Genomic DNA, 144,179 nt, shown 5'->3' with positions numbered 1-144,179 from the left:
AATAGTATCGCTCAGTAGAGCACTTAGTGACGTGCATTAAATCGGTCACTTTTGAAACAGTGACGAATGTTTTGAAAAGTATACCCCGAAATGGAGAGAAACGGTTAACTGAGCGATACACAGTGAGTTTTCCACTAATAGTTCGTGGTTTCTCACAAAAGGGAAATGTCGCGAATTTGATTCGTGACAAGCAACATCCGGACTTCCCCCTGCTAATCCGGACTTTTTCCGACATATCAGACATTAGTCCGGATTGCATGAATGGTTTTTAAACTGTTTTGCCTATGGTGGTACCATTCTTAACTGGCGGTTTGGGTGGGGCACCAACCTCTGTACAGTGTTGCCACATTTTCCATACCCGCGATGCCTCTCTCTCTCTCTCTCTCTCTTCTCTCTCTCTCCTGGGGGGGGGGATGTGCATCACCCTTGGGAATTTTGTTTCTTTTATGAGTGACAAACTTGTGCTTTCATTTCTTTATTTTGTTTTTATTATATCTAATTATATTTAAAAATATTATTGTTTTACATATGGCGCCAGATGACCTCACTATTGTGGCGCTATGATTTGTTTTCATTCAATCACTCTATCCCTCCTTCGTTCCCTCCCTTCCTCCATCTCTCACTCAGCTGCACTCAACACTGCCCCTGGTCTGCCTTCCCCCTCCTCCTCTCTCTCTCTTTCTCGTCTGTGGTATTTTAGGATACATTTTGGTTATTTTCTTTTACGTTATAATGTACATATTGTAAATTTGACTTTATTTCCACACCACCTAGGAGGTAAAAGTCTTGGCGCGTCTTTTTTTAAGTGTCCCCAAACAGGCCTAGGATAGATGAAGCTCTGGCCAGGTGGGACTGGGTGTGTGTGAGTGTTGCCTCTCACGAGGGTTTAATGTATTATTTTTTTTTTTACTAAGAAATTGAAATATTTTTACTTATATTCCTGCACATTATCTTATAATCATAATTGTGACATTATTACCAACCCTAGAAATACGGTAACAGCCAATAAAAGTGACTACTTTTTTTTAAGCAACACTGTAAAATATTTATGCCACGTTTCTGTATTGCCGTATAAATATTTTACGCATAATAAGTTTACTGTTCTTTCATACATTATAATAAACACGTTACCATTATATTCTTATGTGTTTATCTTATTGTGATGCCTATTACATATACCAGAGCCGTTCACATAGCGGGTATGGAACACGTGGCAACACTGTACAGAGGTTCGTGCCCCACCTAATCCGGCACTTAAGATTGGTACCACCATACCATTGCGGTACTGTACTATCATAACCTGACTACATTAATCAAATGATATATTATATATAATAATACTGTACTGTACACTGATGAACATGTCTTTTATTTACCTTATTGTGGTGAACATAGCTGAAGTGGTCAGGCAGTCCAGACTGCTTCTGGCTTTATCAGACTTTTTCCAATATATAGGAATGTAGTCCAGTAGCTCCTTCAGTCCGATAAAAGAGAATTCCGGTCTACTGAAGTCCATTATATCGAGGTTTTATTGAATAATTTTTTACATTCAAACCTCGCATATTATATACTGAAAAACTTCAAAATACACATATATAGTTATTTCACACCTTTTCAGCACCACTGACAATGTTTTTTGTAAAAAAAAAAAAAAGTGCGATGTTCCATTACTACAGCACCTACGTGTGACTAGTATCAGCTGCCTAAATTTACGCAACTACCGCGTTCAACTGCACGCCGCAGGATGGGTCTAGGAAGCTGAACTTGCACTGCCAGGTGCATTGGAACTTCCTTTTCAATATGGCATGGAAAAAAAATCAATTTTCAAAACTTTAGAAAATGGCTCCGGTGTCAGTCAGGGGCGTATGTAAAATTCCGGACCTAAGGTCACAGAGGAGTTAAAGACAATTATAATCACTTTGCTGGTCATCCACTCAGTAACTAGCTAGGCAATCATATTGGAGAGATGTTTGCTTGTGTGACTGTTCGGTCATCATAACAGACTTCTGTCGCATATGGAAATTCAGTCACCCTTGTCATGCTGGCCTCTCTTTCAGTGTACAGTAATCACTCTAATATCCGGACGCCCAATAACCGAACATCCCCACTAACCGAACCTTATCGTCCTGGGATCAAACATTCCCAAAATGGTCCGAAAATCCAAAAAAATTGAAAAAAAAAATCGATTTTTTGCCGTCCGTAATTTGAACTTGCCGCGCGCGCCGCGTGAGAGCATTGTTTTGGTTCGTCATTCCTCCGACGTCCGATAGAGCGCCGCTGCATCCTCCCCACTTCCCGCCTGTCTCTCACCGCGACAAGACCTGCGCTGTTCGCCATGACTTCTGTGTGTTAGTGACTAAGTTCAGTGCAAGACTTCAGGAAGAGTGTAGTGCAAGTGCTTCAGGAAATCGTTCTTACTGTCAGAGTCCGAGAGGAGGCGGTTATTCATCGAGGTGGCCAGGGACTTGCTGTAAGTAGCCAGAATGTTTCATGTTGTACTATTTTCCATACTATATTTACCAGAATGTTTCATATTGTATTTTTTCCCATACTATACTTACCAGAAAGTGTCATACTGTACTTCTTTCCATACTAAACTTACCTCATGCATGTGCAGTAGGAATGTGTTTTTCAGAGTTCAGTTAGGTTCGGTTAGGTTAGGTTCGGTTAGAGTCCATAAGTACCAGAATGTTTATTAATGTATGAACATACTTCTAAACCCACATTTTATGTTTCTATTGCATTTATTTCAGTCATTTATGTGCCTTATTGGTGTGATTTGGGTGTTAAATAGGTGCTATGCATGTCCGGAGGGAGTTGTATAGGTGTTTCTCTGTGTTAGGGTCCGTAAGTACAAGTCCATAAGCTGGGGCCCAATATCCGGACGAAACCAATATCCGAACCTACCGATGGCTCTATTGATCCGGATATTGGAGGGGTTACTGTATTTTGTTTCCTCGAGATAAGGGTGTCACAGAAGGAAACAGTCGTATTACTGGTCGCAAAAAAAATGGAAAAATAGTTGTACTGTTAAACAACTCTGCCTGAAATTACAGCTACACTGTATTTCTCAGCCATGATAAAAGTACTTCAGCAATGTCTAAGCTACTCCAGGATCAGCCAATTACAGTACTATGTTATGAAAATTGGATAAAATTTATCAAGAAGCATAATTAAAACAACTCTTGTAATCAGCAGTGCCTGACAGACATTCATAACAGCATCTGCCATTTCTGTTGTATTCACAGCAGATGAAGTGACCTGAGTGATCAATCCTAATCACTCTCTGCCTCACTACTGGCCTAGCAAAGTTATCATGATCAGCAAAGGCAACTGTAACCCAATGTGAGCATTTAACTAGTTGTGATATACAGGAAATAACCTATATTCATGGGGTCCTGTCTCCATGTCTTAACCAGTCACACTTTGCTTTAAATTCATTTAAGTATTTGGACTGGATAATCTCTTTGTCCAGGATATTCCACAGGTCAATGCACTGGTATGGACAACTGCATTTCTTGATATCCTTCAAGCAACTTGTCCTTTTCAATTTCTTTCCATGTCCTCTTGTTGCTCCCCCATCCCATACATACAGATCTTTTGTCTGCTCCCATCATGGCCCTAAACAGTGCAATCATGTCACCCCTCTCTCTTCTTTCCTCTACGGTAGGCAGACCCAGCTTTTCTAATCTTTCCTTGTATGACAAATCTGCCAGGCTAGAGACCACCTTGGTAGTACTTGTTGTTCCCTAGGCACTCTGGCATAGTAGTTGTTCCCTAGGCAGAATGGCCGGACAGCCCCGAGTCCCTAAGGAAGACCACGGCCAAGACCGGGCTTTCTCACAGAGTTCTCAAGGAGTGTATGCTGTGTTGTTGATGCAGGCGATTGTGTGCAGTGCAGTCTTCCATAATGTTCTTAAAAGTATGGGGTGCTGTGATGCATCCTGGACAGGCATCATCAACAGAGTCATCTAATCTCTTCTGATAACTCAAGAGGGCTGAATGATACACACATCTCAGCCTGGCCAGGTGGACCCTGTCCTTACAATGGAAGCAGGATTCAGAAGGGTGGATATCAGGAAGCCGTGTGTGCAGCTGTGTGTTGTCTCTGACTGAATGGAGCGGCGAGTGATATATAATACCGTATAAAATAATAATTTGGTTTTACGCCAGGCATCCCCGAAGGGCTAAGGCGTTGCCCCTGGGTAGAGGACTTTGGACTGGAGCGTGTAGCATTTTATGACCGGGTGCCCTTCCTGATGTCTACCAATGACCCTTGGGTGGATTCGATCCTCCGACCCTTCGGTCAGAGCGGCTTGAGGAGGACGAGGGGGGAGAGATGACAGTACAATATTTGCGTATGATATCATGTGCTGGGTGTTGTTCTGATGTTCCTTGGTGTGTGTGGATGTGCTGCCATGTAGTGTAGTGGATGGTGTGGGTTTGTGGAGGCTGAAGCACGAATTTGTGTGCCTCTTATGTCTAGATGATTCTTGACTTTGAGGACTTTGGTTTCTTTGGTGTAGGTGGTCTGTAGGTGTAGTAGCTGTGCAGCCCGTGGTCATCTTTAGGGCCTTGTTCTGTATGATCAGTAGAGTGTTCCAGTGTGGTTAGAAGCCCAAGAAGGGCTTGCATGATTCATCACTGAACATATATATTGTTTGTATAGTGTAGTGGTGGTTTCTTTGTTGTGTCCAAATGTTGTTTGGGCAAGTGACCTTAGGGCGATGAGTCTTGGTGTTAATTTATTTTTAACGTTTGTGATGTGTTGTTTAAATAACACTGATGTATGTTACACAAAGGATTTTGGGTGTGTCATGGTGTGTGGTAGGGGAGTGTTTTTTATGGTGAGGTGTGGAATGTGACTATGTTCTGCTGTTCAGTTTGTGTGAAGGGTCACTGTAGATTTGCTTGGGTTAATGTGAGTCTGTTTGTGGTGAACCATTCGTGTAGTGTGTTGTGGTAAGGTTGGAGGATGTGTGCAGCTGTGTTTGCGTTTTGGTGTGTACATGTGAGTGTTATGTCATCTGCATAGGAAGCTATGTGTATTTGCGGTGTGTGGGTATGTCACGCATATATAAGTTAAAGTGTAGGGGAAAAAAACAGATCCTTGGGGGGACGAAGTTTGTAAAGTTTCTGATGTTTGATGAGTGGTCGGCAAATGTTACATGTTCACATCTGCCTGCTAGATAGTTTCCCAGCCATCTTTTTGTGTAATTGTGCATGTTTGTGTTGAATATTTTATTTGTGAGGTGGTTGCAGGAGATGGCATCAAAAGCTTTGCTAATGTCTAGTGTGACCAGTAGCATTCTCTGTGGTGGCCTAGTTGCACTGAAGCCATCAAAAAGTCTTTGTGTGAGGTTTATAAGAAGAGTGTGTCTGGAGTGTCGTGGCCTAAAACCATGTTGCATTCTCTCGATCTTGTTTATATCTTTCTTTTTATGTGGGGACCAAACCACTGCCGCATATTCTAACCGAGGGCGGATCATAGCCACTATCAATTTTTTCATTATCTCCTCATCCACGTAGCTAATGAAATGCTACTCTTAATGTTTGTCAAGAGCTTATATGTCTCTCGGACAATCTTGTTGATGTGTTTTTCAAGTGACAAATTATCCTGGACCAACACTCCCAGGACCTTTGCTTCTCTTGCATTTGTGGCTGGGTCCTTTCCCATCAAATAATTCAGTGATGGCCTCTTTGTACTTTTACCCACTTCCAATATTTTTCATTATTTTTGCAATGAATTTCATTTCCCATATCCAGCTCCAATCGTAAGTCCGGTCCAGTTCTTTTTGCAGCATTTTACAATCCTCTTCAACTTCTACTCTCCTCATGATCTTTACATCGTCTGCAAACAGACTTGCGTAACTTTTCATTCCATTCCCCATACTGTTTACACAAATCAGGGACATTATGGTCACCCACACCGAGCCCTGCGAGACTTCACTTGTTACTTCCCTCTGCCCTGACATCCTGTCCTTTATTACTGTCCTCATCTGTCAGTCAGTTATCCACTCCAAGAGGTTCCCCGTCAGTCCTCCTATGTGCTCCAATTCCCACATTAGTTGTTTGTGGGATACCGTACCTTGTCAATGGAATTCTCCAGAGCTGAGTACACGCAATGCACCCAACTACCTGTATCTCTCTCCTGTAGCAAGTCAATCGCCCTTGAGTAGATGATCAACAAATCGCCCTTGAGTAGATGATCAACAAATCGCCCTTGAGTAGATGATCAACAAATCAGAGACACACAACCTTCCATTTCTGAATCCAAACTGACTTTCTGCCAAAATGTCCATCTCCTCCTGATATTTTATCCATCAGTCTTTCAAGATTCTCTTGCACAATTTTGCAACCATGATGGTCAGGGTCGCTGGTCTACAATTCAGGGGTTCTTCCTTATTCCCTCCTTTGTAAATTGGTACCACATTGGCCCTCTCCCATTTTTAATGCACTTTCCCTTCTTCCAGAGAACACACAATTAAACCGTGAACCTTATCCATCTGTTGTTCTCTGCATTCCTTTAGTATCCAATTAGAGATCCTGTCAGGCCCTGGGGCATTCCTACATCTTGAGCTTCCAGTATTTTACGGTATACACATGCTGCACTTCCACTTTTATATCTTTTAACACTACATTTCTTGTCACTCCCTCCCTGTCCACAAAATCACTTTTCTTAGCAAAACAACAACTAAAAACTTTTGTTCATTAACTTCGCTTGCATTCATGCATCTTTGTAGACCTTTCTTTCTACTTTCAGCTTATTGATTCCTTCCTTCTGTTTCAATTTGCCACTGACAAATCTAAAACAATTTAGGTTCCCCCTGACATTTGTCAAGTATACCTCTTTCAAAGTTTCTTTCTTCCTCTCTATGGATTCTTGTATCATATATTCACTTTTAGTTCTTTTATATTCTATCTTTGTTCTACTGTTTCCTTTCTTTCTCCATTTGTTCCATGCCACATCCCTTTCTTTTTTTACTGTTCCATGCCACATCCCTTTTTCTTTTTACTAACATACACCTCCGGTTGAACCAATCCTTTTTCCAGCTCCCTCTCCCACTTACTCTTGGCACATATTTTTCTACACCCAAGTTGTAAAGGCCTAGAATGATAACCCACTTCTGTGTCCCTCTTGTTTCTCTGATTTCTCTCCAATCCATTTTTTCAAAAAATTCCTCAATCCTGTAACTTCCCAAAGATGTATCTTCCATGCCTGTATAGCTCGTCTCTTGGTGTCACATTCCCTTCTATCACTTGAAACTCAATCACAACATGATCACTTTTTCTACAGGACACACACATTTCAGAGATTCAATTACGTCAAGTTCTTTGGTCAGCAATAAATCTAGTCTTGATGATGTGTCATCGCCTCTAAATCTTGTCTCTTCTTTGACTCACTGGGACATTACATTATTCACTGCTATATTTAAGCAATGTTGGGTCTGGTTAGTACTTGGATGGGTGACCACCTGGGAACACCAGATGCTGCTGGCATCCCTACGTGTCAAGTGGGGTTGGTGGAGGATTAGTGCCCTTCCCTGTAAAACAATTAACTCTGAGCCGTTGGTCACCCCGTTTGGGATACATGGCGTCTGGCAATGAATGAATGAATATTTAACAGTATACTGCCCCACAAATCTTCATTACCTCCTGAGTTCCACTCCTCCCAGTTCACCTCTTTACAATTAAAGTCACCCACCAAGATTATACAGTGGCTTTTCTCAATCACTTTCTGTAGGTGTCTAACCATGTCTGATATCTCCCAGTATTCAGCCTCCTTCCGTGTCCTTGTCTTAGGGGTGACATATGCTAAGCAATGTCTCTCTTGCCTTTCCCCCTGGTTTCTAGTTTCGTATTTACAACCTCTGCCATTCTTCCCGTTCCACATTATCCACATCTAAGCTGTTCTTTACTGCTATTAATCACTACTTCAACCATCTTTCTTTTCTGCCTCCTTTCCACAGTTTATATTTGCCATCTCGCATTTGGATATCAATATCCTCTCTTAACTTGGTCTCTACAAAAGCACACAGTATCTGGTTCATTTACCCTCATGAAATCGTTATTTCTAGCCATGCTGAGATAAAGCCATCTACATTAGCATTTTCCACTTTCAATCTTTTTACAATGATCTTATTCCATCCTTCTTTCCTTTCTCCATCAATACCACTTCCACATTTACTGATCAACAAATCTCCAACAAAACTGTCTTCTCTTCCACCGTCCTCTCGTCATCTTTTACCTTGGCTTCCTCGACTAGCTCCTTCATTTTAGCCCTTTCTCCCTCATTTGCATTTCTCCTAATCCAAACATTCTTTATCTCTCCTTGTCAGCTAATTTCCATGCCCTGTCAATGATCTCATTTACTGTAACCTGTGGCCAATACTTAACTTTCAGTGGCCACACCCCTCCCTCCTAGTATTTTCCCAGCCTAAACACCTCTTCAATCTCTTCTTGAGCTTTGTTGTCACCATCCATAACTAATGATACAATCTCTTTAGCCCCTCTCAGTATTTCTCATTCCCTTTCTAATCTTACTGACAGACTTTTCTTTCAGTCCTGAGATTATCACATTTTTTCTTATCTACTACATCCCTGACTAGAGATTCTCTACTTTTCAGTACTTTAACCACTTCCTTCTGCATCTTTTCCTGGTATTCCTTTCTTAGCTATTCTGAAATCTCCTTTTGATTTATTTTTCCTTCCTCCTGAATTCTCTATCACCCTTGTGTTCTTCCTTCATTTCCTTGATGTGTTCTTCAAGTATCCTTGTTTTTTATTCAAACTCATCAAGTTCAATTTTCATCCTGTCCATTTCCTCATCCAGCTGCTTAGTTTCCCTCATAAACTGTTTTATTTCATTTTTTTTTTTTTTTTATGTGTCCGACACCGGGCATAGGCTTCAAAGCCTGCTCTCAAGACCCAGTAGTCCTCCTACATACCATACACCTCTCTACATGTCACCACTTTGTCACTAACACCCACCGTCCATATTGAGGCCGTAGCACGGGCAGAACAGGGTAGTACTCCCGAGGGGAATGGGAATGCTGGTGATAGGGACAGCTGGAGCTCCTGTTTCACTAGCTATCTAACCATCCCCCTTTGCTGACCTTTTCAGTGTGACAGTAACATGGAGAGTAGACCAGCATACTCTCCCAAACATTTCCTCTAACTATCTATGCACTACACCACATGCACTTTACATTTCACACAAAGTATCCACTACGTTACAGGGGTTGGCGCCAGCAAGGGCATGCGGCCAGAAAATTTTGCCCCCGCTACCTAGTGGCGGACTTCTGGGGGGAGGCGTGGCGGGGGTTCCGCCGGCATAGATCATGGGTCCAGGGCGAGATGGGGCTCAGGCCTGTGCTAGAGGGTACAGGGCATTGCAGTTCCCAGGCTGCCGCTTCCGCCCAATAGAGAGGGGCCTGAAGCTGGGAGTAGCGCCCCCGGAGGCTGCCCCATCAGTGGGTGTATAATGGCGGGATAGTTGCAGTGCCAAGACGCGCTTGGAGGGTGTCCCTGCAGCTGTCCTGGCAGGGAGCCCCGAGGCCACTACCACAGCCACTGGTAAGCTGGTGGGCTAGGGGTCCCAGATCCATTGCCTGGACCTGGGATTGTGCAGTGAGTGGGACCTGTGCTGTGTCTGTCCCCATTTATTAATACTGAAGATGACAAAACAAAAAAGGTTTCAAAGCAAGCCTGAGGACAGTAAATCACCCATGGGGATGAGGGTGGGTTCATGGAATGTGGGAAGTTTGAGGGGAAGAGCAGGGGAAGTCGTTGAAGCATTCAGTAGGAGGTGGGCGGATGTGGCGTGTTTGCAGGAAGTCCGGTACAGGGGTGGATCAGCCAGAAAGATTGTTGGGAAGGACTGTTGCTATAAGTTGTTTTGGCAGGGGGGGACAGACGGATATGGAGGTGTTGGTGTGATGGCTGCGGAGAAATGGGTGGAACATGTTATGAATGTTTTGAGAGTAAGCAATAGGATATTGGTAGTGAAAATTCTGTTGGGAAGAAAGATAGCTGTGATTATATCGGCATAAGCTCCACAGGCAGGATTGGATGAATCAGAGAAAGATAGATTTTGGGATGATTTAATACGTGTAGTGGGTGGTATGCGGGATGATGAGATAGTGGTTTTGGGAGGGGACTTAAATGGTCATGTAGGTGAAGCAGCACAAGGTTATGAAGGAGTGCATGGGGATGTGCGTATGGTCTAAGGAATGCAGAAGGGGAAAGGATACTCGAGTTTGGGGAGGCAACGGACATGATTGTGTGCAACACATATTTTAGGAAAAGAGACAGTCGGTTAATTACGTATGAGTCTGGGGGAAATAGCAGTCAGATAGATTATTTTCTGGTTAGGAGGGCCAATAGGAGGTTAGTGAGGGATGTTAAAGTTGTAGGAAGTGAGGACTGTGTGCAGCAGCACAAACTATTGATTTGTGATATGGTGCTTAAAGAACAAGTGATGAAAACGAGGACTTATGTACCTAGGAGGAAAATATGGAAGCTGAAAAACCAAGTAGTAAGGGATGCCTTCTATAGCGAGTTGAGGAGACTGGTGGCTCAACAGGGAGCTGTAGACAGAGGCGTTAATGAGCAGTACAGAGCCCTCAAGAACAATTTCTTGAGAGTTACTAATGTAACATTCGGCTGGACAAGAGGACCACCAAGACATAAAGTAACTTGGTGGTGGGATGAGGGTGTAGAAGCTGCAATTAAGGAGAAAAGAAGGCTTTTCCGGGAGTGGAAGAAGGGTGGTAGCAAAGAGAAATATTTGGCTGCCAAGCGTAGGGCTAGGAGAGAGGTATACAGGGCAAAGTCTGAGTCACAGAGACAATTACTTGATAACCTAAATCATGGGGAAAGGAAAAATATATTTAGGGTGCCAGGTCAGGTGAAGAGGGATAATCGGGATATCATAGGTGAGCAGTGTGTGAAGAATGATGAAGGAAGGGTAGTGGTGAACAGTGAGGATATTAAAGATGCATGGAGAGAGCATTATAACCGGTTGCTGAATGAGGAGTTTGACTGGGATAGGGAAGGTTTGGAGCCAGCAGATCCAGTGTCTGGCCCTTGGCCTTTGATTGATACTGCTACTGTGAGTGAGGCAATAGGCAGGATGAGGGTGGGGAAGGCAGCAGGTGTGTCTGGGTTGACTGCTGAAATGTTGAAGGCCTCAGGCGATATAGGGGTGAGTTTAGTCACTGACCTGATAAATAGGATTATTTATTAGTGTGTTGTCCCAGATGATTGGCTGAAGAGTGTAACTGTAAATGTGTATAAAGGAAAGGGTGATGCCCTGGAAAGAGGAAATTATAGAGGTATAAAGCTTTTAGATCAGATAATGAAGGTAATGGAGAGAGTTTTAGAAGGTATGATTAGAGAAAGAGTGAATATTGATGAGATGCAGTTTGGGTTTATGCCAGGTAGGGGGACCACTGATGCCAAATTCATTGTTCGACAGCTTCAGGAAAAATATATTGGTAGGAGAAGGGATCTTTATTTTGTTTTTGCTGATTGGAAAAGGCCTTTGACAGAGTCCCTAGAGAGGTGGTGAAGTGGGCAATGAGAAAGCTTGGCTTGGAGGAGTGGCTGGTTAGGGTGGTTATGGCCATGTATGTGGGTGCTCACACCCAGGTGAGAGTGAATGGAGATTTGAGTGATGAGTTTTCCGTGAATGTTGGTGTGCATCAGGGGTCAGTCTTGAGTCCCATGTTGTTTATCATGGTACTTGAAGCCCTTTCACGTGACTTTAGAAACGGACTCCCGTGGGAGTTGTTGTATGCTGATGATTTGGTGTTGATTGCAGAGAATGAAAGGGAGGCGGAGGAAAGGTTTAGGAAGTGGAGAGATGGTATGGGGCAAAAGGGTTTAAGGGTAAATGCAGATAAAACAAAAGTGATGATATCTAGGGTTGGTGGTGGTACTGTCAAAGACGAGGGAGAGTGGCCATGTGCAGTTTGCCACAAGGGTGTGGGAAGTAATTCCATCTTGTGCGGTGTGTGTGATAAATGGGTGCATAAGAGATGTAGTGGTATCAGAGGTAGACTGCGAGATAATGCTGATTTTATGTGTACGGCGTGCCGGGGTGAGCAGGTGGAGATCGTCAGACGTGAAAGGATTGAACTTGCTGGTGAATCTCTTAAGTGTGTGGAAGAGTTTTGTTATTTGGGAGACATGTTGTGTGCTGGAGGTGGGGCTGGAGCTAGCTCTGTGGCTAGGGTGAGAAGTGGTTGGAAGAAGTTCAAGGAGCTCTTGCCTCTCCTGACATTGAGAGGGCTCTCCCTACGTGCTAAGGGGTCTTTGTTTGCGGCATGTGTTAGGAGTGTAATGCTGTATGGCAGTGAGACCTGGGCAGTGAAGGAGGAAGACATTCGCCGGCTCAGACGTACAGAAATGACAATGATTAGGTGGATGTGCAGTGCGTCCCTGCGTCCAAGGCCTGGAGGGGCTGGGTTTACAATGGAAGAGTTGAGAGGTAGGATGGGACTGGAGTGTATTGGTGTTGTGATGAGGAGAGGTAGATTGAGGTGGTTTGGACATGTGGAGAGGATGGGGGATGATAATTAGGTGAGGAAGGTGAGAAGTGTTAATATTGGGGGTGGGGTTATGAGGGGTAGACCGAGAAAGACATGGGACGAGGTCATTAAGTGTGACCTTAGGGTTAAGGGACTGAACAGGGAGGCTGCAATGGATCCTGCAGCGTGGAGAGCCGCCATTAGGTGACCAAGGCCGACACATGCAAGCTTGTTGGAGCCTTTAAAAACGAAACGAAACAAAAACGTTAGGGCTGTCTCATACAGGACTGGTGTATTGGTATTAGTGGGGGTTCTTTTACGACATGTCGGCGGGTCATCTGGTAGATCAGGAAAGTCTGCTTTTATGAATTTCAAATCCTTAAACTGTTCCCTGCCCCAGCCAGGATTCGAACCTGGGTCCATCAGGACTGCAGGCAGCCTCTCTACTAATTCAGCCATGTAGCTAATCCATTGTCAACTTTTAATTGTTTTACCTCCCTCTCTTTCTCTTTTTTTTTTTAATGCAAGAAAGAAGAAACCATAGGCCAGGAACCAGCAAACCATTCATTCCAAGAGAAAGACAAAAACAATACAAAAGGAGCCAGATCCGATCATTTCAAGATGCCTGGACACACAGCATTTGAAAGACTGGACATCATAGGTAGGAAATACAGACAGAGGGAGACAGTTCCAGAGCTGACCTGTTGCATAAATGAAGGACTGGGAATAACGGTTAACTCTTGCATTAGAGAGCTGAACTGAAAAAGGATGAGAGTTTGCTGCTAGACGAGTGCTATGCACCCGTCGTAGAGGTGGAGAGATGCAAGCAAACAGTTCAGAAGTGCAGTGAACATTGAAGAAGCCATAGAAGAGAGATAAAAAGGCAACAGTGTGGCAAAGAGACAGAGGTTGAAGGAAGCCAGTAAGAGGAGGAGAGTTAATGAGATGAAATGTCTTTGACTCCACCCTACTGAGAAGAGCTGTATAATATGTGGGGAGCCTCCCCACACATGAGAGTAGTACTCTACACAGGGGCGAATAAAACCCGTGCATAAAGTCAACAACTGTGCAGAGGTAAAGAAGGTACGGAGTTGGCATAGCACACCCAATTTCTTGGATGTAGATTTTACAAGAGATGTACAGTAATCCCTCTACTAGCCGATGTAATAGTGCCAAAGGCATGTCCGGAAAGTGGTCCCGTCCGGAAAGTGGGCCCCTGCCTCCTGGACTGGTACTTAAGGACCCTAACTTTGAAAGCCACCTAAACAACTCCCTAACGGACATGCACAGCACCTATTTAAACCTATTTAAGACCCTATTCACACCAATAATGGACATAAAGCATTAAATAAATGAAAAGGAACCAAAGAATGAGGAATCAGAAGTGATTGTACTTTAGCCAGGGTACTTACAGCACTTCTATGGCTGTCTTCTCTAAGGATTTGGCAATGGTGAAAATGCTCTTGAAGCTCGTACAGTAATCCAGTGTTGTGATGCACTTAATTCTTTGCACTGTGAGTTATAACTGTTTAACACCACCATTGTTCTTAACTGCACCACGCCAGTTTCAACCGCCAATTTGCACTCCACAGTTGATCCTTTGCACTCTTTCTAATTTCTTAACACTGCACAACACTGTAAATTCCCGTGTGGTCTACTGGCGAGGCATTGCAGTTTATTCACTGTTTATTCACAAAAAACGAGCAGGTGTGGCTTCCACTGCAATAAGCAGCTACTCACGATCAAAGTTAGGCAGTAACTGTTGATGACGGGGAAACAGAGTTGCCAGATCGCAATGGCCACATTACCAAACTCCTCAATTTTCATTACTAAATTTAACTTTTCATTACCAAACTCGTAAAACTAGCATTTATTCTTCATTAATTATACATACAAGTGGAAATACATGTAATCACTCTCCTTATAATTAACAGCATGTTGATTATTTTCACGTTATGTTGGCTAGCAGATTAATCAGAGAGAGCAAACAATCCACCATCTCCATCCTGTGTATCCTCATATATGTGAAAAATCCATTTGGTAATGCATAATTCTGATTCATTACCAAAAGAATGTCTACCAAATTGGCCTACATTTGGTAATGAAAAATACCAAATGGTGACCTGACAAGGGAGGGGGGAGGAAGGAAGGGGTGAAGGGGTCGTGGTTTAAACCAGTTGTTTGGTGCCACACAGCAATTTCAAATTACAGGTGGGAAAAAAATTCGGATTTTGGGGGGAAATTTTTCTTTTTTTGAGATAGAAGGTCCTGGCCCACAATGTCCGGTAAGTGGGGTGTCCAGAAAGTAGGCGTCTGGATAGTACAGGGATTACTGTAATATGATCTTTCCAAGATAAGTCCCGAGTAAATGAAATCCCAAGAATGTTCAAGGATGATGCAGGATTCAGCTGGATACAGTATTATTAAAACATTAGCAGTTACTCCTGGGGATGATTGTGTCAGGTTGATAGGTGTAAAAACTGAGTCTTTGATGCATTAAAAACAAGAGTATTTTTACCCCAGTCAGAGATACGAGCTAAGTCAAACATCAGGTGTGCCATTGCCTCACCCCTTTTTTGTTGAAGTAACGGTTGAGATGGATGTTGCGAGAACCGAATGGAAAGGTCAAGAGTGGAATCATCAACGTAAGAGTGGATAGGGTTAGGTGTACGGCTTAGAAAGTCATTGATGAATAAAAGGAAGAAGAGTTGGTGATCGGACAGAGCCCTGAGGAACACCACTGTTAATAGATCTAGAAGAACGATGGCCATCTACAACAGTGGCCATAGAGCGACCAGAAAGGAAGCTACAGAGGAAGGCAAAGATAGAAGGATAGAAACCGTACGAGGGCAGTTTGGAAATTAAAGATTTATGCCAGACTTGGTCGAAAGCCTTTGAGATGTCAAGCACAATGGCAAAGCTTCTGCCAAAGTCCCGAAAGGAGGATGACCAGGAGTCTGAAAGGTAGGTGAGAAGATCGTCAGTGGAGTGTCCCTGATGGAACCCATACTGACAATCAGAAAGGTTCTGATAGGAAAGGTACTTTAAAATTTTTCTGTTAAGAATAGACTCCAAAACTTTTGAGACACAGGATGTTAAAGCAACTGGACAATAGTCAGAGGGTTGGGAATGGTCACCCTTCTTTGGGACTGGTTGAATGAAAGGAAACTTCCAGCAAGAAGAAAAGGTACAAGTTGACAGACAAAGGCGAAAGAGTTTACCTAGGCAGGGCACAGAAGCACAGTCCTTGAGGACAACAGGAGGAACTCCATCAGGCCCATATGTCTTGTTAGTACTAAGGCAGAAAAAACATCAGCTGAAGAAATTTTAATGTCAGCCATGAGAAAGTCAGAGGGGGAAGTGATGGAGGAACAGCACGAGAATCGTCTAAAGTGGAATTGGAGGAGGAAGTCTGAGTGAAGAGATATGCTTTATCTGCAGAAGAAATAGCTACAGAACCATCACAGTAGAAAAGACAGAGGAAGGATGATGAGCTAAAGTTGTCAGAAAGGTTTCTGGCAAGGTGCCAGAAGGAGCGGAAATAATTCGAGTGGGAGAGTTGAGAGCATTTAGTACTGGTCAAATTATTTTTCGCTAAGCGAAGAACAGACAGCATGCTTCCAGGCAAAAACAAACAAATTGTGCTTCATGGGTGGGTTGGGTCTGGTACCTTTTACAGGCCCTCTCCTTGTTGCAAACAGCATTAGAACAAGCGAAGGATGATGAGCTAAAGTTGTCAGAAAGGTTTCTGGCAAGGTGCCAGAAGGAGCGGAAATAATTCGAGTGGGAGAGTTGAGAGCATTTAGTACTGGTCAAATTATTTTTCGCTAAGCGATGAACAGACAGCATGCTTCCAGGCAAAAACAAACAAATTGTGCTTCATGGGTGGGTTGGGTCTGGTACCTTTTACAGGCCCTCTCCTTGTTGCAAACAGCATTAGAACAAGCGTGATTAAACCAAGGCTTTCTTTCATTAGTCAAAGGATATGAAAAGGTAAAGTATGCTTCCATGCCGCACCTTTGGCCTCAGCTGACGGAAACTTCATTACCAACCCACCAGCCTTGGATCAACCGGCACCAAGTTAAGTACACCTCTGATGTCTTCTGGTCCCATCTGATTTATCAGGGCATCAGCACTGCTCTTTGGTTTTACAATCAGTACATGTTGACTATGAATGGCTTTTTCCTCGACATGAGCACTGATCTCAATCACGCGCCCTGGCAGATCCTTCCCTTCCCCCACGAGAGACCAGCGAACAGGATCCACAAATGACTTGGCCTGATCTTGCGTGACTGCCATGGGTGATGAGACCTTGGTCTCTAGTGCCTCCAGTCTATTTGAAAACTCTCTAATTGCCTGAAAGATTGGCCCAATAACTTTATCTTCAAACTCCTTCTTGGTACTACTTCCTCCACCAGCCAAGACCTCGTCAGCTGGTGCAACACATTGGCTACACAGCCAGCGAAAGCCCAGCTGGTGGCTCTTCTTCATAAATGGATAGTCGCCTGCGTTCAAATTTTCACAAGCTATATAAACCCACTCACTGCAGCAGACGCACTTCAGTGATTGTGCACTTTTTGCTACAGACCTACTGCAGCGAGGGCACAGGTGTTGTTTGCTCATGGTAAAGGAGAACAAAAAACAAAACAAAATGACAACAACAACAGCAAAAAGTATATACAATACTACCTGGGTTAAACCCAGGTAGCACTGCCCCCGTTTGTGTCACCCTAATTTAGGAGAAAAACACACACACACACACACACACACACACACACACACACACACACACACACACACACAAAGAACAGGAATGGAAAAAAACTGGGTGTCTGCAAGGTCACCACGAGCAGGTGGGGTACGACTTGACTACCCTTCTAGGAAAGGTAAACCAAACCGAGGTGCTGCAAAAGTGCTGAGATGGTATTGACACCTTTTCCCAATTCAAGCTTTATAACAGCAGCAAATACGTCACTTAGGCAAGACCTCGTTGGTAACGATACTGCCACTGCGCAAAGCAGTGGGTCGATGATGATAAAACACTAATTTCAACATGAATTTTTCTTCAGTGACATGGGACAGCATTTTTAAATGCCTCACTCTCAGTAAACAGTTTAAAAACTTTTTCTGTCCAGATTCATAAAATTCAATGTTTAAGCTTCAAAACGATAATTTTTATTCTTGAAATGAGTTATTTAAGAGGAGCCTGTGGAGTCACGTGGAGAGACAGGCTGACGAATGAGGATATAAAGGAGCGTTGTGGTGTGGATGTGGATGTGATAGGAAGCGTTATGAGGAACACACTGAGGTGGTTTGGCCATGTGGAGAGGATGGAGGGTGAAAGACTGACGAAGAGAGTGTATGTGAGTGAGGTGGAGGGGGGAAGAGGGAGGGGGAGGCCGAGGATGAGATGGAAGGATGGGGTGGAGAGGTATATGAGAGAGGGGGGTGTGAGTTGGGAGCAGGGCAGTGAAATGGCGGGGGACAGGGCGACTTGGAGGCGATTTGTTTGTGGCCACCCCAAACGGGATTGAGGCGTCTGGCAATAGATAGATAGATAGATTATGAGATCGACACTAAAGGCTGACATTTTCATGGAATGACCCTACAGGACAAGTAGACTTGATGCATCTGTACAATACACAACAATCACATTCTCTGTTTATTTGATTATCGGACTCATTTTATTTTCTTACTTTCTTTCAGGGCATTCAAACTGGAAACCTACACATGAAGTATTTTAGAAAATAACTTTTCCTTTTTGGCATTTCCTATGAAATTTCCAAGTCAGCTTTTCCATGCTGCATGGTGGTCCTTCTCAATTTTTTCTGCCAGTTTCAACTGCAGGGTTTGGAGGTGGGGGGAGCCTTCTTGCTTTACTACCCTTGTCCTTCAGCATGTAGAATCAGATCTCGTAGTCATAGTCTACTCTGTAACAAGAAGCCTCAAAAGGACCATAAGGTCTGTTGCTGTTTGCTTTCCTTTGTATTCGTCCTTTGTATTCTATCATTTTTTAACTGCATTTATAAAAAAATAAATAAATAAATAAAAAAAAAAAATTTGATTTAAATCATGATTTTTTTCACTCATTTAAATCAATTTATGTGATTTAAATCAAAACTGTCCTCAGATGGGGAAGGACAAAGATATCAGCAGGAAGCAGGATGGAAGTGGTGGAAGCAATGAAGAATGAAGAAAGCTGAAGCACAGAAGAGAGACAGTAGTAGAATGGAAATGGAGATGTGCAGATTGACTTGGGAGGAAGGTAGTCCTGGAGGATTGGAAGCGAGGTTTCGTTCGTTTCGTATCATTTTTGAAGGCTCCAACAAGCTTGCCTGGGTCGACCTAGGTCACCTAATGGCAGCTCTCCATGCTCCTCGCTCTATGGCAGCCTCCCTGTTCATTCCCTTAACCCTGAGGTCACATTTAATGACCTCATCCCACGTCCTTTTCGGTCTAGCTACCCCACACAACTCCACCCCCAATATTAACACTTCTCACTTTCTGCACCCAATTATCATCCCCATCCTCTCAACATTCCCAAACCATCTCAATCTACCTCTCATCATCACAACACCAACACACTCCAGGCCCCATCATAAAGACAGCCCCCCCTAAGCCTTCAACGCAGGGACGCACTGCACATCCACCTAATCATTGTCATTTCTGTACATCCGAGCCTGCGAATATCCTCTTCTTTTACTGCCCAGGTCTCACTACCATACAGTATTACTCCTAACACATGCTGCATACAAATATCCCTTAGCATCTAGGGAGAATCCTCTCAATGTCAGGAGAGGCAACAGCTCCCACAACTTCTTCCAACCACTTCTCACCCTAGCCACAGAGCTAGCTCCAGCCCCACCTCCAACACATAACAAAACTCTTCCACACACTCAAGAGACTCACCAGCAAGTTCAACACTTTCATGCCTGACAATCTCCACCTGCTCTCCCCAACACGCTGCACACTAAATCATTATCTCACAGTCTACCTCTAATACCACTACATCTCTCATGCACCCACTTATCGCAAACACTGCACAAGATGGGATTACTTCCCATGCCCTTGATGCAAATTGCACATGGCCACTCTTCCTCTTTTTTGACAGTACTGCCACCAACCCTAGATATCATTACTTCTGTTTGATCTGCATTTACTCTTAAGCCCATGTGCCCCATACCATCTCTCCACTTCCTAACTCTTTTCCTCCGCCTCCCTTCCATTCTCTGCAGTCAACACCAAATCATCAGCAATACATCTCCCACAGGAGTCCATTTCTGAAGTCATGCGAGAGGACTTCAAGTACCATGATAAACAACAAGGGACTTAAAACTGACCTCTGATGCACACCAACATTCACAGAAAACTCATCACTCAAATCTCCATTCACTCTAACCTGGGTGCGAGCACCCACATACACAGCCATAACCACCCTAACCAGCCACTCCTCCATCCCAAGCTTTCTCATTACCCACTTCACCATCTCTCAATGGACATGTCAAAGGCCTTCTCCAAATCCACAAAAACAAAGTACAGTTCCCTTTTCTTTCCTATGTATTTTTCCTGAAGCTGTCGAACAATGAATATGGCATCAGTGGTCCCCCTGCCTGGCATAAACCCAAACTGCATCTCAACAATAATCACTCTTTCTCTAATCATACATCTAGAACTTATTCCATTACCTTCCACAGCATCACCCTTCCCCTTGTACAGTATATATAATTATTCCCCTGTACATAAGAAATGGGGAAAAAGAAGTGTGTGTGATAATCATAGGGGTATTTGTCTTCTTAGTGTAACTGGAAAAGTACAGTATATGGTAAGATACTTACTGACAGTTAGGGAAAAAAACAGAGGAATTAGTTTTAGAAAACAGGGAGATTTCAGGATGGGTAGATTTGTTGTGTAAATCGGATATTCATCCTAAGGTGTTTAGTGGAAAAGTTTCTAAAGATGTGAAGTAAACTCTATGCTGCTTTCATGGATTTAGAGAAAGCGTACTGGTATGACATGAATGGATAAACAAGAATAATTTTGTTGGGTTTATGAAGGTTCCAACATGCATGTCAGCCTTGGTCACCTAATGGCGGTTCTCCATGCTGCTCGATCTCTGGCAGCCTCCCTATTCAGTCCCTTATCCCTGGGGTCACACTGTATGACCTCGTCCCAGGTCTTTTTCGGTCTGCCTGCCGCACCCCATCCCTAACATTCACACTTCTCACTTTCTACACCCAACTGCCATCCCCCATCCCCTCCACATGCCCAAACTATCTCAATTTACCCATCATCATCGAAACACCAATACACTCCAGCCCCATGCATTCTCTCAACTCTTCCATCATAAACAACCTCCTCCCAGGCTTTGAATTCAAGGATGCAAAGCACATCCACCTAGTCACTGTCATTTCTGTTTGTCTGAACCCACAAATACCTCCTCTTAAACCCCTACAGTACTAATCGCATCAACTGATGCAATTTGAGTTTTATGCCAAAATGCCTAATTGCATCAATTGAGCAGGACCTGTAAAAAACTGCAGAGCACTTGCTCCACCCCGGTTATGACGTACACGGCTTCAGGGCAACGAGAACTTGCTCCTGATCTGGCGTCAGAGGGAATCGGACCAACCCGGCCGGTGGTGAGCACCTCCCCCTCTTGGCTGCCTCCATGCCACCCTCTACTCCACTACCTCACTCCATCCTTGTCCCCCATCACCCTCTCACCCCTCCACACACCTGCATCTCTCCTCCCACCCTCTCTTGCCCCTCTCCCCTCCCTGCTAGCCTCATCCCCCCCCCAAAACCCCACCCCATCCCTCCCTCCATGTCCCTCACTACCCTTCCAACCCCCTACAGACCCCCGAGAGTTATCAGGCCTGATGTACGTACCTGTTTCATATTATTTCTACTTCTTCCCAAATTTGCATACAGTGTAATTACACCTCACTCTGTTCATTTCTCATGTTGTACCTTCCAGTTACCATACGTACATAGTTGGAGAATGCTTATGTCGTACTACATACGACGCATCTTTTTTTTTTTTTTTCATTCTCCCTACCTGCCCAGATTAGTACCTCTGATTAGTCTCTGTCTCCGAGCAAACATTTACTCTGGGTAAACACAACCGCCAGCCCTTCGTGGTCAACTTATCTGCCTGTTTGTTAGTTAGTTATTTAGGGAGTCACTGCACATAACAAATAACTCATGATTCAGTGCACTGCATACTTTTTACGCTGCACATAACAAATAACTCATGATTCAGTGCATTGCATACTTTTTACGCTAATTCTTTTCAACCCAATAGTTTGAGGCTGCTTATAGTTACTACTTTTGTTCCAAATTTTCTATACCTGGTACCGGTACATCTCTTTTCTCCTCAACATTGCGTTACGAACACACAACACTAAGCGTGACAATGTTGGTTAGCATTTTTTTTTTTTTTGCACTTCCCGCACAATGAACACACTTATGTGCATGTATGTTTCATGACTGACAACTGATTACTTATTTTTATGAATTCCTTTTTATTTTCTATATATATATATATATATATATATATATATATATATATATATACAGTAATCACTCTAATATCCGGACGCCCAATAACCGAACATCCCCACTAACCGAACCTTATCGTCCTGGGATCAAACATTCCCAAAATGGTCCGAAAATCCAAAAAAATTGAAAAAAAAAATCGATTTTTTGCCGTCCGTAATTTGAACTTGCCGCGCGCGCCGCGTGAGAGCATTGTTTTGGTTCGTCATTCCTCCGACGTCCGATAGAGCGCCGCTGCATCCTCCCCACTTCCCGCCTGTCTCTCACCGCGACAAGACCTGCGCTGTTCGCCATGACTTCTGTGTGTTAGTGACTAAGTTCAGTGCAAGACTTCAGGAAGAGTGTAGTGCAAGTGCTTCAGGAAATCGTTCTTACTGTCAGAGTCCGAGAGGAGGCGGTTATTCATCGAGGTGGCCAGGGACTTGCTGTAAGTAGCCAGAATGTTTCATGTTGTACTATTTTCCATACTATATTTACCAGAATGTTTCATATTGTATTTTTTCCCATACTATACTTACCAGAAAGTGTCATACTGTACTTCTTTCCATACTAAACTTACCTCATGCATGTGCAGTAGGAATGTTTTTCAGAGTTCAGTTAGGTTCGGTTAGGTTAGGTTCGGTTAGAGTCCATAAGTACCAGAATGTTTATTAATGTATGAACATACTTCTAAACCCACATTTTATGTTTCTATTGCATTTATTTCAGTCATTTATGTGCCTTATTGGTGTGATTTGGGTGTTAAATAGGTGCTATGCATGTCCGGAGGGAGTTGTATAGGTGTTTCTCTGTGTTAGGGTCCGTAAGTACAAGTCCATAAGCTGGGGCCCAATATCCGGACGAAACCAATATCCGAACCTACCGATGGCTCTATTGATCCGGATATTGGAGGGGTTACTGTATATATATATATATATATATATATATATATATATATGTCTGTGTTAGTTTGCAAAAGACTGTGAGGCCTTGTAAAGCTACTCCCTGCACCTGTTTCATCTCCCCACACCTCCTTTCATAGCTGGTGTGATAAATTCCATTGAAATGGAGAGTTTCCACAAGAGAATTTGGTTGTTGCCGAAATTGTAATGATTAATGTGATAAAGTGTAATGATAATCTGATAACTGTAATGGTTAGTGTGATAAATGTGTAATGATAAGTTAGGACAGTAAAAAGAGAATACAGTATAACCAAACCATACATGCTCCCTACATGTCAACAAGTGGGTTGGTGGAGGATTAGTGCCCCTCCCCATAAAACAAATAACTCAAAGTCAAAAGGCAACCCCTTGTGGGATTATGGTGTCTGGCAATAGATAGATAAATAGACAGGAAACAAATTATTGTTTTTTTGTTTTTTTTCTTATGCATGCATCTATAGCATTATTCAACTTTATTTTGATGTTCTTGATGGTTATAAACATTTATATGCGGCTGTGTTAGTTTTGGAATGATTATGAGGCCTTGTAGGGCTACTCCCCACACCTGTTTTATCTCTCAACACCTACATATAAACCTGTTTTTATGGCTGGTATGACAAATCCCATTGAAATGGACGGTTTCCACAAAAGGATTTGGTTGTTGCCGAAATTTTTCCCCCCAAGGCCTTGTAGGCCTACTCCCCACACCTACATACACACCTGTTTTCATGATAGATGTTACAGAACACACTGAAGTGCTTTCTTTTCATGCGAAAAGCTTGTTATTTCCAACTCCCGTACCTACAGACCTACTCTCCACAGCCTACTTTATCTCCCCAAACCTACATACACCTGTTTTCATGGTTGGTGTGACAAAACAATTTGAAATGACCTGTTTCAATAAGAAAAATATGTAGTTATCAAAATTTTCATGTTTTCGAGGGGTCTATCTATCTATCTATTGCCAGACGCCTCAATCCCGTTTGGGGTGGCCACAAACAAATCGCCTCCAAGTCGCCCTGTCCACCGCCATTTCACTGCCCTGCTCCCAACTTACATCCCCCTCTCATATACCTCTCCACCCCATCCCTCCATCTCATCTTCGGCCTCCCCCTCCCTCTTCCCCCCCTCCACCTCACTCACATACACTCTCTTTGTCAGTCTTTCACCCCCCATCCTCTCCACATAGGGGTAACTATCATAAACTTTTTTAACTTTGATGCGCGATTGTGCGGTAACCATTAGGCCTACAGGGGTACGGACTGCGTTGTCAGGTGTGTATATTCTTCCTCTTTAGCCAGAACATGATCAATTAGCCCTTGGTGAAAGTCGCCAAAACACCCCCGAATTGCGGTTGTGGGAGGTACCCTGCCTGAAACAATTAGTCTGTAAGGGTTAACTGCCCAGGTCTCACTACCTTACAACATGACACTCTGAACACGTGCTGCACACAAAGATCCCTTAGCACGGAGGGAGAGGCCTCTCAATGTCACGTGAGGGAACAACTCACTGAACTTCAAACCACTATGCCCCCTAGCCACTGAACTAGCCCCAGACCCACCTCAAGCTCATGTAACAAATCTCTTTCACACACCCTTCATGCCTGACAATCTCCACATGCTCCCCAGAAGGTAGATAACATTAGTTGCACCATACTTCAGGTTAACATAACTTTGTAGCAGGGGTACCTTACCTAATCGGTTCTTCCTGATGGTCTTTTTCTTGTTATTTTTTTGAGTGATAAATGAGTGTTTCTGGTTGAATTTCTTTCCCCATTGTTTTTGGTCATGTTCCTTTCACTGTATCAACTGTTTTTTTGAGTGTAATGGCAGACACTTACTTTCCTTTCACTGTATCAACTGTTTCTTGAGTGTAATGGCAGACACTTACTCAAACACATCCTGGTCGCCTTTTAGTGCCTCTTCCTAACTTTACATTTTAACCTAAACTAACCACCAATATTCAAGTACCATACAACTTAGAAAGTTCACCATTACAAACATCAGTCAGTCATTAGAAATATGATGACAGCATGGAGTAAAAATGTCAACAAAAATTGTTTACCATCAGAAAATGAAAAACACAGAAAACAAACTGAAGTAATAGGAACTGAATTGGTAAGGTCCTTCTGCTGCTTAAAGTAAACATACATTAGACCATATGTAGCACCAAAACGTGACATCTGCAAGGTAATCATTAGTTCTGATCACTATTTACATCACTGCATGTACATGGTTATATGACCATGCTTCACGTTCTTACCCAACGCCGAATACCAGACATTATATTCAACTGATTACTAATTACAAACGCTGCAGTATGTCTGAAACAGTCATCTGATAGTATAACAAATCATAAACTCTTCACGTGCATATTTCAACAGAGTCCACGTAATATTGAAGCGTGTGTATGGAAACCTTTTCCTTTCTTCAAGCCTTCTGTTACCAAGGATGATACTCTACAAGAAACAATGAATTTTCATGTATCTCAACATGACCATCTTAAGTACTATTACTGTGGATCAAGATCCATGCAACTGTTTGGACTTACACTACCTCTGAATGCCAATATTAGAATGAAAAGGCAAGATGTTTACAAGAACTCTTCGTTTTGGCGGCCATTACGACGCGTGGGGATGACCAAGGCCTCCCCGCCGCCAAGTTTAAATTTTGTATCAGGGCAACAATATAACCTCAAAATCCCAACACTGTTACAGTGAATAAACCAAGTTAATGATAAATTCATGACTAAAAAATATATACCTAAGACCTATAAAAAAAAATCTACTTGCAATAGCATATAACACGTGACGTCACAAATGCAGACCAACGCCGGGCAGCAGACGATACGCACGTCGTCTGCTATAACCATCAGTAACAATAATGAAGTTACTGAAACTGGAATAGGATATTTTTACCGCATAATTGTCTATTTAACTGTAGTAATGGGCCTATTATGATGCCATACGATGAAATCAAATAAACTTTGTTGGTCTTAAACAGTATACCAATGGAAGCAATAAGTTTTCTCAACCAAAGAAGCCTAGATTTCCTTCTAAATGAATTACACCACAAGTCTGATTGATTGAAATGTTTATTGTTGTAAATTTTCAGAAGTGCTGATACCCAGCTGTTACTCGAAGTAGCTATTTTAAACAAACTGGATATGTAAGGATCATCCCACACATGATCCCCTTGCGCATCATTACGACGCCTGCTTGCTCTAGCAGTCCAAACACGTATCATCTAAGCATTTATTACTCTATCAGGAGAGCCAGGACTCGGGACTAGGGTACTCAGTCCAACTCCACACGTAGGTCAAGAGTGCTTGCATCCGAGTGGTATGCGATCAATAAACGCCAACCATCCCTCGGATGTAATCCCCTTTGGGCCACATCCGGTTGGAGTGCCTTAACTCAGCAAACCAGTGGTTATAGAGTCCCTACCTAGTGAAATGCCCGCGCGGCGGGGTAAGCCGGACACCACCACCCCACGAGGAGAGTACGGGGGAGCGATGCCCACCCCACCAGGAGATGACAGGAGGCTGGCTCACCTGTCATACCTTCCAGGCAAGAGTTTCTTATCTCCCTTGCGATCCGACGTCCCTCTTCTCCGCAGCCGGACCACCCGGCAGTGTACAGGAAAAGTACACTACACCACGGCGGAGAGAACGCTCGCCAGAATCGAGGTGGGACTTGCAGTGGCAAGATCCCAAGCAGACCCTAGGACGCCGAGTCCCCTGGATCGGCCTCCTTTTTAACAGAGGACTCAAGAGGAGCCTCAAGGGCTGCTATTCCCCCAAAGGAGCAGTGGCACACTATCACCCGCCGGGGGGGATACTGTGGGTGATAGGACCGTCGGTTCGCCACCCTCTGCCAACCACCTTCGGGAGCCGGCACGTCGGCACGTCCACCAGAGGACCCTCGCCGGTAGCCCCAAGGAGGAAGGCGAGCCCTGGGGTACTCTCTGCCAGAGGTACCACACGGGCTGAAACATCACCATCCCCCAGTGCTGCCTCAGGGACAGGAGTCCCAGACCTATGGCCGGAGAGCAGGCTCCGTGGAGCTGTGGCAATAGCCGGGCATATCCATCAGGCGCCTTCTCCCCACCTCCAAGACTACGGCCAGAGTGCAGCCTCCATCAGAGCTGTAGCAATAGCCGGGTGTATCCATCAGAAGCATTCTCTCCGCCGCCAAGACTACGGCCGGAGTGCAGCCTCCATCGGAGCTGTGACAATAGCTGGGCATATTTATCGGGCACCTTCTCCCCGCCGCCAGAACAATGACCGGAGTGCAGCCTCTGTTGGAGCTGTGGCAATAGCTGGGCATATCCATCAGGTGCCTTCTCCCCGCTGCCAGGGTCTGTAGTGCCCATAAGAGCCTCCCCCAACTTCTCTTGCCCTCCTGTCCCCCATGGGAGCCCAGGCAGTGCCCAACAGGGCTGCCTGAAAGAGGGTGAGTCCCTTGGACCTTCCCCGTCTAGCCTGGACTGGAATTTCGGCAAGGCCTGCCCGCCCCACCAAGTAGGAGAGCCTGCCCCTGGCTGCTCTCCCTCTGCCCGTCCCCAGGCTCCTGCAGAGGAAGGTACCTCTTGCCCCGACCACCACTCTGGTGGCAGAGTAAGGTGCCCCTCTCCCCGTCCCTCTACACGAGAGGGTGGTTTCTGCTCCTTTTCAGGGCCCCCATCAAAGAGGGCGTGACATCCCCGAGGCCCGGTGTCCTGTCCCTGCAGCCCCAGGTGTTGTTGGACTCCTCCAGGATGAGATGCCGCAGCCCACCCCTGCCGGCCCCCTCCTAACGGCGAGACTGCAGCCCCCGGAGTCAGCAGGGCTCCCCCAGTGCCTGCTGCAGTAGCCGAGGATCCCTCAGCGATGGCGGCCGCAGACCCTTCCTGACAGCCGCCTCTGCAGAACGAGGCAGCAGCCCACCCTGGGTGCCACCCTCTCCACGCCCGACCCCAGCCCTGGGCCTCCCCAGTTCTCCTAGGACCCTGACAACGACTAAGGGCCAGCAAAGAGCAGCGTGCCTTCTGGCCCTCTTCGGCCCTAGACCAGAGAGCCCTGCATCCTCCCAGGCTGTAGCGGCTAGGGAGCTGCCCAACACACCACCTGCCCACTCCTCCAGGACTTGTGGCGACCTCATGGACCACCCTTCCCTGTACTACTCGCTGGGTGGCCCACCTCCCATGCCCGGCCAACATCTGAAGCTCCTGGCATAGGCCCTCCTGCCCCGTGGTCTGTGCCCTCCACTCCACCAGAATTGCGAGTACTAGATCCTATGATTGTGCACTCCCCCAGTGTTGTTGGACCCCCCCCCCCTCCAGTGAACCAGCCTCTGTGACCCCTCCCCCCCATATCCATGGTGCCTCTTCCGCAGTGTTGATCAACCCTCCCCAGTGCTCTATCCCCTCTCCCATCCCTGGCAGCCGCAGTGTTATCCTCTCTCAGTGTGCCATAGTGAACTCTACTACTTGTGATCTCCCATGCGGAGTGTTCAGCACCCACACACGGGTCGGTTCCCCGACAGTGACAACCCTCCCCCAGTGTCGCCCCACAGGAAATCATACGTTAATGTAACCCTCCCCCGTGCACTCTCCCTCCCCCCCCCCAGGTCCCCAAGTGAACAGACCCATCCTAGACTCACTAATACCCCTCCCTGTCCCCCCCTTTTACCAGTGCAGGACATTATATACTCTCGTCCTATGTAACATGTACATAGCCTAAGATTAGCCATGTCACGTGGATGCATTGTACTAGCTAGGAGCCCGACTGTCACGGAATACCTAGACTTAAGAGCCTGAATACATATTGTTGTCCATGTCATGTGCATGTCATATTGGGTATACTGTACTATACTGTCCATGTGTGCTGAACATAATGTACCTGACATATTTGTGAAATATTGTCTGTGACACTGAATGGACATAACTCTACATCAGGAAGGTGTAACTCCGTGTACAGGTTAGACTTGCTGAACTAGGTGGAAAATGATTGTTGTAAACACTATCATAAATCACTGTAAGTTCCTCAGTTTTGCTCATAGAACAGTGTGTGTATTTGCCTTTTGGTAATATACAAGTGTGCCTTTTGACCAGTGGTGTTTGTGTTTTCCTTCCTTGCTAGTACTGACCCGGTAGGGAATAAAGAACCCAGAACCGCACTGTGTATGTGACCGAGAAGTCGGGACTCGGAACACGCTGCATAACACCTAGCATAGTAAACTGTTTTGTGGGAAGTGAATAACCATTTGGCATGCCACAGTATGATCACTGTCTCATTACATCAAATGACTATGGATGGTGTGTATCCCCACCTACAGTACATCACAGCATCTTGAAGCAGCCAGAGATACTGTCTATCTACCTATTGCCAGACGCCTCGATCCCGTAAGCGGTGGCCAAAAACAAATCATTTCCATGTCCCCCTGTCCAGCGCCATTTCACTGCCCTGCTCCCAGTTCACACCCCCCTCTCTTATATAGGCCACCTCTCCATTCCATCTCTTCATCTCATTCTCAGCCTCCCCTTCCCTCCACCTCACTCTCATACACTCTCCTCGTTAGTCTAACCCCCTCTCCATCCTCTCCACATGGCCAAACCACCTCAAAGTATTTCTCCTAATGCTTTCTATCACATTAACAACACAACGCCCTTTCACTTCCTCATTTGTCAGTCTGTCTCTCCACGTAACTCAATATGCTCCTCTCAGATACTTCATTTCCACTGGTCTCACTCCTGATTTGTGTCCTTCCATCAAGGTCCAAGCTTCACTTCCATACATTAGGGTTGGTATTAAAATACTGTTATGCAGCGACTCTTACTTCCATGCTCACTTCCCTGTTCTTTATCACTGCTTTCAAAGAACCAGCATGCTTTCTTCCCTTCTGTACCGTTTCAAGCACTTTACCCCCTAAACTTTCATCCTTACCCATCACACTACTCAAACACTGTACTTAAATGCACTCATATTAACCATTTCCTCCTCATCCAGCCTCACTGTACATTCAGAGGACTCATTTCTCTCGAAGACCATAACTTTACTCTTCCCAACATTCACCCTTAGATTCCGTTTCTTACACACTCACCCAAACTCATTCACCGAGCCTGGCAGTTCCCCTTTGTCTTCACTTAACAACACAGTATCATCTGCAAAAAACAGTACAGTGAGTTTCTAAACACTGCCCTCTCTCATTAAGATTGCTCCAACATCCACTGCTTAACCTTGTACCTCTTTATAACCCCATCCATATACAGACTGAACAACCATGGGGACATGGTATCCCTGTTTCAATCCAATATTCAAACAGAAAAATTGACTCAGTTCACTATCCACACACACTGCAGCCTTAGCCCCCTCATGTATACTCTTCAAGGCATTCAACAACTTCCCATTTACTCCATTTATTCTTAACACTTTCCACAATCCTTGTCTATCCACCCTGTCATATGCTTTTTCCAAATACATGAAGGCTGCATACAACTTGCCCTTCTCTCGAAACTTTTCCACTGAAGACCTGAGAGTGAATATCTGATCTATACAACCTCCTTTGTTCCTAAAACTTCCCTCTTCCCCAAGTAATTCCTCTTATTTCCCTAACTGTCAATAAGTATCCTACCATATACTTATCCATATACTCGCTCACTATGTGCTTTCTTCTTTTGCACCAAAACTTGCCTCACCTTTTCATCCACCATGCTGTTCCTTGCACCCCCTTTCATCTTCTCTTCACACCACCTCACATGCTGCTCCAAATGGTATTTACCCAGTCGCTCCTCCACTTCTCTATTATATTTTGCATGCCTTGTTTCCATCCTCTTGCAACCCTTCTACCCTCCTTGCATGGACTACCTCCTGTCCTTTCCATCTTCTATTTCTCCATTGCATTTGAATCTTGACTTTAGCCACCACCAAGTGATGGTCAGAAAGTCCACTCCCCCAACCTCTGTATGCTCTTGCATCCATTACAGGAAGCACGGCAGCTCAGTGGTAGAGTGTCGGGCTCGTAATCGTGAGGTTGAGGTCTAGCTCGGGGATTAATCCCCCCTTGCATCCATTACATACCTTATTCTGTCATCCACACACACATACTCAATCACTGCCTTGCGTTCATTCGGTTCACCACCCACCCTTCTCATCACTCACCTTGTATACCTGTAGATTATTTTGCACCTAAAGAGGGTGTTAGCTGTCACCGACCCCCGAGTCTTCTTGTTCGTATTATTAGTTTGTTGTTTTCCAGGGAGGGGCACTAGCCCTCCGCCAACCCACTTGTTATCACGTAGGGAACACATGTTGGTTGGTTATAAGGTTACCACCCGGCGCTGGATGTGATATCCTGGTTTACAGGAAATCATTTAGCTTGCCACTTAATGTAGAGCTTCCATAAACAACAATACCTCTACACTATGTGGGTGGATGATGGGCATCCCCACCCATTGTCATTCTTTATTAATCCATTCCTAAACGGTACAGTTAAAGGTGACCTCGACACAGCTGTTTTTGTCCCTGTTGACAGCTAAGTGATGCCATAGCAGGGGAATCACCTGTACTGAGGCTCCGACAGACACAGGACTTGAAACCAGAGCTGGCAAAGCAAGAGAGGGCGATATGTTTTAGTGTGTGCGTGTGTTCTTACCTAATTGTTCTTACCTAAGTGTATCTTCACAGGAATGAGTCAAGCTTGTACTGTCCCGTGTATTAATCCATTTTTATCATACATATCCTTAAATTTACGAATAGTTTTGGCACACACCATTTCATTCGGTAGTGCATTCCACTAATCAATTGCCCTATTTGGGAAACTGAATTTCCTTACGTCTTTATCACCTTTATTTTTTTTTTATGTAGTTTTTTGCAGTGTCCTCTTGCTGATGCTTCCCCATAGGTCATATATTCACTTATGTCTATTTTCTCTTTCCCTGAGATACATTATCTAGCATAATCATGTTTCCTCTTTTCCTTCTCTCCTGTAGTGTTGGTAAATGAATTTTTCTAGTCTTTCTTCATAGCTGAGATGCCTTAAGCTTGGTACCCACCTTGTAGCTGCCCTTTGTACTTTTTCAATCTTATCTGTGTGTTTTATCAGATGAGGATTCCAGACTACTGATACATACTCCAGGGTTGGTCTGATGAATGATGTTATTATTTTTCTCAGCATGTCTTCATTATATTTGTGAATGCTATTCTCATATTAGCAAGCAGTGTATACACGTTATGTACAGACGACAAAAAACGTATCGGTGCATATTTGGCCCGAAATAATTTGAAGCCACTGTAATGCCAGGTGTTGAAGGCCCGACTCCTCGGTCCTAGAACACCTAATGTGTTGCGGGGTCCTCCTTCGAGACCTGGGCTTGGTACAAATAGGAGAGAGGCAGGACACAAAAACTCTAGGCAATAACCTTTACACGTATATTACTTAGACACAAGACAAAACAGCAGATAGTACAACACAGTATTTGGTCAATTATAACTCTTACAACTAGATAATCAGTATCTCGCAGGATTCTAGTTCAGTGTGCACTGGTAAGGACACTCTAGGTGTAGTGTACAGGATTAATATTGTCCAGGGTCTCCGTGCATGTGGGGAAGTTGGAGGTGGGTCTCACAGGGGAGGGGGTGAAGCACTGGGGGTCTAATTGTATTTATAGTAATATCAAGTGGAGATTATGGTTAGTGAGTTCAACTTATTATTTTCTGATAACAAGGGGATTTTGGTAATTTATCATAACAAGAATCAAGGTTTCTGCGCACGTGGGGAAGTTAGGGAAGAGGTTCACTAAAGGAGGGTGTAAGGCACTGGGGGTTGCGTTATATTTATAGTAATATAAAGGGGAGGTTATTAGTAACACGGTTGCTTTACTATTTCTGATAGCAAGGGATATTTGGATATTTTACTAATATGAATTCCACGGAATCTAAAGGTGAATGTAGGGAAGAGTAAAGTGATGGTCTTTGAGAGAGGTGAAGTCAGTGAATGTACAGTGAGGTTGGATGGTGAGGAGTTGGAAAATGTGAGTACGTTTAAGTACTTGGGTAGTGTGATGAGTAAGGATGGAGGTTTGGAGGGTGAAGTGCTTGAAAGGGTACAGCAGGGAAGAAAGGTTGCTGGTTCTTTGAAAGCAGTGATAAGAAACAGGGAAGTGAGCATGGAAGTGAAAAAGTTACTACATGACGGTATTGTGATACCAACTCTAACATATGGAAGTGAAGCTTGGATGTTGTTGGAAGGACACAAGTCAAGAGTGAGAGCAGTGGAGATGAGTTATTTAAGAGGAGCCTGTGGAGTCACATGGAGAGACAGGCTGACGAATGAGGATATAAAGGAGCGTTGTGGTGTGGATGTGGATGGTGATAGGAAGCGTTATGAGGAACACACTGAGGTGGTTTGGCCATGTGGAGAGGATGGAGGGTGAAAGACTGACGAAGAGAGTGTATGTGAGTGAGGTGGAGGGGGGAAGAGGGAGGGGGAGGCCAAGGATGAGATGGAGGGATGGAGTGGAGAGGCATATGAGAGAGGGGGGTGTGAGTTGGGAGCAGGGCAGTGAAATGGCGGAGGACAGGGCAACTTGGAGGCGATTTGTTTGTGGCCACCCCAAACGGGACTGAGGTGTCTGGTAATAGATAGATAGATAGAATTCCACGGCTTGAGTGTTTCACTGACATAATCTGAAGGGCGTCACACTATGAGTCTGGTTCACCAACACTTGAATTCTGCACTTGTTATTTACTATAAGTCTGAGTTAGCAAGGGGAAGTCTGGATGTCGCTTTTATCAGAATTTTGCTTTTTTTGGAATGGCTTGGTCCCCAATTAGTTCGATATAGTGAAGTATTACTGTATATATATAAATCCTGTACACGGCACCTATCACATGAACCATATTGTACAAATAGGCACTGTTTACTCAGAGAAAAAAACAGACTTTGCCCACCTTTGACATTAGACTAAGTTTTATGTACCGTATCCATATCACGAGCTCAAGGCTAGAGCAAAAATGTCAACCCCCTACTGTGTACTAGGTGAACTGTGCAATGCAAATCTGTGTACTACATGGATGTATGGCACAACAAAAATTTATAGTAATATTTATAGCAAATCACACACTAAAAACACTCAAATGAGAATCATGTATACACATACACACACAAACAATCACACAAGCATGCACACACAGTATAGTACAGGAAACCAAAAAACAATAATCATCATCACAGACCAAAGATTTGAGTTGATGTTTGATGATGCAGAATGGTGTTCCTTAATCCACATCATGAAATATAACCAGACTCTTGGACTGCTGCTCTATTTTCTTTTGATTACTTCCTTAGCTTCCTGAGATCTCCATCTTAGATTCTGTTTTATTCTTGGATCTGGGTTTCTTTTCACTCTTCTCACATGAAATTTCCATCTGCAGAAGTGGGAAGTACATTAAATGGCATGTGACTTCTCAGCAATTAACAGATTAACTGTTAGTTCAGAGTTCCAAGCATCTTGGTTATCAAAAATAGAACAGCCAAGTTGTTCACTGTTAGACTCTTAAGGTTCATGGCCTAAACAGGGTCTAAGAAGAGCCACAAGTGGCTAATTTATGAATATGACAACATTCATTCATTAAAAAAAAAAAAAAAAAAAAAAAAAAAAAAAATGATGAAAATTCCCAACTTAAGAATATCTGAACATGACCCATATTCCTGTGAATCATGTAAGAGGAGTCCTATGATGGCACCTGTAACTGTTCCAGAGTCTCTAGAAATGCTGCAAGGGACTGTCTTCAAATTAGTCCCTTTCCATTTTGTTTGATTTTTTCTTTAGGGGAAAAACTTTGCGGACTCTTGGCCTTTGGTTTCTTCTTTGAAGAAATAAATAAATAGATAAATAAAATTAAATACATAACTCAGTGACAATGGCTCTTCCAGGCTAGTTCCTGGGGGCAATTAATTTGTCATATCTTCCAGGTGACTGCAACAAACTGATTTTAAGTGACAGAAAGACACTGTTTTGTACCTATTATGAGTGGAATTTATGATAGACTTTATTTACACTTTCCCATTCTTTGGATGCCCCTGAATGTGTCTGACTCCATCATGTAGGATATCTCTGGTACTACAGAAGATACCCACACACCAAAAAGCTCTTGAGAATGTGCATTAAGGGCTCTGACAGCTAAACAAGAACAGGATTAGGTGGTGAGCTGGAGAGGGGATGGAACGGAAAAGTGTTACAACTCAGTCCGTAAAGGATAAAGCCTGAAATACAACTTTCATCATTTTTTAAGTATGAAAATGAGTGCAGCAACTTCATACATCTGACAGAGAGCATGAGGAGGAAAAAATATATAACTATGAATTCACTGCAAATCAGTAATGGTGGCTAAACTTGAGAAATGACATGCACTCTTTCCCAAGTAGCCATGATCACTAGTGTACACTTGTGCCAGGGGATTCCTTTCTCCTGATTCATGTTCCCACTCAGTTACAATATGCATAAAATAGATTTCATTTAATACAAGCTAATGCCACATCACTACATTCAGCTTAGTAGAGGACCCTCATACTGCAGGAGTTAATGAACAGGACATGGGAGGACTTCACAACAGCTCTCTATGGTGGTCCAATACAGCAACATTTCAGCATAAGCAAAAGGGTAAGCAGAATATGAGAGGAATGGTTGATTGAAGTAATAGAACAACTTCAGTCAATCTGGCCGAGCAGACCTATCAAACACAGGCAAGCAACTGCCTCTGTTGGACCATTCTTTGCAGTGAACCAATGTTCCCTTGTGGTGGACAGTGTCTTGCCACAGCAAGGAGCGGGGAGTGTGGAGGTTTTGTTCCTGGAAGGATGCTCCACTTACATCTCTCCATCCAATTAACAGGGGAACCATAGTAGGCTCCACATCATTCCTTTACTTGGTTATATGGTTACCATCCAGCATTGTAAATGGTTTCCTGGGTTATGGGAAACATTAGGTTTGTCACTTGGTGTACAGTCACCTTAAGAAGAATTAGGCACCACAATATCACATGAAAGGACTATGGCTACCACCACCACCTATCACTATGGATACTGTAATGGTAGGTGGATGATGGGAGAAACACAAAATAAAAGTGTGATGAAAAAGGTGACTAAGAGGCATGAGCAAGGGGCTGAAAGCCTCTCCTCCTTACACTGGCAATGGAATATAGCAACTCTACAAGCAACAGTTTGTGTTGCAAGCACCTCATACCTTTTAAAACACTCAAGGATTGTATACACGACCTTTAGAAAGACAAGAGCTATTTTTCTCAGTAAAAATGCCTTAAGGATACCGGTGAGTTCACCCTTGTTATTCTAAATATCTCATAAGAGGCTTCCTGTCACCTCTGGTTTATAATATATGATGAATGAGCTGTTCTCTGCAGATCATAGGTTAACACATACTGCACACAAGAAATACAGTTAAAATGATAATGATACTATGTACACTACCTCTACAAAGTATCATGCAGAAGGGTCCTGATGATATCTGAAATGACCAATAAAACTCAAGATGTCCCAAGATGATTAATCTTCTATCACATGAATATTTATATTAGTAGGAGGGATGTTCTCCCGCATATGGTCTGATCAGCTGATCTGATCAGGTGTGGAGATGCGGATGGGTCGGTCCATTATGATGTGAAAGGGGTAAACCAGCTCTGCTGTCAGGCCCTGCTGTGGATGTTGCTAGACTGCACTGCTCAGTTGACTCTCATGATGTGGTAAAGAGTGGTCTCTTCTACCCTTAGAGGCTATGGTGCGAATAAATGTGTGTGTGTGTGTGTGTGGATGAGTATTTTGGTGCGTGTGTCATCCTGTCTTGGCTATCCCCCATTAGAGGGGAAACAGCCTAGGTAATGAATATCGACAGACTGATAGAAGCAGTAGGAGGCAGGTGGATGTTGACTTAACAGGAAGTTAGGTATTGGGGAGGTTCACCTAGAATGATTGTCGGCAAGGACCCTAGGTACTAGCTATTTTGGCAGATGGACATGGTGGTGTGGGTATGCTGATTGTAGAAGCGTAGGTGGAATGTGTCATGAAAGTAATGAAAGGAAATGAAAGGATTATAGCAGTAAAAATATTGTTAGGTAGACTTGTACTTTCATTTTTTTTTTCGGTGCATGCACCACAGGCTAGCTTGGATGATGTAGAAAAAGACAGATTCTGAGATGACTTCATAAATGAGGTATGTGGTGTGGGGGATGATAAGACTCTAGTTTTGGGTGGGGATTTAAATGGACATGCAAGCGAAGCAGCTCAAGGATATGAAGGCGTACACTGGGGAAGGCACGTATGGTAAGAGGGATGTAGGAGGGGAGAGAATACTCGAATTTGGGAAAGCAAAGAACATATATCTATGCAACATGCACTTCAGGAAAAGTGTAGGTTGATTACATACCAGTCTGGAGGAAAAAGTAGCCAGACTGACTATATCCTGGTCAAGGGGGTTAGCAGGAGGTTCGTGAAGGATGTTAAAGTAATAGGGAGTGAAGAGTGTGTGCAGCAACATAAATTACTGATGAGACATGGTGTTTCAGAAACGGGTGGTAAAAAAGAGAACCTAAGCACCTAGGAGGAAAATATGGAAGCTGAGGAGGCAAGTTGCGAAGGACGATTTTTATAGCAAGATGACTCTAGCTGTGGCTGAACAGGAAGCTGCTAATGGAAGTGTAAATGAACAGTACAGTGCTCCCAAGAACAATCTCCTGAGAGTCTCTGATTCAGTGGGTGCATGGACAAAGGGCCCTCCAAGACATAAGGTAATATAGTGGTGGAATGAGGGTGCAGAAGCTGTAGGTAAGGATAAAATACAGCTTTTCCGATAATGGAAAAGGGGTGGTAACAAAGAGGAATACTTGGTTGCCAAGCACTGGGTTGGAAAGGAGGTATACAGGGCAAAATCTGAGTCTGATAGACTTTTACTGGGCAACCTAACTTGTGCTGAAAGGGAGAATATAATATTTAAGGTTTTTGTGGTAGGTGGGGACACTCACCATCCACTCACTTGATGTAGTGCTGCTCTTAGGTGACTGCCCTTTCCTCTCCTTCTTTCCTTCCTTCCTCTTCTGTCTTTCCTTCATTCTTTCCTCTCTTCCTTCCTTCTTTCCTTCCTCTTCCATATTTCTACCCTTCCCTCTTTCCTCTTCCTTCTGTCTATGGGTGACTCTACACTTAGTGACTTGCCAAATGGTTTCCTGTACATCAGGAAACCATTTACTAAGCTAGATGGTAACCACACAACCAAACTATAGCACCTGGTGGTTTAGTGGGTAATTAAGGTGCTCCAACAGGACTGAGCCTATGTAGGTTTATATCCAAGGGGTAGTTGGGTTTACTGCTCATGTAATGCAACTCTGGGATGAGTAAGGCTGGTCACTTTCATCTTAAATGACAGGACCAACTTGCCTAACCCTGGGCTCCTACACTCCTCATGGGACAACACAGGGTTAGATTATGTATGTATGTATGTATGTATGTATGTATGCAAATCATATGAAGAGGGAAAACAGGAATACCATATGTGAGTAGTGTGGGAATAATGATGAAGGGGAGGTAGTAGTGGACTGTGAGGATATTGAAGACACTTGGAGAGAGCATTATAACCAGTTGCTGAATGAGGAGTTTGACTGAAACAGGCATGATCTGTCAGCTAATCCAGTGTCTGGCCCTTGGCCTTTGATTGATGCTGCTACTAAGAGCAGAGCAATAGACAGGATGCAGTCTGAGAAGTCGGCAGGTGTATCTGGATTGACTGCTGAAATGCTGAAGGCCTCAGGAAATATAAGAGCGAGGTTAGTTATTGATTTGGGAAATATAATTATACATGTGTGTACTGTCCCAGACGACTGGCTGAAGTGTGATTGTAAACATATATAAGGGGAAGGGTCATGCCCTGGAGAGGAAATTATAGAGGTATGAAACTTTTGGACCACATAATGAAGATAATAGAGAAAGTCCCAGAAGGTATGATTAGGGAAAGAGTGAATACTGATGAGATACAGTCTGGGTTTATGCCACGCAAGGGGACCACTGATGCCATATTCACTGTCTGACAGCTTCAGGAAAAATATAGAAGAAAGAAAAGGGATCTGTACTTTGTTTTTGTTGCTTTGAAGACCTTTGACAGAGTCCCTCTGGATGGAAGTGGTGAAATGGGCAATTAGAAAGCTTGGAAGTGAGGAATGGTTGGTCAGAGTGGTTATGGCTAAGTATGTGGTTGCTCGTTCCCACGTGAGTGTGACTGGAGATTTGAGTGATGAGTTTTCCGTGAATACTGGCATGCATCAGGAGTCAGTCTTGAGCCCCTTATTGTTTGTCATGGTCCTTAAAGTTCCCACATGTGATTTCAGAAATGGACTCCCATGGGAGATGTATGCTAATGGCTTGGTGTTGATTGCAGAGAATAAAAGGGAGGCAGAGGAAAGATTTAGGATGTGAAGAGATGGATGGGGCACAAGGGTTTGAGAGTAAATGTGGATAAAAAAGTGAGGACATCTTGGGCTGGTGGCAGTACCTGTACTGTCAAAGCAGAGGGAGAGTGGCCTTGTGCAGTTTGCCACAAGGGAGTGGGAAGTAACTCCAGCTTGACTAGTATTTGTGATAAGTGGGTGCCGAAGAGATGTAGTGGTATTAGAAGTAGACTGTGAGATAATGCTGGTTTCATGTGTGTGATGTGTCAGGGAAAGTACAGAGATTGTCAGGCATGAAAGGACTGAATTGGCTGGTGTGTCTCTTCACTGTGTGGAAGGGTTTTGTTATTTGAGAGACATGTTATGTGCTGGTGATGGGACTGGGTAGGAAGTGGTTGGAGGTAGTTCAGGGAGCCGTTGCCTCTCCTGACAATGAGAGGGCTCTCAATCCGTGCTATGGGATCTTTGAATGCAGCAAGGGTTGGGAGTATAATGCTGTATGGTAATGGAACCTGGGCAGTAAAAGAAGAGGATACTGTAGGCTCAAATGTACAGAAATGATGATGATTAGATGGATGTGTTGTGTGTACTTGAATGTGAGGCCCTGGGAGTTGAAAGGAAGCATGGGACTGGAGTAAATCAGTGTTGCGATGAGGAGGGGCAAATTGAGGTGGTTTGGGCATGTGGAGAGAATGGAGGATGACAGCTGTGTGGGGAAAGTGAAAATATCAATGCTGGGGGTAGGGTTTCAGTGGTTAAACTAAAAAAGACCTGTGACAAGGTCATAGAGTGTGATCTCAGCGATAAGGGACTGAATAGGTATGCTGCAAGAGGTAGAGCAGTGTGGAGAGCTGTCATTAGGTGACCAAGGGCAATCCACATAAGCATGCTGAAGCCTTCATAAATGATACAATGAGATAGAATACGAAGAAATGATACAATATGAATAATGACTAGGAAACATCATATGTATGTGATGTCACCTATCCTTATTAAAGAAGATTCATGAACTTAGTATGGAATCACTGGGTTTTTTGCAATTGCCACTACCTGTGGTGTTCATTATGCATGAAGAGTGCACTGAGACTTTCTGAAGCAAGTGTACATCAGTAATGTGGGATGGGATGGGTAAGATTGAATTATGAAAGACATTCAACATTTCACTGTCAAGGACATCTATAATAAACATTTACAGTGTTACTTGTTAACCACCTATACGCACCTTTTCTCTTCTGGTCTTTTTCTGATCCTTGGCATACTGGATGTGGGCAGGAAGACTGATGTATTTGGCTGGCTTCTCTGACATCACTGACTCCGGCACAGGCACACCTAAAGGACAGACAAGACAACCAGCAAACAGTGGAGATGAAAACAGAATAGCTATATAAATATTCTGCCTATTTATCTGCTGCTAGAAACTTTACTCCCAAAAGAACTGGCCACAAATGAATCACCTCCAGTCACCCTGTCCTCTGCCATCAACAGGGTTGGTATGATTAAACTCAAATGATTTTAATTGTGATTTTGATTACAGCAAGTAAAGCATGCTTCATGAGCGAGCAACTGCCATGCTATCACAATTTCCTTCTGCTGTAAAATTATAGGCAAAATCTCCACTATTTAACTGCTATAGTTGATGCCAAGAAACACACTGTTAAAATGGAAAATCGTTTTGATGATTTCGTAACTGAGGCATTCACCAATTAGAGTTGAGCACTCCCTTGGAAAACTCGAGATTCCACAGGGTTCCTATGCCTTTATGAGTGACTTTTTAGTTAATTATATTTACTGAATGAGTGTATCACATGCAGAAAGAATTTTAGCTCTACTTCACACAGGAGTAAAATTGCAGTTTTGGCTTCTGCTTAGCATGATGGTCAGGTTGGGTTGGACTGGGCTGGGCTGCTCATTTCCAAACTTAACTGGGAGTAAACATTGGTCACTCACTCTGTTTGCTCACTCATAATCAAAGAGAAAAAAATAACTGATTATAATACATATATTTTTTCAATAAAACAATATCAGCAACTAAAAAGACAATGTGCACACTATCTTGTCCAATGATTGTCACTATTTAATCATATAAAAATCTACACTCATCATCATCATCTAATCTCAGTTTACCCCATATGAACAGGAGCAAAGGACCTGAGACTAGATTACTTAGTCCCAATCTGGGGGGGCAATGGTAACTAGCCTCACTTACCCATGCATGGCATTATAAGACCAATAAGCCCCAACCACCCCTGATGGAACCCAAAATCTCCACCTGTGGAATACTAGACTGTCTCTAGCTGATAAGCAATGTGAAGCAAATCATCACTATCAACATCATCACCCTGCCACTTTTTCCCAACTGCAGGTGAGGTGAGGTACAGTAGGATACAGAAAGCCAGGAATGGGAAAGAAGATGACAGTGGGAGCTAATGAACAGTATACCCAATGAAATGGGCCACACATGCACTCATTCACCATCCATGTTCCCAGAATACTGATTTCAACTGATAGGTATCTACAGTATTTAATTCATGCATAGCTGAACATTTAAACATCTGACAGTCAATCCAATGAATGTCAAGTTAAAAAGGGTGCCCACCCATGATTATACACTCTTCTGAACTAACTTCATTCACCCAGCTCGATCCCATGTCAGTTCTCTGGTCACATCAGTTTCCATACCTCTATTTCTCACACACTCATTTATGATATCTCTTCACTTTCTTCTTGCCTACCATGCCACCTGCCACCTTCAAACTCACTCAGATATACCCATTTCCCCACTCTACTGTACAGTATTCATGCATGTTCTCTCCACATGATCACCCTTTTCAACTTTGGTGTTCAAAGACTTAATTACTCCATATTTTCCATTCATCCAATTACTGTATTCCTAATCATATCCACTCTACATTCCACACAAATTCCTCAACAATGCTATCTCCAAAACTCTTACTCCTGACTTTTCATTTTCATACCACACCACATCTTACATTCACATGCCAGAGTATCCAAGAAACCTCTTCTTCCATGCCTCTCACAGCTGACACACTCAGACCCTTGCTTCATCTAAAAGAATTTATAGTACCAGCCACTTTCCCTCCCTGTGTCAATCTACTTTTCATTTTGACTGCATATTAAATTCTCTTCTTTTCTTACCACACCCAGGTATGTTTTTCTTTCTTTCTTTCTTTTTTTTTTTTTTTTTTTTTAAACACCACGGGCTTGTTTTGCTTTGACTTGCGGCTCCCGCGGGCATATTCGCGCTCCGACAGACTCTCTAAAAATATTTGCCAAAAATCAGTTATTAGTCCTAGAATATTAAAATCACATATACTTATGGCACATACCTTCAGCTTTCTCCTTGGGTGTTTGTTGAGCCTTTGTCGAGTACCGTAGGACTCGTGGAGACCTCTGAAGTTGGGTAACGAAGTCTCCACTTTACACTTCCCAACAACTCGTAATATGATTACCACAGCCTGATATTATCACTAGAAACACTAATCTATGATTCTCAAATAGTTTGGAATCCATACTCCCCCCAAAAAACACTGTGAAAGCAATGAAAATTACGAGGGCGTATGACCATCCCACTTCCGATCGTTCGCCGCTAGTGTTGTCTATTATTCATAAAAACACTCACAGTTTATATTTCTGTTACAATATAACACTTATATATATCTACAGTCTTTATCCATAAGTTTCCTTCAGAAATAATAGTTTATTGTCACTGTAGGGATTCAATTTCTTTCAGTAACATATGTAGCATTCACTTTCTCGTCCTGTATACTAGCACTGAGAGTGAATGTCACTTTCACCTTCACTCTCATAACTCACAGTATTCATACATGCTAGAGTGAAACTTTCACTTTCATTACTCCTAGGGTATATACTCGTATTCTTATAATACTACTCATTTACATTTCTATTCACGTCTCTATTTTATTTACGTTATTTACATTTCTATTTTATTTACACTGTGTTATGCACTGTCACTTGAAGTAACTTATAAAACTATTTTCCACTATTCACGTATATTTACATTCATTTCTTTCACTTGCTGTTTACACATTATTTACAATTCCACTTGCACTGTTTTACTCAATAGAAAGATCGTAGTCACTCTTTTATCAATTGTCAGCCTTTATCTCTTTCCACACGAGGTTTAGTAGGGGGTAAAGGTCACAGGGCCTTTTGCATTGGAGTGAAAAGTGGCTGAAGTAAGCAGAAGCAAACAGACGTACCTTCACATTGGAAGATGACAGTGAACTGATAGGGGTGGGCCGGGCTGGCCTACCTAGGGAAATGCATTACTGCCAATGTCAGCCTCTTGACAGCTTCTAATATATAGCAGTGAAATGACTGGCAGGAAATCTTGACAATACATTATAAATTAGGTAGCTCCAGGTGAATGTAAATATCACTTAGGCTTCTCTGTTCCCTCCTTATATGTATATTTATTACAAAAATAGATTATACGGCATATTTCAAGGGGAAATAAACAGCGAAAATTAGTGAACGAGTGCACGTGAGGTGTTGTCAGGTGATAATTAGCCAATTCCAGGTGTATGGCACTATCACTTACCTTATTTCTTTTTTGTATATATTATTTGGTATAAGAATAGGGCATAGGGCTTACTTCAATGGTTGAAATCAGTGGAAAATTCCAGGGAAGATTTACTTAGCGTAGAATACAGTGTGGTGGCCTGCAATAATTAGGTAGTTCCAGGTGAATGTAAATATCACTTAGGCTTCTCCCTTCCTTTCTTATATATATTTTTATTACGAAAATAGATTATACAGCATATTTCAAGGGGAAATAAACAGCGAAAATTAGCAAACGAGTGCACGTGAGGTGTTGTCAGGTGATAATTAGCCAATTCTAGGTGTATGGCACTCTCACTTACCTTATTTCTTTCTTGTATATATTATTTGGTATAAGAATAGGGCATAGGGCTTATTTCAATGGATGAAATCAGTGAAAAATTCCAGGGAAGATTTACTTAGCGTAGCACGGCCAGGCAGGCGAGAGGATAGGGTAATGGAGGGGGGGTAGGGAGGGGAGTCAAGAACGGGGAGAAATGGCTAAATTGTCAACAATGGATGGGAGTACAGATGAGATTAGGAGTGCTGACTAGTGTTGGACATTGGCAGTACTGAGAGATGATACAAGCCACCACTTGAAAACCCGGGTGAATTCAAAATAACACAGAATCACAAAAGTGACGCCCCGCGGTATAATCCCTTGCTCCCAAGCGTCATGAAAGTGACGCCCCGCGGTTAAGGGGTTAATGTGCTCGACTCTGGACATAGGCTTCACTGCCTGCTCCCAAGGCCCAGCAGTCCTCCTACACATCATACACCTCTACATGTCACCACTTTGGCACTAACACCCATTGTCCATATTGAATATATGCTAGGGCTGTCTCATACAGGACTGGTGTATTGGTATCAGCGGGGGTATTTTTACAACATGTACACTTATTTGTTTGTTTGTTACTTTCTATAGGCTCCAACATGCCTGCAATTCAGGTCTTTCTCCATTCACTAAGGCAGCACACTGGATGTAACTTTCTCTTTCAACAATCATCCCTTTACTTTTAGATACAGTACATTTACCTTCAAAGTACAATGCTCACAGACATCTATAAAACTGTGCACCAGTCTACCAAACTCTTGTCCACTATTTGCAAGCAGCATTGCATCATTTGCATACATCAGATCTGAGATACTCCCTCTATCGTTATTCATTACCAACACCATCCCACTCTCCATGACTCATATTTTTCTCTCCCATAACCACATCAATATATATATATATATTCACATATCATCATCATCTAATCCTGTGTTGTCCCATGAGAAGCGTAGGAGCCCGGGGTTAGGTAAGTTGGCCCTGACATTTAAGATGATAGTGATCAGCCTCACTCATCCCTGAGTGGAATTAAGTGAGCAATAAACTCCAACCACCCCTTGGATATAAATCTTCACTGGCTCAATTCGATTGCAGCGGCTTAACTACCCACTAAACCACCAGGTGCCATAATCTGGTAATAGGGTTACCACCCTGCGTAGTAAATGGTTTCCTGGTGTACAGGAAACCATTTTGCATATCACTCAGTGTTGAGTCACCCACAAATAGATGGACGAGGAAAGAATGAAGGAAAGAAAGACAGAAGAGGAAAGAAAGACAGAAGAGGAAAGAATGAAAAAAGGAAGGAAGAGAGGAAAGGGCTGTCATTCCAGAGCAGCAGTACATTGAGTGAGTGGATGGTAAGTGCCCCCACCTACCACACACACACACACACACACACACACACACACACACACACACACACACACACACACACACAGGTCGCCGACGGAGACAGAGCTCTTTGTGGATTGTGGGGAATTAATCACCGAATCAGCGGCGAAAAGGAACCCAGCCTATTGTGATCATGTAAACAAATACGCGAATGGTGGTCTCGTCTGATAGTAGTGAAAAAAGCGCAGATTTTGGTCCAACAAGAGTACAAAATACAGTGAAAGTGTAAAGTTTTCGTAGGTTGCATCATGGCGGAAGGAGGTAGCTCTTTGTTTACACCTGATGGTGGCGAGTTTGAGGGCTTTACCAACGAGGATAAGGGTGAAGGAAGTGTTAAACTGAATCAAACAAGAGTTGCAGTAGTGGTGAAAATGGCTGAGAGGAATGCCCAGGAATTAAAGAAGGTCTATCTATTTATCTTCGTCAGTCTTTCACCCTCCATCCTCTCCACATGGCCAAACCACCTCAGTGTATTCCTCCTAAAGCTTCCTATCACATCCACATCCACACCACAAAGCTCCTTTATATCCTCATTTGTCAGCCTGTCTCTCCATGTGACTCCAAAGCCTCCTCTTAAATAACTCATTTCCATTGCTCTCACTCTTGACTTGTGTCCTTCCAGCAACGTCCAAGCTTCACTTCAATACGTTAGAGTTGGTATCACTACACTGTCATGTAGTAACCTTTTCACTTACATCCTCACTTCCCTGCTTCTTATCACTGCTTTCAAGGAACCAGCAACCTTTCTTCCCTGCTGCACCCTTTCAAGCACTTCACCCTCCAAACCTCCATCCTAACTCATCACACTACCCAAGTACTTAAACGTACTCACATTTTCTAATTCCTCACCATCCAACGTCGCTGTACATTCACTGACTTCACCTCTCTCAAAGACCATCACTTTTCTCTTCCCTATATTCACCTTTAGATTCCGTTTCTTACACACTCTCCCAAACTCATCCACCAAGCCTTGCAGCTCCCCTTCATCTTCACTCAACAACACAGTCTCATCTGCAAACAACAGTACAGGGAGTTTCCAAACACTACCCTCTCTCACTAGGGCCACCCCAACATCCACTACCCTACCTTGTACCTCTTTTATTACCCCATTCATGTACAGATTGAACAACCATGGAGACATGACACATCCCTGTTTCAACCCAACCTTCAAACAGAAAAATTCACTCAGTTCACCATCCACACACGCTGCAACCTTAGCACCATCATATATACTCTTCACAGCATTCAACAACTTCCCATCTACTCCATATATTCTTAATACTGTCCACAATCCTTGTCTATCCACCCTGAAATATGCTTTCTCCAAATCCATGAAGGCTGCATAAAACTTCCCTTCTCTAGAAACTTGTCTGCTAAAGATCTAAGAATGAATATTTGATCTACACAACCTCTTCCCTTCCTAAAGCCTCCCTGTTCTTCTCCAACTAATTTCTCTGTTATTTCCTTAACTCTGTCAATAAGTATCCTACCATACACTTTTCCTATTACACTAAGAAGGCAAATGCCCCTATGATTACCACACACTTCCCTTTCCCCTTTCCCTTTGTACAAGGGAATAATTATACCTGACTTCCAATCCTCCAGGACTCTACCTTCCTCCCAGGCCAATCTGCACATCTTCCACATCCATTCTATTACTATCTTTCCCCCATGCTTCAGAATTTCACTACACACTCCATCAATTCCTGGGGCTTTCCCCAATATGACTTTCTTCATTGCTCCCACAACTTCCATCCTACTGATTTCTTCCTGTCCTCTCACCTCCCTCCTCCTCCCAGCCATTCCCCAGCCACTTATACTCGCATTACTATCATTCCCTATGTTCAACAATTCATTAAAGTGTTTTCTCCATCTGCTCACTTTTTCTCCCTTCTCAACTAGTAATCTAACATTATCTTTCACTCCCCTACTAACTTCATCGCCATCCTGTCTGACTCTCTTCACCTCTTTCCAGAACATTTTCTTACATTCCCTCCACTTGACACTCAAAATCCTTCCAAATTCCTCATCCACTCTCTTCTTACTCTCTCTTACTAATCTTTTCACCTTTCTCTTCCTTTCTACATATAAGTCTCTCTTCAGTCTCTCAACTTCTTCCACGCCCCAATTCTCATCCATTCATTATATGTTTTTTTCTTTTATGCCACAGCCTGTCTCACCTCTTCATACCACCATGCTGTTCCTTGCACTCCCTTTCATCTTCTCTTCACCCCACACCACCTCACAAGCTGCACAGTCAAAATGCACAACTCCTCATCTTCCACTAAAGAAGCCAGCACAACATCCCGAGGGTTGCCCTCACTGTAACCCTATAGTGGATGATGACCATTCAGAATTTCCTAGTAACAGAAAGGGTGAAGGAAGGCCTTGAATAAGGTGTTCCAGATCTCCCCTTTTGATAGTTGCACCTGGAGGAAGATTAAGACTACAAACTGTGTATTGGTGGCATAAAACACCTGGACAGTGGCAATGGCCAGGCGTGTGAATGGAATATCCCAGTGAAGTAAGATAGCAGCATCTCCACAAAGACCTTGGTCTGGCATAGGATCAGAATAAAAAGCAAGGTAGCCAGAAGACTGGAAAGAACAGCATCACCAACCAGTTTCCTGGATGGACAAGGATACAGGAGAAAATTATGCGATAAGATTACACAGTTCCTCCCAGTTGGCATGTAAACCCCGACAGTTCCACTTGATGATAGAACCCAGGGCAGATCAGGGTAGATACGGGACTGTACAGCTCTTGAGAATGTATGTGAGTGAAGTGGAGGGGGGAGAGGGGGGGGAAAGTTGAGGATGAGATGGAGGGATGGAGAGGAGTGGTTTATGAGATAGGGGTGTGTGAGCTGTAAGGAGGGCAGTGAATTGGTGGGAGATAGGGTGTTTGTGGCCACCCCTTACAGGATTAAGGCATCTGGCAATAGATAGGTACACAGATTGTTTCTTTATTTTCCTAGTTTTCATGCCCTGCATTTACTACATTAACCAGCTTCTTTACTACTCATTCAAGCATCCATCTACTTTACATATATGTACTGTATTATTACTTAAGTCAGGAAAACATTTAAGTTCCCTTCCAAATTTAATACACCTTACAGTTTCTATAATCTCTCCCTCTTCATTTTATCCTATGCACTTTTTCTAGATACATTAAGTGCTGTACCAAAAATACACTTTAGTTCTTCTCATAAGGTATGCTTTCTCCAAAATCTTTCCTACAGTAAAGATATGATCCACACATCCTTACCAACCTGGAAACCAGCCTGTTCATTACTTGTCAGACATGCTGACACTCATTTTCTCTGTTCATCATTTCTCCCATAATACTAAATAGACTTTACTTTGTACAATCTCTGGTTAACTTCAAAATTACAGCCACCAGGTATTCTACTGGTAGAAATCTGCAACACCCATCTAGGGTTTCTTGCATATCAGTATTTCTCACTTGCAATGCACTGCACTCTATCCACTACATTTTATCATTTTTGCATATACTATTACCTCATCAACACCAGTGCTTTCCCATTGTCAATCTTTTCACACCTCCCTGAACTTTTGTTACTAACAAATTCTCTGGCACCATATTTTCATTTTTTTTTTTTTTCATTTTTTTTTTTTTTACACCATGAAATCCAGCCATTTACCACCATTCTGCTTGTGTCATTAACATTTATGTTTTTCAAGCCTTCTTTTAACCCTTTATATATGCTTTATTCATATACCCCTCTCAATCTCTGATAGGCAGTGATATAAACAACAATTGCAGTACAGTGCAGCATTTACAATTAAAAAGGGATTCTGTAACCTAACAGTATTTATATACCTACCCAATATTTCAGGAAACATGTATGCTTTGAGCCAGCCAACAAGAGGTGTAGGTCCATGTGTATAATGTGTCTCACTGTGGTAAAATAAGATTCCATCCAATGAAGCTGAGAAGGGAAGAGGTTCACTAATAAATCTTGCCAGTGTGTTTGGTGAGCAATCATAGTATGGCACTCTCTCAAATCTGCAATAGAGAGAGAAAAAAAATCAGGTCTGCCATACCAACAATTCCACTGTTGCTCTTAATTCATTATGCACACCTATATGTGTAAATCAGAATGTCACTGTGATCATAATCCCTCAACTAGAAAGATGACTTTCCTGGTTCAGACTGTCAATCATCAACCAACACTCAGCTTAAGTAAGACATCTTCAAGCATCACTGAATGTATTATGAAATACACTTAATGAACTATCAACATTTTTGCTGTACATGAAATGCTATAACCACTTGCAGTAATGGAAGGAGATTACTGAGGCTGTAGCATTAGGCCCATAGCTTGTGCAAGTCCCCTGTAGAAATCATACCCCCTTATACACTTATACATATGGGACTAAGTATCAGAAGTGGGTGATTACCATCCATCAATTTGATGTCATGATACAGTCATCCCTCCACACGCACTATTTAAGTGTTAACCTAGGCATCTGTGCATACAAAGCCCTTTAACCCGCCAACTCCTGTTGACATATATATATGTCCGAACGTTTTGTCGTTGTGACTTCCGTTGACATATATAAATGCGCCGCAATTGCAAGGTCCGTCATTTGCACATTTTTCAAAATTTGCGCGTGATTTTTGGTATTTATACACGGGACACCTTCCTCTACCCGATGCCAGGAAGGGGCAATGTCTTACCCTGCGTGACCTCCCCCCCCCCCACACATGCCACTGTCTCAGCAACTCACCTGTTACCAGTGTCCTGGCCAGTAAAGACATGTCGCACCACAGTGTGAAATTCAAGGTCAGAGTGATTCCCCAATCGATGACAATGTGGAGGACAGAGTTTATGTAGCTTTAGAGAAAGAAACAGTCAGAAATGATGACCAGACAATGTCACCAAAAAAAGTGCAGTATGTTGATGTGTTTGGTGAGGGAAACAACGCTTATATCGCCTATATTACTGTGTGAAAACCAATATACCCTTGTACTACATATAAATTCGTACCAAGGAAATAAATAAATAACTAGAATGAGTGGTTTGGAACAGTTACCCCTCCCACAGAACACGTTTTCTCTACAGCCGCGCCCCATAGAAAACAGAGCCATACACACACACACACACCACTCGCTGGCTCAGTGGTAACGTTCTCGCATGCCAACTTGTAGACGGGAGTTCGTGCCTCGCTCAGGGTGTGAAAAGTTTCACTGACGAAGTGGGTGGTTACTGTCCCCCTTGAGCAAGGGGACGGGGGGGGTGAAGGTCACAGCCTTGCCCTAAGATCGGACTATATGAGCTCTCAGCTCCCTTCCGGGAGGGTAAAAGCTGACGATCACGACCATCAAGTGATCCTGACCAACCCGTTGAATTACAGCCAGGTAAGGGTACTGTTACCTGCACCGGGATTTTAAAACTCATGTGAGTGGTTTCTCTGACTTTTCAATGTTTCTCATACAAAGCAGAGGTTTTAGAGAGAGAGAGAGAGAGAGAGAAAAAAAAAAAAATGCCAGAATTGGGGGAGGTCATAGGTTAAAAATCTGTCAGGATGGGGTGGCTTAATCCATTATACTGTAATTAACCTAATGTGGTATTTGAGGTCTGTCCGAAAAGGAAACAAACTTTTCAAAAAACAAATTTATTGCTTTATTTACAACTTAATCTGTCATGTCTCCTTCAAAATAATCCCCTCCACTGTTCATACAACATTTCCAAAGTTTTTTTCAGTTCTGGAATGCATCCTGATGCATGTTTTCAAGGATGGTGAACAGTTCTCATAGTGAATTTTCTTTTACCTCTTCTATCATCTGAAACTGGTGACCTTTCAGGGTGGATTTCAACAGGGCGGGGGGGGGGGAGTCTGCAGGGACTTAATTCAGACAGCAGGGCAACTGGAGGACAATAGTTGTCTCATACTTCAACAAAAGTCATTGATAAGGAGCGACGTGTGAGCGGGTCCACTGATATGGTGCAGCATCCAGGTTTTGTTTGTCCACACCTCAGACCTTTTCCTTTGCAGTGCCTCCCTTAAATGCTCTGGTACGCTCAATTAAAACTCTTTATTGACAACCTGACCACATGAAACAAACTCATGATGAACAACATCCTTCTAATAAAATAGACAATCAACATCGCCTTCACATTTGAGTGACTCTGATGTGCCTTTTTTAATCGCAGTGACAATGTTCCAACCCACTACTATGACTGCCCCCCCCCCCCTTTCCCCAAACATCGTAGCTGTACATCCACGTTTCATCGCCCGTTACGACATTATTCTGAAAGCTTTCATTAGCATTCAAAAAATCGAATAGCTCCTGCCTGACTGTGACACAGTTCTCTTTTTGCTCAGATTTTATCTTGCTGATATTCTATGGCGGTCTTTTTTCTCTAGTGACATCAGTTCTACCCAGTCCCATATTAATAACTTAAAACAAGCTGGTATGGAATTGTTCATACCCAATCAACAGTTCACTAAAAGATCAGACTCCCCAAAATGGTTTGATGGCAACTGTGCCAGCGCAACAACCCAAAAGTCTTTAGCATGAAACTCTTACTTAAAATAAAAAACATGTGAATCAATCAGTCAATTCAAAATTGCTAGAAACCATCCAAAAGCAGTTACCATCCTAATGACAACAGAATATTCTGGTTGACTCTCAATTCTTTCCATAATAACTTTAACAAGTCATCACCCAATCCCCCACTAAAATTTTCAGACAGTAACATTACCAATGTCCCACGTCGTAAGGTAAATATCCTTACCAGTACATTTCCCAGAAATTCTACGTAAGAAGAACTCAGCCAGATCGTTCCAGTAGTAGAACCTGACTCGCCCAAAACTTCTCCACTCAAAATACAGAACAGATACGTAAAATCCACCCTAGACAATTTACCAACCAACAATGACCCAGGCCCAGATGGAATTCCTCCAACATTTTTGAAAATGTGCTCCCCAGAACTTGCTTCTGTTCTATCTAAATCATTCAGACTATGCATACGTACTTCTTCACTCCCTAATTCTTGGAAAGAAGCCAATATCCACCCAATTCCGAAGAAAGGAAGTTCCTCTGACCCTTCTGATTACAGACCAATAGCTATCATGTCTTCTATTGGTAAAGTATTTGAAATTGTAATGAATAAGCACATAGTTAAAAATCTTGAATCCAACAATTTAATTGATGAGAGACAGTATGGATTTTGCCATGAAAGATCCACCATTGATAAACTCAATCTCCTGACTCACACCATCCACCAATTAACTGACCAACATGGAGAGACTCATCCAGTAGCCCTTGATATTTCTAAAGCTTTTGACATAGTGTGGCACCATTCCCTGCTATCCAAACTCCCTTGCTGTGGACCAACGTCTTTTGTTCCTATGATTTCCTCATATCACAGCGACAGAAGGATAACAGTAAAAGTAGATGATGAATATTTCAATTTCCACTCAGTTAGTGCAGGCATGCCACATGGATCAGTTCTGGCTCCAAATCTATTCCTAATTCAACTTAATGATCACTTATCTGTAACCTATAATCCCATCCATTCATATGCAAATGACTCAAAACTTTGCGGTTCATTCACACGTAAACACCCATTCACCAAGTTTAATATCTCTAACTCACAACTCAATACAGTAATCTCCATAAATCAAGACTTATCTAGGCTCACTGAAAGGGGACAAAATAACTTTGTCTCATTAATGCTGGTAAAACCAAATACAGGCAGACCCCAAGATATGATACCCCTATATGCGATACCCCAGATTCGCGATGGGGGTAGAAATACCACCATACCCCACCTAACGATTGACTAACCCCAGTTTAACAATGGATTTTATTTTATTTATTTATTAATTTTTTTTTTTTTTTTTTTTTTTGCCAACTTTGATGTTTTACACCTGAATTTTGTTTTGGTTGAGTTATCCATCCATCCATCATCCAATCCTACACTGCCCAATGAGAAGCATAGAAGCCCGGGGCTAGGCAGTTGGTTCCGACATTTAAGATAAGAGTGACCAACCTCACTCATCCCTGAGTAGCATTACATGAGCAATCAACCCCAACCGCTCCTTGGATATAAACCTTCACCGGCTCAATCCAATTGGAGCACAATAATTACCCACTAAACCACCAGGTGCCAAAATTTGGTTATATGGTTACCACCCAGCATAGTAAATGGTTTCCTGGTGTACAGGAAACCATTTGGCAGAAGGAAGAGGAAAGAATGAAGGAAAGAAAGACAGAAAAAGGAGTGTAAAGTTACCTATAGGCAGAAGGACAAGGAAAGAATGAAGGAAAGTACGACAGAAGAGGATGGAAGGAAAGAATGAAGGAAAGTACGACAGAAGAGGATGGAAGGAAAGAATGATGGAAGATAGGAAAGGGCAGACACCCAACAGCAGCACTACATCGAGTGAGTGGATGGTGAGTGCCCCCACCTGCCACAAAGGATGATTTATAAACTGTTTTTTGACTTAGATTAATGTGTTTTAGTCATAGGTGGAGTGAAAGATTAATGTGTTTTAGTCATAGGTGGAGTGAACATTATCATTCTGGGGTACAGTTTACTGTCTGAGTTTTTCCAGACATATTTGACAATTTTCAGATTTTACATCTGTGTTTAGGTGAGTTACAAACTGCTTTTAGGCTTAGTTTAGCTTGTTTTAAAGCTATCTGGGAGTTTGGGGTAGCTAAAAATTTGTTTTTGGTTTCATTTGGGTGGGTTTAGGATGTGGTTAGGGGGGAAACCCAAGGCTCAAAAACACCTCCCTATACTTTACATGTTAAATCTACCCCAAGATACGATACCCCACCTGGCGATAGGTTTTTACTTAACCCCTTAACCGCAGGCCGTCACTTTCGTGATGCTCGGGTGCAATGGATCATACCGCGGGGCGTCACTTTTGCGATTCTGTGTTATTTTGAATTCACCCGGGCTTTGAAGTGGTTGCTTGTATCATGTCAGTACTGCCAGTGTCTAACAATAGTCAGTGCTGCTACTGTCATCTGTACTCCCATCCATTGTTGACAATTTAGCCATTTCTCACCGTTCTTGACTCCCCTCCCTACCTCCCCTCCATTACCCTCTCCTCCCGCCTGTCCCAGCTGCGCCACGCTTCGCAAATCTTGCCCGGATTTTTCCACTCATTTCATCCATTGGAATGAGCCCTATGCCTTATTCTTATACAAAATAATATATATAAAAACGAAAAAAAGTAATTGATAGTGCCACACACCTGGAATTGGCTAATTATCACCTGGCAACACCCCACGTGCACTCGTTCGCTAATTTTCCCTGTTTATTTCCCTTTGAACTATGCTGTATGACCTGTTCTCATAATAAAAATATATATAAGAAAGGAAGGGAAAAGCCTAAGTGATATTTATATTCACCTGGAACTACCTAATTTATTATGTATTGTCTAGATTTCCTGCCAATCATTTCACAGCACATAAATTAGCAGCTGTCACCTCGCTGACTTTGTCAACCTTTGGCAGCCCCATATCCACCTCGTCATTCAGCTCAGTGTTGTCTCTTGAGATGAAAGCATGTAGCACTCGCGCCCCTCCATTTCCACCACTTCTAGAGGGCCCTGTGACCTCTACCCCTACTAAACCTTGTGTGGGAAGGGGTAAAGGACTAAGTGACTCTGCTGTGGAGCGTGAACTGGCTAATTTATCCATGATAATGATGGACAGTGACTACAATCTTTCTGGTGAATCGTGTGCTGAGCCAGTGGATGAAATGGTGATAAACTACGAGTGCTTCAGTGTCCCAAGTTCATCCTGAATCCAAGAGAAAGGAGCCCTAAGTTACTGAAAGTGACAGTGTATAACATAGTGTAAATAAAATAGAAATGTAAATAATTACTAATATAAGAATATGAGTACAAATACTTGCAGTAATGACAGTGAAAGCTTTGCTCTCTACGCTAGTTTACTGAATGAGAAAGTTAATGCCTGGAGTGAAAATAAACTACTATTACTGAAGGAAACTTATGGATAAATACTGTATATATATATATATATATATATATATATATATATAAGTGTAATAAAGTACTAGAAATATAAAGTGTGAGTGTGTTTATGAATAATAAATGACAGAATACCAGCGGGGAACAAACGCGGGTGGGAAGCTGGTACGCGCTCGTAATTTACACTGCTTTCACAGTGCTTTTTTTTTTGGTGTATGGATTCCAAACTACTTGAAAATCATAGAATAGTGTTTCTAGTGATAATATCAGGCTGTGGTAATCATATTACGGGGTGTCCGGAAGTGTAAAGTGAAGACTTCGTTACCCAACTTCAGAAGTCTTCACAAGTCCTACGGTAGTCGACAAAGGCTCAACAAATATCCCAGGAGAAAGCTGAAGGTATGTGCCATAAGCATATATAATTATAATATTCTACGACTAATAACTGATTTTTGGCGAATATTTTTAAAAAGTCAGTCTGAGCGTGAATATCCCTGCGTGAGGTGCACAGACAGCCTCTGACATGCCCGCGCTTAAGGGGTTAACCAACTGCATTGTTAAACCAGGGTATGGCTGTATATACAATTTACTAACAGACAGATACTGCCAGATTTCTGTATTACCTTTAGTGTTACTAATATTCTTATCTCCAAAACTATTGAAATTCTGGGTGTTTCACTTAACACTGCCCTCAGCCCCTCAGCTGGACCTCTCATGTCAGAATACTTTGCTAAAACCACATCAAAGAAACTTGGATTACTGTACAGAGTTCGTAGCTTCTTCACAGACGAGCAGTTAGTTATAATTTATCAGAGTCAAGTGTGCTCTCAGCTGGAATATTGCTCACCCCTGTGGCATAGATGTGGAAAGGTTGCACTAAAATTACTAGAAAAATTCAGAACAAAGCTGTTAGAATTACAGTAATCTCTCATTCATCCGGACATGCAGTATCCGGACCTGTTTAATATCCGGATACTGGACCCTGACTCTACTAAACCATTACCTGAACTTACTTGCCATTATCCGGATGTAAAAGTCCCTGAGAACTTCGGCTGGTCAACAGACATGTTCAAACATTCAGTATCGTGGCTGCTGGGCTCTAGCCATGTGCGAGAAATAGGCTGTAACCCATAACCTGAGCTAAAATGTCCGTCTGCCCCTGTACTAAATAGTCGAAGTCGTGTGCTGGTCCGATCACTCCTTACAAACCTCTAGCACCAGAGTAATACCAACCATAACCCACAAGCAGTGTCGAAACGTCCATACGCATCTCCACTGAATGTCCAAAATCACACAGCCACCTGGATTAGCCTTTCCCAACTGCCACTGCGTATCTAACAAAGACCGCAAGCCACAAGTCAGGTGAAAGCATCCGTCCACCTCTACATCGAACACCCAAAGTAGCCATATCACAGGGAGTTGTGTTTCCCAGCGGCCAATGCGCATGTAAGACAAGCCACAAGTCAGGTAAACACATCCATCCCCCTCATGACAGAAGGATGAAAATCCTGCCCACAGCCTCACTTCTTCCCCCCCTCCTCCTGTCCCTCTTCCGTACCCTCCCACGCTCCTTGCCTTGCTAGCCAGGCTTCCCAGTTTCCCCCTCACTCCCTCCCCTCCTTCGTGCTGAAAGCACTCACCTGTGACTAGTAAAAGTTTTTGGCGATTTATTTGAATAGTATTGGTTGTATCACAATTCTACAAAATCCACAAGAAAGCCCATGAAATTCTGCATCTAGAGATATGCTTAATTCTTGCAAGGTGCAGGCAAAATTTTGCACTAGATCGGGGTTACTTTACTCATCAGTTTTCTGTGTTTTTATTAGCTTATAGTATAAACACCACTGAAGATGATGGTAAACCATTGTACCAATATAACCAATTTCTGGTGGCATATTTGGCAGTGGATTTTTTGTATGTGTGTGTCCTGGGAGCGGCTATCACTTGTGTCACAAAGAAAACTGATTTTCTATCCGTGTTCAGATTTTTTTTCTTGTTTATGCACTGTTTTCAAAGTGTTTGGCATTAATATGGATATTCCTGTGTGTGTTTTGATGTCTCAATATGGCAGAATGACTGGAAAACATTGCCAAAATTTGGAGGGGTACTGTACATATACTTTTTTTGGTGGGAAGGGGGAAGGGGGGGTTAAGTTTTTTTGCATGGTTTTCTTGGTGTTTAGCATTACTTTGGATATTCCTGTGTGTTTTGATGTCTAAATATGGCAGACTGACCTGAGAACAGTGCCAAAATTAGGAGGGGTACTGTACACTCGGAAACCGTAATCCCTAGCCCACCTAGGTTGGTGCCCCTTTCTCGCCTTGAATTCTGCACTACGACCTACCTGCAAACTGGACGTAATGAACTTAATGTAGGACTCAAATTCCAGAGCCCTGAATAGTGCCTCTTGCATGCTTCTTGGCTCTGCCTGCATCACTTGCACTTTCAACTCTGCACTGTCAAGAGCATCAATGAATTGATCCCTCAGAAGAATAGCCAACAGGTTAGGTTATGTTCCAGGGTATGCCTTGTGTGCCATACTCTCCATGTCATGAGCAAGCTGCTGGAGGGATTCGCCTCGAGCACATACACGGGTGCAAAATATTGCTCCATAAACTTCAGTCCGGAACATGGTCCTGTATCTGCGCTCCAGTGTTTCTATCAAGGAATGATAACTGTTCCTCTCCTCCACTGATATCTGGCCCAGAATCTCAACTGCAGCACCTCTGAGGCTAGTAGCAAGCTGCACTGCCCTCTGCCTATCATACCAACCAGTCTGATCAGCAAGCAAATCAAACTGCATTTGGTAAGCTTCCCAGGATACATTACCATCAAATTCCTAAGGTTTCATTTTAACTGGACCCCCATTATACTCATGCATTTTACTGGGGCATCATAATTCAGTCCAGGACTCAAAACTCCTACATTCTGTTTACTCAGCCCTGTAAAGCTACCTTTAGATGCTTAAGATTCATCAAGATTCACTATACACTGTCCATTTTTTTTACATGCTCCCTGTACATTAAGCTGGGGCTCAACAAAGCAAGATTTCTCAACAGCCTCCATTCTCTGACTAATTATCTTTGACCGATCATCTACATGCTGTCTGCACTCCAACACAATTCCCTCACTAATCTTCAACCAGTTGTCTTCATGCTGTCTGCACTCCAACACGTTATTGCTTACCTCACAACTCTGCTGCTGTAGCTCTGTGTATAATTCCTCCTTCAACTGTTGCTGTTCTTCATTCATTTCTCCCATGAAGGCATTAGCTGTCTTTGCATCATCAGTTGTAACTCCATCTGTTGCTCCTGTAACACCTCTTGAAGTCGTTCATAACATTCTTTCTGTTCTTGACTTTGTGCCTGTAGATGTTCTCTGAGTTCATTATTGAGCTCTTTCTGTTTTTCCCTTGGTGCCTGTAGTTGTTCTCTGAGTTCATTCTTGTGCTCTTTCTGTTCTTCACTTTGTGCCTGCAGCTGTCCTTTGAGTTCGTTCTTGAGTTTTTTCTGTCCTTCATTTTGTTCATGAAGTTGTTCACGTTGTGCTTGTAGTTTTTAGCTGAGTTCTTTTGGCCCATCGATATGTGCACGTAGTTGTTCACTTTATGCTTGCAGAAATTTCATGACTGCAGCCAGAGACACCTCCTCCTGCCTTGCCTGGCTTCTCGTCTGTACATCTTCCTTCCGCTTCCATGTCGAAGATTTGAGTCACTGCAGCACTTTCTGTTCCAACTCCTGACACCACTTGTTATGTCCACACCCCACACTGCCACAGGCTCCAACAGCAGTACAGTAGTTCAGTATAAGAAGGACGTTGCCCAGTGAATCATTCTTCATAAAGTCTGCCTTTAAATGTTCAGTACACAAGATCAGCTCAGGCATCATAAACAAACATGGGCTTCTCACGTTTGTTGTCTTTACATATCAAGTAATTACACGGTATGCTTGCCAACTACACTTCACAGATTTCACATGTACTGGAGTTACACTAACTTCACAAGGTCACAAGTCAAACTAAACTAAAGCTCCTCTACTCTCACCTCCATCCTTATATAGGCATCCTAGATACTCGAATGATCTACCACATATTTGAAGCAGCAACAGTTCCCAAATTGGAGACATCCAAAATATTCCAGAGTTTTCTTACATCATACTGCTCTACAATATTTAGCATACAAACAATAAAATTATATATATATATATATATATATATAGATATATATATATATATATATATATATATATATATATATAATTTAACAAACACCAATATAAAGCATTATATACAGTGGGGCACCAATTTTCGCGCCTAATTGGGTCCAAAAATAATGCGCGAAAGTGGAATTAGCGAAAATTGGGGCATTGTCTTTATGGCAAAAAGGCTAATTGGTTCCCGGTTATCCTAAAGTAACATCAGATTTTCATTTTCACTTGCAATACAGTACATCAAATCACTATTGTACATTGCATTGTGAGATACAAACAATAAAAACTGTACAGTACACATTATATGAGGAGAAACATACCACAGAGACCAGGTTGAGGTGTTTAATGGATGTTGGGGGTAAGTATCCGAGGCGCGTGGCGGGCTTATTTAGCCACGCCAGACGTATTGGCGCCACCTCTTGCTGCCTCGCTACCACTCTCTCTCTCTGCCTCCTCAGATGCAACTTGATGCAACACTTCCACTCTGTGCTGACTTTCCCCCACACCACCAGGCCCTTTCCCCACACTACCAGGTATAGTAGAGGCCACTGAACCGTGAGAATCCAACACAATGGAGCTAGCACACTCGTACACAATGGCGGGAATGGGTGGACAGAGTGTTGACGTCATTCAAGATGGCGGTGGGTTGCGGGCGGGCGGTGCAGAAAATTCAAAGTTCAAAATATTGTCCCAAACCCAAAATTTGTGCGCGAAAATCGATTTTTTTCATGCGAAAGTGGAAGTTAGGGAATATTTGGTGCATGCCGCGAAAGTGGATTCCGCGAATCCTGCTGTAGCGAAAGTTGGTGCACTACTGTATATATATATATATATATATATATATATATATATATATATATATATATATAATTTAACAAACACCAAAATAAAGCATTATAGAGAAAAAGAGAATAAAAGTTTATGTATAACTTCACAAAATAACTCCACTCACAATACCAGGCTAACTGGCAACTATGACTCATAACAAAAACTGAGAGAACCACCAAGAATCCTCCAGTACTACCTAACTAGCAAATCCTGCTTCTCAACAATACCATTTCAGAACCAAAACGGTCACAGTCAGAGTCGTGGGAATTTTAACAACTCTGACTACGACTCCAACTCCAACCAAAAACAGATGACTCCGACTCCACAACCCTGCTAGTAAACCATACATCACTAAATACAATCATGACTAGCTGTACAATGATAAAGTGTCAAGTGAAAACCCATCACATAGTAATTTATCATACAGCAAAGTCAATATAATGTGAATTCACTAGGGATACGGCCTATGACCACATAACCTAAAATCAAAAGATATAACCATTTTAGGCTTGCCCCTTATTGCCCTCTGAAGCACCATGCTTTCCACTAGAGGTAGCATCCTAGCCAAACATGATTTCCAAGTCACAAGTTTCAGTATTTCACACACAAAACTTACAATCTATCTATCTATCTATTACCAGACCCCTTAATCCTGAACGAGGTGGCCACAAACAAATCACCTCCACGTTGCCCTCTCCACCACCATTTCACTGCCCTGCTCCCAACTCACACCCCCCTCTCTCATATACCTCTCCACTCCATCCCTCCATCTCATCCTTGGCCTCCCCCTCCCTCTTCGCCCATCCACCTCACTCACATACACTCTCTTCATCAGTCTCTCACCCTCAATCCTTTCCACATGGCCAAACCACCTCAGTATGTTCCTCCTAAAGCTTCCTATCACATCCACATCCACACCACAATTCTCCTTTATATCCTCATTTGTCAGCCTGTCTCTCCAAGTGACTCCACAGGCTCCTCTTAAATAACTCATTTCCACTGCTCTCACTCTTGACTTGTGTCCCTCCAACAACATCCAAGCTTCACTTCCATATGTTAGAGTTGGTATCACAATACTGTCATGTAGTAACTTTTTCACTTCCATGCTCACTTCCCTGTTTCTTATCACTGCTTTCAAGGAACCAGCAACCTTTCTTCTTTGTTATACCCTTTCAAGTACTTCACCCTCCAAACTTCCACCCTTATTCATCACATTTCCCAACTACTTAAATGTAATCACATTTTCCATTTCCTCACCATCCAATCTCACTGTTCATTCACTGACTTCACTTCTGTCAAAGACCATCACTTTACTCTTCCCTATATTCACCTTTAGATTCCGTTTCTTACAAACTTTCCCAAACTCATCCACCAAGCCTTGCACCTCGCTTTCGTCTTCACTCAACAACACAGTCTCATCTGCAAACAACAGTACAGGGAGTTTCCAAACACTACCCTCTCTCACTAGGGCCACCCCAACATCCACTGCCCTACCTTGTATCTCTTTTATTACCCCACCCATGTACAGACTGAACAACCATGGAGACATGACACATCCCTGTTTCAACCCAACCTTCAAACAGAAAAATTCACTCAGTTCACCATCCACACACACTGCAGCCTTAGCACCCTCATACATACTCTTCACAGCATTCAGCAACTTCCCATCTACTCCATATATTCTTAATACTTTCCACAATCCTTGTCTATCCACCCTGTCACATGCTTTCTCCAAATCCATGAAGGCTGCATACAACTTCCTTCCCTTCTCTAGAAACTTGTCTGCTAAAGATCTAAGAATGAATATCTGATCTACACAACCTCTTCCCTTCCTAAAGCCTCCTTGTTCTTCTCCAACTAATTCCTCTGTTATTTCCTTAACTCTGTCAATAACCTACCATACACTTTTCCTAATACACTAAGAAGACAAATGCCCCTATGATTACCACACACTTCTTTTTCCCCTTTCCCCTTGTACAAGGGAATAATTATACTTGACTTTTAATCCTCCGGGACTCTACCTTACTTCCAGGCCAATCTGCACATCTTCTACATCCATTCTACTACTATCTCTCCCCCATGCTTCAGCATTTCACCACACACTTCATCAATTCCTGGGGCTTTCCCCAATTTGACTTACTTCATTGCTTCCATAACTTCTATCCTACTGATTTCTTCCTGTCTTCTCACCTTCCTCCTTCCTCCAGCCATTCTCCAGCCACTTATACTAGCATTACTTCCATTCTCTATGTTCAACAGTTCCTTAAAATGTTCTCTCCATCTGCTCACTTTTCTCCCTTCTCCACTAGTAATCTACCATTTTTATCTTTCACTCCCCTACTAACTTCACTACCACCCTGTCTTACTCCCTTCACCTCTTTCCAGAACATTTTCTTACATTCCTTCCACTATACACTCAAATTCCTTCCAAATTCCTCATCCACTCTCTTCTTACTCTCTCTTACTAATCTTTTCACCTCTTCCTTTCTACATATAACTCTCTCTTCCGCCTCTCAACTTCTTCCACGCCCCTATATCTCATCCATTCATTGCATGCTTTCTTCTTTTGTGCCAAGCCTGTCTAACCTCTTCATTCAACCATGCTGTTCCTTGCACCCCTTTCCGTCTTCTCTTCACCCCACACACCACATCACATGCTGCACATATTTCTTCTGTGAATATCTTGCACACACCTTCCACATCCCTCATCTGCTCCAATTCATATTTACCCAATTGTTCCACTCTCCTTGCAACTACTCCTTCCTCCCGTTCTTCCCATCTTCTATTTCTCCATCTTACTTGGATCTTGATTCTGGCAACCACCAAGTAGTGGTCAGAAAGTCCACTCCTCCAACCTCTATAAGCTCTTGCATCCATTACACATCTTCGCATCCTTTCATCCACACACTCTGAGTTGCCTGGATCCACTGTCTGACTCACTTCTTCTTTATTTCTGCAACATTTGCGGCCTTTAATCTAACTTTCTCTCTGTCGAACATAACCTCTCCTCCTTTAAACCTCACTTTCTCATTCTTACTGAGACTCAGCTGTCTGAGGCAACTGACAGCAAACCCTTCTCTGTATCCTCCTACTTTCTCTATACTCATTTCAAAGCCAAAGGTGGATGCTGCGTGTATGTATGCGACAACTTATCTTGCTCTCGTGTTCATGAACTTGATTCTTCTGAATTCTCTACTCTCTGGCTTCGGCTCCCCTGTCATTCTGTGACTAAATATATCTGCGATGTTTACTTCTCCTAATTCTATCAAAAATTCTTCGACTATCTTACTTCTATGATGGAACACATTCTATCCATTTCTTGTTTCTCTGAAATCTCCATTCTAGGAGATTTCAATGTTCACCACCACCTTTGGCTCTCCTCTCCTTTCACTGATCCACCTGGTGAACAAGCCTCCATCTTTTCTATCCTTTATGACCTAGAGCAGCTTGTACAGCACCCTACCCATATCCCTGACTGCCATGGAGAGAGCTCCAACATACTTGACCTCTTCCTTACAACTAATCCTTCTGCTTACACTGTTAATCTTTTCTCTCCGTTGGGCTCCTCCGATCATAACCATGCTAGTTTAACCTGTCCTATCGCTCTGATACGGCCTGTGGACCCTCCAAAGAAATGTGGTCTGTGGCACTTTGGAGCTGCAGATTGGGAGGCCCTCAGGCAGTACTTCTTTGATTTTCCCTGGAATGATTATTGCTTCCGTGGCCGGGAGCCATCTGGGTGTGCCTTGCGCATTATGTAGATTATTCTCTTGGGCATGGAAGCATACATTCCTTTCTCATATCCTCTAATGCAAGAAAGCCTTCGTTTAATCACGCTTGTTCTAATGCTGTCCGCAACAAGGAGAGGGCCTATAAAAGGTGCTGGAGCCAACCCACCACCGAATCACATCTTTTTATGTGTCTGCCCAGAATCGTGCTAAGTCTGTTGTTCGCTCTGCTAAAAATAATTTCTTCCGTTCTAAATGCTCTCAACTCTCCAACTTGAATTCTTCCCACTCCTTCTGGCACCTTGCCAAAAACCTTTCTAACAACTTTACCTCATCATCCTTCCCTCCTCTCTTCTACTCTGATGGCTCTGTAGCTATTTCTTCTACTGATAAAGCAGATCTCCTCACTCAGACTTTCTCTTCCAATTCCACCTTAGATGATTCCGGTGCTGTCCCTCCATCACTTCCCCCCTCTGACTTCCTCATGGCTGACATTAAAATTTCTTCATCTGATGTATTTTCTGCCATCACTGGCCTTAATACTAACAAGGCATATTGGCCTGATGTAGTCCCTCCTGTTGTCCTGAAGAACTGTGCTTCTGTGCTTACACCCTGCCTAGGTAAACTCTTTCGCCTTTGTCTTTCTACTTGTACCTTTCCTTCTTGCTGGAAGTTTGCTTTCATTCAGCTGGTCCCAAAGTAGGGTGACCATTCCCAACCCTTTAACTATCGTCCAATTGCTTTAACATCCTGTGTCTCAAAAGTTTTTGAGTCCATTCTTAACAGAAAAATTTTAAAGCATCTTTCCTCTTACAACCTTCTTTCTGATCGTCAGTATGGGTTCCGTCAGGGACACTCCACTGGCAATCTTCTCACCTACCTTTCAGACTCCTGGTCATCCTCCTCTAGGGACTTTGGCGAAAGCTTTGCCATTGCACTTGACATCTCAAAGGCTTTCGATCGAGTCTGGCATGAATCTTTAATTTCCAAACTGCCCTCTTACGGTTTCTATTCTTCTATCTGTGCCTTCATCTATAGCTTCCTTTCCAGTCGCTCTATAGGTGCTGTTTTAGATGGCCATCGTTCTTCTCCTAGATCTATTAACTGTGGTGTTCCTCAGGGCTCTGTCCTATCACCAACTCTCTTCCTTTTATTCATCAATGATATTCTAAGCTGTACATCTAACCCTATCCACTCGTACATTGATGATTCCACCCTTCACCTTTCCATTCAGTTCAGGCAACGTCCATCTCAGCAATTACTTCAACAAACAAGGGATGAGGCTATGGCACACCTAATGTTTGACTTAGCTCGTATCTTTGACTGGGGTAAAAATAATCTGGTTGTTTTCAATGCATCAAAGACTCAGTTTTTACACCTGTCAACCCATCAAAATCTTCCACAAGAATACCCACTAATGTTTAATAATATCCAGCTCAATCCTGCATCATCCTTGAACATGCTTGGGGTTTCATTCATAAGGGACTTATCTTGGAATGATCATATTGCATCTCTTGGGGAATCTGCTTCCAAGAGATTGGGTGTGCTAAGCCAACTCTGTGCCTTCTTTACTCCTACACAGTTGTTGACTTTATACTGGGGTTTTATTCATCCCTGTTTAGAGTACAACTCTCATTTGTGGGGAGGCTCCCCACATACAGCTCTTCTCAATAGGGTGGAGTTAAAGGCTATTTATCTCATCAACTCTCCTCCTCCTACTGGCTCCCTTCAACCTTTGTCTCTTCGCTGCGCTGTTGCCTCCTTATCTCTTTCCTATTGCTACTTCAATGGTCACTGCTCCTCTGAACTGTCTGCTTGCATCCCTCCACCTCTATGACGGGCGTGTAGCACCCGTCTAGCAACAACCTCTCATCCCTTTGCTGTCCAACTCTCTAGTGCAAGAGTTAACCGTTACTCCCAGTCCTTCATTTACACAACAGGTCAACACTGGAACTGTCTCCCTCTGTCTGTATATCTTACTTCCTATGATCTCCTGTCTTTCAAACGCAGTGTGTCCAGGCATCTCGCAACGAATGGATCTTGAATTTGGCTCTCTTGTATTGTTTTTGTTTCTTTCTTGGAAGGAACAGTAATGCAGGCTCAGCCTTTGGTTCCTTCTTCCTTGCATAAAAAAAAAAACACACACACACATAATCAATCACTGCCTTCCTTTCATTCAGTTCACCACCCACCCTTCTCATCACTCGCCATGTATTCCTGCGGTTCATTTTGTGCCTGAAGAGGGTATTGGCTATCACCAACCCCCTCCCAGCACAAATGGCCACTAACGCACTTCCGTTCTCATCTATCTCAGCAGGCACACCCCACTCACCAACTATTCCATCCACCTTCACATTCCCTACTTTACCATTCATATCACCAATCAAAAACACTCTCTCATTCCTTCCAAACTTTTCCATGCACACTTCCACGTTTGTCCAGAACTCTTCTCTCACTCTGCTTGCACGATCTTGCGTTAGAGCATACACGCACACAATCGCCCACATTTGTATTCCAACTTTCAATCTTACCCACACAATCCTTGAGCCAAATGATTCATACTCTCTTATGTTCTTCTTCCATGTTTTACTCACACCAATACACACTCCTTCTTTTGCCCTCACATTCTCACCTACTCCTGCACATATACCTCATCCATACTCCCATTCTCTCAAACTCTCTCCTCTTCATTTAGTTTCAGTTACTCCACATACATCCACTTTTGCACCCTCAAGCACCTGGACAATCTCTCTCTCTTTCGCCTCATCATTCACACCCCTTACATTCCACGTCGCGTTCCGTACCATGTCCTTTGTCCGGCCCTTGGTCATCATCTTTTGGCCAGTCCTTGTCCGAGGCTTCTAAGTCATCTTTTTAGTTAGCTGTTTTCCGGGGAGGAGCACTAACCCTCTGCCAACCCTTTTAGTCGCCCCATACGACAAGCAGGGATACTGGGGGAGTATTCTTGAAAACCCCCCTACCCCCATGCGGTACACTGCACTACAATATTTGTTTTGCACTTGCACTGTTATATGGCGATAGAAATAGTGTTTCAATGGCTGCACAAGCACAAAATAGAACGAAAGGGAGTTGATCACAGCAAATTTAAACAATGGCCGACCATCTTGGGTCAAGCTGCCAACTGCCGCCTTGCGCGGGAGACACTGCGTACACATGGGACTATCGTATGCAACCGCCAAAATTACTGGATATGCGAATTTTACCATCGTTATAGCAAAACTGGGTATAACTTTTAGTTCACCACTGTAATGATTTATCAAACAGCAAATGAACATATAGCGGGGCCTGACTATCTATCTATCTATCTATTGCCAGATGCCATAATCCTGTAAGGGGTGGCCATTTTGACTTTGAGTTATTTGTTTTATGGGGAGGGGCACTAACCCTCCACCAACCCACTTGCTGACACGTAGGGAGCACGTATGAGTTGGTTATATGGTTACCATCCAGCGTTGTAAATGGTTTCTTGGCTTACAGGAAACCATTTGGCTTGTCACTCAATGTAAAGCCACCTGTAAAGGAAAGAAAAGCAGTAAGTGACAAGAAAGATGGGAGAAATAAGAAGAGAGGACGACAGGCACAGAAAAAGAATGATAAAGGCTAAGGAAGAAGTAGGCAGCACTACATCAAGTGAGTGGATGATGGTCGCCACCACCTACCACAAATACTACAAGAGACTAATGATGATGGTGATGATGATGATGTAGATTATGTTTTGTTATTTTGAATGTCTTAATATCTTTGCTTCAGACTCAACAAAAAGTTAAACATGATTATCCTTGACCAATTAAACACTTTCAAACGTCAAGATCTGGATAAAGTTTTGCAAAATGTTTACTGTCATTAAAAAAAATAAATAAAATAAAATTACATACTTTCTCTTGTATGATTTACCTATTATTTTTCTGAGCAAGCAGTCTAAGCACAGCTTCAGTAAACTAGACAAATGCCAATATTCATTGCATTTAAAAATGTTTATTGAATAACTAATGCAGTTATACAAGCAAGTATTTAGGTTATGTGTAGTTGAATATGAAAATGGCATGTGCTATCTAGGTCTAGACCTGGGAGTCCCAACTTTTATTTGTCGATAGTTCCATTCTACACATCTTCTCTGACCCACTGCTTCACATATCCAGCATTTCGAAAACTGTCAGCCTAAAAGTTAGTGTATAAGGAGCTTGACTACAGGATTCCATATTAGGAATGACAATGTTGACTTGTATACTAATAATGAATATATATTTGTATATTCAGGAAAATAAAGTACCACATGATAATATCCCTGGACTGGAAAAAAAAAAAAAAAAAAAAAAAAAAAAAACATGTAATCACTGCATGTCCCAACCATCCATCCATCCATAGCCCGACGCCCTAATCCCACAAAGGGTGGCCACGGACAAAACGCTTCCAAGTCGCTCTGTCACCCACCATTTGACTGCCCTCCCCCCCCACAAATCAACTCCCCCCTCCCTCATATACCTCTCAATTCCCTCCCTCTCCCTCCCTCCACTTCACCCACATACACCCTCTCAGTCAGTCTTTCATTTTCCATTCTCTCCACATGTCCAAACCACCTCAGTGTATTTCTCCTAATTTTCTCAACCACATCCACATCCACCCCACAGAGTTCCTTCACTTCTTCAATCATCAACTTGTCCCTCCATGTCACTCCACATGCTCCTCTCAAGTAGCTCATTTCCACTGCTCTCACTCTTGACCTGCTCCCCTCTTGCAAGGTCCATGACTCGCTTCCACACATCAGGGTAGGGATCACAGTACTATCATGCAGTGACTTCTTAACTTCCATACTAACCTCCCTATTTCTCATCACTGCTTTCAGTGAACCAACAACCTTCCTTCCCTGCTGTACCCTTTTAAGCACTTCATCATGAAAAGTTCCATCCTTACTCATCACACTACCCAAGTACTTGAATGCACTCACATTCTCCATATCCTCACCATCCAACCTCACTGTGCATTCTGTGACTTCACTTCTCTTGAAAACCATAACTTTACTCTTGTTTACATTCACTTTCAAATTCCTCTTCCTACACACTGTCCCAAATTCATTCACCAAACCCTGCAACTCCCATTCACCTTCACTCAACAATACTGTATCATCAGCAAACTGCAACACCGGAATCTTCCAAATATCACCCACATTCATTAGAGCCACCCCCACATCCACTGCCCTACCTTGCACCTCCTTTACAACCCCATCAATGTATATATTAAACAGCCATGGAGACATCACACATACCTGTTTCAGTCCCACATTTAGATAAAAGAACTCACTCAACTAACCATCCACTCGCACCGTAGTCCTAGCTCCTTTGTACATACTCTTCACAGCATTCAACAATTTCCCCTCCACTCTGTATATTCTTAATACCTTCCACATACCTTGCCTATCTATTCTGTCATAAGCTTTCTCCAAGTCCATGAAGGCTGCATACACTTTCTCTCCCTTCTCTGAATACTTCTCCACTAAACATCTTAGAACAAATATCTGATCTACACACCCTTTTCCCTTCCTAAATCCCCTTTGTTCTTCTCCAACTAGCTCCTCTGTTATATGCCTAACCCTGTCAGTATTCTACCATATATTTCTCCAGTCACACTAAGAAGGCAAATACCCCTATGGTTACCAAATACTTCTCTCTCCCCTTTCCCTTTGTATAAAGGAACAATTATACCTGATTTCCACTCCTCTGGAACCCGTCCCTCTTCCCAAGCCAATATAAACAACATCCATACCCACTCCTAAACAATCTCACCCCCATACTTCAGCATTTTACCACACACTCCACCAATCCCCGGGGCCTTTCCCATCTTGATCTTCTTCATTGCCTCCACTACTTCTACCCTACTGATCTCTTCCTCCCTCCTCTCATCTCTTCTTCTCCCAGCCATTCCCCAACCACTTATACTCACACTGCTCTCACTCTCTACATTCAACAAATCCTCAAAGTGCTCCTTCCATCTCCTCAATTTCTCTCTCTTCTCCACCAACAATCTATTATTCCCATTTTTCACTCTCCTGCTATTTCCCCTTTCACACTGTTTTACTCTCTGTACCTCCTTCCATAACAATTTCTCACTCTCCCTCCATTTTACACTCAGGTTCCTCCCAAACTCTTCATCCACTTTCTTCTTACTCTCCTTCACCAAACTCTTCACCTCCCTTCTCCTGCTCACATATACTTCTCTCTTCTCTCTCTCATCTTCTCCCCTACCTCTACCCACTAGCCATTCACTATACTGTATGCCTTTTGTTCCACAGCTCGTTTCACCTCATCATTCCACCATGCTGTCCCTCGCACACCTCTGCATCTCCTCCTCACTCCACAAACCACCTCACACGCTGCACCTATCTCTTCCATGAATATCTTACATTCATCTTCCACCCCTTTCATCTGCTTTAACCCCTTAAACGCGGCTGTGTACAGTCGATCCCCCCCGAGTGGCGGGGTTGTATCGCGGTCTGAGTACCTGTAGGAAAATATTCGCCAAAAATCAGAGATTAACCCTAGAACATTATACTTGGTATGGCAGATAGTACTTACATTCAGCTTTCTCCAGAGACAGGTGCTGAGCCTTCGTGGACTACCCAAGGACTTGTGGAGACTTGCAAAGTTGGGTAACCAAATCTTCACTTTCACACCTCCAGCAACCCGGTTTCCCCTCTACCACAGCCTCATTCTGTCACAGTAAACTTTATACTACAACGTAAAGGTAGTTAGGAATCCGTATTTGTACAATAAGCACTGAAAATAAGGCTAAAATCAACGAAGCGTACGGCCGACATGCACTGTGGCGGCGGTCTTCCCGTCACTCAACAAACATTTCCATTTTCACAGCTAAAAACATGTATACTACATTATTTTCAATCATATTACTTCCCAAAAGATCACCACGGCGTGCTTTTTATTCTGCCTTACGTCCGCCACTTTATTCTCGTTCCTGTCGGCTGCTTGCACTGACTGGGAAGAGCTAGAACTCGCCATAATCTCACTTTGAAAGCCTGCAGTAAACTGACGCTAAACAGTGGCAAACCGTGAGAAAAAAAGCTAGTGTTACAACTGGGGAAACAAGCGTTTCCTAGCAGCATAAACTGCTTGTGAGAGGAGATCGCAGATTTACAGTTCTGAGCGCTCAGAGCGCTGCCATGTATCACAGCCAGGCTGGCCGGGCCGTGGTGGTGGTGGTGGGGGGGGGACGGGGGGAAAACGCGATATTTGGCAACAACTGAGGTCAGTAGTACAAAGGTAAAGTATGCTAGTTGTAGCTAGAGGGTGGTGGTACTGATAGACAATACCAGCTGGAGCCTGCTTGCCCGCGGTTATTCAAAATTTACTCAAATCGCAAACGCGATGATCCGGCGTTTTGTCCTTTGGGCCGACTGTCGCAAATGCGACGATCCGCGTTTAAAGGGTTAACTCATACCTTCTCAATCCTTCTTCCACTATGCTCTTATACTCTGCCATTTTCTCACTATCTTGCAACTTCTCCACTCTTCTCACAGGGACTGTTTCCTCCTGTCTTCCCCTTCGTCTCTTCACCCATTTCCTTTGCAGCCCTACCTTGGCCATCACAAAGTGATGGTCCGAGATTCCATTCCCCCACCCTCTCCACACTCTTGCATCTAATACTTGTCTTCTCATTCGCTCATCCACACACACGTAATCTACCACTGCCTTTCGTTCAACAAGTTCACCGTCCATCCTCCTCATGACTCTCCATGTATACCTGTGGATCATCTTATGTCGATAGAAGTTGTGGCTATTGCCAACCCCTAATCAGCACAGATGTCCACCAAAGCACTACCATTCCCATCTACTTCAGCTGGCACCCCCCACTGACCAACCACTCCATCCACTCATACATTCCCAATTTTACCATTCATGTCTCCAATAAAAAACACTCCCGCTCCTCTCAAACTTGTCCATACATGCTTCTACACTTGCCCAAAACTCATCTTTCACTCTTCCCACTCGGTCCTCTGTCAGCGCATTCGAACATACAATTGCCCAAGCTTGTATACCTACTTTCATCCACACCCATACAATCCTTGCACCCACTGTTTCATACTCTCTTATATTCTCCTTCCAATTCTTGCTTATCATCAGACATACTCCTTCCCTTATCCTCTCATTCTCATTAACTCCCGCACATATTCCTAAACCATATTCCCATTCGCTCACCCTTTCACCTTTCCACATATATCCACTCTTGCATCCTCAAGCACCTGAACAATCTCTCTCTCTTTCACTTCATCATTCACTGCTCTCACATTCCATATCCCCACACTTGGAAAGTCCTTTGTCTGTTCCTTAGTAGTCAACGTATGGTCCGTCCTGGTCCGAGGGGCTTTATTCGCTTGTATAGTTTGTTCTTTTTACAGGGTGGGACACTAACCCACTACCAACCCTTTTAGTCGCCTCATACGACAAGAAGGGATACTGAGAGAATGTTCTTGAAACCCCCCTACCCTCAGGGGGTAAATAAATAGATAAATAAATAAATAAATACTTCAAACAGATTAAAGGGGCAAAAGTCAGGCACTAAACCCTCCAACCTCTTGTAGTAGCCAAGTGTTTCATACCTCCCACAATACAGACAGGGTGAGACCTGATGATTCCTTACTCTAATGGTTAATGTCCCCAGAGAGATGAAAGACCCTTGCTCCATCGTTCATTACCCCATGTGAATATAGAGAAGCAAGCTAGAATAAAGTGTTCCCTTATCCATTACTCTCCACACACACACACACACACACACACACACACACACACACACACACACACACACACACACACGCACACACACACACACACACACACACACAGAAAAGTGGTGCCAGGCACAACAAACCTTGCCCAACAGCAGTTGTTTTACTGCTGTTAATACTGAATTGGCGCTGATGTTTTGTGTCAGTACAGTACATAATTAACCCTTATCCTCTGCGTAGCCATGATCATGGCTTCTTCAGCAGACTTCGTGACTCCACGATCGTGGCTGCCTTCAAATGCCCCGCTCGTGTGAGAATGGGAAGTTTGTTTTGGTTGAGGCTAGACGTCACACATCGAGGCTTATGATTGGCCCAATGCTTCCCATTCTCTCTATAGCTATCCAATCATGTTCCAGCTTTTATTACAGAGTCAAACAGAGAGCAGCAGGTCTGCCATCTTGCTTGTGAGTGAGTGGAAATTGGGATTATGCTGTATATTATCCTTTTTAGCTGATTTATAAGTGAAATAACTAATATACGTATATGTCCACCAGTAAATGAGTATTTCAGGCATAAGCTGTGATATATGACATTACATGACAGTGATGTTTTGGGCTATTATTGACAGAAATAAATGAATGTGGACTTGCTATGTCTGCATCATGTGAAACAAGGGATTTTGCCCAGAATATCACCCCAGCTACCACAAGAGGCCCATGGAATAACCTGTACGTCTTCTAGGAATATCAATACACCTGTATGACTCTGAATACCAATAAGTTTCATGTCTGTACACATATTAAACGAGTTGTAAATTCTTTACGTTTTTGGCCAGCAATATCACCTTTTTTGTTTTATTTTTTATGCCTGCCCATGATCATTATTCCTTCTTTCTGATTTTATCATGGCAAAGAGCAGCTTCTAAGCTTTCAAATTATATATTATAACCCGCTACTTTGTCTAGTATTCTGAGTGCATAAAACATCAAACTAAATAGACAGTTTGAAATTTCCCGCTCATTTTTTATGCACAAATTCCTACGGTGCCGTGAAATTTAAGTCCGGAGTATAAGGGTTAAAGTCTAAGGCAATGGCACAAATGTTTTCCAGTTCCATCCTCTGAAAATCAGTGATTTTGCATGTGACCTTTCAAGGTTACTCATGGTCAAAGGTCATGCCACCAAATAAAAGCCCATACGAGACTTCCTATATCTTCATAACAGTAAACACCTATCCTTAATGGGTTTTAAGTTATAGCCTCCTGAATATCCATGACCTTGAGTTTGACCTTTCAAGGTCACTTACAGTCAAAGGTCACGGTACCAATTAAAGACTTATACTGTATAGGACATCCTATATGCCGATCCATTCATTATCCAATCTTATGTTACCCCATGAGAAGCGTGGGAGCCCAGGGCTAGGCAAGTTGGTCCTGATATTTAGGATAAAAGTGACCAGCCTCACTCATCCCTGAGTGGAATTACATGAGCAATCAACCTTAACCACCCCTTGGATATAAACCTACACAGGCTCAATCCAACTGGAGTGCCTTAATTACCTACCAAACCACCAGGCACCATAATCTGGTTATATAGTTACCACCCAGCACAGTAAATGGCTTCCCAGTGTACAGGAAACCATTTGGCTTGGTCACTCAGTGTAAAGTCACCCATAGGCAGAAGGAAGAGGAAAGAATGATGGAAAGAAAGACAGAAGAGGGAGTGTAAAGTCACCCGTTGACAGAGGGAAAAGGAAAAAATGAAGGAAAGAAAGACAGAAGAGAAAGGAAAGAACAGAGGAAAGGGAAGACACCCAAAGCAGCACTACATCGAGTGAGTGGATGGTGAGCGCCCCATCTACCTGATAATAGTAAATATCTCTCTATCTTCAACCAGTTTCAAGTTATAGTCCCTTGAATACCCAAGACCCTTGAGTTTGCCCTTTCAAGGTCACACAAGGACTAGGGTCCAGTGCCAAATGAAAGCCCAAATTACAGGTTCCTGTATGTCTGTTATAATAAACACCTGTATCTCTATCTTCAACTTGTTTGAAGTCATAGCCCTCTGAACACCCGTGACCATGACTTTGACCTTTCAAGGTCATTCAATATTCCCTCCCCCCAAATTTAATCACTTTCTTTTGGGAAAAGTGATAACATATCCTGAAAGTTTCATATTATTTCATTCACCCATTTTTACGTACACACAAACCTCAATTTAAGGGACTAAATGGGGAATCAACTTGCCCCTTATTTGAAAATGTCCCTGACTTGAAAATGTCCATTGTTTTACCACATATAAAGACAATCATATTATGAAATGCAATGATTGTGTCACTTATCTTACTTATTTTTATGATTATAAATATTATTTTATGGGTACTGTATAAAGAAATATATTAACCCTTCATTAGTCCTGTGGTGTATTCAAATGTGGTTAGTCCGGTGGGGTGTTACAACACCCCAATACAAAAATACTTGTAGTGTTACCAACATGTAAAATATATTCATACTGACGCTTCAGCATATCTCCGCAATCACTAATGAAAAGATTGAATGCCTTGTAGGTGGTGTCTATTAATTTATAATATAGAATACAATTAATTATAATATCAGTAAAAAAACAGCAAATAGACTCATATCTCATTTGTCAGGTAAATACGCACAGGAAAATACATTTTGTGATTTTTGAAATCAGTATAATGATAAACAATATGCAAAAATAAGATAAAAAAAACAATCTATATCAGAATATGATCTAAATGGTTAGTCTGATGGGGTGACTGGACACCCCAGGGGGGGGGGGAAAAGTGCCCCTCTCTCTCACTACAGCAGAGGAAGGACTAAACCAATCCACATGCTCCCTCCCCTCACTGAATCAGGAGAGTACTGGAACGGAGAGAAATATTCAAATTACCAGCTGGGAAATATGAGTTTTTAAAAAAATTTGGCGTGCCAAAACACCCCACCTGACTAACGAAGGGTTAATATGTATAACCTAGACGTTACGTATAATTTTTGTATAGTCTTGTCCGTCTGTCAGGTAGAATATGGAGTCCCTTAAATCCGAAATACCTTAAATGGAGGTCCCTTAAATTAAGGATTGAGTGTAATGTCGCTAACAAAGAAACAAACAAACAAATAAACTCAACAAAAAACGATATCTAAACCGGACTCCGTCCAGACAATGTATTAAAAAAAAAAAAAAAAGTGTAATTTATACCAGGCTGAAACCCCTGGTCTAGGCCCTAAGTCCCATGTGGTGACTGGAATATTTTTCTGGACATGGGGAGTCCCCTAAGCTAAAAATGTTGTGAACCATTCCTATACTGTATGTATATGTATATGAAAAAATGTTTCATGTTCTTCCATCAGCCTGTTTGTTTGTCCATCCACTCTTCGAGCAGCAGCTTCTGTCCAAGGCAGCAAGTTGCACTATGTTCAGTTGTCAGTTCCCCACTGTTTGTATTTAGTAGTACTGCAGTAATGACAGTGATGATGACCCTTTGCTACACAAGGCTGGGAAGGAAAGAAAAAACATTATTTTCTTACCTGAATGGATTGAGTCTGCTGACCTGCTGTACATCAGGAGCTTCTTCCAGTATCCTTGACTTCAGCCACTCAAATCTAAAGAGAGTCTGGAATATGACAGTTACACCAAAAATTAATAAAAAATCGCATGATGAGAGCGTTTAAGGACTTGGATGCAGTGATACAAAAGAGAGGTTCATGTGCAAAAGAACTGACGACTAGAGTGGCACAGGAAAGGAAAGTGGCTGGTGCTATGGAGCCCTTGATAAAAAACAGAAGTACGAGTGTGGCAGCTGCAAGAGGACTGCATGATGGAGATTTAGAATCTACTTTAGCATACAGTTGTGAGACTATGGTGTGACATGAAAATTAAAAGTCAAGAGTACGGGCAGTGGAAATGAGGCTGTTGAGGAATGTGTGTGGAGTGCAGAGAATGGACAAGAAAAAGAATACTGGTAATGTGATTCATGCATGACATGGAGTAAGGAAGTTTGTGGATACCAGAGCTGAAGAAAATCCTAAGATTGCATGGCCATGAGGAGAGAATGGGTGTGAATGCAGTAGTGAAAATGGTATACAGTACAGGTATACCCCGGTTTAACAATGCACTTGGTTAAGTAAAAACCCATCGCTAGGCGAGGTATCATATATCAGGGCAGATTTAACATATAAAGTATAAGGATGCATTTTTAGCCTTGGGCTTCCCCCAAGCAAGTCCTAAACCCACCCAAATGAGTCCAAAAACAAGTTTCTAGCTAACCTAAAATCCCAAATAGCTTTAAAACAGGCTAAACTAAGCCAAAAAGCAGTTTATAACTCACCTTAACATAAAAATAAAATCTGAAAAATGTCAAATATAAGCCTGGAAAAAACCAGACTAAGTAAACTGTCCCCCCAAATGACAATGTTCACCCCACCTATGACTAAAACACATGAATCTAATTATAAAAAAAGTTTATAAATCAACCGAAACACAAAATATATCTCATCAAAATTGGTAAAAAAAAAAAAAAAAAAAATATTAAACCCATTGTTAAACTGGGGTTTGGCCATCGTTAGGAGGGGTATGGTGGCATTTCTACCCCCATCGCAAAGCCAGGGTATCACATCTAGGGGTATCGTCCTGGGGTATACCTGTACACTACTGTATCTGAGCAAGTTTGTTGCTAGGATGATGCATGGTTGGCTAAGAAGAAAGTGGATCTGTATTGGTAAATGAGTACGTGCTATAGCGAGGCATGGAGTGCAATGCGGCTTGGGAACTGACAGCAAACTGAGCAGAATGGAAGAATTTTGTTTGAAGGAGAGCATGACACAGGCCTGGCAACCGTTCCTTCCTGCTGAAGAAATAAAATGCCAGACTGACTCACAGTGATGGGTGGTATGAAGCAAGTACTGTATTTGTGCAAGTGTATGCTTGTAAGGTGGAGTCAGAATTTCAGAGCTTGAGTGGTAAGTTATTGAAAATGTTGCCTATTCAATTGTGCTGACTTTTGAAAGTTTCACCTATCATTTTTTTTTCTCTAGTTATCCAAGCCTTAGCTCACCCCATCCTTGGGTGCAAAAAAGGTATGAATGATGATGATGATGATGATGAGTCACATGGTATGAATCAGTGTATATCCAACTAACACGAGTGGTCAGAATCTGGAAAAAGTAATGTCTGATGATATGACTGAGGGTAACACTGAAGAAGCAAGACCATAGGCAGTGTGGAGAAAAATGAGTGAGCAGGACAGGCTCACATGGTGGAAGGTGGTGAAGCATGACATGGGAACATACTCCACAGAGATGGGCCTAAAAAATTTTATTATAACCTGTCTCTGAAAAAAAAATAAATAAATAAAAAATAAAATGACATACTGTACAGTGTTACACCTCTAAATCACTTCTATTACCTCACATTTTGCTTTGCTAAAATACAGTACAGTAACTCCAATTCCAATAATGGCTGTCCCTGAACTATTAGGTTTAAAAAAATTTAGTACACACAGTTTATAACAGAACTTTCATTACCAAGCTGTAATAAAGTAACCAGTAAATTGCAACTTACTACGCATCTCAATAGACGTGGCTTTGAGTCTGGTCAGTTTCTCAAAGCATTTTCTCTGAAGTCTTGTGGACTGCTTCCTTGTGGTGATTCCAGTTATTGGATCAGTGTCCCTCAGTTGAAGCCTTTTTCTTCCAAATTCTTCAAACTGACCAACCAGAATACTTTTTTTAATTATGAGGAAAAACCATGTAGTGGTATCACAGGTAAACTGCAAGATAATGCTGATTTTGTGTGCAGTGTGTCAGGGAGAGTATGTGGAGAGTATCAGGCATGAAAAGATTGATCTTGATGGTGAGTCTCATGAGAGTGTGGAACAATTTTGTTATTTGGAAGGCATGTTATGACCTGGAAGTGGAAACTAGAGCTAGCTCTGTGGGTAGGGTAAGTAGTGCTTGCAAGAAGTTTAGGAAGCTGTTGCCTCTCCTGAAAAAGGGAGGACTCTCCCTCCATGCTAAGGGATCTTTGTAAGCAGCATGTGTTTAGGTGTGTAATGCTGTATTTGTAGTGAGACCTGGGCAGTAAAGGAAGAGGATATTCATATGCTAAAACACAGAGAAACGAAATGATTAGAAGGAAGAAAGGTTGCTGGCTCCTGAAGGCAGTGATAAGAAACAGGGGAAGCGAGCATGGAAGTGAAAAAGTTGTTACATGACAGTATTGTGATACGAACTCTAATGTATGGAAGTGAAGCATGGACGTTGTTGGAGGGACAAAAGACAAGAGTGAGAGCAGTGGAAATGAGTTATTTGAGAGGAGCCTGTGGAGTCACATGGATAGAGAGACTGACAAATGAGGATGTGAAGGAGCATTGTGGTGTGGATGTGGATGAGATAGGAAATGTTAGGAGAAACAAACTGAGGTGGTTTGGCCATGTGGAGAGGATGGAGAGTGAGAGACTGGCAAGGAGAGTGTATGTGAGTGAGGTGGAGGGGGGAGAGGGAGGGGAAAGCCGAGGATGAGATGGAGGGATGGAGTGGAGAGGTATATAAGAGAGGGGGGTGTGAATTAGGAGCAAGGCAATGAAATAGAGGGGGACAGGGTGACTTGGAGGCGATTTGTTTGTGGCCACCCCGTATAAGGGATTAAGGCATCTAGCAATAGACAGATGGATAGATAGAAATTGCTGCCACTTCTGGCGACTAAACTTGTACAGTATACTGTACATAATTGTTTTTTGTTTTCAGTGCTGCATGTGTGTCGAACACTAGTGAATTCCTTACTGGAAGAACTGGAGCTTTGAGAAACAAAAGACCAGATTACAGTATTATTAGTATTACTGACTGCAACATACCTCGACTGAGGCCAAATTTTAACTGACTTTCACGCCTTTTTTATTGGTGCTCGTTACTGCTACACTACAGCACACAATAGTGACATGCAAATTTGTATACCCATATTTCAGCATGCCCTCTACCATCAGATATCTACCAGTACATTTTTAGTCTCTTATTAAATCTGTTATTCTCCAACTGCAGAGAAGCATGTAGGTTCAGGAAGCTGGATGGAAAAAAACTATGGCACATATTGATACAAAACTTACACACATGGACATAATTTTCTGTGAACCAGTATGATCAATATGAAGTGGAGCAAAAAAAAATGTTTTCAGTGCATGAAGCCAAGTAGTTGATTTCTCAAACCCTTAGTTCATGGACTGAGTAACACAAACTCCTTATATATATATATATATATATATAATATATATAGGTATATATATGTACAATAATGGCAATTATGGTATTTATAAAACATATAACAAACAGCAAATACTGTATATCATACTTAATATCATACATAGGTATTACTGAAAATGCAGCGAAATAAAAATACATGTGCTCTACTGGCACTGCAAGAGTGAGATACAGAGCCAAACCCCAATTTACGATACCCCTAGATGCGATACTGCAGAATAGTAATGGGGGTAGAAATACATCACCCTACCCCGCCTATCATAGGCCTACCCCCGGTTTTGCAATGGGTTTTGATTTTTTTTTTTTTTACTGATTTTGATGATTTTTAAACCTAAACTTTGTGTTTAGGTTCATTTATAAACTATTTTTAGACTCAGATTAATGTGTTTTAGTCATAGGTGGAGAAAACACTGTCATTTGGGATACAGATTCTCGATCATCAAACGAGGACAACTAGGTGACTCAACAATGCATATTTCGTGTTTAACTACTGAACATCTAACCTATCATGGAATACATAATAACAATTTAAATAAATATTAATAATTATGAAAGACTTAAAGAGTAAATGTTTCATGTACTAATGAAAACTGTGACAGCGAGAAATCATGTTTTTAAAGGCTACTCTGATCGTATCATTGATCGATAAAGCATGTGTTATATTTGGGCTGTTTAACCCGCCGTGAGCTGGCACACTTTGGACCCTCCTAGAACCATGGTGCCAGCCAATCTCTCTCTCTCTCTCTCTCTTTTTTTTTTTTTTTTTTTATACTAGATAGGTTGGAAATGATGAGAAAACATGAAACAACCATAAAAGTATTCACAGAAGCCATTTAGGTTGATTTTGAGCTCGATTCTCCCTGAGCTGGCAAATGAAAACTTCGGAGTAACGCCTGTAGTCTTCACTGCCCGCTGCCACCACAGAACGAGAGGAGGCAGAAGTTCTGCATTTTCTTCATTGGTAACTATGCTATTTGAGCCAAGGACACTCTTGTTGGGTATACAGATGATATAGGAAGTGTCCCCAAGGATTGGTATGTATGTTGGCGCATTATGACAAGCGAGTGAATGAGTTGGATTGCCCAGGTAATGTTTGTAATAGTTCTTATTCTATATTTCTGAGGTAGAAAGTCTGTGCCCACACGTATCTCAGTCTGGCTGAACGTAATCCCTGTCAGACACATCATCTAATAGGGAATCGCTTTCCCCATCACAGGGCACCTCAAGGAGAGAGTCAATCTCGTAATGGGCTAGGCCGCGATGTGCCATGGTCCTCACTCATTCACTGTCAAAATCAGACTGACATGGCGGGCTCCAGCATGGGCCCAGGTGTGTGGTGATGACTCATACCTGGCGGGCGAGGCCTAGAAAGGCAAAGGAATATCCCAGCCGATTTTGGGGGGCCTAATTTGAATTTTCAAATTTTGGCAACTATATCATATCACCGACATACATGTATGTTGCTGGCACTGTCCGCGCATATAGGGGCTGACGTACATGTACATTGCTGGTACAGGGCAGGTTAAGGGAAAACGCTTAGAAAATACAGTACAGTAACCCCTCCAATATCCGGATCAATAGAGCCATCGGTAGGTTCGGATATTGGTTTCGTCCGGATATTGGGCCCCAGCTTATGGACTTGTACTTACGGACCCTAACACAGAGAAACACCCATACAACTCCCTCCGGACATGCATAGCACCTATTTAACACCCAAATCACACCAATAAGGCACATAAATGACTGAAATAAATGCAATAGAAACATAAAATGTGGGTTTAGAAGTATGTTCATACATTAATAAACATTCTGGTACTTATGGACTCTAACCGAACCTAACCTAACCGAACCTAACCGAACTCTGAAAAACACATTCCTACTGCACATGCATGAGGTAAGTTTAGTATGGAAAGAAGTACAGTATGACACCTTCTGGTAAGTATAGTATGGGAAAAAATACAATATGAAACATTCTGGTAAATATAGTATGGGAAATAGTACAATATGAAACATTCTGGCTACTTACAGCAAGTCCCTGGCCACCTCAATGAATAACCGCCTCCTCTCGGACTCTGACAGTAAGAACGATTTCCTGAAGCACTTGCACTACACTCTTCCTGAAGTCTTGCACTGAACTTAGTCACTAACACACAGAAGTCCGTTCTTTTCACAGTGTTCACTTTAGTCCAAATAATGTTCCATTAAATTTAAGTGTTGCACATTAACTTTTCCCAAGTTTTTTTAAGTTTCCAAAGCCAAAACAAAGAAGGTTAGTTACGTTAAATTTCTTTTCTACTTAGTCTTTTCTCCCAACTTGAAAACCTTAACACAACACACCGTTTTTTGCACTGCACAACACTCAAAATTCCCGTGTGGTCTAGTGGAGAAGTTCTTGCTGTTTATTCACTGTCAGAGCCAGAGAGTATCACTGGCAGGCGTCCAAGGGGTGCATCAGTGGGTAGTGGTGATGGCGTACCGACTACAGAAGACTCTGAAGACAGCCGCAAACTCACGTCGAGCGGTGACTCCACTGTAGCTGATGTGCTGGGCTGTGGCTCGGAGCATGAGGGCCTGTCTTGGGGAGGCAACGGAGTGGAACAAGGGCTTGGCACAGCGGGGGTCACGGGCCTGAAAAAACTGTCAATCATTGACTGACGCAAGGACCGACGATTCTGGCGATTGATGATGCGCTGCCAGAAAGCACGCACTTCCTCCACGAGTCCCAAGGGCCCCATCTCCCTGTCGCAGTCCGGGTGTTCCAGGTAGTCTAGGACGAACTCTAGATGTTCCCGGAGTGCGCTCAGCTTGGGGATGGCTGGAGTAGTGTCCTGCTGGGCGGAGTCTGCATCATCATCGCCTTCGTCGTTGGAATCTTCAAGTTCGGGACTGACACCAGCAACCGAAGACGCGATCTCGATATCAGACAACGTCTGATACCCAGGATCGCCCTCGTCGTCGTCCAACCACTCACGAACATCGTCCATATCAACATCGTCGCCGTGCGTACGTAGCCGTGCATGGAAGTCAACCACGTCAAACCCTAGGAAATCGTACTCCACATCTGTTCCGAGAAGCAGACGAGACCAACCATTTTCAAGAGTTTTCACAGGGACTTCCTTCCATGCACTAGCCCAGTTGTACAGCGCAGACTTGATGTTGTAGCGGCAAAGGTTTTCCAAAGTCCGCTTGCCTCGAGTGTCACGTCCTTCCCTGCGCTCGTCCTCGTCCTCGAGAACCACCATCACCTCGTCCAGGAACTTCCGACGGTACAGGCGCTTTGTTGCCACGATCACTCCTTGGTCCATTGGTTGAATGAGAGCAGTCGTATTAGGTGGCAGAAACATGCACCTAATACGGCCATTCTCAGCAACCAAGTCCTTGTCGCACGGGTGGGCAGGTGCATTGTCGAGGAGAAGGAGAGCCTTTTCCTGGTCGCGAGGAATTCCCAGTGTCTTCGTCTGGTAATGTATGACCTCCTTGACGAAGTGATGGTGAAACCAGTCTTTGAAAATCACAGCTGTGAACCATGCTTTCAAAGAATGGTACCATACGACAGGAAGGACATCCATCACCCCACGAAGGCACCGAGGCTGCTTTGCACAGCCATCAATAACGGGCTTAAGCCGGTGCATGCCGTTAGCATTGGCACAACACAAAGCAGATATCCGTTCCTTAGAAAGCTTGCGGCCAGGTACACGCTTCTCCGTCTCATCGGCGAGAGTGTTCGTTGGCACCGAGCGATAGAATAGGCCAGTTTCGTCAGCGTTATAGACTTGACCGAGAGTGAGGCCCTCCCTGTCGATCAAGCCTTTCACCTTGTGCCGAAACTCGTCCACTCCATCCTCGTTAGCGTCCAATGCTTCACCATGTGCTTTACGGTTAGTAAGGCCATGTCGTAACTTGAACGCGAAGAGCCAACCCTCGGATGCCTTGAAGTCAAGGGCGTCATGAAGCCTTGCAAACTTCTCAGCAGCAGCCTTCAGCTCCGTTCCACGTACCATCACACCAGCTGCACGTTGCTGTCGATACCAAATCAACGTGGAGCGGTCGATCTCTGCATACTTGGGGGTGAACATAACCTTCCTCTCCACGTTGCGTTTGCTTCTTGACGAGAAGTCAGCCGTGTACTGCATGAGCTTGTCTCGGGAACGCTTGATATCGAACAAAGTCGACCGGGCCAGGTTGAACTCGCGGAGAATGCGAGAGGAAGACCAGCCCGCATCAACCTTCTCCAATATCTCCCGTTTCTTCTCCAGAGTCAACACCACTCTCTTCCTTTTCTCAGGAGGCGGGGCCATCATCGCACACACTAAGAGTATGGCAGAGAGCAGCAGGAGGCCTTGCAGCAAGTACGGCACCACCACAAAAGCGAGCACGTGGGCAGCCATGGCGAACAGCGCAGGTCTTGTCGCGGTGAGAGACAGGCGGGAAGTGGGGAGGATGCAGTGGCGCTCTATCGGACGTCGGAGGAATGACGAACCAAAACAATGCTCTCACACGGGACGCGCGGCAAGTTCAAATTATGGACGGCAAAAAATCGATTTTTTTTTCCAATTTTTTTGGATTTTCGGACCATTTTGGGAATGTTTGATCCCAGGATGATAAGGTTCGGTTAGTGGGGATGTTCGGTTATTGGGCGTCCGGATATTAGAGTGATTACTTGTACAAAGAAATTTCTAAATAAATGCTGGAAAATGCGAGAAGAAAATAAAGGAGCTCAGCAACCAGAACAGTAGCTAAAACAACATAGAGGGGGGCCGTTGAAATGGCTATCCCGATCACATCATCAATCGCAATCCCCACCAAGAGAATTCCTCGTCAAAATATCAACGATTCTCTGTCACAATAATCTGCACCTAGGACGATTCTGCATCATTCATACATTATTGCAGTAAAGTCTTCATATTACACGAGACAGGCTATGCAGAACCTCATGCTAAATCAGTTTCGCGCTAAAACGTGACATATATATACTGTACATGCAAAATGGGGGTTAAGTTCTAGAAGCTTCATATTTTTTGTTAAAAATATATTTAAAGATAGATTATCACAAATATGTCTGCCTAAACACCCAAGACAATGTGTTTACCTAAGACCTCACTGACTGGAAACATCAGTGCATAGCTACTGCATTCTGACCAAACCAAACCGATTACTGCATTCTGACCTAACCAAACTGATTATTTTTGTCCCCTAATACTCCCCATAAAAATTTTAATCGCCAAGGACTGCCACTAAGCCTCTTCTCATTACAAATCAAGCAAAAACTTGATCTAAACATTAATAACATGTGAATAATGGCCGCCCAGCATCATGTGCATTTTGTCAGGAATCACGTTTGGCAATTTAAAAAAAAAAAAAAAAAATGCACTGTGAAACTTTCTGAAAGCAATTAGTCATCAACAGTAAAGGAGCAAAAAAGCTATAAAGAAGTCATCAGCATGGAGTGACTGCGTATCTCACTTCTCAGATACTGTACACACGAATGCATTAATCATGAATAATAAACAAGTCAGCCAAGCAGTATAATTTATATGACAATATAATTCACAAGGACTAAACTCGCATAATTATACAGTATTATCTATCTCTTCTCATTACAAATCAAGCAAAAACTTGATCTAAACATTAATAACATGTGAATAATGGCCGCCCAGCATCATGTGCATTTTGTCGTCCGTAATTTGAACTTGCCGCGCGCGCCGCGTGAGAGCATTGTTTTGGTTCGTCATTCCTCCGACGTCCGATAGAGCGCCGCTGGGGGTAGGGGGGTTTTTCAAGAATACTCCCCCAGTATCCCTGCTTGTCGTAAAAGGCGACTAAAAGGGTTGGCGGAGGGTTAGTGCCCCTCCCCGGAAAACAACTAACTAAAAAAACAAACAATAAGCTTCGGACAAGGACTGACCAAACGTTGACGACCAAGGACCGGACAAAGGACATTGCAATTGGAACGTGGAATGTAAGGGGAGCGAATGATGAGGTGAAAGAGAGAGAGATTGTCCAGGTGCTTGAGGATGCGAAAGTGGATGTATGTGGAATAACTGAAACAAAATGGAAGGAGAAAGTGTGAGAGAATGGGAGTATGGATGGGGTATATGTGCAGGAGTAGGTGAGAATGAGAGGGCAAAGGAAGGAGTTTGTATAGTTGTGAGTAAAAGATGGAAGAGGAGCATAAGACAGTATGGATCAGTTGGATCAAGGATTGTGTGGGTAAAGTTGAAAGTTGGAATACAAATGTGGGCGACTGTGTGTGTGTATGCATCAACGCAAGATCGTGCTAGAAGAGTGAGAGAAGAGTTCTGGACAAATGTAGAAGTGTGCATGGAAAAGTTTGGAAGGAATGAGAGAGTGTTTTTGATTGGTGATATGAATGGTAAAGTTGGGAATGTGAAGGTGGATGGAATAGTTGGTGAGTGGGGTGTGCCTGCTGAGATAGATGAGAATGGCAGTGCGTTAGTGGACATTTGTGCTGGGAGGGGGTTGGTGATAGCCAATACCCTCTTCAGGCATAAAATGATCCACAGGTATACATGGCGAGTGATGAGAAGGGTGGGTAGCGAACTGAATGAAAGGAAGGCAATGATTGATTATGTGTGTGTGGATGAAAGGATGCGAAGATGTGTAAAGGATGCAAGAGTTTATAGAGGTTCGGGGAGTGGACTTTCTGACCACTACTTGGTGGTGGCCAGAATTAAAGTCCAAGTAAGATGGAGGAACAGAAGAACGGAAAGACGAGAGGAAGGAGTAGTTGCAAGGAGAGTGGAAAGGTTACAAGAGGATGAGAAAAAGGCAGAGTATAAGAGAGAAATGGAGGAACGATTGGGCAAATATGAATTGGAGCAGATGGGGGACGTGGAAGGTGTGTGTAGAATATTTACAGAAGAAATATGTGCAGCATGTGATGTGGTGTGTGGAAGGAAGAGAAGACGGAGGGGGGTGCAAGGAACAGCGTGGTGGACTGAAGAGGTGAAACAGGCTGTGGCACAAAAGAAGAAAGCATACAGTGAATGGATGAGGAATAGGGGCGTGGAAGAGGTTGAGAGGCGGAAGAGAGAGTTATATGTAGAAAGAAAGAGAGAGGTGAAAAGATTAGTAAGAGAGAGTAAGAAGAGAGTGGATGAGGAATTTGGAAGGAATTTGAGTGTAAAGTGGAGGGACTGTAAGAAAATGTTCTGGAGAGAGGTGAAAAGAGTAAGACAGGGTGGAAGTGAAGTTAGCGGGGGAGTGAAAGATAAAAATGGTAGATTACTAGTGGAGAAGGGAGAAAAAGTGAGCAGATGGAGAGAACACTTTAAGGAATTGTTGAACGTGGAGGATGGAAGTAATGCGAGTATAAGTGGCTGGGGAATGGCTGGGAGAAGGAGGGAGGTGAGAAGACAGGAAGAAATCAGTAGGATAGAAGTTGTGGAAGCAATGAAGAAAGTTAAATCAGGGAAAGCCCCAGGAATTGATGGAGTGTGTGGTGAAATGCTGAAGCATGAGGGAGAGATAGTAGTAGAATGGATGTGGAAGATGTGCAGATTGGCCTGGGAGGAAGGTAGAGTCCCGGAGGATTGGAAGTCAGGTATAATTATTCCCTTGTACAAAGGAAAAGGGGAAAAAGAAGTGTGTGGTAATCATAGGGGCATTTGTCTTCTTAGTATAATAGGAAAAGTGTATGGTAGGATACTTATTGACAGAGTTAGAGAAAGAACAGAGGAATTAGTTGGAGAAGAACAGGGAGGCTTTAGGAAGGGAAAAGGTTGTGTAGATCAGATATTCATTCTCAGATCTTTAGTGGAAAAGTTTCTAGAGAAGGGAAAGAAGTTGTATGCGGCTTTCATGGATTTGGAGAAAGCATATGACAGGGTGGATAGACTAGGATTGTGGAAAGTGTTAAGAATATATGGAGTAGATGGGAAGTTGTTGAATGCTGTGAAGAGTAAGTACGATGGTGTGAAGGCTGCAGTGCGTGTGGATGGTGAACTAAGTGAATTTTTCTCTTTGAAAGTTGGGTTGAAACAGGGATGTGTCATGTCTCCATGGTTGTTCAATCTGTACATGGATGGGGTAATAAAAGAGGTACAAGGTAGGGTAGTGGATATTGGAGTGGCCCTGGTGAGAGAGGATAGTGTTTGGAAACTCCCTGTGCTGTTGTTTGCAGATGATACTGTGTTGTTGAGTGAAGACGAAGGGGAGCTGCAAGGCTTGGTGGATGAGTTTGGGAGAGTGTGTAAGAAACGGAATCTAAAGGTGAATGTAGGGAAGAGTAAAGTGATGGTCTTTGAGGGAGGTGAAGTCAGTGAATGTACAGCGAGGTTGGATGGTGAGGAATTGGAAAATGTGAGTACGTTTAAGTACTTGGGTAGTGTGATGAGTAAGGATGGAGGTTTGGAGGGTGAAGTGCTTGAAAGGGTACAGCAGGGAAGAAAGGTTGCTGGTTCTTTGAAAGCAGTGATAAGAAACAGGGAAGTGAGCATGGAAGTGAAAAAGTTACTACATGACAGTATTGTGATACCAACTCTAACGTACGGAAGTGAAGCTTGGACGTTGTTGGAAGGACACAAGTCAAGAGTGAGAGCAGTGGAAATGAGTTATTTAAGAGGAGCCTGTGGAGTCACATGGAGAGACAGGCTGACGAATGAGGATATAAAGGAGTGTTGTGGTGTTGATGTGGATGTGATAGGAAGCGTTATGAGGAACATACTGAGGTGGTTTGGCCATGTGGAGAGGATGGAGGGTGAAAGACTGACGAAGAGAGTGTATGTGAGTGAGGTGGAGGGGGAAAGAGGGAGGGGGAGGCCGAGGATGAGATGGAGGGATGGGGTGGAGAGGTATATGAGAGAGGGGGGTGTGAGTTGGGAGCAGGGGAGTGAAATGGCGGGGGACAGGGCGACTTGGAGGCGATTTGTTTGTGGCCACCCCAAACGGGACTGAGGCGTCTGGCAATAGATAGATAGATAGATAGATTATCTATCTATCTATTGCCAGACACCATAATCCCATACAGGGTGGCCATTTGACTTTGAGTTGTTTTACGGGGAGGGGCACTACCCCTCCACCAACCCACTTGCTGACGTGTAGGGAGCACATATAGTTTGGTTATATGGTTACCACCCAGCATTGTAAATGGTTTCTTGGCTTACAGGAAACCATTTGGCTTGTCACTCAATGTAAAGCCACCTGTAAAGGAAGGAAAAGCAATAAGAAGTGACAGGAAAGATGGGAGAAAGAGGAAGAGTGGAGGACAGGCACAGAAAAAGAATGATAAAGGCTAAGGAAGAAGTAGGCAGCACTACATCAAGTGAGTGGATGATGGTCGCCACCACCTACCACCTATACAGTATTACCTAACTGTTTATGTCAACACGTAGTGTCTTAACATATCATAAGATCCGAATTTTCTCAACCAAAGACTGTCAGTTCACAACAAGATCGAGCACAAAGACTTTTTTTTTTCTTTTTCACACTTGTTGCAATAAAGGTGAATACATGAATTTTACTGCTCTTTCATCATTAACTTTTTTATCCAACAAAGAAAACTATCCACATCGTAAACATCTCGACCCATTTTATTTGTCTGATCGTTTCCATTTAAGCTCCAACACCACACGCCACTCTGTCCAACAACTTTACATATTCATTTAAAATAAATGCTTTTCTTGTGTTCAAAGCACTTTCAGGATGCTTAGGCATTGCTAAAGTTAGTTTGGAACCACATGCACAAAGTTCTGAGTGGAAGCAAGGAGAAAGGAAATTAGCAAATAAACTTCTCACCACAGCAACCGTCCACACAACACTGACGTAGGCTGCAGGCAGCAGGCTGTGGCAGGTGGTATGGATGGTATGGGGGTCACGTGGGTCGGGTCAGGTCAAGGAAGCCAATCAGTGATCGACAAAAGCATAACACACGAGTTGTATCTAGATATCTAATACCTAAACGCATCCATTTCTCAATTTCTCTCGCACAACTGAGTGGTATTACTGTGCTATTATGTAATTATGGGAGAAATTAAATGCCCGTGTTATTGTAAGATCGTTGTTTCTTTCGGTCTTACATCGCGACTCTACTGTATTATGCATAACAAATTTTTATTTAATTGTCCTGCAACTGTCTGATGGTGGGATTGTATACAATGCTGCTTTTTCTTCTCTACCGAATTTGAATATGAGACAGAGATTGCATTCTCCAGTGACCTTGACTGGGTACAAGCAAGACTGGCACTGGCTTTGGGCTTAAGTCAGCTTCATTTACATTTAGGCCATTTAGATTGGCTTTAAACTTTTTTCTGCATTCATTTGGGTGGGTTTAGGACTTGGCTGGGGGAAAACCCAACTCAAAAACGCATCCCTATACTTTATACGTTAAATCTACCCCAAAATACGATACCCCGCCTAGCGATGGGTTTTTACTTAACCAACTGCATCATTCAACTGGGGTTTGCCTGTACTCCCTGCAAAAGTTTTGCAATACTGATCCCTCTTGGATAGAGTCAAAGCTTTGAATTTTCCTATCTCTGAAATTCACCTACCATTGTCTGATTGTACTGTATTTGGTAACTTTCCTAGATCCACTGTCACACACTGCCTGCCACAAGCCTTCAGCACTCATGATGCCCCCATTACAGGTGGTGCATGTACAGGTGTGTTCTGTTTTATGAGTACCTGTTACACATGAAACTGATGATACAAGAATGGGCAATTTAGACCCAAATTTGGTGATGCAACATGAAATTCTGATGCTGCATGAAAATGATTTGGCACGAGTGGAAAATTGAAGATGCTCATCATTTCCCACCAGACTCAGTAAGGCTGTGACAAAGAGGTATGTGGGAGGAGCTTGAGAGTCCTGCTCATCACCCCCTTCCCCCTGCCCTCTCCTTCCACTTCCCACCACAATCGCTCAATCGCTCTCTCTCTCTCTCCTACACCAGCTGCTGTGGAAGTCAGAAGTACTTTATGAGTGCCCATTACCAAGAATGTGTACTGTTCTCTAGTGTTGTGCTGCAAGCTCAAAAAGCTTGTGCCTCCCAGGTGTACCCTTACCTCTGCAAGTGCAGTGCCCACCACGTGTGCTTATGTGCCTATTACTTTAGCCACGAAACTGGAAACTGTGAACCGTCACAAGTGTGGTGAAAGCCTGTCCAGCCCAAGTTATGCCTTTAACCTCTCGTCTTCCACTAAGTGCACCATACTTAAGTCACGTGCTAAAATGCACGTAATGGCAGCAGGTACTGCATCCACTGCAAAGATGCAGGCAACTCACTCCTGTGATGATATGGAGAAAGTGGAACAGCTGCTAATGATATGGCCACAGAACCAGAATGTATCCCACATTTCACTATCAAAGAGTCTTGTGCAAGAGAAGGCACACTGCTTGTGACATGTGCAAGGCTGAACATGATGCACATGTTGCTGCAGGTGAGTGTTTGTGGTGTGCATGTGAACCAAAGTGGTGATGGTGCATGGCCACATTATAAGTGATGGTGCATGGCCACATTATAAGTGTGCAAGCCCAGTCTGTGAGACTTCTATGGCTAGTAATGGTTGGTTTGCCCACTTAAAGAGGTGTCCAAACCTGCAAAACATTAAAATGCTCAGACAGGCAGCAAGTGCAGACACTGGGGCAGGAGACCAGTTTCCAAAAGTCTGCCAGAATTGTAAGTGAACGCATGTATTTACCAAAACAAGTGTTCAGTATGGACGAGACTGGCCTCTTTTGGAAGAAAATGCCATCCTGATATACATCTCCTGGGAAGAAAAGTCTGTGCCAGGATTTAAGGCCGGCAAGGATTGTCTTCCTCTGCTTCCTGGCAGCAATGCAGATGGCGAAGTTAAGCAGAAACTGCTGCTTGTCTACCATTTGGAGACACCACATGTGTTCATTAGGACCGTTAGGAAGAAGTTACTGGTTGTGTGGCATTTGAATGCAATGGCCTGGGTGATGCAGTCTATTTTCATGGAATACATAATAACCTACTTTTCATTCTTCTCTTAGAAATACACACGTACTACACAAGGAAGTGAAGTGGAGGATGAGAGGTAGATGGTCAGGGAGTTCTGGAAGGGCAACACCATCAACTATGCCCTTGAAAACATCAAACTGTCATGAGAGGAAGTGACATTCTCCAATGTGCACAGTGTGTGCCAAGCCTTGTGGCCAAAGGAGCACAAGAATTCTGTGGTTTCCCAAAGGAGCAAGTCCCTGCCATTCACCAGCAGATAGCTACCCTGGCACACAAGGCTGGGTTTCGTGATGTGGATAATGCTAATGTGGCAGACCTCGAACTGCACATCCAGGAGCTCACAGAGGAGGATCTCTTCCTCCTGGATGAGCAGCAGAGCCAGGAGGAAAGCGAGGTGCCAGAGGAAGAGCCACCACCAGCCAAGCTTACCATGAAGCACCTGGGAGAAATCATAGCATTTGCCAAAAATGCGGATGACCAGGCAATGGACCACAACCCACAGATGGATAGAGCTGAGCAAAGCAAGGTCGAGCCAATGCAGGCAGTGAATGCATACCAGGGGCTTTATAAAAAAAAAAAAAAAAAAAAAAAAAAAAAAAAAAAAAGTGCTGAGGCATCACAAACAAGACTTGAGCAGTTCTTCACTCCAACATGACTGTTACCACCTGAACCACAGCCATCCACTAGTCAAGAGGAAATGCCATTGTTGCTGACTCTGATCTCCAAGGGCAAGGGCGTTATCTTTAAATGAAAATCTGTTACCAGGAGCAGGTCCTCATCATCCTTTTCTGTTGCCGCATCTCCAGTCACTCCACTCCGTTTCCTCTAACACGTGGTTTCCTGAAGTTACAGGCACACAGTCTCCAGTCTCCCTGGACCCTGAGGAGCCTCTAGAATTGTCCCTGGGGGAGGAGGTTCTCCCGACGTCTCCAGCATGTGAGATGGGGAAGGGCGATCTTTAGCCACCCCACTACCACCGTTTCCTCTCTCATGCTTTGGTGAGAGAAAATATTTCAAGCACCAGCAGTGATGGAAAGACTTAAGGGTGGCTCAATCACACTGAGCTCTTACTATATTACAAGTAGGTTTACATACTTAATTCATGCTACTTCCCCCTTCCATTTACTTCCATGACCATTATCACGCATCATCATAGAGCATATGGTAATACAGTATTATAGGTGTGTACGCTTTAAGATGTTTGTAATCTTTATTCTTTCATAAAATTACCTGGACCTGGTTTGGTGGGGGTCAGTTAACCTAACCCTATTTTTCCCATTAAGTTATGTACTCCATTATATGAGTTTTCGCTATCTGAGCAATCCGCCATTAACATATCCCACTTGTATAACTAGACCCACCTGTACACTGCTGCCAGCCCTGTCTGCCCCATTTTATTGTTTTTTGTGAACCCCTCTGTTTTTTCTCAATCCTTGTTCAAGATGGCTGGAAAGAACATGTCACATGAGGGAAAGGTCAGAGTCCTCATTTTACAAGAAAAGGTCCCTGCTGAAGAAACTACCAGATATGTGCAACACTGAAGACTTATGGCTGCATGAAGTAGCTTGCCAGCTGTTCAATTCCTGCCATTAAATTCATGTTCTGGTCAATCACACAAGACTTTATTAAGGTCACAGATACTCCTCTGGGGCAAGAAGTACTCAAGACCCCTAGCATGACAGCAGCAGAGTTACAAATGAAACCACTCTGATATCCTCGGAATGTATCACACATCATTCAACATCATCTTCAAAAAGAGATAAATTGGTTTGTTGCCATGATGCCAGAAAAAAAAATGCACAGGCACATCTTGAATTTCACCAAAAATATCCTCCTAGGACACTAGAGCAGTGGGAACATCATGTGGTGTGATGAGAGCTTATTCCGGTCTGTTGAAGGGTGTGGTGTTAGGGTATGGCATCAATGAAGTCAGCAGGTACAATCCTCAGTACACCAGGAAAAACTGAAACTCCCAAACCAATTTATGATCTGGACCTATTTTAGTGATACTATGGGAAGAAGCAGACTGTATTTTCTCTCACAGAATGTAACAAAGAACAGTGACTGACATTTGTGGGTGTCAGAACAGCATTTGCATGCAGTTTATGGCATTCATGATTGTAACATCTTTATGCAGGATGGTGCACTGTGTCACTGGTCCAAAAAAGTACAGAACTCAGGTGTTTAAATGATAACAATACTGTTCTCACGATATGTAATGGCCGGGGAACACCCATGACCTGATTCCAACTAAAAATGCTTGATCATACATGAAACGGAACCTTAATTCTCACAATAGCTCATCTGCGCCCCACCTAACAAACATAATTAAGATGTGGATGCAAGAATAAAATGTGGAATACTTCCAGAGTCTGTCTGATTCCATGCCAAATGGTAATGAACAACAAAATTCTGGATCATCAGCTGTGACCTTAGTTGGCAATACCTTACCTTATTTTTTATTTTCACCATAAAATAATTGCATTACAAAAACAGGGAGTATTGCAAAACTTTCTGCAGTCAGTGTATGTGAAACCAAATTAGTACATACCTCACACTCCATTATGGACTGGTTAAGCCACACCACCAGGTCCAACACATAGAAAGTTTTGTTGGTTTCAGAAAAGATGCAGTCCAAGAGCGCATACCCTTTGCTGCAGGTCTGACGATTTCCACCCGGCAGCAAAGAGGGAAACTGGTTAACCATCAATCCAGACTTCGAATACGCCCGTGTTCGGCCCTGAAACACCAAAAGAACAACAATCTGTACTTTAAACTTTCTGCATATCAATCATAGTTTTGCATTTAGTAATTGTTATCATCACCCTAAGTAAAAATTCCACACTGACATCAGGTAGGAACATCCAGAGAAGTGTTCCCTCTCTCTTGAATACAAGTATCAAAGTAAGTTCCAGGTATCAATCTCCCCACCTCTTATTATGTATAATGCATAATGCTGCTGTAATGTATGTCCTGAGTGGTGGGGTCACCACCTTATACCAATAAAATGAGAGGAGACAGGATGGAAAAATTCCCATGCTCCTACTCCCTTTGGCTACATTTTTTGTAACGCAAAAGTTTTCCTGTATGTGTGTTTTCAATCATCTCTATGGAGTAATCCTTCTTCCCACAGGTATTACACATATACTGAAAATAGGAAAGATTAAGTAAGAATAAAATGTGTGTCACAATTTACATTTCCAATGTGTGAAATACATTATACAAAACTACTTATTAAGAAGCATCATCGACTCAGCTCTAGTTACCATTTAAGTAGCGTTACCATCTGGGTACTCTATAAAGGGTGGAGGAATCCTAGTCTACAGCACCCTTCCCTTTTAGCCACATTTATGCTACGCAACATTTGTTCTCCACCACCTGCAGGGAGACTTGCTACCCTTGAAAAAGACCAAAGAAGTATGTGACAAAACATTTATAAAGAAGTGTGTACGTGCATCAATCACAGCTTGGACTTGTGTCTGAGATCTCTGTATATATGTCCATCCATCATCCAATCCTCCATTGTCCCATGAGGAGCGTAGGAGCCCGGGGCTAGGCAATTGGTCCCGACATTAGATGAGAGTGACCAGCCCTGAGTGGCATTACATGAGCAATCAAACCTAACCACTCCTTGGATATAAACCTTCACAGGCTCAATCCAACTGGAGTGCAATAATTACCCACTAAACCACCAGATGCCAAAATTTGGTTATATGGTTACCATCCAGCGTATTACATGGTTTCCTGGTGAACAGGAAACCTATGTGGCTTGTCACTCAGTGTAGAGTCACCCACAGGCAGAAGGAAGAGGAAAGAATGAAGGAAAGAAAGACAGAAGAGGGAGTGTAAAGTCACCCGTAGGCAGAAGGACATGGAAAGAATGAAGGAAAGAAAGACAAAAGAGGATGGAGGGAAAGATGGATGGAGGAGAGGAAAGGGCAGACACCCGAGAGCAGCACCTCTGTATATATGACGTGTATGATTTTCATGTTTAGTTACAAAGCCTGTAGTCACATTTCATGCTCATGCTGTATCTCCTAATTCTGTCACTGGTCAAAAATCAATGTCCAATTCTTCCTCAAATTTCTAGTGCTTCAAAACTTTTTCTGCAGTGTGTTTATGCAGTATGGTATTATAACATGACAAATACTGAAAATATATGTAACATGAAAATTTGATACATTTTTTTTTTTTTTTTATGTGAGGAAGAAGGAACCAAAGGCCACGACCCCGCAAAATTGCTCCTTCCAAGAGAAAAACAAAATTTAGGAGAAAGCCAAATTCAAGATCCGATCACTTCGAGATGCCTGGACACACTGCGTTTGAAAGACTGGAGATCATAGGAAGCAGGAAATACAGACAGAGGGAGACAGTTCCAGAGCTGACCTGTTGCATAAATGAAGGACTGAGAGTAACAGTTAACTCTTGCATTAGAGAGTTGGACAGAAAAGGGATGAGAGTTTGCTGCTAGATGGGTGCTACGTGCCTGTCGTAGAGGAGGAGAAGTGCATGCCAACCGTTCAGAGGAGCAGTGACCAATGATGTAGCAATAGAAAAGAGATAAAGATGCAACAGAGCAGCGAAGAGACAGAGGTTGAAGGGAGTCAGTAAGAGGAGGAGAGTTAATGAGACGAAAAGCTTTCCCTATTGGGAAGAGTTGTATGTGGGGAGCCTCCCCACACATAAGAGTTGTACTCCATGCAGGGGCGGATAAAACCCCTGTATAGAGTCAACAATTGTGCAAGGGTAAAGAAGGAATGGAGACGGCTTAGCACACCTAATCTCTTAGAAGCAGATTTTACAAGAGATGTAATATGATCGTTCCAAGTCCCGATGCAGGATTAAGCTGAATATTATTAATCATTAGTGGGTACACCTGTGGAAGATTCTGTAGGGTTGATAGGTGTAAGAACTGAGTCTTTGATGCATTAAAAACAACAAGATTATTTTTACCCCAGTCAGAGATACGAGCCAAGTCAGACATAAGGTGTTCCATAGCCTCATCCCTTGTTTCCTGAAGTAATTGCTGATACGGACGTTGCGGGAACCGAATGGAAAGGTGAACGGTGGAATCATCAGCGTATGAGTGGATAGGGTTAGATGTACAGCTTAGGTCATTGATGATTAAAAGGAAGAGAGTAGGTGATAGTACAGAGCCCTGAGCAATACGATTGTTGACAGATCTAGGAGACGAACAGTGGCCATCTACAACAGCCGCTATAGAATGACCAGAAAGGAAGTTAGAGATGAAGGCAAAGATAGAAGCATAGAAACCGTAAGAGGGCAGTTTGGAAATTAAAGACTTATGCCAGACTCGATCGAAAGCATTTGAGATGTCAAGTGCAATGGCAAAGATTTCGCTTGAAGTCCTGAAAGGAGGACGACCAGGAGTCTGAAAGGTAGGTGAGAAGAAAGCCAGTGAAGTGTCCCTGATGGAACCCATACTGACGATCAGAAAGAAGGTTTTCATAGGAAAGATGCTTTAAAATTTTTCTATTAAGAACTGACTGGAAAACTTTTAAGATAATGGATGTTAAAGCAATTGGACGATAGTTAGAGGGTTGGGAATGGTCACCCTTCTTTGGGACTGGCTGAATGAGAGCAAACTTCCAGCAAGAAGGAAAGGTACAAGTTGACAGACAAAGGTGAAAGAGTTTACCTTGGCAGGGTGTAAGCACAGAAGCACAGTTCTTGAGGACATCAGGAAGGACTCCATCAGGCCAATATGCCTTGTTAGTATTGAGGCCTGAGATGGCAGAAAATACATCAGCTGAAGAAATTTTAATGTTAACCATGAGGAAGTCAGAGGGGGGAAGTGATGGAAGAACAGCACTGGAATCGTCTAAGGTGGAACTGGAGGAGAAAGTCTAAGCAAAGAGATCTGCTTTATTAGTAGAAGAAATAGCTACAGAACCATCAGAGCAGTAAAGAGGAGGGATGATGAGGTAAAGTTGTCAGAAAGGTTTTTGGCAAGGTGCCAGAAGGAGTAGAAAGAATTCGAGTTGGAGAGTTGAGAGCATTTAGTACGGATGAAATTATTATTAGCAGAGCGAAGAACAGACTTAGCACAATTCCGGGCAGAAACGTAAAAAAGATGTGATTCAGGGATGGGTTGGCTCTGGTACCTTTTATAGGTCCTCTCCTTGTTGCAGACAGCATTAGAACAAGTGTGATTAATCCAAGGCTTTCTCGCATTAGTCAAAGGATATGAGAATGTATGCTTCCATGCCTGAGATAATAACCTCTGTAATGCACAAGGAACACTCGGATGGCTTCCGGCCATGGAAGCAATAATCATTCCAGGGAAAATCAAAGAAGGACTGCCTGAGGGCCTCCCAATCTGCAGCTCCAAAGTGCCACAGACCACGTTTCTTTGGAGGATCCACAGGCCTTACCGGAGCGATAGGACAGATTAAGGTAATAAGGTTATGATCAGCGGAGCCCAAAGGAGAGAAAAGATTAACAGTGTAAGCAGAAGGATACGTTGTAAGGAAAAGATCATGTATGTTGGAGCTCTCTCCAAGACGGTCAGGGATACGGGTAGGGTGCTGTACAAGCTGCTCTAGGTCATTAAGGATAGAAAAGATGAAGGCTTGTTCACCAGGTGGATCAGTGAAAGGAGAGGAGAGCCAAAGGTGGTGGTGAACATTGAAATCTCCTAGAATGGAGATTCCAGAGAAAGGAGAAATGGATAGAACATGTTCCATCATAGAAGTAAGATAGTTGAAGAATTTTTGATACTCAGTAGAATCAGGGGATAAGTAAAGAGCACAGATATATTTAGTCAGAGAGTGACAAGAAAGCCGAAACCGGAGTGTAGAGAATTCAGAAGAATCGAGTTCAGGAACACGTGAACAACAAAAGTCATGGTATTTGCATCTACATTCATATTCAAGGGCAGAGTACTTATATTTATTTAATACTGTAACTATATATACAATATAATATGACTTAGTTAAGTGTAAGGGCGGATCAGCCAGATTGACTGCTGGGAGTGATTGTAGGTATAAATTTGTTTTGCAAGGAAGTGCAGACGGATATGGTGGTGTGGATATGCTTGTGAAGGAACAATGGGTGGAATGAAGAGAGAACCTGTATTTTTTACATAGGAAAAATCATCAGAGAAATTACCAATATGCCGGGAATCGAACCCGGGACTCTCAGAGTGGAATGTTATGAATGTACTGAGAGTGAATGAAAGAATTATAGCAATGAAAATTTTGTTTGATAGGCTCACTATTTCACTCATTTCGGCATATGCCCCACAGGTTGGCTTGGATGATGTACAAAAAGACAGATTCTGGGATGACCTGATACATGTGGTAAGTGGTATGGAGGATAATGAGATTGTAGATATGGGAGGGGATTTAAATGATCTTGTGGGTGAAGCAGCTCATGGATATGAAGAGGTACATGTGGGATGCTCATATGGTCCGAGGAATATGGAAAGGGAAAGGATACTTGAATCTGGGGAGGAAATGAACATGACTGTGTGCAACACGCATTTCAGAAAAACAGTTGGGAGATGGTAGCCAGACTGACTATATCCTGGTCAGGAGGGTTGAAAAGATGTTGGTGAGGGATGTTTAAGTTATAAGGCACTAAGAGTTTGTGCAGCAATACAAATTACTATTATGTTACATGGTGTTTACTCCATTAACTGCGCATGGCGGTTTTTTGGAGGTGTCCGTGGTGCGCAGACATAGGGGTGAAAATGAAATTTCCCAAAGGCCAAAATTTGTCTTAGGAATTAGAGACTTCACCAGACCCTGTTTCAGAAATCTGCTACTAGGTTCGCTTCCGTCGCCCAGCTGTGATGCGGGGTAGGCACTGAAAAAGTAGCCAGTGCTTAATTTCTTTTTAATTTTGACGCAAAGTAAAACACCTCAAAACATATTTTACACATCAAATTACCCAGATGGCATGATATGCTACAAAGAAATCACAATATGGGAGCCCTTTGATTATATATAATGTATTATAAGTGTCATTTTGTAAACTCCGCTTCCATCAGTTTACTCATCTCTGTAAGCATAACATAGAGACAAAACCTAGGCAATTTTACTAGAACCATCCATAAAGCAAGATAACAGTGATTAAAATATTTGTTGTTCGTTAGTATCCACAAAATAAAATAGATGTGCAGCCGTATATTTAGCAACACCTTTCGATATGCCGCCCTGCCTGATGTATGACTTTTCCTAACAATACAGACCTTTTGGACATCTTGGTCATCTTAGTAACCAAAGTCTAACACATATAATTCTTTTAAATGTTTCCCTGGCTCCACTGCACAGTTTAGTAAGTTTAAACTTCAACTCCTCATACTCTGTTATGATTATAGTGTCATACGGCATTGCCGTTTGTTTGAATTGATATGGCTGACTCACCAACTAAGCAATCGTTCAGTACATTATTTTCAGTGGAACTGCTTACTACTTTAAAGCATACTAAAACACACACATCAGAAGTCCTGAAGGTAATCTCTTTTTACTAACTGCACATGATTTATTCAAATATATGTAAATAAACAGCACACTATTTTAGTCCCCAAGCTAAGATTCTCTGAAAGCCTGGTTATTCTTTCTTTACAGGTATACTGTATATATATGTGCTTGATTGAATAGGAAAAAATATTCCTATAAATAGCAGTATTATTATAAACTTAGTATTAGGTACAATTTCACAGGTCTTTCAAACCCTGCAAAAATATTTAATCAAGGCTGGGTGACGCTAGACCACCTGGTGGCAGACCGCTGAAACAGGTTTGGTGAAGCCTCTAATTGAGAGAACACAAGCCAAAGTATATAGTAATGAAATATTAGCTCAATATTTACCTTGGTAAAGCCATGGATGAACATCGAAGTGTCTGATTCCCTATTGGAATGTATGGTTTTCGTTTTCTTTTTCGGTTTTGGTTTTGGTTTTGAAGGCTCAAACATGCTTGCATGGATTGGCCTTGGTCACCATGGCACTATATTCGAAATTCACCTGTGCAGCCAGGGCTGTATTGAGCAGTCGCACTCGGAACAGCCCAGGATGTATAGAGCAGTTAACGGGTTAAGGAGCACGTGGTGGAGAAGAGGACCTATGTACCTAAGAGGAAAATATGGAAGTCAGAGAATCAAGCAGTAAGGGATGCTTTCCATAAAAAGATGAGTAGAGCAGTAGCTAAACAAGGAGCTGTTGACAGAAGTGTAAATGAACAATACAGAAATCTCAAGAACAATCTCCTGAGAGTTACTGATTCAGTACGTGGATGGACATGGGGCCATCGAAGACATATGGAAACATGGTCGTGGGATGAGGATGTAGAAACTGCACTTAAGGAGAAAAGAAGGCTTTTCTGGGAACTGAAATGGGGTGGTAACACAGAGGAATACGTTGGCTGCCAAAGTGCAGGGCTAGAGAAAGAGGTAAACACGGCAAAATCTGGGTCTCGAGAATTTTACTGGATAACCTAAATGGTGCTGAAAGTAGGAATATGATATCTAAGGAGGCAAATCAGATGAAGAGGGAAAAGAGGGATATCATAATTGAGCAGTGTGTGAAGAATGATGAAGGAAAGTAGTGGTGAACAGTGAGGATATTAAAGATACCTGGAGAGAGCTTTATTACTGGTTGCTGAATGAGGAGTTTGCCTGGAACGGGGAAGGTTTGGAGTCAGCAGATCCAGTGTTTGGTCACTGGCCTTTGATTGATGCTGCTACTGTGAGCAAAGAAATAGATGGGATGCAGGTGGGGAAGGCAGCAGGTGTGTCTGGGTTGACTGCTGAAACACTGTAGGCCTCAAGAGATATAGGAGTGGATTAAGTTACAGATTTGATAAATATGATTATACACATGTGTGTTGTCCAACATGACTGGCTGTATAGTGTGATTGTAAATGTGTCCACAGGGAAGGGTGATGCCCTGGAAAGAGCATATTAAAAGGGCATAAAACTTTTGGACCAGATAATGAAAGTAATGGAGAGAATTCTGTAGACATTATATGGGCATTAATATATATTTCATAAACACAATGTACAGGATGTAGTGTCTGTTGGAGACATACACAGCTTCCCACTAGGAATGTCAATTCACATAATGTCTATCCACAATCTTGTTGTCCCAGACCATCAAGAATCCTTAACCATATGATGTATTTCAAACAACCTCGTAGTCTAGACGACCAAGAATTTCATGACGTATTCAAACACTTAGAGTAACCAGCCCTAGTCAGTTAGTCCACATGAATGGAAATCTACCAGACATTACATCACACACACACATCCTCTCCAAGCTGTATATAATGTCGGAGAACTTCCCTTCAGATCAGAGGGGGTTGGAGAGTAGGCCAGATAACACGGGGATCAGAAAGGGGAGAGAGGGGCTAGAGAGAAGGCCCAACATTAGGGTCATCAGGCAGTCACGCTCCGTTACGATGTAACTCACTATTGATGTAAGTGCGTAATAAAACTCTATAGCCCAAGAGTGCTGTAACTCACCTCATTGACACTATGTCTCATGACTTTATTCTGGCTGTGCTTGACGATCCACAATCGACTTCCCTATCTCTCTACAAGTACTTACGACGATGCTATCAAGAGGTCTGGATGGTGTGATTAGAAAAAGAGAGTGAATACTGATGAGATGTAGTTTAGGTTTATGCCAGGAAAAGGGATCACTAAGCCATATTCATTGTTCAACTGCTTCAAGAAAAGTATACAGTAAGCCCCCGCGTTTGGCGATCCAATTAGTCTGGCGAAACTACCGCCAAATTCGAATTTCGCCAAACGTGAGTTCTTTTTACCATATAAATTGCCTATAAAGTGCCTCAATCAGTCTTTGGTCATTGCCAAAGTCCCCCTTTTGACCCCTAAAACACCATCTTTCGAGCTGAACTAAAATCTTTTGCCTTCACATATTAATACACATGTAGAAAACAGACCAATAAACAATAAATAAAGCTAATAAGACATGATATAAAGGTTGTAACTAACCGTAAATAGAGTGAAGATAGGCTTGCTTGGCTGGGGACGTCGGAGTGGCAGTGGGGGCAGCTTAGTTGCTACCACCACTTTCCTCATCACTCTCTCTCTCCTCCCCCATAACCCCCTTAGCAACCATTTGTCTCGCTTGATCATCCACTTCATCGAAGCCAGAATAGTCAGCATCCAGCTTAAAGAGGGCAGCGAAGCTTGGCTGGGGAGGTTGGGGAGGTTGGGGTGGCTGGGGAGGTTGGGATGGCTGGGGAGGTTGCGGCTGTTCTTGTGGCTGCTTTTGGGGCTGTTCTTGTGGCACATCGAGTGGGGGGAGGTTATCAATGATTTCACGGTTATCATCGTCTACGGGAATGGTGGCAATGACGTCTTGGATATTGCGTTGTCTGTCCAGATTCTCTAAGAAAAACTTTGTTATTTTTGCCTGCTTTGACATTTTCAATTTTTCTTGATATTGTTCAACGTGCAGCCACCAGGGGACCGCCAAGTTTGAATTCAAATCGCCAAGCGCGCATTCGGTGGTCCGTGGCCACCCTACCGCCAAAAGTGAGTTTCGCCAAGTTGAAATTTGCCAAACGAGGGGGCTTACTGTATAGGAAAGAAAAGGGATCTGTACTTTGTTTCTGTTGATTTGGAGAAGGCCTCTGATACAGTCCCTATGGAAGTGGTGAAGTGGGCAATGAGAATGACTGGGATTGAGGAGTGGCTGGTTAGAATGGTTATGGCTATGCTTGTGGGTGCTCACACCCAGGTAAGAGTGTGGGGAAATTAGAGTGACGTGTTTTCTGTGAATGTTGGTGTGCATCAGGGGGTCAGTCTTGAGCCCCTTATTGTATACCAAACCTTCTTATGTGACTTCAGAAATGGACTCCCATGGGAGATGTTGTATGATTAAGAGTTGGTGTTGGTTGCAGAGAACGAAAGGGAGGCAAATGAAAGACTCAGGAAGTACAGAGCTCATATGGAGCACAAAGGCTTGACAGTATCATCATCATCATCATCATCATCATTATCATCAAGACCTCCTTTCCCACTCTAGGGCAGGGTGAGGAATGGCAATGTCCAGACCAGGGTTGGAGCAATTACACTTCAAAAGTTTAATTACAATTACAATTACTTTCTTTGTTTTAAAATTACAATTATGATTACAAATACAATTGGCAATAGCAATTACATTACAATTACAATTACTGCAAAACAAAATCAATTATAATTACAAATTCCTGAATTTGGAAAAAAAATGTTATGGTTAAGAAAAATACAAATCTGGCATTCTGAGACTGTCCAATATTTACAGTGGCACAAACTAATTTGACAACAAGAATCAAGATTTCATTTTTGTACAAGTTGTGGACAACAGTAACTAAAGAGCCTGTAGTTTTTCAAACAATTCACTCGCACTTAATAAACTTGCTCTGATGAAGCAGATGTAGCAGTACACCCAGCTACCTCTCTTGCAAGGTTCTTCAGTGGATGCAAGGCTTGTGACACTTCTTTCCAGTATAGCATTGGATCACTGGAAAATGGCAGAGCTCCTTCCTCTACATATTGCATCAACAAAAGACTCAATGACACTGTGCTTCCCTCTGATCCCCATTGATTTTGGAGCTTTGATGAACATTTTTGTAGAAAAGAGAACAGTCTGGGTCTTTTTGATTTCAGTAATCCTTCTGCTAGATCATCCTTGTCACACTCTTTATTCACTGCTGACCCCTTGTGAACCACCTCCATTTCTTCAAGCATTTCCTTGACATATGCCAGCACTTGGTCCTTCTGCTCTTGAAGTGAAAGCCAGTCCAGTTTGAGCCAAGGATCCAAAAAAGCTGCCATTGAACATCTCTCATTTCCAAGTATGGATCCAATAATTTCTTCACAGAGTCCAATGGCACTTTAGCCAGTTGTTCACAGTACTGTAATTTGGTATTAAGAATTAGAATCTTCTGTGAGTGTTAAGTCCCTGAATCACTGGTCCAATAGCAGTTATAGTCACCTTCTTCTGTCCCTCCACAACTTCCAAGGCCTTGTGAAAAGGTTTGAGGACAATCACATGCTCCTTTAAGGAAGATACTGTATATCCACTGGCATGATTTTCTTACTCCTCTGCTCTCACTGGGACAGAAGATTAATTGCATTATTCATCTCTACAGGGTTCTTGAGTATAGATTTCACCATTTTCAGCTGTGAATTCTATCTTGTCACATTTTGTGTCTGGAGAACAATCCCTTTAGATCAAAGGTACGGAGCAGCCACTGTTGATTTCCTCACTGAGTTGATCAAGGATACAATTTTCTGATGCATTGATGAGAGTAGTGATTTTTTGATATTTGGGTGAGTAAACCCATATCTCACACAAAGTTGCTGAGCATGTGCAAAACATCCCATTCTTTGAGGAAGGTGAGTCAGAACATCTTCTAAGCAAATATCTTCATCAATGATGTTGGAGTCACATGAATTTCCAGCCCCCTCTTCTTCCTGATCTATGTAGAAACTTGGCAAGGAAATGTCAAATGCATTCACCATTAAGCTGCATTATCAGCTACAACTTTCTTTACTTTCCCTTGAATACTGAACCGACTGAGAGTTTCCTCATAGGCAGATGCAATGTTAAATGCTGTATGGCGGCCATCTGAATTATCACAACCAAGGACACGAGACTTGAGTTCCCTGTCTCTGCTAACACAGTTCACTGATGGGAAGTGTGTGTGTGTGTGTGTGTGTGTGTGTGTGTGTGTGTGTGTGTGTGTGTGTGTGTGTGTGTGTGTGTGTGTGTGTGTGTGTGTGTGTGTGTGTGTGTGTGTGTGTGTGTGTGTGTGTGTGAGCCATGAGGAATGTGTCAAAGAGAGTGTGAACGAGTGTGTCAAGCCTTCTCAGTCTGCTCCTTTTTATTCAGTCCAGCCTGTCCCAAGCAACCTGAGTAGTAGTTCTTTGGTGACATTGGCATCAGTGACTGGTAAAACCTAGGGATAAGGGAGGAGCAAGGGCTCTGGACCATATCCCTCTTCCACTACGAGATCTCAGGCCTCGGCATTTCCAATCGAAGGGGGACCAGGAGCTGCATCAGGTCCCATGAGAGAACAGGTGTTCGGGACAAAGTCAGTAAAACTGTCAAAATGCAGTTTAGGTGGGTTAATCCTGGGGCATCTTAATCCCATAATGACAGCTTGGCACAAGGTTACCTTACCAGTACCACTTTCCTCCCCTTTCACAATTACAATTGTTACAATTAATATCCATCCATCATCTAATCCTACGTTGCCCCATGAGGAGCGTAGGAGCCCGAGGCTAGGAAAGTTGGTCCTGGCATTTAAGATGAGAGTGACCAGCCTCACTCATCCCTGAGTGGCATTAAGTGAGCAATAAACCCCAACCATCCCTTGGATATAAACTTTTACCGGCTCAATCCGATTGGAGCACCTTTATTACCCACTAAACCACCAGGAGCCAAAATTTGGTTATATGGTTACCACCCAGCATAGTAAATGGTTTCCTGCTGTACAGGAAACCATTTGGCTTGTCACTCAGTGTAGAGTCACCCACAGGCAGAAGGATGAATGAAGGAAAGACACAAGAGGGAGTGTAAAGTCACCAGCAGGCAAAAGAAAGAGGAAAGAATGAAGGAAAGAATGACAGAAGAGGATGGATGGAAAGAGGGATGGAGAAGAGGAAAGGGCAGACACACGAGAGCAGCACAACATCAAGCGAGTGGATGGTGAGTGCCCCCACCTACCACACAACTTATCAATTAATTAATTACAATTACAATTACTTCAATTTTATTTTAAATTACAACTATTATATTTCAGCAATTAATTAAATTTCAATTAAAATACAATTACAATTACTCCAACCCTGGTCCAGACAGCCCAAATTTGCCCAATCCAATAAGCCATGCTTCCATTCACTCATCATTCAAGCCCCTGGAATCCTGGCTCTATTGGATACACCAAAAACATTCACCACGTTCTGTAGCTTCACAGAAAATGCAAATAAAAGTGATGGTATCCAGGCTGGTGGCAGTACTGTCAAGGAAGAGGGAAAGTGGCCATGTAAAGTTTGGCACAAGAGCGTGGGATGCTCTTCAATCGTGTGCAGTGAAAGTCATAAGTGTGTGCATAAGAGATGTAGTAATATTAGAGGTATACTATGAGATAACGCTGATTTTGTGTGTATGGTGCATTGGGGAGAGCATGTGGAGATTGTCAGGTGTGAAAGGATTGACCTTGTTGGTCAGTTGAGAGTTGGTTTCATTTTTAAAGGCTCCAACATGCTTGCATGCGTCGGCCTTGGTCACCTAATGGCAGCTTCCCATGCTGCACGATCCATTGCAGCCTCCCTGTTCAGTCCCTTAACCCTGAGGTCACACTTAACGACCTCGACCCATGTCTTTCTCGGTCTACCCCTCATAACCCCACCCCCAATATTAACACTTCTCACTTTCCTCACCCAATTATCATCCCCAATCCTCTCATGTTCAAACCATCTCAATCTACCTCTCCTCACCACAACACCAATACACTCCAGTCCCATCCTACCTCTCAACTCATCCATCATAAACCCAGCCCCCCCAGACCTTGCACACAGGGACACACTACACACCCACCTAATCATTGTCATTTCTGCACGTCTGAGCCGGCGAATATCCTCTTCCTTTACCGCCCAGGTCTCACTACCATACAGCATTACACTCCTAACACATGCTGCATACAAAGACCCCTTAGCACATAGGGAGAGCCCTCTCAATGTCAGGAGAGGCAAGAGCTCCCTGAACTTCTTCCAACCACTTCTCACCCTAGCCACAGAGCTAGCTCCAGCCCCACCTCCAGCACACAACATGTCTCCCAAATAAAAAAAACTCTTCCACACACTCCAGAGATTCATCAGCGAGTTCAATCCTTTCACGCCTGACAATCTCCACCTGCTCTCCTCGACACGCCATACACATAAAATCAGCATTATCTCGCAGTCTACCTCTGATACCACTACATCTCTTGTGCATCCATTTATCACAAACACCGCACAAGATAGAATTACTTCCCACACCCTTGTGGCAAACTGTGCATGGCCACTCTCCCACGTCTTTGACAGTACTGCCACAAACTCTAGATATCATCACTTTTGTTTTATCTGCATTTACCCTTAAGCCCTTGTGCCCCATACCATCTCTCCACTTCCTAAACCTTTCCTCCGCATACCTTTTGTTCTCCGCAATCAACAACAAATCATCAGCATACAACATCCCCCACGGAAGTCCATTTCAAAAGTCACGTGAGAGGGCTTCAAGTACCATGATAAACAACTTGGGACACAAAACTGACCCATGATGCACACCAACATTCACGGAAAACTCATCACTCAAATCTCCATTCACTCTTACCTGGGTGCGAGCATCCACATACAGAGCCATAACCACCCTAACCAGCCACTCCTCCAAGCCATGCTTTCTCATTGCCCACTTCACCACCTCTCCAGGGACTCTGTCAAAGGCCTTTTCCAAATCAACAAAAACAAAATACAGATCCCTTCTCCTACCAATATATTTTTCCTGAAGCTGTCGAACAATGAATATGGCATCAGTGATCCCCCTATCTGGCATAAACCCAAATTGCATCTCATCAATATTCACTCTTTCTCTAATCATACCATCTAAAACTCTCTCCATTACCTTCATTATCTGATCTAAAAGCTTTATACCTCTATAATTTCCTCTTTCCAGTGCATCACCCTTCCCTTTATACACATTTACAATTACACTCTTCAGCCAATCATCTGGGACAACACACTCATAAATAATCATATTTATCAGGTCAGTGACTAACCTCACCCCTATATCGCCTGAGGCCTTCAACATTTCGGCAGTCAACCCAGACACATCTGCTGCCTTCCCCACCTTCATCCTGCCTATTGCCTCACTCACAGTAGCAGCATCAATCAAAGACCAAGGGCCAGATACTGGATCTGCTGGCTCCAAACCTTTCCTGTCCCAGTCAAACTCCTCATTCAACAACTGGCTACAATGCTCTCTCCATGCATCTTTAATATCCTCACTGTTCACCACTGCCTTTCCTTCATCATTCTTCACACACTGCTCACCTATAATATCCCGATTATCCCTCTTCACCTGACCTGCCACCCTAAATATCAAATTTTTCCTTTCCCCATGATTAAGGTTATCAAGTAAAAGTCTCTGTGACTCAGACTTGTAAAAGTCTCTGTGACTCAGACTTTGCCCTGTATACCTCTCTTCCAGTCCTACGCTTGGCAGCCAAGTATTCCTCCTTGCTACCACCCTTCTTCCACTCCCGGAAAAGTCTTCTTTTCTCCTTAACTGCAGCTTCTACACCCTCATCTCACCACCAAGTTACTTTATGTCTTGGTGGTCCTCTTGTCCAACCGCATGTTACATCAGTAACTCTCAAGAGATTGTTCTTGAGGGCTCTGTACTGTTCATTAACGCCTCTGTCTACAGCTCCCTGTTCAGCCATCACTCTCATCTCACTATAGAAGGCATCCCCTACTACTTGGTTTTTCAGCTTCGATATTTTCCTCCTAGGTACATAAGTCCTCTTTTTCATCACTCGTTCTTAAAGCACCATATCACAAATCAATAGTTTGTGCTGCTGCACACACTCCTCACTTCCTATAACTTTAACATCCCTCACTAACCTCCTATCAGCCCTCCTAACCAGAAAATAATCTAGCTGACTGCTATTTCCCCGAGACACGTATGTAATTAACCTAATCTCTCTTTTCCTAAAATATGTGTTGCACACAATCATGTCCGTTGCCTCCCCAAACTCGAGTCTCCTTTCCCCTTCCGCATTCCTTATACCATATGAACATCTCCCATGTACTCCTTCATAACCTTGTGCTGCTTCACCTACATGACCATTTAAGTCCCCTCCCAAAACCACTATCTTATCATCCCGCATATCACCTACTACATGTATTAAATCATCCCAAAATCTATCTTTCTCTGCTTCATCCAATCCTGGTAGAGTTACTTGGGAGACATGTTACATGCTTGAAATGGGGCTGGAGCTAGCTCTGTGGCTAAAGAGTGGTTGGAAGAAGTTCAGGGAGCTGTTGCCTCTCCGGACATTGAGAGGGTTCTCCTATTGTGCTAAGGGAGTTGTTTCCCACGAACATTTAATCCAATTCAATTTAAATCCAGTTGTTATAAATATTTTATGAACGGAGGATGCCTTTATGCATATGGACTATTTGTTTTTCCTTCCTCTATTCAAAAAAAAAAAAAAAAAAAAAAAAAAAAAAAAAAAAAATTTGCAGCATGTGGTAGGAGTGTAATGTTCTATGGTAGTTATACCTGGGCAAAAGCGGACGAAGATTTCTGTGGGCTAAAACTTGTAGAAATGACAATGATTAGGTGGATGTGTGGTGTGTCCTTGAATATGAGGCCCGGAGGTCTAGGTTTTTAAATGAAGAGTTGAGAAGAAGGATGAGACTGGAGTATATTGGTGCTGTGATGCGGAGGGTTAGATTGAGATGGTTTAGGCATGTGGAGAGGATGGGGGATGACAATTGGGTGCGGAAAGTGAGAAGTGTGAATGTCATGCGTAGGGTTGCGAGAAGCAGACTGAAGATGACCTGGGATGAGGTCATAGAGTGTGACCTCAGGGATAAGGGGCTGAAGACTGCCAGAAATCAAGCAGCATGGAAGGCCACCATTAGGTGACTAAAGGCGGCACATGCACATCTGTTGGAGCATTTATAAACTACACAAAACAAAAAAACTTATTGATTAGTGTTAAATATCAATACAACTGCAAAGTGTTTTAGAATAAGTGGGCACACAGAAGATGAGGAAAATGAAATATCCAAGAAAAATACTTCATGGTTAGTAGCAAGTATTGTACTGATAAATGTCATTACCTTGAGTTAACAGAGATAAAAGATAAATGGTAGTATTACAAAAACAATGGAAAAGAGTAGCCTGAAGCAAGTTAGTTAGCCCATACTACAATGGTCATGTCAAAAACAAGTCTACACTATGAGAATTAAGATATGGATAGCCAGATAAATGCTTTAACTGAAGTCTGTGGATGCAAGTGCTTCTGATTCTAGAGGCTGTGCTGTAGTATGTGAGGGCACTCACCATCCACATATTTCTAGGTAGAGCTATCCACAGGTGAGTTCACATTATAAACCAAATAGTCTCTTATAGCCTAAGAAACCATTTACTATACTGAGTGGTAACCACACAGCCAAAATGATGCCTGAGCCTGGATCCAGGACCTTCCATTGCGATGATATCAACAGAATATTTCCATATTTCAAACACACACACATAAACTTTCGCTACATTAGGATATACTAAGCACTCTCCAGCCACTTAGGGTGACTGTGGGTCTAAGTGGGTTGGAGGCTTCTTTCAACTCATTCATATCTCATGGAGAAATATCTGAAAGCAAGTATTTTAAACTGTAATGTACTTGCATTAAACTGATTTACCAATATATTAAACCTATTAACCTATACTGTTTGCATTACTGCAAAGAAATGCAGATACTCTGAATTTTGAAGATGACCTGCAAAGGTTTGCTGGTTGTCCTTCAAGACCATACTTTTGGTCATGAAAGTGCGCTCACTGATACTCTAGCCCCATCTGAACTACTGACGAACACCTTCTGAGATGCTGACCACTTGGTTTGTACATTTGTTTTAACATACATTTCTGGTTAAGACAGGTTCTTGCCAGCAGCTTCCCCAAGTTCACTGATGTCTGAATAATCCCCTAAACATATGGCCAACCTCTAATAGGTAAGCCATCCAATTAACTAAAACTGTTAAACAATGTAAACCTTTAACTAGGGTGACATACAACACCTATAACTTTACTTCATGGAAAGCATGATGAGTTGTAAGGTGAACTGTTGATGCATACTAATTGCACATCAGCTCAATAATCAATAGCATGCTTAAATCTTTTAATCTTTCAGTCTCAACTGCAGCTTAATGAAATCTCAAAAGCTGTCTATGTCAACTCATTTTATAATACAGTATATAAGAATTCCACAAAAATTTCTGAAATACTCTTCAAAGAAGATCAGCTCATGTATGTGACACTGAAAATTCTTGCATACACTATCTCACCCTTGCAGACACTACCAAAGTCCTTTTCCCCACTGGGCAGGGTAGTGCTAAATATGTAGATGAGAAATCCTCAGGAACGTCGACAAGCCATTCGCTCAGCATCAGAAAGTTGCGATATTTTCTTGGACGAGAATAACAAGCTTTCACCTGAAATTTCAAGAACATATTCATAACAATAATGGAAAATTATCAGGTGTTAGCATTTCAGCATATACCTGTAATATCAATTGCAGGTGATGCAAGTTTTCACAGTGTTTAATCAAACATTTTCTTTTGAAGACACAATCATGAAATACATTAAACAGTTGATTACATGCATCATACTATACATTACTCTTTTGTTCTTATAGTACACTGGCGATGATTTAAAGACACATGATTCACTACAGCAGCAACATTATTTGCCCATCTTATCCTTCCTAATCCTGCAACTCTGGTCACTTAGTACAGAAATATAGAACATAATTTCTAACTATAGTATGCAAATGACACCGTAAAGTAGCTATTTAAACTTTTTGAATATACACTGCAATAACGAATCATAACAGGCTTTTGTACATCATTATGAAACAAACTGTTATGATTGCAAAAATCTGTGTACTATACACAAATCAAAGAATGTAATATCACTCAAAACAGTATCCTTACATGAATGCAGGACTCCACAATGAGTAGAGCAATTTGAGCACTGTCAGTATTCCATAATTTGTTGACTGTTGTGTCAAAATGAATTGTAGGAGGATACATTTTAGCAATAGTACAGTGACCCCACAAATACTATCACTCAAAACAGTATCCTTACTCCCATGAATGCAGGACTCCACATAAGTAGACCAATCTGAGCAGATTATGTATTCCATATTTCGTTGACTGTTGTGTCAAAATGACTCGCATCACTTTAGAAGGATACATTTTTGAGGAAGAGTACAGTGGTCCTACAAATAATGTAGGTAGAGCAGGCCTTTTTTTTTTTTTCTTTTTTTTTTTCCATTATTTTGCTAATCATATTCACAACCCTATACACACATTTATGTTTACTGTACAGTCAGTTACACATTATACATGTTGTTAAAAAAATAAATAAATAAATAAAAAAAAAACAGTAACCTGGCAAGAGCCAAATGTAATATCACAAACAACCTTGTTATCCACAAAGTGATTGCATCATTGTGAAGGAAGTCACAGTCTTCCTTACAGTGCTACTTGTGAATGCACAACAAAACAACATACTACTGGGAGAGCCCCCTCTACTTATACTTACACAAGACACATAATATTATACCCTCTTCTGTCTTTCTTTCCTTCATTCTTTTCTCTTCCTTCTGCCTGTGGTTGACTACAATGAGTGACAAGCCAAATGGTTTCCTTTACACCAGGAAACCATTTACTACCCTGGGTGGTAACCATTTAACCAAATTTTGACGCCTGATGGTTTAGTGGGTAAATATTGTGCTCCAATTGGATTGAGCCGGTGAAGGTTTATATCCACGGGATGGTTGGGGTTTATTGCTCATGTAATGTCACTCAGGGATGAGTGAGGCTGGTCACTCTCATCTTAAATGTCAGACCAACTTGCCTAGCCCCGGGCTCCTACCTTCCTAATGGGGCACCATAAGACTGGATGATGGATGGACGAAAAATTACAGTAACTCGATGTTCTGAAAATGCAGCATGAGTCATTGGTAAAAGCAATACATTGTACTGGCTACAGTTATACATTTGCTTTACAGTACTTTACCTTATGAAGTGATAATAAAAAATGACAAGCTCTATCCAATACAAACAAAAAATTCACAAACTGACAGGAACTACCAAAGATACTCAACACAGTACAGTGGTCCCTTGCGTTTTGCGATTTAATTAGTCTGGCGAAACCATCGCTAATTGCAAAATCGCCAAATGCAAAGTATACTTTACATGGGAAAAATATCAATTAGTCTGCGCTTATCCTCCAAGTCGCCCTTTTGACCCCCAATTTCCTACTCCAAGTGCTAAAAATGAAACACAGTGTATTAGCAACACATTATACAGATACAGTACTGTATGGTTACACATCTTTCTCAAGCAAAAAATGCCAAATGCTCGGCACTCTGAGAGAAAAAAAAGCACCCAAGGTCGCCAGATGCTCACAACAATTATAGCAATGGCAGTCTGGTGGCGGACGGGCAAGGCATTTCATGCCCCACATCGCTAAATGCGTAAGATAATCGCTAAATGCGCGGGATTGGTACCTCATCTAACCTATCGCTAACACAAAAATCGCTAACTTGAAAAACGCTATATGCGAGGGGCACTGTAATATGATATCCTCAGCACTTTCTTTGAGGAAGTACCAAAATATTTCTCTGGTAGTTTACAGTACCTCTTCACATTCCATTTCATCAGTGGACTCAGAAGCAACAGCAGATTCCTCTTCAATATTGCGCAGGTGAGCAATGACATCATATCGAGCTCTGAAAAAGAAAAAAGAATAATAATGACCTACTGAAAGCAAATGAAACCCATTTACTATTTTTTAGATACACAACTACACCTGTATAAAAATTACACAATATAAACTAAACTTGGAGACCATTTATCACAAAACAGCCAATCTGATGCATAAGTGCCTGAGTAGTAGATAGTGGCAACCCTTACAATCAGGTCTGATGTTTATCAGCTGGTTTGTCTCAATTACTGGTGTATATATATATATACATACAGTATCTACAGATGCAATAGATTCACCATGGGGGAAGCGTAGTCTCAATATGAAGATAAACATCAACGTAATCAGGAACATCTTTAATAAATAGGTGACGTTTCAACAACTTGTTTGTCATTTTCAAACCTATGGAAAATACAATAAAATCAAAGTAAACACCATGCCTATGATAAAAATCTAAAAGCTTAAGTAAAAAGCCAAAGTAAAACACCATGTCTGTGATAAAAATACAAATGAGGAATTATTATGATAAGATGAGGAAATAAATCATTCATACCTAACGTTCGTGGGATGCTACTAAGTACATGGAAAAAAAAATGTAATAAGACAATACATAAGTCAAACCTTAAAAACAGAGAAGGGGCGTGGAGCAGTTGTGTGTGCCGAGCGTGGGCTGTAGATGGTGAATGAGGAGTGATTCAGCCAGGACGCGTGTTACCTCTTTACGACAAGCGTGAACAACAGGAAAATCAGATTAGATTATGGGGTGGCCTAAGGCTTCACAGCAATTTCGGATGGCAGAAAAAGGTGGCTTAGCCATAGGTAATTGCCTCTTAGTCTGTCCAATATAAGACGGATTACAGCGACTACATTCATAATTACAGACAACAGAGGATTGCAGAGCATCAGGGACTTCTTTCACACAAACCCATATGGGAAGACAACTAGATAAGATCTGTAACCCACCTACTCCTAAACTCACAGCAAACAAATCGCCTGTGTATTGTATCTTGCCATTTTTAGGTCCAAAAAGTTTTTCCATACGTAATAATATATCGAGTTTAGTTAGGAAATTTTACCTTCAAGTATGTCTTAGAACAATTTTCAAATCCAGCAACACCATCGAACAATGGTTCAAACATCAAGACCGAATCCCTGATGCTCTGCAAGCCTCTGTTGTCTATAATTATAAATGTAGTCGGCATAATGCGTCTTATATTGGACAGACTAAGAGGCAATTATGAGTAAGAATTGCAGAACACTGGGGACGGTCATACAGAACCGGTCTACCTATGGCTGAGCCACCTTTCTCTGCCATCCGAAACTGCTGTGAAGCTTTAGGCCACCCCATAAGCGAATCTGAATTTTCTGCTGTTCACGCCTGTCGTGACGAGGTAACACGCCTCCTGGCTGAATCACTCCTCACTCACCACCTACAGCCCACACCGGGCACACACGACTGCTACACGCCCCTTCTCTGTTTTTAAGGTTTGACTTATGTATTGTCTTATTACATTTTTTTTTCTAGTACTTAGTAGCATCCCACCAACGTTTGCTACGAATGATTTATTTCCTCATCTTATCAAAATTCTTCATTTGTATTTTTATCACAGACATGATGTTTTACTTTGGTTTTTTACTTAAGCTTTTAGATTTTTATCATAGGCATGGTGTTTACTTTGATTTTATTGTATTTTCCATAGGTTTGAAAATGACAAATGAGTTGTTGAAATGTCACCTATTTATTACAGATGTTCCTGATTACCTTGGTGTTTATCTTTATATATATATATATATATATATATATATATATATATATTCTTTCATTCATTCACCATCCAATCCTGTGTTGCCCCATGAGAAGCGTAATAGCCCGGGGCTAGGCAAGTTGGTCCTGACATTTAAGATGAGAGTGATCAGCATCACTCATCCCTGAGTGGCATTACGTGAGCAATAATCCCTAACCATCCCTTGGATATAAACCTTCACTGGCTCAATCTGACTGGAGCGCCTTCATTACCTCCAAAACCACCGGACACCAAAATTTGGTTATTTGGTTACCACCCAGCTAGTAAACAGTTTCCTGGTGTATAGGAAACCATTTGGCTTGTCACTCAGTGTAGAGTCACCCACAGACAGAAGGAAGAGGAAAGAATGAACGAAAGAAAGACAGAAGAGGATGGAAGAAATGAATGATGGAGGAGTGGAATATATATATATATATATATATATATATATATATATATATATATGTATATATATTCCACTTCTGGGAGTAGCGCCCCAGGAGGCTGCCCTATCAGTGGGTGTATAATGGCGGGACAGTTGCAGTGCCAAAACGCGCTTGGAGGGTGTCCCTGAAGCTGTCCTGGCAGGGTGCCCCAAGGCCACTACCACAGCCACTGGTAAGCTGGTGGGCTAGGTGTCCCAGATCCATTGCCTGGACCTGGGACTGTGCAGTAAGTGGGACCTGTGCTGTGTCTGTCCCCCTTTATTAATGCTGAAGATGACAAAACAAAATAAGTTTCAAAGCAAGCCTGAGGACAGTAAATCACCCATGGGGATGAGGGTGGATTCATGGAATGTGGGAAGTTTGAGGGGAAGAGTGGGGGAAGTCGTTGAGGCATTCAGTAGGAGGTGGGTGGATGTGGCGTGTTTGCAGGAAGTCCGGTACAGGGGTGGATCAGCCAGAAAGATTGTTGGCAAGGACTGTTGCTATAAGTTGTTTTGGCAGGGGGGGACAGACGGATATGGAGGTGTTGGTGGGATGGTTGCGGAGAAATGGGTGGAATATGTTATGAATGTTTTGAGAGTAAGAGATAGGATATTGGTAGTGAAAATTCTATTGGGAAAAAAGATAGCTGCGATTATATCGGCATATGCTCCACAGGCACAATTGGATGAATAAGAGAAAGATAGATTTTGGGATGATTTAATACGTGTAGTGGGTGGTATGCGGGATGATGAGATAGTGATTTTGGGAGGGGACTTAAATGGTCACGTAGGTGAAGCAGCACAAGGTTATGAAGGAGTGCATGGGAATGTGCGTATGGTCCAAGGAATGCAGAAGGAGAAAGGATACTCGAGTTTGGGGAGGCAACGGACATGATTGTGTGCAACACATATTTTAGGAAAAGTGACAGTAGGTTAATTACGTATGAGTCTGGGGGAAATAGCAGTCAGATAGATTATTTTCTGGTTAGGAGGGCCAATAGGAGGTTAGTGAGGGATATTAAAGTTATAGGAAGTGAGGAGTGTGTGCAGCAGCACAAACTATTGATTTGTGATATGGTGCTTAAAGAACAAGTGATGAAAAAGAGGACTTATGTACCTATGAGGAAAATATGGAAGCTGAAAAACCAAGTAGTAAGGGATGCCTTCTATGGCGAGATGAGGAGAATGGTGGCTGAACAGGGAGCTGTAGACAGAGGCGTTAATGAACAGTACAGAGCCCTCAAGAACAATCTCTTGAGAGTTACTGATGTAACATGCGGTTGGACAAGAGGACCACCAAGACATAAAGTAACTTGGTGGTGGGATGAGGGTGTAGAAGCTGCAGTTAAGGAGAAAAGAAGGCTTTTCCGGGAATGGAAGAAGGGTGGTAGCAAAGAGGAATATTTGGCCGCCAAGCATAGGGCTAGAAGAGAGGTATACAGGGCAAAGTCTGAGTCACAGAGACTTTTACTTGATAACCTTAATCATGGGGAAAGGAAAAATAAGATATTTAGGGTGGCAGGTCAGGTGAGGAGGGATAATCGGGATATTATAGGTAAGCAGTGTGTGAAGAATGATGAAGGAAGGGTAGTGGTGAACAGTGAGGATATTAAAGAAGCATGGAGAAAGCATTATAACCGGTTGTTGAATGAGGAGTTTGACTGGGACAGGGAAGGTTTGGAGCCAGCAGATCCAGTATCTGGCCCTTGGCCTTTGATTGATACTGCTACTGTGAGTGAGGCAATAGGCAGGATGAGGGTGGGGAAGGCAGCAGATGTGTCTGGGTTGACTGCCGAAATGTTGAAGGCCTCAGGAGATATAGGGGTGAGTTTTGTCACTGACCTGATAAACAGGATTATTTATGAGTGTGTTGTCCCAGATGATTGGCTGAAGAGTGTAATTGTAAATGTGTAAAAAAGGGAAGGGTGATGCCCTGGAAAGAGGAAATTATAGAGGTATAAAGCTTTTAGATCAGATAATGAAAGTAATGCAGAGAGTTTTAGAAGGTATGATTAGAGAAAGAGTGAATACTGATGAGATGCAGTTTGGGTTTATGCCAGGTAGGGGGACCACTGATGCCATATTCATTGTTCGAAAGCTTCAGGAAAAATATATTGGTAAGAAAAGGGATCTGTATTTTATCCACACAACAATGCTCCATCACTTCCTCATTTGTCAGTCTGTCTCTCCATATGACTTCACATGCTCCTCTCAAATAACTCATTTCCACTGCTCTCACTCTTGACTTCTGTCCCTCTAACAAGGTCCAAACTTCACGTCAATACATTAGAGTTGGTATCACAGTAGTCATGTACTAGCTTTTTTACTTCCATGCTCACTTCCCTCTTTCTTGTCACTACTTTCAGGGAACCAGCAACCTTTCTTCCCTGTTATACCCTTTCATGCACTTCACTCCCTAAACTTCCATCCTTACTCATCACACTACCCAAGTACCTAAACGCATTCATATTTTCCATTGCCTCCTCATCCAACCTCATTGTACATTCACCAACTTTATTTTTCCCCACATTCATCTTTAGATTCCGTTCCTTACACACGCTCCCAAACTCATCCACCAAGTCTTGCAGCTCCCCTTTGTCTTCACATAACAACACAGTATCATCTGCAAACAACAGTACAGTGAGTTTCCAAACACTGCCCTCTCTCATTAGGGCCATTCCAACATCCACTGCCTATCTTGTATAGGCCACTCCAACATCCACTGTCCTACCTTGTATCTCTTTTATAACCCCATCCATATACAGACTGAATAACCATGGAGATATGACACATCCTTGTTTCAATCCAACCTTCAAACAGAAAAATTCACTCAGTTCACTATCCACACGCATTGCAGCCTTAGCACCCTCGTACAGAGGAGAGGGCGGTGATGGTTCGGACAGTGCATTCCCTGAGAAACGTATGGGTCCTAGGGCCGTGTGATCTTGTGTGAAAGCGGGAGTTTACTTTGACCACACGGAACCTCCAAGCTAGAAACCCCTCACTTTTTGATGCAGGTCAGGTTTTATGTTTTTTGCATCTCCTATGTAATAATTTGAGTGTATATCATAAGCTCTACCTTTATGAATATGCCAAGCATCAAACTGTGCATTATCAGGGTGAATCTGTGTTGCATGTAGAACATATTGCTATGAAAAATGAATGTTAAACTCTCTCATGTGAAAGTTGAGAATACCCATTAATGATTACATAGGTTTGGGATGATTTGGACAGTTGAGGAGGGGGATGGTTCGGACAGTCCTAACTATCCCTCCACTACTACAACATCATGACCCTATCAAATGGTAACACTACTTTTGACCATTTATATTTGAACACATAGTGAAACACCATTCTTAATAGTTATCAGGGAATATATATTAATAGTTTTGTTTATTTAACCTATTCCTCAAAGTGTTAAATGAAGGAATGGGTATTACAACTTCTATTTTAGTTTTGCAGGCTACAATATGCATTAAAAGTCTTAAGTTAGTCAGTCTGAAACAAGGCCTGGAAAGTGAAAATTGAAGTCAATATTCCAGAGAGAGAGAGAGAGAGAGAAAGGCTAATTATGCATAATTTCATAGCAGAAAGTAAGAGGTTAAGTCATTTATTATTAAATATGGTGAAGGTTATTTCAGTTATAATTTTCTTCTTTAAACTGATATCAAGTAGTTCATTTTGATTCTGAAGTTTAATATTGTACTTTAAGAAAATGAAATAGCTTTGAATTAACAAATGTTTCTTTTTATCCAATATAACTCACATAATTTTAAGAATATGCTGAGTAATACATATGGCCGAACCATCCCAACCTACTATCCGAACCATCGCCACTGGTAGGGATGGTTCGGGTGATTTAGTCACTTGTGTTTCGTTAACTATAGCTTAAAGCTGAAAAGAGCTAAGAATTTCATATTATCAACCTAAAGACCCAAATGATGTGGCAACATTTTAACATAAACCAGATTACACACCTGATTAATCCTGAATTTTTATAAATATTAAAAAAAAAAAAAATGTCTGAACAATCATCGCCGTCCCCTACTCTTCATGGCCTTCATCAACTTCCCATCTACTCCATATATTCTTAATACTTTCCACAATCCATCTTCACTGAATACCTTTTGAATGACGAAGGTGGTCAGGAACCTAACCCCCTATTTCTTAACAATCTTACTGGAAAAACAGGTTCGTTATTTGACCAATTCATTATTCAACCACTTTTTATGGAATGCATCCCTGTCAAATAGTGGGGGAGAGGTGTACCTGGGTAGTGTGATGAGTAAGGATGGAAGTTTAGAGGATGAAGTGCTTGAAAGGGTTCAACAGGGAAGAAAGGTGGCTGGTTCTTTGAAAGTAGTGATAAGAAATAGGGAAGTGAGCATGGAAGTAGAAAAGCTGCTGCATGACAGTATTGTTATACTACAGACATACTGATACCAAAATTTTGATCGATACTGATACTGATACTGATGCCACAAAACTGGACCAACACTGATCCTACTACCACTACCGACACCAGTGAGGAAGGATGGTGCCTGTAGTCTGAGGGCTGTGGCAGGGCCCTAAGCCACTGATGCGAGCCTACAAACCTGTCTCATACATGTCCAAGGTGGCAGATGTGGCTCATTACCAAAGAATGTACTGCAATACTACACACCATGTACTCAAAATAATGTGACACTAAATAAGTGGATATTATCAAAATAATGTGACACTAAATAAGTGGATATTACCAATCATTTATTTTTCATCCCTATAAAACATCCAAATTCTGTTTAACAAAATAACTTGCAGTGAGTGATGTGGTATGCACTAAATTCCTTTTAACTCATACAGATACCAATGACGGGCTGGGCCATCATGAGTTTGTCAACCTCTGATGTTAGTATGATGACTTTCCTCGTCATCCGATGTAATCTCTAAAAAAATATTTAGGGAGTCGTCATTTTTGTTGGACGACGGGGAAAAGTGGGCGGAGCTAAGCCTGCCACAGCCGGTGCGTGTGTGCTCACTTGTTTTGCTCGGCTCAGTGTGGTGTAAGGTTCCTCACAGGTATGATGTACACCTCTTGACCTCCCGCTGAACACTTATGCTCCTTTTTCTGGCGTATTAATGCGGTGTTATTATTTAAGAAAATACAACAAATAATGCATTGTTGGAAAGGAAATTTATTCTGCTACATATTGAAGCAAAAAATATTAATTCTTGAATAATATTTTTTTGGCAAAAATTTTTTTAAAGGAAAGTGTAAAACTTTAGCATGTCAGCTAACTTCAACTCACTTTTTTTGCATTGTATTTTGTATATATTGTCTTTTTGGACAATGTACAACAGAGCAAAACTCTTCATCTTCAAAATGAGCCCAAAGTGGCCTTTCTATGATGAATGGTAACTTTCCTATGAGCGTTAGAGGTAAAATATCTCTACGCGACTGTTCTGAAAGCTCTTGAGTGAGAGTTACCCACAAAGCCAGAATTTACGCTCACCCCTTTACAGGATAGGATTAAGTTTTAGTAGTATCGGCAGAAAATCAGCCCATACCGATTCCAATACCGATACTCTAAAAATGGGCCGATACCACCAATACCGATACCGATACATTGGTACATCTCTACGTGATACTCACTCTAATGTATGAAAGTGAAGCTTGGACCTTGTTGGAAGGACGCAAGTCAAGAGCTGGAGCAGTGGAAATGAGTTATCTGAGAGAAGCATGTGGAGTTACATGGAGAGGCTGATGAACAAATGAGGGAGTGAAGGAGCATTGTGGTGTGGAAGTGGATGTGATAGAAACCATTAGGAGAAATAAACTGAGGTGGTTTGGCCATGTGGAGAGGAAGGAGAGTGATAGACTACCATGGAGAGTGTATGTGAATGAGGTAGAAGGGGAGGAGAGGGAGGGGGAGACTGAGGCTGGAGTGGAGAGGTATATGAAAGAATGGGTTGGGAGCTGGAGGGAGGGCAGCAAAATGGCAGGGAACAGGGCAACATGGAGGAGGTTTGTTTGTTACGAGATTAAGGCATCTGGCTATAGAAAGAGAGACTGATAGTATTAACCAGGCCAACATATGTTTCTGACATCTACTACAACAGCGTGTATGGATTTAGTGGGTCTAAACTGTCGTACAAGGGATAATGTGGGCTTGCATTTGGAATGCCTGGTGCTAAATAGATAAATCCCTTAGGTTCTGTGCTTTAATCATCACTTCCATTATCACGTGCCATATTCGGTACCAATTATACGGCACTTTTTTCTTTTTTTTTTTTCTTTTTTTTAATGCGAGGAAGAAGGAACCAAAGGCCATGAGCCCACAGTAACAGTTCCCTCAAAGAGAAAAACAAAATACAACAGAGAGCCAAATTCAAGATCTGATCATTTTGAGATGCCTGGACACACTGCGTTTGAAAGACTGGAGATCATAGGCAGCAGGAAACACAGACAGAGGGAGACAGTTCCAGAGCTGACCTGTTGCATAAATGAAGACTGGGAGTAAAGGTTAACTCTTGCATTAGAGAGTTGGACAGAAAAGGGATGAGAGTTTGCTGCCAGACGGGTGCTACGCGCCCGACGTAGAGGTGGAGGAATGCAAGCAGACAGTTCAGAGGAGCAGTGACCATTAAAGTAGCGATAGAAAAGAGATAAAGATGCAACAGTGCGGCGAAGAGACAGAGGTTGAAGGGAGTCAGTAAAAGGAGGAGAGTTAATGAGACGAAAAGCCTTTGACTCCACCCTATTGAGAAGAGTTGTATGTGGGGAGCCTCCCCACACATGAGAGTCGTACTCCACACAGGGGCGGATAAAACCCCTGTATAGAGTCAACAATTGTGCAGGGGTAAAGAAAGAGCGGAGTCGGCTTAGCACACCCAATCTCTTGGAAGCAGATTTTACAAGAGATGTAATATGATCTTTCCAAGATAAGTCCCATGTAAATGACACCCCAAGCATGTTCAAGGATGATGCAGGATTAAGCTGAATATTATTAAACATTAGTGGGTATACCTGTGGAAGATTTTGTCGGGTTGATGGGTGTAAGAACTGAGTCTTTGATGCATTAAAGACAACCATATTATTTTTACCTCAGTCAGAGATACGAGCCAAGTCAGACATTAGGTGTGCCATAGCCTCATCCCTTGTTTGTTGAAGTAACTGTTGAGATGGGTGTTGCGGGAACCGAATGGAAAGGTGAAGGGTAAAGTCATCAGCGTATGAGTGGATAGGGTTAGATGTACAGCTTAGAAGATCATTGATGAATAAAAGGAAGAGAGCTGGTGATAGGACGGAGCCCTGAGGAACACCACTGTTGATAGATCTAGGAGAAGAACGATGGCCGTCTACAACAGCGGCTATAGAACGACCAGAAAGGAAGCTAGCCATGAAGGCACAGATAGAAGGATAGAAACCGTAGGAGGGCAGTTTGGAAATTAAAGATTTATGCCAGACTCGATCGAAAGCCTTTGAGATGTCAAGTGCAATGGCAAAGCTTTCGCCAAAGTCCCGAAAGGAGGATGACCAGGAGTCTGAAAGGTAGGTGAGAAGATCGTCAGTGGAGCGTCCCTGACGGAACCCATACTGACGATCGGAAAGAAGGTTGTGACAGGAAAGATGCCTTAAAATTTTTCTATTAAGAATTGACTCGAAAACTTTTGAAGTACAGGACGTTAAAGCAATTGGACGATGGTTGGAGGGTTGGGAGTGGTCACCCTTCTTTGGGACTGGCTGAATGAGAGCAAACTTCCAGCAAGAAGGAAAGGTACAAGTTGACAGACAAAGGCGAAAGAGTTTGCCTAGGCAGGGTGTAAGCACAGAAGCACAGTTCTTGAGAACAACAGGAGGGACCCCATCAGGCCCATATGCCTTGTTAGTACTGAGGCCAGCGATGGCAGAAAATACATCAACTGAAGAAATTTTAATGTCAGCCATGAGGAAGTCAGAGGGGGGAAGTGATGGAGGAACAGCACCGGAATCGTCTAAGGTGGAATTGGAGGAGAAAGTCTGTGCAAAGAGATCTGCTTTATCAGTAGAAGAAATAGCTACAGAACCATCAGAGTAGAAAAGAGGAGGGAAGGATGATGAGGTAAAGTTGTTAGAAAGATTTTTGGCAAGGTGCCTGCAGGAGCGGGAAGAATTCGAGTTGGAGAGTTGAGAGCATTTAGTATGGATGAAATTATTTTTAGTAGAGCGAAGAACAGACTTAGCACGATTCCGGGCAGAAACGTAAAGATGATGTGATTCAGGAGTGGGTTGGCTCCGGTACCTTTTGTAGGCCTTCTCCTTGTTGTGGACAGCATTAGAACAAGCGTGATTAAACCAAGGCTTTCTTGCATTAGTCAAAGGATATGAGAAAGGAATGTATGCTTCCATGCCCGAGAGAATAACCTCCGTAATGGCAAGGCACACTCAGATGGCTCACGGCCATGGAAGCAATAATCATTCCAGGGAAAATCAAAGAAGTACTGCCTGAGGGCCTCCCAGTCCGCGGCTCCAAAATGCCACAGACGACGTTTCCCTGGAGGGTCCACAGGCCGTACCGGAGTGATAGGACAGGTTAAGGTAATAAGGTTGTGATCAGAGGAGCCCAACAGAGAGAAAAGATTAACAGAGTAAGCAGAAGGATTAGTTGTGAGGAAGAGGTCAAGTATGTTGGAGCTCTCTCCAAGGCGGTCAGGGATACGGGTAGGGTGCTGTACAAGCTGCCTTAGGTCATTAAGGATAGAAAAGATGTAGGCTTGTTCACCAGGTGGATCAGTGAAAGGAGAGGAGAGCCAAAGGTGGTGGTGAACATTGAAATCTTCAAGAATGGAGATTTCAGAGAAAGGAGAAATGGACAGAATGTGTTCCATTGTAGAAGTAAGATAGTCGAAGAATTTTTGATAGTCAGTAGAATTAGGGGATAAGTAAACAGCACAGATATATTTAGTCAGAGAATGACAGGAAAGGCAAAGCCAGAGTGTGGAGAATTCAGAAGAATCAAGTTCAGGAACACGAGAGCAAGAGAAGTCGTTGCGTATGTATACACAACAGCCACCTTTGACGTGGTGCTCAACAGAGCGAAAGTTAGAGGAAAGGCCGCGAATGTTGCAGAAATGAAGAAGAAGAGAGTCAGACAGTGGTTCCAGGCACCTTGAGTCGTCACCGGGAGAGGGGCAGATGGCGGGGGCATTTATGGTTCCCCCCCCTGGGGACTACGAGGCTTGATGAATCGACGCCATTTTTGGTGAATTTTGAATAGGAAGTGTAGTGTGTACTATGCATGTAGTTTGGTGAAGATAGTTAGAGATAACCAAGGGATCACTGTGCAATGAATTTATGTGAGGTGTTTAAAAGGATCATTATGCAGTCCTTGTGGTTATATATAATGAGTAAAGCACATCTTCCTTGTACAATACACCTCTTTCTGGTTACTTAGTAGTACTGTGAATGTTAAAATGCTCCCTCAGCAACAAGAAATGCTGCTGGAGGGTAATGAACTGCATTTTCTTACTCTGTCTGGTGTAGTCCACCATTCTAAAGGAATGAGGTGGTTTCTGTAAGACCTGATTTATGCACACACAAAAAATCTTTGGCTGGGGTTATGAGGCCATGGATAATCCCCAGCTTTTTGAGATTTAACAAAAAAATGCATGTGGTTTTGTTTGTATAGTGAAGCCATGATTCTGAAGGTCTGAAAGATGTGTGAATGACAATGTGCACCATTCAATAAGGTATGCTGTTGATAGTTCTCCCATTTTTGCATTTTCTCTTTTCTTGTTTCTAAGTCCTACCTTACCACATCTATAGTTGGGAACAAGGGTTGGAATGACAATATGGATTATAACAGCAGCAGTAGCAGCAATGATGATCATGATCATGATAATGATGATAATGAAGATGAGGAAGGGTAATAAGCAAGGAGGGCTGTCAAGTCCCAATATGGACATTAGAGTAAACTTACCAGGCTTACATCACTGTATGTGTATAATCAACTCACGTTTTCCTGGCTTCAAGAATAAGCTGCCTGCGCTCTTCCTGCGAAGAACCAGATGGTTTGGCTTTGTACAAGGCAAAATGAGGATGCTCAGCATGAGGATTATTCTGGTGGGATGTCACTGACACACCACTCAAACTTGTTAAGATATCATCCATAGTAGTAGTAGGCCTGTAAAAAGAAAAGAAAAAAAAAAGTTAACATCACAATCAACAACAACAACATGTCAGTTCACTAGTGGATGAACGTCATATTCAAATTAAACTTTCTACACTGACTGACTGACTTGGAGTTACAGCAGATCATTTTAGTTTATATCAGAAAATCTGTGAAGTTCATTTCTCTATCTTGTCATCTGACTGCCTCTTCCACTTACTCCATCTCAGAGTGCAAAACAGCTGCTGTACTGTACCTTGGATGTACAACTGCTAGCTTTTATACAATAAAAAGATATGAACTGTCCATAATCATTACTGCTTATGTGTTGATAATATCTTCTACCTAGGTTTGCAGCCATATCCATGAGGCTCGCTTTTTATCTTTCCATGTGATGTTGTCAATACCTAACAAAATCCTTTCCCTTTTCCACTCAAAGTTCAAGTTCTAAGGGTTTTATTAACCTCCAGGTTCAACTGGGATGGCACACTGATTAAATATCCCCCCTTTGGTGGTGGATGGTGGTGACCAACATCCACTCACTTGATGTAGTACTGCCTACTTCTTCCTTTCCCTTTCTTATTCTCTCTGTGTCTGTCCTCTTCTCTTTCTACTTCTTCCTTTCCCTTTCTTATTCTCTCTGTGTCTGTCCTCTTCTCTTTCTACTTCTTCCTTTCCTTCCTGTCACTTTTATTACTCTGTTTCCCACTTAAGGTGGCTCTACACTGAGTGACAAGCCTAATGGTTTTCTTTAATCCAGGACACCATTTACTGTACAATGCTGGGTGGTAACCATATAACCCAATAATGGGGTGAACTGAATCCTGCTATGGTGCCCCTGTTAAATGGGTGGAGATGCAAATGTGGCAATCATTCAGGAACCAATGCTCCCCACTAATTATTGCGCCACATTATGGCGAGAGACTGTCAGCCACAGGGGAATATCAGTCCACTGCATGTGATGGCCCTGTAAGGGCAGTTGGTTGCCAGTGTTTAATAGGTCTGCCTGACCAGACAGACTGGGGTTGATTAACAACAACTTCTCCCCCCCCCCCTCTCTCTTTTTAACAAAAAAGTAAATTCCTATCCTTCATGGAGTGCTGCTGCAATGTGTGGGGACTCACAATATACAGCATTTCTAAATGGGATGGGGTCCAAGGCTTTTCAATATGAACATTCTTCTTTCCACTAACTCCCTTCTACCTCTCTCTTTTCACCACACTGCCACATCTCTTTTTCTTGCACCACTACTCTTCCGGTCACGATTCTTGTGAACTCTTTGTTTCATTCCTCCCTCACTGAGGTAGGTATGCAGCATCCATCTAGCTACACATTCATCTTTTTTCTGTACACTGCACAGACTAATAGATGTGTTAATAAGCATGCATGCAACTAGTCATTTCTAAAAACATTTTATCTTTAGTATTAGTCTCTCTTTGGATATAAACCTACACAGACTCCATCCGGTTGGAGCGCCTTAACCCCTCTGTGGCCGACCACGTGGAATTTGTCGGGCTCCACAGGCAGACCCTGAAAACCATTTTTCAAAAGTTTTGAAAACTGATTTACAGTATTTCCCTTGTCATATTGAAGAGGAAGTTCCAATGCACCTGACAGTGCAAATTTCAGCTTCCCAGACCCATCCTATGGTGTGCAATCGAACGCGGAAGTTTTGTAAATATAGGCAGCTGATACCGGTACTAGTCACACGTAGGTACTGCAGCGATGCAACATCGCACTTTTTTTTTTTTTTTTTTTAAAAAGCATTGTCAATGGTGCTGAAAAGGTGTGAAATAACTAGACATGTGTATTTTGAAAATTTTCAGTACATACTAAGTGAGGTTTGAATTTTAAAAAATTATATTATGAATTTATTTTGCATTTTTCGGTGTTTATTGTGTTTATGGTAGTACTGACTTATTTTTGCAGTCTGGGTGGTGGAGTTTGTTTGAAAAGGGAGGTGAGAGTTTCTGTATTCAGACCAAAATGAGATAAACATCATCCCTTGAGTATACAGGCTGGACAGTGAAGGCTGAAATGCGAGACAACCTGCCATTCGCACCTCACACGAGCTGATTAGCAGGAAAGGAAGGGACCCCTTTCCACCCACAAAAGCATCACATGAACACGGAAAACTTTCCAGTTATGCTTGTAAAAGGCAAAGAGTACATAAAATGATTCAAAACAGTATAAAAAAACTAAGCAAATAGGTAAATACCAAACAAAAATGAATTTTTCTTTTATATTCATGTCTTTTTTTTTTTTCTTTTTTTTTTTCATTCATTGCCAGACGCCATGTATCCCAAACAGGGTGGCCAAGGGCTTAGAGTTAATTGTTTTACAGGGAGGGGCACTAATCCTCCACCAACCCCACTTGACACGTAGGGGGAACGTTATGCCAACAGCATCTGGTGTTCCCAGGAGGTCACCCATCCAAGTACTAACCAGACCCTTTTTGTTTATGCCTGTGTTTATTTATACTGTAATTGTAAACAGGGATCACTCTCATCTTAAATGTCGGGACCAACTGCCTAGCCCCGGGCACCTACGCTCCTCATGGGGCAGTGTAGGATTGGATGATGGATGGATGTAAACAGGGTGGTTGTGTGTGTTTCGCAGGGAAGGAGAAAGATATTTTCTGTCTGGATCGAGATACTGAGTGTAACCAAGTGTTTAGGCATGGCCCCGAGCGAGAAAATTGTACATCCACTCGTCACGGCAGAAAGGTGGTGAACTGATAAATGAAGTATGAGACAGTGAAGTTACGGTCAGTCTCATGTCCCAGATGTTCGTTCACTTCCCAAAAGTTTTCCCAGTTTTCTACAAGTCACACTGCATCGAATGGTCCAAGTCAGTACAACAAACCAGAGCAAATAGGTAAAGATACCAACACAAAAATGTACTTTTCTCTTATTATCATGTCTTTTTTGTTTATCTATCTATCTATTGCCAGACGCCTCAATCCCATATGGGGTGGCCACACACAAATCGCCTCCAAGTCGCCCTGTCCCCCGCCATTTCATTGCCCTGCTCCCAACTCACCCCCCCCCTCTCTCATATACCTCTCCACCCCATCCCTCCATCTCATCCTCGGCCTCCCCCTCCCTCTTCCCCCCTCCACCTCACTCACATACACTCTCTTCGTCAGTCTTTCACCCTCCATCCTCTCCACATGGCCAAACCACCTCAGTGTGTTCCTCATAACGCTTCCTATCACCATCCACATCCACACCACAACGCTCCTTTATATCCTCATTCGTCAGCCTGTTTCTCCATGTGACTCCACAGGCTCCTCTTAAATAACTCATTTCCACTGCTCTCACTCTTGACTTGTGTCTTTCCAACAACGTCCAAGCTTCACTTCCATACATTAGAGTTGGTATCACAATACTGTCATGTAGTAACTTTTTCACTTCCATGCTCACTTCCCTGTTTCTTATCACTGCTTTCAAAGAACCAGCAACCTTTCTTCTTTGTTATACCCTTTCAAGCACTTCACCCTCCAAACCTCCATCCTTACTCATCACACTACCCAAGTACTTAAACGTACTCACATTTTCCAATTCCTCACAATCCAACCTTGCTGTACATTCACTGACTTAACCTCTCTCAAAGACCATCACTTTACTCTTCCCTACATTCACCTTTAGATTCCGTTTCTTGCACACTCTCCCAAACTCATCCACCAAGCCTTGCAGCTCCCCTTCGTCTTCACTCAACAACACAGTATCATCTGCAAACAACAGTACAGGGAGTTTCCAAACACTATCCTCTCTCACCAGGGCCACTCCAACATCCACTACCCTACCTTGTACCTCTTTTATTACCCCATCCATGTACAGACTGAACAACCATGGAGACATGACACATCCCTGTTTCAACCCAACTTTCAAAGAGAAAAATTCACTCAGTCCACCATCCACACGCACTGCAGCCTTCGCACCATCGTACATACTCTTCACAGCATTCAACAACTTCCCATCTACTCCATATATTCTTAACACTTTCCACAATCCTTGTCTATCCACTCTGTCATATGCTTTCTCCAAATCCATGAAAGCCGCATACAACGTCTTTCCCTTCTCTAGAAACTTTTCCACTAAAGATCTAAGAATGATTATCTGATCTACACAACCTCTTCCCTTCCTAAAGCCTCCCTGTTCTTCTCCAACTAATTTCTCTGTTCTTTCTCTAACTCTGTCAATAAGTATCCTACCATACACTTTTCCTATTATACTAAGAAGACAAATGCCCCTATGATTACCACACACTTCTTTTTCCCCTTTTCCTTTGTACAAGGGAATAATTACAACTGACTTCCAATCCTCCGGGACTCTACCTTCCTCCCAGGCCAATCTGCAAATCTTCCACATCCATTCTACTACTATCTCTCCCCCATGCTTCAGCATTTCACCACACACTTCATCAATTCCTGGGGCTTTCCCCGATTTAACTTTCTTCACTGCTTCCACAACTTCTATCCTACTGATTTCTTCCTATCTTCTCACCTCCCTCCTTCTCCCAGCCATTCCCCAGCCACTTATACTCACATTACTTCCATCCTCTATGTTCAACAATTCCTTAAAGTGTTCTCTCCATCTGCTCACTTTTTCTCCCTTCTCCACTAGTAATCTACCATTTTTATCTTTCACTCCCCTGCTAACTTCACTTCCACCCTGTCTTACTCTATTCACCTCTTTCCAGAACATTTTCTTACAGTCCCTCCACTTTACACTCAAATTCCTTCCAAATTCCTCATCCACTCTCTTCTTACTCTCTCTTACTAATCTTTTCACCTCTCTCTTCTTTCTACATATAACTCTCTCTTCTGCCTCTCAACTTCTTCCACGCCCCTATTTCTCATCCATTCATTGTATGCTTTCTTCTTTTGTGCCACAGCCTGTCTCACCTCTTCAGTCCACCACGCTGTTCCTTGCACCCCCCTCCGTCTTCTCTTCCTTCCACACACCACATCACATGCTGCACATATTTCTTCTGTAAATATCCTACACACACCTTCCACGTCTCCCATCTGCTCCAATTCATATTTGCCCAATCGTTCCTCCACTTCTCTCTTATACTCTGCCTTTTTCTCATCCTCTTGTAACCTTTCCACTCTCCTTGCAACTACTCCTTCCTCTCGTCTTTCCCTTCTTCTATTCCTCCATCTTACTTGAATCCTAATTCTGGCCATCACCAAAGTAGTGGTCAGAAAGTCCACTCCCCCAGCCTCTATAAGCTATTGCATCCATTACACATCTCAGCATCCTTTCATCCACACACACATAATCAACCCACCCTTCTCATCACTCGCCATGTATACCTGTGGATCATTTTATACCTGAAGAGGGTATTGGCTATCACCAACCTCCTCCCAGCACAAATGTCCACTAACGCACTTCCATTCTCATCTATCTCAGCAGGCACACCACACTCACCAACTATTCCATCCACCTTCACATTCCCAAATTTACCATTCATATCACTGATCAAAAACACTCTCTCATTCCTTCCAAACTTTTCCATGCACACTTCTACATTTGTCCAGAACTCTTCTCTCACTCTTCTACCACGATCTTGGGTTGGCGCATACACACACACAATCGCCCACATTTGTATTCCAACTTTCAACTTTACCCACACAATCCTTGACCCAACTGATCCATACTGTCTTATGCTCTTCTTCCATCTGTTACTCACAACTATACATACTACTTCCTTTGCCCTCTCATTCTCACCTACTCCTGCATATATACCCCATCCATACTCCCATTCTCTCACACTTTCTCCTCTCCATTTTGTTTCAGTTATTCCACATACATCCACTTTTGCACCCTCAAGCACCTGGACAATCTCTCTCTCTCTCACCTCATCATTCGCTCCCCTTACATTCCACGTTCCGATAACCATGTCCTTTGTCCGGTCCTTGGTCGTCATCGTTTGGTCAGTCCTTGTCCGAGGCTTATTGTTTGTTTTTTTAGTTAGTTGTTTTCCGGGGAGGGGCACTAACCCTCCGCCAACCCTTTTAGTTGCCTTTTACGACAAGCAGGGATACTGGGGGAGTAAACATACATGGTACTTATTTTGTAGTCTAAAATCAACAATCACTTATATGTACTGCATACAGTATTATACTGAAATCATTTTCCTCATGAAATGTGAGAATATAAGATGACAGGTGGATCTGCCATGCCTGTGATGTAAAGTTTTAACATGAACATGTCCGGGACGTCTCTCCTAACTGTATAATTCATTTATGACATGTAGATTCTACAGAAATAAAATCTGTTACTAAAGACTGTATAATCACTGACTCTTGAATAATAAGAGCCAGCTCCAGATTTTTCATTTTTCTTTTGTTGCACCCACTACAATACTTGCTGCATCAGGTATTTCAATGAGCTCCTGATTTTCTATCTCCAAATTACAGGGGAGGAAGTCTTCTCTAATGTATTTCTGTTGCAACTGTGTCTTTATGGGGGTTTCAGTATCATTCAGTATTTTCTCTGATCAAGACACATGGCTTTCACCATGCGATAGTTCCCATCCCCACTGGTGGCAAGGCTGCCACCAACTCCCTTAATAAAAGTTTTTTCAAGGCTTAAGAAACTTTCATGGTTAGGTTAAGTTGGTTAATGACACCTGAGGGATCTGCGGGAGACAAAGCCCTCCCAACCCCCTGGTTAGGGCAAGGTTAGATTTAGGCTAGTTTGGTTTTGATAGGTTAGTTTGGGCAGACTAGGTTCAGTTCAGGTTGGTACGTAATGTATTTTGATCTGTTTGTACAGTATTTTATTCCATATCTAACTTCAGGTGACATTTTAAATGATCTTCCTTATTTTATCTGTTATTTGACTTCACACCCCCGCAGGAGTAGGAGGCATCTGCCACAAAATTGCATCCAGCTCAAAGGAATGTTAAAAATTGTTCGTCCAAAACAAAAACAAAAACAAAAACGGGTACAACAAAGGATTTTTGTTATTCACTCACCATCTAATCAGTGTTACCCAATGAATAGTGTTGGAGCCCGGGGCAAGTTGGTCCTGACATTTAAGATGAAAGTAACCAGCCTCACTCATCCCTGAGAGACCATGTGAGCAATAAACCCCACCCACCCATTGGATATAAACATGTACTGGCTCAATCTGATTGGAGCACCTTAATTACCCACTAAACCACCGGGTGCCATAATTTGGTTATATGGTTACCACCCAGCATAGTAAAATGGTTTCCTGGCGTACAGGAAACTGTTTGGCATGTCACTCAGTGTCGTCACCTGTAGACATAAGGAAGAGGAAAGAATGAAGGAAAGACAGAATAGGAAGGATGGAAATGAGGAAGACAGGAAAGGGCGGGCACCCGAGAGCAGCCCTACATCGAGCAGGGTTCCCAGATCATTGCCAGACTCCCCCACCGGAGAAATATGAAAACCCCCCAAAATCCCCCCAAACCTTTATACAATATCCCCCCAAAATACCCCCTAATGTAATTATTAACTAAACTATGTCCTTGCCACTAAAGTAAATGAGGGGTAAATAAAGTTTCCACTTTTTATATATTTACTTTCAATTCCTTATATGTTTTAATGCACAAAAAAATATTAACAAAAAAAAAACATGCAAATTTTCCTTTATGGATACCTAATTGTTAGGTTTTTATTACCAGACTGACTCCCATTTCCTTCCGTAAGTTTGCACGTACTTTGCCCACTTCCTCATTATGACAGAATAGTCACGGTCACAGGGCACATACGACATGAGTGAAGAGGTACAGTACGTGTGAATGAGGCAAGAAGACACTAAACAGTACAGTACTACAGTTGGCAGAGGTCACAGAGGGTTAGGCGAATTAATTCAGGGCCTCAGGGGAGGGATGAGAGGAGGGGAAGGAGTGGTGGGAATAGGGGGTAGAGGAGGCTTATCAGGAAATACCATGGATTAGAGATGTTGAAACGACTTGACCTGACTTCCCTTAACCTCACCCAACCTGTACAGGCAGTCATAGGGGGACAAGGGGCAGCTTTGGCCTCACTCCTTCCTCAGAAATTAATCCCACCAAATTTCTCCCCAACCCATCAAATGCCTATTTTTCCCCCTAAATGAAAAAGAAAACCCCCAGATTTGGGGGGAAACCCCCAAACCTGGGAACCCTGACATCAAGTGTTTGGATGGTGAGCGTCCTCACCTACAGTACCTTTTACAAAAACAAACTCGGAAGCAGATGACAACTGTCCGTCTCTGTTGGGTGCTGTAATTTTACAACTGTATTCTAGTATTCCACTATGGTATGAAGGCCAAGGGTCATGTTAAAACTTACGGGTTTGCTATTTCCTTCGTACTTTAAATACACGCCCAAACACTCTTAGTACTTGGTCGCCGAGATATTATTGTTGTGGTTGTTCACCCAAATACACTTGACAAAATGAAATTGGACAACTCGACACATGCTATAATGGGTAAAGATACCAAATTTATTATAAAGACACAAGAACAAGAAGAAAGACATTTCATATTTGCCATAAAGATGAACTGGTGAATACCGTAAAAGCTGTATAAAAATAACAGTAATGATGTCCCGAACTTACTTTGAGTATTCAGTGTCTGACTGGGTTCATAACTTCATCGCCAGTGAGGATGTCCAAACAATTTCCTCTGCCTTCCGCCACACAGGCAATCCGCACAGCCCAAGCTGGGTTAAATTTTAGAATTACACCCAACTAACGAACAGTTTAATTAACTGTGCTCATTACTGGACTTAAACAATTCTAAGCACTGTCTCTTCCATAAGCCTCCATCAAAAATGCTGTTTTAGGACTGGTGGGACTTGGGGATAAGCCTTTGCCCAGGTCGGACACGTAAAATGATAATAAATAAATAAAATAAAGAGTTGGGGGGGAGGAAGTCTCTTCTGGGTATAAAAGGCCACGGTCGAGGACACGACCCGCTGCCCTTCCTTGGCCGACGGTGCAGGATCGTGAAGGATGACCTTCCCATGCATTTAAAGGGGAAGGAAAAGTTTAAAAATATGGGCGTCAGGTCGCAGGCTGGCAAGCTGCCCCGACGACCACGAGAATCCACACAGAAGGCGCGTAACTTGTCGATGAGTACAAGGGTCACCAGAGCCACCACCAAGTAGGAGAGGAGGGGATATCAAAGGGTAGCCAAGTGGTCTTGTAGGGCCACTCGGTGGAAGTGATTGAAGTACCCATCCCAAGGGGAGACCACAGAAAAGCGGGCGGATGCAATGACGAAATACCCACCCCAGAGAGAGATCACAGGGAGGCGCGTAAGGGGCCCAAGCTAGACGGGCCTACGTCCCCTGCCACCATGCGCCCTTCTTCCCTTCAACGGAGCCAGCAGGAAGTACGCCACCCCGCCACATTACTCTCCAGCTGGACCAGCACTCACCAGGATCGGTGTGGGACTTGTGCTCTCACAGTCCCTAGTAGGACCGCGGCAACGTCCACTGTACTTGCTGAGGGAACGTACCGTACGGTACTTCTTTCACCTACGGACCCAAGCAGGACCGCAATGACACCCATCATGCTCACTGGGGAGGGAACGTCCACCATGTCCCTCACCTGCAGGCCCTGCTGGGAGCAGGACTGTGGCAGAAATACAGCATAGTGCCCCCTGGAATATTCAGCCACCTTCACAAGAAATACAGCGTAGTGCCTCCTGGAATATTCAGCCACCTCCACAAGAAATACAGCATAGTACCCCCGTGAACTCCCGGACATCCCCACAAGGAGCCCACAGAGGAGCAGCAACAGCACACCGAGACTCGGTGCGACAATGGCCTAAGCCAGGCCGGGCCGCATGCCCCTATGACCCAGAGCCCGCCCACCGTCCCCATAGCAGGAATACTGCACTACTTTCCGGGCGAGCCTCCACCAACCAGCTTAGGGGTGGAGCTGTCTGTCCAGCTCATGCCAGCACCCCAAAGGAGTCGGTCTGTAGCCACTCCCGCCTTCGTCAGGAGACAGCCGGTAGCCTCTCTGAAGGTGTCTTCCTCTTTGAGACGGCCTGCAGCCGCTCGCCCCTTGCTAAGGAAATGGCCTGTAGCCGTCCTGAGGGTAATCAGGAGATGGCCGGTAGCCACTCCTGCCTTCGTCAGAAGGTGTTCTTCCGGAGTCGGCCGGTAGCCGCTCCAAACCCCCTCCTGAAGGAGTCAGCCTGTAGCCGCTCCCACCTTCATCAGACGGCCGGTAGCTGCTCCGAAGGTGTTTCCCCTGAGTCGGCCTGTAGCCGCTCCACACCTCTCCTGCACAAGTCGGCCTGTAGCCACTCCTGCCTTCATCAGACGGCTGGTAGCCGCTCTGAAGGTGTGAGTCGGCCTGTAGCTGCTCTACACCCCTCCTGAAGGAGTCAGCCTGTAGCCGCTCCCACCTTCATCAGACGGCCGGTAGCCGCTCCGAAGGTGTTGCCCCTGAGTTGGCCTGTAGCCACTCCCGCCTTCATCAGACGGCTGGTAGCCGCTCCAAAGGTGCCCCTGGGTTTGCTGGCAGTTACTCACCCTCTCAGGCCACAGCCAGTAGCCAGGTTTTGGCGCCTTGTAGCCGCGCCCCTGGGAAGCCACGGCCAGTAGCCGGGCCCCACAGCTGAAAGTGGCGGAGAGCCGTCCCGCCGCCCCAGCTTGACACCAGTTCCCCGACCCCCGATGCAGAGGGCATAGAGGAGTATTGGAGAGGCCCTATAGATTCCCCTGGCCTCTGCTCCCTACAACTGGCTCTGGAGGAGACCCACCTGACGGACCCCAACGCAGACCAGCGCTGCAGCCCCTCCCTGTCAGTGCCGCCCAGCCCTGGGAACCGCAGCCCTTGGGAACGCCAGACCCTCCCTAGAATGCCCGGGTGGGAACTCCCCACGTCTCGATGGCGGAGGACCTCCACCTCCATCAGGAGCCTCAATGAACGGTTCAGGCAGTTGTTCGGCCCCAGTCCTGAGGGCCACACTCCTGTCCCCAGGCCGGAGAGTACGGGCCCCTTTGCCACCTGCAGCCCCGGACGAGAGCAGACGCCCTTGCACGTGATCCTGTGCCCCCTTGGCACAGCCTCCCTGGCAGTGCCCCAGCCCCAGCAGAAGTAAAGCCAGGTTGTCCCTCCGCCACACTCTTGCCGCCCCACAACCCATAGTGACAGTGACTGTGCCATTAAAGTAGTAAAACAGTGACGAAGCGGAACAGTGAATTAATAATAATAGACTCAAGTGTTAGTAAGCGGAGTAGACACATTGGAATGATAATGGTCTAACAGTGATGAGGCAGAACAGTGAATTGTTAATCCTGAACCTAAGTGCTAGTAAGAGAGACCGACACACTGTAACCATCATACAGAAATAAGAGAAACACCCAAGCCGTGGAGTTTGTAATAATAATTAACCAAAAGTCCCTTGCAAGTAGAAAATAACAAAGTGAACACGCTATCAGTAAACTGCGCCTCATATTACCATAATCACAATTAGACCCCAGTGCCTTACACTCCCCTAGTGAGAATCATCTCTAACCTCTCCATGCGCTTAGAAACCTTGGACTGTACTAATTCAGAATACTTCACCTCGAGTGTTATTTCCCTGTATTCTCTAACAGTATCCTGTGAGATACTACTTACATTATCTAGATATAAGTGTTTATAATTGCACAGTATATTGTGTTTGTAACATCTGCTGTTTCCCCTGTCTGACTGAGTAATACACGTGTAAGGTTATTGCCTGGAGTTTTTGTGTCCTGCCTCTCTCTTATTTGTCCTAAGCCCCGGTCTCGAAAGAGAACCCCACTACACGTTAGGCGTTTAAGGAATGGGAAGCTGAACCTAAAACACCTAGCATTACAGCAGCAATGCCCACCGTGCTTGCCAGGGAGGGAATGTCCACAGTACTTCCCTCACCTGCCATCACAGGACAAAGCAGAACCACGGCGGTGCCCATTGTGCCCGTCGGGGAGGGAACATCCACCGTACTTTCCTTGTCTGCAGCCCACCACCGGGAGCAGGATTGCGGCAACGCCCACCGTGCTTGCCGGGGAGGGAACATCCACCGTACTTCCCTCACCTGCTGTCCCAGTGACTTGTGAGACTGCGGTGGCTCCCACTGTGCCTGTTGGGAAGGAAACGTCCACTGTACTTCCCTCGTCTGCTACCCCTGCAGCTCCCTTTAAGGATGGCATCCCTTGCTCGCCTCACTCCTCCAGAGGCTGAGTGGGATGCCCCTCTTGCTCCCCTCACACCCCTAGGGGCAGAGCTTCCTCCCCAGTGGAGTCCCTGTTGGAAAGTGTCTGGAGAGGCCCCATCGTGATCTGGGAGTGTGCTCACTACAGCCAGCGCCCCGACGTCACCAGCCGCTGCTGGACTCCTCAAGGATGAGATGCCGCAGGCAGCTCCTAACAGCCTCATGACACCAGCGAGACTGCAGCCCCCAATCACCAAAGGATGCCCCTAGGACTCCAGATGGGGAGTTACCCAGACCCACCGGCGAGCCATTCTCCTCCAAGGGCAGGCGCAGAGCTGCGCACCTGCTTGCCCTATTCGGCTCCAGTCCCAAGGCTGCCATACACACCGAGGCCCCAGCAAAGAGAAGCCTCCCTCGACGCCGCCCCTCAGCCCACACTGGACAAGCCATCACACGACCAGGGACCTGCACCTCTCTTGAGAGCGCACAGTTGATGGGACGCCTCCCACACGTGGTCTCCTGTAGTCCAACTCCTATTCTCATATATTAGTACTGTATTTGTACTATATCATGTGCACTGTGTCCTGCACTCATATCCTTTGTGGTAATATACGCGTAAGACTGGCTAGCCTGTGTTTGAGCCCTGTTCCTTCAGTTGCATGCTCTAGACCCAGTCCTGAAAAGAATCCAAGTAAGTTACTCATACTCAGAGGGCAAGGAGTTGAACCCTGAGTACGCAGCATAACATCGGTGGCTGGCGGTGGTTCTAGATCTGATCAGAGAGCAACAAGGAACAAAAGGGAAAGTTAACAAAATGGCAGCCAAACCACATGTACAATTGTCAAAATTTGACCCTGAACAATGCGACATATGGGAAAAGCAGTCTCCACCATCACTACGAAGATCGTTCCTGAGCTGACATGGGCACAGTTCAAACAAATCATGACCCAAGCAGTCACGCCATCACTAGGGAAATTCGTTGCCTTTTCTCAGCTCGATGCCCTCGCCCACGACAGTAACCTGGACAACATCCTCATCCAGGTCAGACGACTCATCACCGCTGCTTACCCGAAGGCCAACGCAGCCACCCAGGAGCAACACACCTTCAGTACCCTACTGAGAATTCTCCCCAGTGCCATCAGAGGACATTTCATGATCTATGACCTAACGGGGGACCTCGATAAAGACATCTAGCTGGTCAGGCACCTCCTCACCGCCCGCACCACATGCTGATGCCCATCAAAATGTGTTTGCCCAACACCAGTTCATCATATTATCAACATGCCGTGCCTACAATGGCTACTTAAGACTGGACCTCCTGCAGAAGTTACGCACCAGCATCGATTGCCACAAGTGGCGCCTCCGCTTCCTGAAGTCTCCAGACTCCCCTTCCCAGCCACACTGTGCGTGCACACCCACCCCTTCCCCCTTGGCCCACTCCCCCCCAGCAATGTCCTCCACCTTACCCCCTGTGATCCCTGGCCCTCCTGCCTCCCCACACACAACCTTCCCCACCACCAGTGCCTCCACCCTTACTATTCTCCCCTAGCACGAGGCTTGACTTCATCTGCACAGACCCACCGGAACCTCCATTCTGTTTTCTCCAAACCTACCCGTGGGAACCATCTACTCCTGCTTACAGTCTCCCACCTTCCTCCCCCCCCCCACCTCAGGGCAATACGCATCGCCAACATCTCTACCACCCTCCCCCAAGGGATTAGTGGTCGGTGAGATAGAGGAAGCTGAGCCGTGCGCCTCACCCCCTCTTCCCCTGCCACCTTTCCTTCCTCTACCTGAACACCTCTCACAACACCAAGCTGACATCCTCCTCCTCCTCCTCCTTCTGGACTTTCAAGACCTTTTCTCATCAGGACTGGCGAATATCAGCCACACCACATACCTGGCCCACAAAATCCACACCACAGGGCCACCTATTAACCAACCATCTCGAGGAAAAACAAACAAACAAAGGGCTGAAGAAGATAGGCAGGTCCAGGAAAGCTCGATGCCGGTGTCATATCCCCATCCACCAGCCCTTGGTCCTCTCCAGTCGTCTTGGTTAAAAAGAAAGATGGCACCATGCAATTCTCTATGGACTAACGGTGACTAAACGATGCGACCATCAAAGGACGCCACTCCCTACCCAAGATAGACGATTCTCTCGACTCCCTGTACAGAGCATCCCGGTTCTCCACCCTCAATCTCCAGTCGGGATACTGGCAGGTCCTGGTGCACCCAGAAGACAGGGGCAAAACAGCATTTTCAACCAGCAACGGGAAACATTATGACTTCAACGTCCTCCCCTTTAGACTATGTAATGCCCCCGCTACATTCCCCCAGCTAATGGAATCAGTTCTCAGCGGCCTTACCTGGGAAATATGCCTAGCATATCCCGATGACATCATCATTTTCAGCCGGACATGGGCCGACCACCTCCAGTGCTTTCAACAAGTTTTCAACAGAATTCGACAGGCAGGGCTCAAGCTCAGGCTGTCAAAAGCGTCCTAGCTGAACGGTCTGTCTCCTTCCTAGGACATCCCATCTTCAAGGAAGGCATAGCACCTGATCCTGACAAACTGCGTGCTATCACAGACGTTCCCTTACCACGAGATGTCAACGAAGTCTGAGCCTTTATCGGGCTCACGTCCTACTACCGACGTATCGTAAACGGGTTCACTAACATCACAAAACCCCTCCATGACATGACAAAAAAAGGCAAACCCTTCACCTGGACAGACGATCGCATCAACACTTTTCCCACCCTAAAGACCAAGCTCATCACTGCCCTGATCGTCGCATTTCCTGACTACACCCTGCCCTTTCGCCTATATACCGACGTATCCCCAATAGCAATCGGCGCCATCCTTGTCCAGGTCCAGGAAGAACGAGAACACATCATTGCCTGTGCCAGTTGTACTCTCAATCGGGCAGAGAAGAACTACGCTGCCACCAAGCGAGAATGCCTAGGCATCGTCTGGGACTTGGACCATTTTCGAGCCTATCTGGCGGGCACCCACATCATGATATAAGAGACCACCAATCCTTGCAATGGCTCCGCCAGTCTCAGACCCACAATGCCCAGTTAGTCAGGTGCAGAGAAACCCTCGAAAAATTTGATTTCGATACAGCATATCAGCCTGGCAAATTAAATACAAACACCAACACCTTGTCCCAGCTGCCCATCAACGCTATCAGTACCACCACCAGCCTCCTACAAAGATGGCAAAACAAAGACCGCCCTGACTGGATACCACCTCAAATGTTCTCTAAGCTCCACCAACAGGGCGACCACCTATTCACCCACATTGGACATATAGCACTCGATCCTGACACCTCCCTTGAGACGATGACTCACTTACACTCAGACAATGGCATACATCTAGGGACCAAGAAACTCCTGCAAGTATTTAATGATATGTACTGGACACCCAGCCCCTCCAACTTGGCCAAACAAGTCATACAGGCCTGCCGTGCTTGTGCGCTAGGAAAGGATGCGACACAGACACCCAGCCCTTCAGGAAACATCACTGCCCACAAGCCGTGGCAACTTTTGTTGGTAGACGTAGTCGGGCCCCTCCCTCCTAAAGCAGGCTGCAAGTACATCATAACGTTCGTGGACACCTTTTCAAAATTCTTGATTGCTTGCCCGGCCAAGGAGCACCACTCCATTGCCTTGGCCGACACCCTCATCCACCACTTTTTTCCCTGCTTTGGCATTCCCCAAGCCCTTCACTCCGACAATGCCCCAGTTTACCAGCAGCATGTGGAAAGAATTCGCCACCATCTTCGGGTACAAGCTCTCTCACTCTTCCCCATACTGGCCACAGGGAAACGGGATATGCGAAAGAAGTCACCATACCCTCCTCAACCAAGTATGAGCCAGAACAGAAGAAATGCAAAATGGAGACTGGCCAGCCCACGTAAACATTGTGCAGTGGGGGATGAATACCCATCCCAAGCAAGACAGGCATACGTCCCCAACCACCACGTGCCCCTCTTCCCCTCAACTGAATCCACAGGAGGTATGTCAACTTGCCGCATTACCCTCTACCTGGACCAGCATCCACCAGGATCGGGGTGGGATCTGTGTACTAAATCTTTCCTCCACCTCCCTTTCATTTTCCGCAGTGAACACCAAATTATTGGCATAAAACATCTCCTATGGGAGATTTCTGAAGTCAAGTGAGAGGGTTTAAGGCATCATGATAAACAATAAGGAGCTCAAGACTGACCCCTGATGCACACCTACATTCGTGGAAAACTTATCACTCAAATCTCCAATCACTCTCGCCTGGGTGCCATAACCACTCTAACCAATCACTCCTCAATCCCAAGCTTTCTCATTGCTTACTTCACCACCTCCTTAGGGACTCTGACAAAGGCTTTCTCCAAATCAACAAAAATAAAATGAGGCGCTCCCTACAGAGGTGAGGTATGTGACCAGGAGGTCGAAACTGAGTTAATACTTGCACCGGTCTGGAATTGGTGTATAGAGTCTCTCTGTGTAAAAATTTGCCTCAAAATGGAACCAGAAAGGTCTTTAAGGGCTATATTCCTGAAAACTAAAAAAAAAAAAAAAAAAGACAAAAAATTCAGTAAGATGTAACATTAATACCAAAGCATGTGACAGCCAAGAAAACAGTGGTTGACAGCAGAGTGTATCAGAGTCTTAAGTGACTTGATGCAGTAGTGAG

General features: G+C 43.3%; 2 protein-coding genes across 4 annotated transcripts in view; both read right to left on the bottom strand.

Moving 5' to 3' along the window:
* Positions 1–25,620, bottom strand: part of LOC145413726 (uncharacterized) — a 206,220-nt gene extending 180,600 nt beyond the window's left edge. For 2 of the 3 annotated variants that reach the window (XM_080283381.1, XM_080283383.1), the window contains exon 1: positions 25,562–25,618. The gene's annotated coding sequence lies outside the window, so the exon portion shown is untranslated. Of the gene's footprint in view, positions 1–25,561 lie in introns of all 3 variants that reach the window. The other variant, XM_080283382.1, reaches the window with a different exon arrangement.
* Positions 25,621–32,441: 6,821 nt separating this feature from the next.
* On the bottom strand, positions 32,442–135,699 carry Snup (snurportin-1). Its single transcript, XM_080283385.1, has 9 exons — positions 135,638–135,699; positions 127,169–127,336; positions 114,918–115,008; positions 112,556–112,702; positions 95,014–95,202; positions 76,795–76,880; positions 49,591–49,772; positions 40,662–40,768; positions 32,442–34,417 (listed from the first exon to the last, which is right to left on the bottom strand). Exons 2-9 carry the CDS (start codon positions 127,321–127,323, stop codon positions 34,334–34,336), a joined length of 1,041 nt encoding a protein of 346 aa, XP_080139511.1. The 5' UTR covers positions 127,324–127,336; positions 135,638–135,699; the 3' UTR covers positions 32,442–34,333.
* Between the last annotated feature and the right edge of the window lie 8,480 nt (positions 135,700–144,179).

This window comes from Coenobita brevimanus, chromosome 97 (genome assembly GCF_032717465.1).
Source record: "Coenobita brevimanus isolate Jiangsu-jjx chromosome 97, ASM3271746v2, whole genome shotgun sequence".
Taxonomy (NCBI): Eukaryota; Metazoa; Arthropoda; class Malacostraca; order Decapoda; family Coenobitidae; genus Coenobita; species Coenobita brevimanus.
This window is presented reverse-complemented; position numbering and strand designations above follow the sequence as displayed.

Coding starts and splice junctions, on each gene's coding strand:
- Snup (XM_080283385.1), bottom strand. CDS start 127,323: ATGGATGATATCTTAACAAGTTTGAGTGGTGTGTCAGTGACATCCCAC. Junction 115,009..127,168: donor ATTCTTGAAGCCAGGAAAAC/GTGAGTTGATTA, acceptor TTTCTTTTTCAG/AGCTCGATATGATGTCATTG. Junction 95,203..112,555: donor CTTTGGTAGTGTCTGCAAGG/GTGAGATAGTGT, acceptor TTGGTGTTTCAG/GGCCGAACACGGGCGTATTC.